The 140,929-nt window shown below is 46.5% G+C and overlaps 1 protein-coding gene across 1 annotated transcript; it reads left to right on the top strand.

Moving 5' to 3' along the window:
• The first annotated feature begins 26,993 nt into the window (after positions 1-26,993).
• On the top strand, positions 26,994-96,708 carry UCK2 (uridine-cytidine kinase 2). The gene is made up of 7 exons (XM_072759571.1): positions 26,994-27,274; positions 77,365-77,524; positions 78,360-78,456; positions 83,460-83,602; positions 89,524-89,621; positions 91,895-91,943; positions 92,749-96,708. Exons 1-7 carry the CDS (start codon positions 27,176-27,178, stop codon positions 92,886-92,888), a joined length of 786 nt encoding a protein of 261 aa, XP_072615672.1. The 5' UTR covers positions 26,994-27,175; the 3' UTR covers positions 92,889-96,708.
• The last annotated feature ends 44,221 nt before the right edge of the window (positions 96,709-140,929 follow it).

The raw sequence follows: 140,929 nt of genomic DNA, 5'->3' as shown, positions 1-140,929 counted from the left end.
TTCCACATTAAAAAAACAAAAAACAAAAAACAAAAAACAAATGTTAGAAGTAGTAAACTGGGGCACCTGGCTGGCTCCGTCAGTTGAGCATTCAATACTTGGTTTCTGCTCAGGTCATGATCTTAGGGTTGTGAGATAGAGCCCTGCATTGGGCTTTGCACTGAGCACAGAGTGGGATTGGGATACTCTCCCTCTGCCACTCCCCCCACTTGTGTGCACGCTCACTCGTTCTCTCTCTCTCTCAAATCTTTAAAAGAACTAGTAAACAAATTCAGAGAGGTAGAATACAAAATCTACACATGAAAAATCAGTTGTGTTTCCATGACAATGAACAAGAAGGAAATTAACAAAACAATTTGTAATAACATCCAAAACAAAATATCTAGAAATAAATTTAACCAGGGAGACAAAAGATTTGTTACTGAAAATTACAAAATACTGTTGAAAGAAAGTGAAAAGCACCAATAAGTGAAAGACATTTTGTGTTCATGAATTGAAACACTATTGTTAAGATGTCAGTACTACCCTAAGCAGCCTACCTATTCGGTGCAATCCCTGTCAAAATTCCAGCATTTTTTGCAGAAGTAGAAAAATCCGTCCTAAAATTCCTGTGAAATCTCCAAGGATCTTGAGTAGCCAAAGCAATCTTGAAGTGGAAGAGTAAATTTGGAAGTCTCATTCTTCCTCATTTTGAAACTTAATCTCAAGCCTCAGTAATCAAAAAAATGTGGTACTGGCGTAAGGAAAGACATAAACCAGTGAAATAGAGAACCCCCCAAATAAACTCTTGCTTATATGCTCAAATGTTTTTCAACAAGGGTGCCAAGACCATCTTTCAGCTAAAGGACAGGTTTTTCAATAAATGGTGTTCAGAAAACTGGGTATCCACATGGAAAAGAATGAAGCCCTTCTACCATACCCTTATATACAAAAATTAACTCAAAATGGATCAAAAACTTAAACATGAGATATAAAACTATAAAACTCAGAAGCTATCACAGGGGAAAAAGCTTAATGACATTGGATTTGGCAATGATTTTTTGGATATAGACACCAAAAGCATGGGCAACAGCAAAAATTAATAAATTAGATTTTATCAAAACCTAAAATTTGTGCAGGAAAGGATACAATGAACAGAGTGAAAAGGCAATTTATGAAATTAGAGAAGATGTTCTCAAATCATATATTGAGAAGATATTAAAATTCAGAATATATGAAAATTCAACAACAGCAAAACAACGAACATGGGCAAAGGACTTAAACATTTCTCCACGGGAGATATTCAACTGGCCGATAAACTCAGCATCACTAATCAGGGAAATTCAAAATATGAGATATCATGTCACACCCAGTAGAAAGGCAACTATTAAGAACAAAAAATAGTATGTTGGCAAAGATGTGGAGAAATTAGAATACTTCCGCATTGCTGGGAGGAATGCAAAATGGCACAACCACCGTGGGAAAACATGGTGTTTACTCAAATATTAAACAGAATTGCCAAATGATAGGCGCACCTGGGTGTCTCAATCAGTTGAGAATCTGATGCTTGGTTTTGGCTCAGGTCATGATCTCATGGGTCGTGGAATTGAGGTGTATGTTGGTCTGTGGGCTCAGTGGAGAATCTACTTGATTCTCTTCCTCCACCCTCCCCTAATTTGTATACACGCTGCAGTCTCTCTAAAATAAATCTTAAAAAAGAATTACCAAGGGATTCAGCAATTCCATTTCTGGACTTATATCCAAAAGAATTGAAAATGGGCTAAACCATGTGTATACATCATTCATAATAGTAGGTGGGAGCAACCCAAGTGTCCATCAATGTATGAATGTATAGACAAAATGTGTGTGTGTGTATGAAATTCTGACGTATATGGCAACATGGATGAACCTTGAAGATAAAATACTAAGTAAAATATGCCAGTTACAAAAGGACAAATACTGCATGCTTCCACTTATATGGGGTACCTAGAGTAGTCAAGTCCGTAAAGATAGAAGGCAGAATGGTAGTTCCTAGGGACTGGGAAGAGAGAAAGGGGGAGAGTTACTGTTTAATAGGTATGGAGTATCAGTTTGGGAAGATGAGAAAGTTCTGGAGATGGATCTTGGTAGATGATTTTATTGCACAAGAATGTGAATGTACTCAATACTACTAAACTGCACCTCTAGACCTGTTAAAATGGTAAATGTGATGTTATATGTATGTTACCATAGTTTTATTTTTTTTTAAGATTTATTTATATCGCAAAAAAAAAAAAAAAAGATTTATTTATATTATTTGAGGGAGAGAGAGTAGAAGGAAGGGGCAGAGGGAGAGGGAGGGAGAATCCTAGGCAGACTCCACACTAAGTGCGGAGCCCAGCTCAACTAGATTTCATGACCCTGAGATCGTGACCTGAACCAAAACCAAGAATCCACCACTTAGCCAACTGTACCATTCAAGTGCCCCACATGAACATCTTTTTAATACCACGACCTGAAAACAAATGCCTATCTACCCGTAGAGGAATAAATAGAGTGTATTTAAACAGCACTCCAAATGAATGTATTACAGTCACATGCCACAGTGTGAATTAATCCTAGCAATATATTATTAAGTGGAAGGAGTAAGTCCTTAAGAATTACATACAGCATGTGGTAGACTTTCTATAAAAGTCACAGTAATAATAATAAGTGATGCAATGGAGGATCAAAGAGGTGGATGTAAAGGTAAATTCATGTCTCAGTTTTCAGTTGGTGGTGATTTTATGGATATTTGTTATTTTAAATGAAAGACTGAGTAAATGCTTGAGGTCCTTGAACATACCATTGATGAGAATGTGTCATGAACCAAGAATAATGATGAATCTAATTCTCTGCATCTGAGCTCAAAAAAAATTATTTTTGTCTTCAATTCTATATCTGTTTGTTATAAGTAAGAAGAATAAAGTGCAGGAGTTGAGGAGTAATCTTTTAAATTACTTACTGTGGGGACACCGGAGTGGCCCACTCAGTTAAGCATCCCACTCTTGATTTTTGGATCAGGTCATGATCTCAGAATCATGAGATTGAGTCCCGTATTGGCTCTGTGTTGGATGTGGAGCCTGCTTAGGATTCTCTCTCTCCCTCTGCCTGTCCACCTATTCTCTCTCTCTCTTTTTAAAGATTTTGTTTATTTATTCATGATACCAGAGATTGAAAGAGAGAGAGAGAGGCAGAGACATAGGCAGAGGGAGAAGCAGGCTCCATGCAGGGAGCCCGATGTAGGCTTGGCATCACGACTGAGCCAAAGGCAGATGCTCAACCGCTAAGCTACCCAGGCTGCCCCTGTCTCTCTCTCTCTCTCTCTCTCAAAAAAAAATTTTTTTTTCTTGGCAGCCCAGGTGGCTCAGCGGTTTAGCTCTGCCTTCGGCCCGGGGTGTGATCCTGGAGACCCAGGATCGAGTCCCCTATCAGGCTCCGATGAAAAAAAATTTTTTTTCTTAAAGATTTTGTTTATTTATGAGAGACACATAGAGAGGGAGAGAGAGGCAGAGACACAGGCAGAGGGAGAAGCAGGCTCCATGCAGGGAGCATGACATGGGACTCGATCCCGGGTCTCCAGGATCAGGCCCTGAGCTGAAGGCAGCGCTAAACCGCTGAGCCACCCAGGCTGCCCTAAAACAATTTTTTTTAAAATAAATAACTTACCATCAAGTAAAAATGATACTCTAGGAAAATGTCACATTTCTCTTGCAACCTCAAGCACCCTATGATTAATTGCCGCTTTTGCCTGGCATTTAAGCATCTCAATTTTAGAAGATCAGTGATAGTGGAAAAGTCACAAAAATATTTTGAGCTTGGATGGGAATTCTGCAAAATAAGCAGTGCGTCTGTGAAAAAAAAAATTAGTCTGGCAGCTTTACACAGGATAGATACATTTTTGAGAGAGATTGCAGTCAGAGAAACCAACCATTGGGCCATCATCATGATGCAGTTTTCAAGTAAGGGAGACTTGAGCTAATAAATAAGTAGTATCAGCAGAAATTGGGCTAAACCAAGAACCTTTTGTAGGATGGAAGAGTAAGTTTTAGAATTAAATAAGATGAATAATGGGGCCTGGATGGCTCAGTTGTGACGTGTCTGCCTTCAGCTCAGGTCATGGTCTTGGGGTCCTGGGATCGAGCCTTGAGTCGGCTCCCTACTCACTGGGGAGTCTGCTTCTCCCTCTCCCTTTCCTTCTATGCGCATGTGCTCTCTGTCTCTGAAATAAGTAAAATCTTTAAAAATAAATAAATAAGAATACTTCAATAATTCTAAGGTTTCTACCGGGAGTTTTTATTTTTTTATTTTTTATTTTTTAAGATTTTATCTATTCACTTGGCAGAGAGAGAGAGAGAGCACAAGTAGGCAGAACAGCAGAGAAAGGGAGAAACAGGCTCTCTGCTCAGCAGGGAGCCTGACACAGGGCTCAATCCCAGAACTCCAGGATCACAACCTGAGCCAAAGGCAGACACCCAACTGACAAGCCACCCAGGCACCCCTCTACCAGAAGTATTTCTAAGTTTTATGTGACCCAAAGCTTATACAACTCTAGGGAATCCCTTTATGAAAAACAATATGCCAAAATCAAAATTAGATACAAAAGTGAATACTTATTTGAAAGGGGCTAGTGCAAATGAGGATCCCAGAAACTTACATTTCATTACCTTATTGGCAAATCCATCTCTAGATTTTAACCTGTATGGGCACAAACCTGACACAGAGTGGCTGGAAGGGCAACGTTTATATATAGTTATATACATATGTTTTATGTATACAGAACTATATATATATATATAGTATATATATATATAGTATATATATATATATATATATATATATATATATATAAATTGTTCATGGTCATTTTGGTTGTTTCCCTATCTTGGATATTGTAATTAATGCATATATATATATATATTAATATAATATATAATTAATATATATAATATATTATATTATATTATATATATTATATTATTATATTATAATATATATAATATAATATAAATAATATATAATTAATGCATATATATATATATATAGTATATATATATATATATATATATATATATATACATATAAATTGTTCATGGTCATTTTGGTTGTTTCCCTATCTTGGATATTGTAATTAATGCAACAATGACATGATAGTGCAGGTATCTCTTTAATATCCTATTTTTATTTCCTTTGGTTATATACCCAGAAGTGAGATTGCTGGATCATATGGTAATTCTAGTCTTAATATTTTTGAGAAAACTCCATATTGTCTTCCTTAGTGGCAGCACCAATTTACATCCCACCAACAGTGCACAAGAGTCTCCTGTTCTTCACAATTGCTAAAACTAGTTACTTACTGTCTTTTTGATGATAGCCATTCCTACAGATAGGAGGTAATATCTCATTATAGTTTTGATTTGCAGTCCCCTGATGAGTGATGTTGAACATCTTTTTATGTGCCTATTGGTCATCTTTAGGTCTTTGGAAAGATGTTGATTCAGATCCTTTGCCCATTTTTTAATTGGATTGAGTTTTTTAAATTTTTTTGCTATTGGATTATATGTGTTCTTTATATATTTTGGATATTAACCCCTTATCAAATGATTTGCAAATATTTTATCCCATTTTGTATGTTGCCTTTTAATTTTGTCAGTAGTTTCCTTGGCTGTACAGAAGCTGTTAGTTTGATGTAGTCTTACTTATTTTTTTGTTTTTGTTATCTTTGCTTTTGGTGACAAATCCACAAAAGCATCATAAGACCAGTGTCAAGGAGCTTATCCCCTATGCTTTCTTCTAGAAATTTTATGGTTTCAGCTCTTACATTCAAGTCTTTAAATCATTTTTGCTTTTTTAAAAAAGATTTTATTTATTTATTTACAAGAGACACGGAGGCAGAGACATAGGCAGAGGGAGAAGCAGGCTCCCCACTGAGAGCCTGATGTGGAACTCAATCCTGGGATTCTGGAATCATGCCCTGAGCCAAAGGCAGATGCTCAACCACTGAGCCACCCAAGTGTCAAATGATTCTTGTGTATCATAGAAGTCCAGCTTCATTCATATGGCTGTCAAATTTTCCCAACAAGCATTTATTAAAGAGACTGTTCTTTCCCCATTGCCTGTTCTTGTGTCCTTTGGTGTGAATTAGTTGATAATACATGCATGGATTTATTTTGGGGGTTTCTATTCTGTCCCATTGATCTATGTGTCTTTTTATGCCAGTACCATATTGTTTTGACTACTTTAGTTTTGTAAAACAGTTTGAAATCAAGGAGTGTGATTCTTTCACTTTTATTGTTCTTTCTCAAGATTACTTTATCTACTTAGTCTTTTTGTGGTTCTATATAAATTTTAAGATTTGTGTATTCTATTTCTATGAAAGATATCATTGGAATTTTGATTAGGGATTGCATTAAATTATTTTAAATTTTATTTATTCACGAGAAACACGTATTTATTTATTCTCTCAGAGAGAGAAACAGAGACATAGGCAGAGGGAGAAGCAGGCTCCCTGTGGGGAGCCCGATGTGGGACCCCTGGCTTATGCCCTGAGCCAAATGTAGATGCTCAACCGCTGAGCCACCCAGGCATGCCAAGGGATTACATTAAATTTTAGATTTCTTTGGGTAGATATGAATATTTTTTGCAATATTAATCTTCCAATCCATGAGCATGGGATATCTTTCCATTTATTTATGTCTTCAGTTTCTTTCTTCATTGTTTTATAGTTTTTTGTGTACAGATCTTTCAGTTCTTTGGTTATATTTATTCCTAAGCATTTTATTCTTTTTGATACAATTGTAAACATGATTTTTTTATTTGTATGTTTTTTAGAGAGAAGGAGCATGTGAGTGGTGCGGAAAGGATCAGAGAGAGAAAGAATCTTAAGCAGGTTCAGTCTCATGACCCTGAGATCATGACCGGAGCCAAAATCAAGAGTCAGGTGCTTAACTGACTGAGCCACCCAGGAATCTCTGTGATTGTTTTCTTAATTGCTCTTTCTGATAGTTGTTAATATATTGAAACACAACTGATTTTTGTGTATTGATTTTGTAACCTGCAACTTTGCTCAATTCATTTATTCTAAATTTTTTGTATATAATTCTATGTCATCTGCAAATAGAGACATCTTTTCCAATTTGGATGCCTTTCATTTATTTTTCTTGCCTAATTGCTCTGGCTGGGACTTCTAGTGCTATGTTGAATAAAAGTAGCAAGAGTAGGCATATGTTTCTTATTACTGATCTTAGAGTAATAGCTTTCAGTTTTTCACCATTGATTTTGATGTTAGCTGTCGACCTGTCATAAATGGACTTTATTATGTTGAGGTACATTTCTTCTATACCCTCTCTTTGTTGAGAGTTTTTTATTATGAATGGATATTGGTTTTTGTAAATGATTTTCCTACATCTTTTGAAATGATCATATGATTTTTCTCTTTCATTTTGTTAATGAGATGTATCGCATTGATTTGCTGATGTTGAACCATTCTTGTATGCCAGGGATAAATCCTACTTAATCATGGTATATGATCCTTTTAGTGTATTCTTGAATTCAATTTGTTAATATTTTATAGAGGACTTTTGTATCTATGTTAATCAGTGATATTGCCTTGTAATTTTCTTTTCTTGTGGTGTCCTTGTCTGGTTTTGGTATCAGGGTAATGTTGGTCTCATAAAATGAGTTTGGAAGTATTTTCTTCTACTTTTTGGAAGAATTTGAAAAGGATTGGATTTATTTATCTTTAAGTGTTTGGTAGAATTCACCAGTGAATCCATCTGGCCCTGGACTTGTGTTTATTGGGAGGTTTTTGATTATTTTTTTTTAAAGATTTTTATTTATTTATTTATTTGTTTGTTTGTTTGTTTATTTATTTGTTTGTTTGTTTTGATAGACACACAGAGAGAGAGAGAGAGGCAGAGAACAGGAGGAGGGAGAAGCAGGCTCCATGCCGGGAGCCTGACGTGGGACTCGATCCCAGGATTCCAGGATCGTGCCCTGGGCCAAAGGCAGGCGCTAAACCGCTGAGCCACCCAGGGATCCCAGGTTTTTGATTATTAATTCAACCTCCTTACTCTAGTAATTGGTCTGTTCAGATTTTTCTATTTCATATAGATTCATTATTGGTAGGTTGTATGCTTTAGGGATTTATCCATTTCTTCTAGGTTGTCCACTTTGTTGGTGTATGTATAATTGTTATAGTGTCTCATATGATCCTTTGTATCTATATGATATCAGTTATAATGTCTCCTCTTTTTTTAAAAGATTTTATTTACTTATTCATGAGAGACACAGGGAGAGAAAGGCAGAGGAAGAAGTAGGCTCCATGCAGGGAGCCAATATGGGACTCGATCCTGGGACCCTGGGCTCAACCCCTGAGCCACCCAGGCATCCCTAATGTCTCCTGTTTCATTTCTAATATTACTTATGTGGGTCCTCTCTCATTTCTCTTGGTAAATCTAGCTGAAATTTTATCTATTTTACTTATCTTTTGGAAAAAACAGCTTTTAGTTTCATTGATCTTTTCTATTCTCATTTAGTCTTCATTTCATTTATTTCTGCTCTGATCTGTGGTTTTCCTTCCATCTAGTAATTTGAGCAGAGCCTGTTCTTCTTTTCCTAGTTCTTTGAGGTGTAAAGTTAGGTTGTTTCCACCAGATCTTTCTTTTTTCTTAATGTAGGTCCTATCACTGTGAACTTAACCTCCTAGAACTGCTTTTCCTGCACGCTGTAAGTTTTGTTATATTGTGTTTCCATTTTCATATGTGTCAAGATATTTTTTAATTTTTCTTTTTTTTTACTTTGACCATTGGTTGTTCAGTAGCATGTTGTTTAATTGCTGCATATTTCTGAATTTTCCAGTTTCATACCCTGTGGTCAGAAGAGATGCTAGATGAGATATTAATCTTAAATTTATTAAGGCTTGTTTCATGACCTAACATGTGATCTCTCCTAGAGAATATTCCATGTGCACTTAAGAAGAATGTGCATTCTTCTGCTGTTGGATATAATGTTGCGTAAATGTCTATCTGGTAGAACATGTAGTATAAGTGCAATGCATCCTTATGGATTTTCTGTTCCTATTATCTACCCATTGTTGAAAGTAAGTTACTGAAGTCCCCTACTATTACTGGATTGTTCATTCTCCCTCTGTTAATATTTACTGTATATATTTAGATGCATATAAAATATCTATGCACGGGGTGCATAGATATTGCAAATGTTGTACCCTGTTTGGGGTACATTATATAATGACCTTTTTTGTTTCTTATTAAAGTTTTTGCCGTAAAGTCTATTTGATTTCCATTTGCATGGAATACCTTTTTCCATCCTTTCAGTCCACAAGTATTCTTAAAGCTCAACTAAGTCTCTTGTACATAGCATATAGTTGGGGCTTCTTTTTAAATCCATTTAGATACTTTATGTCTGTTGCTTGAAGAATTTAGTTCATTTACATTTAAAGTAATTATTGATAGTTATGAACTTACTATTGTCATCTTGTTCATTATTTTCCAGCTATTTCCTAAAACTTTTATTTATTTCTTCTTGTTCTCTTTGTGATTTGATGATTTTCTGTAGTGATATACTTAGAGTCTTCTGTTATTATCTTTTTTGTATCTGCTTATAGATTTTTGATTACCATGAGACTTATATAAAACATATTTTGCTTTTAAATCCTTTTGCGTTCAAAGAATTTTCTTGTGAAGTATCTGTTTATACCATTCTCCTTGTTGGTTTTCTCTTTTCTAATGATTAATTCCTGTACTTCCACAACATTCTTATTTTTGTTGGTGGCTTTGCTTATAATTAGAATGGTTCTCCACAGGACCTCTGGGTGGCTCAGCAGTTGAACATCTGCCTTAGGCAGCTGGGGTCTGGGGATCGAGTCCCTCATTGGGCTCCCTGCAGGGGGCCTGCTTCTCCCTCTGCCTATGTCTCTGCCTCTCTCTCTGTGTCTCTCATGGATAAATAAATAAAATCTTTAAAAAAGAGAGAGAGAGAGAGGTTCTCCAATATTATTTCCCATGACTTTATGGAAGTCCTACATCTTTTACAAGAGATTTGCAATTTCACTTTGCCAACACTTTGGACTGAATTTACAAGTAGACTAATGGAGCAGAAAGATTATGTTAAATGAGGACGGATGTTTGATGACTCGTTTTATAAATGATTAGTTCACTTGGTAAATATATGATAAGGAAACTTTTGCTTCCTAGTCCAAAATCTTAACTGTGGGGATCTATCTTAGTTAATGAAACCTTGACTAATAAGGATCCCCTGCAGGCATTTATTTAGTAGGGTTCCAGTGAGTTTCATATGAGATAATGGATGTGAAGTGCTTAGCATTTGTTCCTGGCGCAGGTAGGGTTGATTACTTAATTCTTTGTGTTGCCAAGGAATACAATAATACCACATGACATAGTATTATGATTGCTTAATTGTTTATATGAGTGTATTTCTTAATAATCTGGGAAGGTAGAAATGGTTTCTAATTCATCTTTATGCCGCTGATACTCAATAAGTGTCTCATACATGATGAACATTCAAAACATGTTGAGTGAGTAAGTAACGAATAAATGGATATCTTCCTTGTCTTTTTCTTGTTATGATAACACATCTCAGATTATCTATTAGTCTTCCACAAAAGTAATTTCTTTTAGGCCATGAAACTGTTGTGTTTTGTGCCTTTAATTAAAAAAAAAATTTTTTTAACAAGGCAAATACATTTGTACTGATATGGAATGTTCTCCAAGATAAAGTGATAAAAAACAAAATGCAGAATGGTTTGTAGCATATACTACTTTTTTAAAAATTGGAGGTAGAATACATACATGCGTGCACACGCTTGTGTGTATGTGTGTATTTTGTGTATATGTGTATTTGTTTTATGTATAGATTATCTTTTTTTTTTTAAGATTTTATTTATTTATTTGAGGTAGAGTGGACAAGCAGATGGAGGGGAAAAGGGAGAGAAGTAGGCTTCCCTGAGTAGGGAGCCTGACACGAGTCTCCATCTCAGGACACCAAGATCATGACCGGATCAAAGGCAGGTGATTAACCAACTAAGCCACCCGTGTGCCCCTATGCCTAGACTATCTTAAGGATATGTGAGAAACCAGCAAGAATGACTGCTTTTGGGTAGTAACACTGGGAATACACATGGTAAAGATTTACTTTTTTACCGTATACTCTTTCAAATTGCTTAGTTTTTTTATCTTGTGCGTATATTACCTATTCTACATAGATGTAGCAATATAGATATACATTTTATTTTGTGAAGTTTTTACCATTTCTGAAACCTAAAATAACTGGTGAACAGAAAGACTGGAATGACGTTGGGATATTACGAATTCAGGTTAGAAAAGTATGTGAAAATGAATATGTACAAGTCTGTAAGAGTTTAAAAATATTTTTTCTTTGTCTTCATCTATCGAAGGCTTACATATTGCATATTTCCAGTTAGACTAAAGGTCATGGATTCATAAAAATTGAATGGGATTTAATAATTCTGCTTAGTGTTTTTCTAAGTGATTTCCACACTCCTTGTCATATAATTTGTTTTTTCTGAGAGACCCTTTCATCTCTGGCCATTCTAAGTTTTGTTTCTGTGACTTTTCATTTATCATGGGGTATTTTTGGTATGTGTTTTTGAAGGTTTTATTTTTAAGTAATCTCTACATGCAACATGAGGCTCGAATTCACAGCCCTGAGATCAAGAGTCCCACACTCCACTGACTGAGCCAGCCAGGTGCCTCTCATTCATCATGAGTTTTATGGTTACTCTTGCACATACAACCTAAAATATGACCAAATATCCCAAATGAAATGATCTATATATATAGTTTCTTCCTAAAGCATAATAGACTCTCCCAATGCTCTGCTCACCCTTGGGTCTAACCATTTGTATTTACTCCATCAACTTCCAGCTGCCTGATGTTTTCTGGCATCAGAAGCCTTTGCCATTGGAGCCTTTGTGAGTTTAAACTTTATTTTTTAAAAGATTTTATTTATTTATTCATGAGAGACAGAGAGGGAGAGGCAGCGATATAGGCAGAGGAAGAACAATGTGCCCTGCAGGGAGCCCCGTGTGGGACCCCATCCCAGAACCCTGGATCGTGACCTGAGCCAAAGGCAGACGCTCAACCACTGAGCCACCCAGGCATCCTGAGTTGTTTTTTTAAGATTTTATTTATTTATTCATGAGAGACAGAGAGAGGCAGAGACACAGGTAGAGGGAGAAGCAGGCTTCATGCAGAGAGCCTGATGTGGGACTCGATCCCAGGTCTCCAGGGTCACGCCCTGGGCCGAAGGCAGGCGCTAAACCACTGAGCCACCCAGGGATCCCGACATCCTGAGTTTAAACTTTAAAAGCAATTTATCATAATGTATCAAAGGCCTTAACGATGTGCATACTGTGTGATCCAACAATAGGAAATAATCAGAGGATGGGCCAAGAAGCATTTTTTTTTTTTAAATTTTTGTTTATTTATGATAGTCACACACACACAGAGAGAGAGAGAGAGGCGGAGACACAGGCAGAGGGAGAAGCAGGCTCCATGCACCAGGAGCCCGACGTGGGATTCGATCCTGGGTCTCCAGGACCGCGCCCTGGACCAAAGGCAGGCGCTAAACCACTGCGCCACCCAGGGATCCCCCCCAAGAAGCATTTTTAAGGATGTTTTCATAGCCTTAAATTTAAAAATTTTTATTTTTATTTTTTTAAATTTTTATTTATTTATGTATTATAGTCACAGAGAGAGAGAGAGAGAGGCAGAGACACAGGCAGAGGGAGAAGCAGGCTCCACGCACCGGGAGCCCGACACGGGACTCGATCCCGGGTCTCCAGGATCGCGCCCTGGGCCAAAGGCAGGCGCTAAACCACTGCGCCACCCAGGGATCCCAAATTTAAAATTTTTTTAAAAGCAACATATCTGGGATACTAGCATCCTGGGGTTGAGCCCAGAGCTCAGGCACCCTGCCCAGTAAGGAGTCTGCTTCTCCCCTTCTCTCTGTACCCCCTCCACTTATGTGTTCATTCTTTCTCTCATACTCTCTCTCAAATAAATAAAATCTTAAAACAAAATCTTGGGGCACCTGGGTAGCTCAGTGATTGAGCCGTCTGCCTTCGTTTCAGGTTGTGATCCCAGGGTCTTGGGATCAAGTCCCACAATGGGCTCCCTGCAGGGAGCCTACTTCTCTCTCTATGTCTCTGCCTCTTTCTCTGTGTCTCTCATGAATAAATACAATCTTAAAAAAAAAAAAAAACCAAAAAAAAAAAAAAAAACCTTGGCTAAAAAGGACTTTAAAAAAAAGTTATATAATGCATAGAAAAACAGTCAATATCTACAACTTGTGAATTATAGTCCATATTCTAGATCTTGCATAGAGTGGCAGTTTAATTAGCCTATTAAATAAAAGCGATCAATGATGAGATTGTGTTATAAAATAAGGGTCACGATCATTTCAGATCTGTGCAGTTGAAGTCTGTTAAATAAAAGAAAGAGGTGCCTGGGTGGCTCAGTGGTTGAGCATCTGCCTTTGGCTCAGGGCGTGATCCCAGAGTCCTGGGATTGAATTCCACATCAGGCTCCCTGTCTCTGCCTGTGTCTCTGTTTCTCCCTGTGTCTTTCATGAATAAATAAATAAAATCTTTTTTAAAAAAAAAAGGAAAGGAAAGGGGGGGAACATCCCAGAGGTTATATGCTAGATTGTTAATAGTAGTTATCTCTGACACAAACTTTAAGGGTGGTTGTTTTCTTTTTACTCACTTAAGGATTTATTTTATTTTTTTTAAAGATTTTATTTATTTATTTATGAGAGTCACAGATTGAGAGAGAGAGAGTCAGAGACACAGGCAGAGGGAGAAGCAGGCTCCATGCAGAGAGCCTGACATGGGATTTGATCCGAGGTCTCTGGGATCAGACCCTGAGCCAAAGGCAGGTGCTTAACTGCTAAGCCACCCAGGGATCCCCTACTCACTTAAGAATTTCTAATTCATCTATAATTCTATATTACCTGTATAATAGAGATATTAAAGGTTAAAACTATGAAGTTTAAGATTTAAAGGTATTTAACAAAAACAGCAACAGTGAAGCCTTACTCTTTTAAATACACAAAACACTATTGTCTGTATTGGCCAATTATGTTCCTTTGTAGCAAATGCAGTATGCTGGTTTGTGGGGTATTTAGAATACAGCTGAAACATTCCTGTGAATGATGGATACGTTATATTGGATTCGATTCATTTTGCCTATGTCATGCCACTTTTGCACAACACTGGGAGAAAATATTTTGTTGTTTACTACTTACCATATGAAAGGAAGGAAGCAGTTCCCAGCTATTAGGAGATATGAAGCCATTTGGAAAATCTCCTGGGTTGTAAGGTATTATTGATACAGAGATGCCAGAGCATAGCTACTTTTCTGCAGAAAGGAGGATTTATAAATGTTATTACTTAAATTACTTTATCCTAAAGTAGAACTACAGATGTAACTTACTTAAATTTCCCCAGTTTCTAATAGTGAAGCCAAAGGTTATTTTAACAAATTGAAATTGCCCTGGGAGTGGGCTATAGATGTCTCTCCTATATATTCCTTAGTACTCTCCTTAGTATCCTATCTTTTGTCATGGCTTATTCAAGGACCTGTTTTTCTTTCCGGATTGTACTCAGTAAGAGTAGGAATGATGTCTGTCTTACTGGCACATCATAAGAACTCTGTGCTTCATGAAAGTATGTATAAATGAATGAATAGATACAGTTCCAATTTAGAGCTGGGACATAAAGAGCAGGGGCTTTAAAATGCACAATGGAGACTGTTCCTTACACATTGATAGAGAAGCATATGTTACATTTAAGGTTTGAAGTGCATGTTACATTTAAGGTGCATTTGCACTTAAGGTGAAATATTTATGTTTGTACTTGACACCAAGCAATTCCAGTAAGTGAAGTGCCAAGAGAGGAATATACTACTAAAAGTCCATGTGAGGAGTCAGAATGTAGAGAAAGTGGCAGATGGCTACAATGTCACAATTATATAAATTCCGACCTGAGAGGGAACAGAACGTTCAAAAGTCAATCTCTTCATTTAATAGATGAATAAATTGAAATCCATACAATTTAAATAACTTACAAGGTGGTATATTTCATTATTGATAATTCTAGACTGTGGGCCAGGTCTCCCAATTTGCTGGTCTAGTTTTCTTTCCATTAAATTTAAAGAAGGATTGACTATCACCTAAGTCTAGGAAAGGAAGAACAGAGATATCTTGTTCTTCAAACACACTTGTTCAAGATTCCTTTTTCAGCCACAAAGACCGAGAAAAATTGGGGAGGCATTAGGAATGGCATTGTTAATAAACCAAAACAGGATTTCACGTCTGAAATACTGTCTGTAGTTCTGTGTCCATACCACAGGAAAAATACACTGAAGCCAGAGGAAGGCCACAGGACGAAGTGAAATTGATCTAACAGAAAGATTGAGAACAGGATAAACACCCTATGATGTTTCAGATGGAATTGTTACAAGAAAATGTAACTGTTGGCACTGCACCTGAAACTTTTTTTTTTTTAAGATTTTATTTATTTTTTGACATAATGAGAGTGAGCACAAGCAGGGAGAGGGGCAGGCAAAGGAAGAAGGAGAAACAGATTCCCCGCTTAGCAGGGAACCTGATGCCAGGCTCGATCCCAGGACGCTGCGATCATGATGGGAGCAGAAAACAGATGCTTGACCAGCCAAGCCACCCAGGCCCCCCGCTCCTGAAACTTTTAAGTTGTCGGCAGGGTGGATAATGAAATCCTTCCACAAAATACCCATGGACGCTAATGTCAGACACTCTGTCATGAATTAAATGATCCATGCGACTGATCCGATATGCTCATTTATATGGTCTTATTTACAAAACTCTTTTTCTTGTCATCGTAAAGCACACTTAATACCTACAAACACCACCAATGGAGGGGGAAATCATGCCTACTCGTTTTCTTCTCTGGTGACCGTGGTGCTTCAGGTAATAGGAAGACACACTTGGAGGCCTCTCCTCTGTTGATCTTCCTTTCATTCCAAGTCATGTGTCATTATGGATGAGAGATACCCCCTTCAGTTATAACTGTAAACTACCCATGTCTTTTATTCATTTTCTCTTGTGGGCCTCTGAATATTTTCCTCTGTAAGTGTGTCTTGATTTATAATAGCCATAGAGGAAACTGTTTTTTATGATACTGTCAGAGCATTCAAAAGGTAAGTATTTTGAGACACCTGAGTGGCTCAGCCGCCTTCAGCTTAGGTCATCATCCCGGGGTTCTGGGATTGAGTCCCCCATCAGGCTCCCTGCTTAGTGGGGAGTCTGCTTCTCCCTCTGCTTGTGCTCTCTCTTGTTCTCTCATTCTCTGACAAGTAAAATATTTTGAAAGTAAATACTTTGAGTATCTTAAAATAAATAAATCCTTTGTTTCACATCTTTATTGTGTCCTATTTCATGTTGGAAGTTATCAGATGTCACCTTATTTTCTTGAGGGTTTGTTTCTTCTTTAATCTCCCCTTTTGGGATGGCTGGGTGGCCTAAGTGGTTGAGCAGCTGCCTTCAGCTCAAGGCATGATCCCAGGATCCTGGGATTGAGTCCTGCATCAGGCTCCCTGTGGGGAGCCTGCTTCTCCTGCCTATGTCTCTGCCTCTTTCATGAATAAATAAATCTTAAAAAAAAAAAAAACTCCCCTTTTTATTTAACTTTTAATATTCTCCTTTCTCACATATTTTTCAAAGCTCTAATATTTTCATATTTATTTGAAAGTTTAAGTGTTTTACAATATTAATATGTGCATTTTTTCAGTAGATAGTGAAAACTGATCAACTCTTCTGGTGAGCAGTTATTCTAAAATACTTTGCAATTATGAATATTCAAAGCCGAATAATAACACTAATACTGATTAGCTCTTAGGCAGGGAATTAAAGAGGATGTTCACATTCTATAAAAGCAATTCTGCATTGTTTTATATTTTTATACTAAATACAACTTTTTAGTCCAGAAAACAATTATAACAAATTATTAATAACTGCATATTAAACATGAGATGTCTGGGGATGCCTGGGTGGCTCAGTGGTTGTGCACCTGCCTTCGGCTCAAGATGTGATCCTCGAGTTCCACATTGGGCTTCCTACATGGAGCCTGTTTCTCCCTCTGCCTATGTCTCTGCCTCTCTCTGTATCTCTCATGAATAAATAAATAAAATCTTTAACCATGAGAGTCTATCTAATATAAAGCTAAAGTCATTAAGTATCCTTCTCCATGTAAATAGGTCTCTTAAGACCCCCTCCAAAGTAGCAAAATATTGCTTATTTCCTTGTAAGAGAGAATTTGTTGTTTTGACACTTGATTACTATCGAGACACATTTCTTAGGGTGAGTTCCACAGAACACTGGTTCTGCCCCTTGGTTGTAGGCAAACCAGAAAAAAAAAGATTCTCTCTGGTTGGGTAACTTTGGTAAAACACTGGTTTAAACAAATATAGGTAAGTTTCTTAATGGTGGTATTTCCCAGGGTGCTAAATGTGCTGATGGACCTGGTGACTCTTTCCAAGAAGTGGAAACACAGTAGTGCGCAGGTTTTTCCAAATTTATTTGTTCCCAATATAATTTTTCCTCCCAGAGTCACTGTTTCAAGGCATATATTTTGGGAAACAGTGCTCTAGGGTGTTCAAGAAAGAGTTCTTTTTATAGTGAGGGGTAATGAAGGGCCCTACCCTTCTTATTTATTATGGGATTTATCCATATCTAAAGATACAATGATCTGCGAGCCTGGGTCACTCAGTTGGTTGAATGTCTGCCTTCAGGGCAGCCCTGGTGGCTCAGCGGTTTAGCGTTGCCTTTGGCTCAGGGCCTGATTCTGGAGACCCCGGATCGAGTTCCACGTCGGGCTCCCTGCATGGAGCCTGCTTCTCCCTCTGCCTGTGTCTTTGCCTCTCTCTCTCTCTGTATCTCTCATGAATAAATAAATAAAATCTTAAAAAAAAAAAATGTCTGCCTTCGCCTCAGGTCGATCTCAGGGTCCTGGGGTCAAGCCCCGAGTCGGGCTCCCTGTTTAGTGGAGAGTCTGCTTCTCCCTCTACCTCTGCTCCTCCCTCCTCCCTCTCTCTCTCAAATGGATAAATAAAATATTTTTTTAAAAGATGCAATGATCATTGTACATTGTTTTTGATCCAGATCTAGATTATTTAAAGTACAGACTTTTGAAATATTTAACCTTATATTTTTAAAAAATAAACGACTAGGTTGTGATCAAATATTAGATTTGGTTTGTTAAAATTGTGTTCAGGATTTTTATATGTTCTCATGAGAGACTCTGGCCTTTAATTTTCCTTTTTTGTGATATGTTCTCAGATGTCGGTGTTAAAGCTATGCTGGTCTCATAAAATGAGTTGTGACGTGTTCCATCGTTTTCTTCTCTCTGGCGGAAGGCCATGTAATCTTGGTATTAACTCTCCTTAAATGTTTGGTAGAATCCGCTGGTGAAAGTGTCAGAGCCTAGAATCTTATTTTGTTGTGTTTTATTTCACTGGGAAGTTTTCAATTTTGCAAGAGGTGTCAGAGTCACTCGGTGTGGGGGGCAAAGCCCCACAGCCTTGCCAGCAATGCACTGTGGAGTTAGGCACAAATGGGGAAAATCCTTCAAGCAGCTTTGCCAGCCTGCAGGTGAGGTTCTGGTTCAGAACAAGTAGTGAAACAGCCAGCAATTTAGCAGGGGAATCCTGGAAGTAAGATAGGCACAGAATGGCTAAGATAAGCTTCTAGAATAACTACACATGGGTGGAGGGGACCTCAGAGACCTTGGAGAGGCCAGAGTAAAAAGACAGCCTTTCAGCCAGAACCACCATCTTCCAGCAATTCGCCAAAATGACCAATACAAAGGGAAAGGGGAGAGGTGCCTGCTATATGTTCTCTAGGCCTTTTGGAAAATATGGAGTTGTTCCTTTGACCACACACAAGCGAATCTACAAGAAAGGTGATATTGGCTCCATCAAGGGAATGGGCACTGTTCAGAGAGGAATTCCTCACAAATGTTTCCATGTTACCCAGCGTGCTCTTGGCATGGTTGTTAACAAACAAGTGAAGGGCAAGATCCTGGCCCAGTGAATTAATGTATTGAGCATATTAAGCACCCAAACAGCCAAGATAGCTCCCTGAAGCGGGTAAAGGAAATGATCAGAAAAAGAAGGAACCTTAAAGACCAGCTTGCCCCACCCAGAGAAGTGCACTTTGTGAGAGCCAATGGAAAGGAATCTGAGCTGTTGGAACCCAGTCCCTGTGAATTCATGGCATGGTAAATGTAAGGAAAAAAAAACCCCAAAAACCAAAACGGGCGCTTGAGTGGCTTGGTTGGGTAAGCATCTGACTCTTGATCTTAGCACAGGTCCTGATCTCAGGGTTGTGAGTTCAAGCCCTGAGTTGGACCCCACTCTAGGCATGGAGCCTACTTTAAAAAAACAAACAAAAAAAGCTAAAGAGAGAGGGGAGCCTTGAGAACTGGCTGAATCTTTGAGTGCATTCCCCAAAAGATAATGAACAATTTGGTTGGATATTTTGGTACTTTGCTGTCAGCATGTGATGGCCAGAAGTGCCTCAAAGACCTCTACCTACAAAGAACATAATGAACCCATTATGCTAATGCGCTCTGAAATACATGCTGCATTTGCTCCCTGGCCATGCTTCCCCTAGGCTCTCACAGCCAATGCCATTGCGTCATTGGACTACTGAGGCACGTCCATTCCTACAGATGATGGGGTTCTTCTGGTCGCTAACAACCTGGACATAAGGACTCACAGCAGCTTGGCTGAACCTTCTCCGTCTGCATCATTGTCTAGGATGCTTCCGCCCACCCTTCATTGTCTCTGTGCTTCCCCCATAGATGGGGTCAAGTCTGAATTGCAGTCTGAAGGACCTCTCTCCCAGGCTTTTCCAGCTCCTTCCTGTTTCTTCTCACAGCCACTTCCCATTGTCCTTACTCCTATTGGCAGGTGCTTCCTAGGGGGCTCAGATTAGCACCAATGGAATCAAGAGTGGTCCAAGAAAATTGGTCAGATGAGGATTTGGGACTGGCTTATCTGCTGCCCAGCAGGTGAGGAGAATGCTGCCCTGATTGGGAAATGGGACATGGCACAAGGTGGTGGCTCAGTGGGTAAAGATTTCCCTCATGGTGACCTGGGAAAATATCCTGGTGGAGGAGAAAGGTTGTGGCAGGTGCAGTGTTTCAGGCCTTTCAAAGATATGGAGGACCCAAAGCCTACAGACACTGGAGTTGACTTGTTGCTGCTAAGTGGTAATGATACTCTGCTGTTAACAAGCAGTGGCTGGGTGTGAGAGAGCACCTCTGGTAGCTTCCAAAGAGGCCCCAGTGTCTTGCAGTTAGAAGGACAGGCACATTTGAGCAGCAGGCTGAAAAACGAATTGTTTGAGCCTTAGAGCTCTGCAGTTGTTTTCATTGGTCAGCCACGGCAGGAGGTGTAGGGGACTGTTAGGGCTTCCTATCAAAAACTGAGGATCCTGAAATATGAGTAGGGACATCTGGATGGATGCCTTTGAGGATATTGCCTGTGCAACCACCATGCTCTGGTACCCTCTGTGCTCACAGAAGGGCCTATATTCCCTAAGAGGAGCTGACAGTTCTGAGATGCTCTGCTCTGAAGCTGCCCTTGCCCCTACTTCTGCATCTCCTGGCTACCAGACTAATAACTGGGGTTATGTAAGGTCTGGGTAAATTACAGTCAAAATTCTACTTGTGTGCATGTGTGGGCACATGTTTTCCTGGGGAAATCTGTTGCCTTTGTTTGTTTTTGTTTTTTGTTTTTTTTTTTTAGTCTGTGACTAAAAATATTTCTGAAACACTAGCTTTCCTCCCTTTAAGCCTTAGGGCTCCTTCCCACCAGGAATAGTTGTAATTTCATTACAAAGCAGAATTGAAGTAATTTTCCCTCCTAATGACCTAGGGAGAATTCACTCTGGCATATCAAAATAACTATAGAAAAGTCCCACTTAAAAAAAAAAGGAAGAAGGAAAGGAAAATACCACTTGAACCCTAAGCAAAGATTAATCTGCTGGATCTGCTCATCTCCTTTGGCCTCCAACACCAATTGGCACTTCAGCCCATCGTCTCAAGGACAGTCAAATCTGCCGTCCTGGGCCACCAACGTAAACACAAGCCACCAGACTAAATCTAAGTACTCCTCCGAGGCAGTTGTCATCATCTGCACCATCGTTTGCCTCACTTCTGGATGGTCACCAGGCCTGGGCTTGGGATGATGCAAGAAGGCCCTTAGAGCCAACACTTAAGGAGAGGCTTGTTTTCAAGGCTCCCCCTACACTCGCACTTGCTCCATCTAAAAGTGAGAACCTTCTTATATTTTGCAGCCTGGGCTCTCCCTCATCAAATCCAAGTCACCGTACATCACCAACTACAGTGTATCACTGACAGTGTGATGGAAAGAGCGTTAGTGTCAGGGTAAGGGATGGGGGAGACGTTGTCATTTACAGGAAAGATGACCCGGAGCTAAATAAGGGAGATGAAGGAAGTCACTGCAGAAAAGTAGGAGAGCAAGGATTTAGTCTGGAGACAGGGAAAGAAGTGAGGGGTCAGAGGCAGGCCTGGGAAAAGCCCTGTGAACAGGATGAAGCTAAATGGCTTAGAACATAGACAGTGAATGAAATGCAGTTGCCAGGAGCTTGCTCTTACTGGGTTCCAGTAGTGTCTGGTATAACCTGGTATGGGGACAGGAGACAAACTGGGAAAATCTCTACAGAATGGCAATCTGAATGTTAACCTTTTCTAAGTGTGGGAAAGCTGCTTAGGGCATATGGAATTTCTAAAGTTGGGCAAACTAAAACGTAAAGGCCTATGATGTTCCCAGGTGACTGTGTTGGTTAAGTGTCAGACTCTTGATTTTGGCTCAGGTCATGATGTCAGGGTCATGACATTGAGCCCCATGTTGGGCTCTACACTAGGCATGGAGCCTGCTTAAGAATCTCTCTCCCTCTGCCTCTCCCCCTCCCCCAATAAATAAAGGCTCTTGTATGACTATTATCTTTGCAGAGGAAAGCTGTATGTGCAAAAATCAGTATGTTGAATTTAACGAAATTAACCACTCGTATATGTAACATTTTATAGGTTACAGAATCTCCTGACATTCTTTTTAATCTAGTCTTCTGTGCCTTTGCTCATTTCTGTTCCCACTTCCTAAAAATCTCTTTACTCTCCTAGCCTGCTGGTTGAAACTTTTTAAAACGGCTTTATTGAGATATAATTCACATACCATACAACTCACCAATATAAATTGTACAATCCAGTGGTTCTTAATGACAACCAAAGTTATATAACCATCAAGACAGTTTTAGACCATTGATCTAAAAAGAGGGGCACCTCGGTAGTTCAGTGGGTTATATGCAGACTCTTGATTTTGGCTCAGGCTATGATCTCGGGGTTGTAAGATGGAGCTTGGGAGCCTGCTTGAGATTCTCCTTCCCTTCTCATCTGCTCTGACCCTCATTCTCTCTCTAAAATAATAAAAAGAAATCCTGGGAGTACCTGGTTGGCTTAGTGGGTAGAGCATTGACTGTTGATCACAGTGTCATGAGTTCAAGCCCTTCATTGGGTGTGGAGTCTCTTTTAAAAATAAGTAAATAGAAAGAAATCTTAACTCATCTAGCAGCCACTCCTTATTTCCTTCCCAACCACCCTTGCTGTTGATAACCACCAATCTACTTTCTATCTCTATAGATTTACCTGTTCTGGATATTACCTTTTAATTTTTACCTTTGAGTGACCTTGGGGATTAGGAATTCTTATCTTTGGAGCTCCTAAACCCTAAATGGTGGGATTTCTGTGATGAATAGAAGGGGAAGGAAGCTGCTACATATCAACATATAGTCTTTATTTTCACAATCATCCTACAAACCACTTATCATTTAACAGTTGACACTGAAGCCCATAGAAATTAAGTAACTTGCCAAAGCGTACAAAGTAGTGAAGCACCAGGTGTAAACCTGGCTTTCCCAACTAGAGCTCGTTGTCCTCTTTCCACGAGATCAGTGATTCTCAAACTTTGGTGGGTACTATAGGTACCTGGAGTATTTACCAAACACAGATTGCTGGGCTCCACCTACAGGGTTTTGGATTCTTTAGCTGTGGGATGGGGCCCAAGCTTTTGCATTCCCAGATGCTGCTACAGCTGGGGTTTGAGACTATGCTCTATCAGGCTGCCAGCAGTATCTGCGAATGTGATTAGGATCACAGAGCCAAATGTAAGGAGCTTTAATGTCATCTGGCCATCTTTTCAGAACAGTAGTACTCATGATCTGTCCAGGCAATTGCTGATTGATGAAAGGCAATACAGAAAATGAAAATGTTTCATTGGCAAGCTAAAGTTTGATAACATTTTTTTTTCTGGTTTAGAAATGTGATAAGCAATTAGAGAATTAGCCATGGTTTGTGAAGCGTCTAGTGGTAGAACTTTTCTGGTGGAGACAATATGTGTTCCTTGTCTAGTTTGGACCTACGGTTACTTAGAAGGCAGGCAGGCAGACAGAGGACCATGAGAGGCAGTGTCTCTTGCTGTTCTTTGGCTACAGCTGCAGCTGCACACTCATGCTGACTTCACCCCTATGTGTTAACTAGGCCAGAACTTGAACAGGCTGAAATCGGTTTATAAAAGAAAATGATCACAGATACCGAGAAAATGTATTTCCTTGACTCTGTTCTAACTCTGATTTTACTGAACACGTTTGATCTTTTTTGGCTTGGTGGGTGGGGAAGGAGGACAGTTGGAAATCACTTAATTCAGAATCTGCAGTGTAATTGCTACGGGAGACTCAAACGTGATTTGAACATCCCCAGCTATGGGATTTGGTGACCAGGCTCCTGAGAGAGGATGACACAGCACAGGGAATAGCACAGACAGCCTGCCTGGCTTTATAGAGAGCCGAAATACAAAAGTCCTTGTCGAGGTCACCGGTGCTGAGAATACCCTTAATTTAAATGGACTTGGATAACTTCCTTATGTGTAGGTAAGGCAGCCCTAGGGACAATAGTGAAAACAGGGAGTGCAGAGTGCAGCTGGATGTCCTTGCTAATTAGGCCTTACCTTTATATAGACAGCTTTTGTTTTTTGCAGAGCACTTTTATGTCTATTAACTTATGCACAGAGGCCAAAATTATTAAACAAGGTACAGAAGGGGCACCTGGCTGGCTCAGTATAGTATGTGACTCTTGATCTTGGGGTGGTGAGTTTGAGCCTGTTAGGGGGAGAGATTACATTAAAAAAATAAAAGATAAAAAAAAATCTTAGGGACACCTGGGTGGTTCAGCGGTTGAGTGTCTGTCTGCCTTTGGCTTAGGGTGTGATTCTGGGGTCCTGGGATGGAGTCCTGCATCGGGCTCCTTGCAGGGAGCCTGCTTCTCCCTCTATGTCTCTGCCTCTCTCTGTGTGTCTCTCACAAATAAATAATCTTAAAAAAAAAAACAATAAAAGTCTTTAAACAGGGTACAGATAAGTATAATGGGTTAGCTCAGTTAATGAGTTGGTTCAACTAGTTAATAGATGGACACAGAAGACTAGATGTAGACAGTTATTTGGAATGCCAGGAAAAGAAAACATTTGGAAATAGTAGTAGCCATGTAAATACCATGTAGGGAATACCACCTTTCATTCTAAAATGGTGGCGGTGAAGTTTATATGTGGTCCTTTTTGACTTCTTCCATATTTTTCATTTGTTCATTCAATACAATGAACATGTACTGAATGCTTCCTCCTTGCTAATCCTTCTGCTCAGTGGGCCTTGGGAATGTAGAAGCAAGACCTGATGTTTCTTCATTTATTCAACAAATATTTGTTAAGGCCCTACGTGTAGGGCCTTACAAGAAACTAACAGAAACTATTTTAGGTGTTGGGGATATAGTAATAATAATAATAATAAAAAGGCAAGAAATGTATAAACCAGCTTGGAGTAAGCCACTGCAAACTAACAAGGTAAAGGCAGGTAAGTATAATTAAAATGTGCTGGAAAGAGTGATGGGTAGATGACCAGTGTGATAAAGCAAGTATAGCACAATGTTCATGGTAGACTCTAGATGGCAGTTATATCAGTGTTTACTGTAAAATATTTCAGACTCTGTTTGAAAAAAAATTTTTAAGGATTTTGAGAGAGAGAGAGAGAGAGAGAGAGAGAGGGAGGGAGAGGGAGCACAAGGGGCAGAGGGAGAAGCAGATTCCTCAATGAGCAGGGAGCCAGCTCCAAGGAACATAATAAAGCCAGATCCCAGGCCTCTGGGATCTTAACCAACTGAGCCATCCAGGCTCCCCTGAAAATTTTTATGATGAAATATCATGGAAAAAGAGCTATAGAAATAAAGAAGGTGGGGATTTGGAAAAAGTTCATAGAGGATGTGGCCTCCTTTTATCCCTCTCTCTTTTCTCAAGCTACCTGATATCCCCTTAGCTCTGGGTCCATCAAGTTTTCCAAATTCCAACAGGGTTTATCTTGGGCTATAAAGAGCTCTGCAAAAGTCTTTGAAGACTGTTATATCTCTTTAGTGGAGAAAAGATGTTGGCGAGGAGAGGCAGCCTCATGAATCATATAAAACTCACTCACCCCACAGCCATGTGGCAAGGCACCCTCCTTCTAGCTGACCTCTCCTAAATGCCTGCCTCTAGCACCAGGGAGCCACTCTCTCCATCTTTGCCTCCTGTAGAAGCTTCTGTGGAGTTTGGTTTTGGATGGGGACATGAAATATTTCAGAGGTGAAAGGAAGATTGTGCTAATACTCTTAATTTTTCCTAGCAATTAAAAAAAATAATTCTGAATTTAAGGTAACTTACTAAGTTTGAAAAAAATGCTACTGACCTAAGCTCTCTTTTAGACTGTAGGTGCCCATCAGCTCATCAGTTGCAGGTTCACAGGGGCAGAGGCTGGAAGCTACTAATCTAGTCCTATCTCCACCTAGTGTAGCCCCACAAAAGTTCCCTTTGGGGTTCCAGCTTTGTAGGGGGCCTCTTGCAACTCTTACATAGGGCCTGGACTGTACCAGCAGCTATTCTAAGAACTTTGAATAGGACAATTCATTTAATACAACAATCCTTAGGATGGGGTTGCCATTGTTATTCCCATGTAACAGATGAGAACACTGAGGCACAGGGAGATTATGTAACTCGCTCATGGAGCTTGCTGCATGGGTGTGCATGCAGAAATCTGCCTTCAAAGGTGGGGGCTGCTCTGAGTCACCGGCAGATCCCGCCTTTCTAATCAAGTGACTAATTGCCCATCTCTGAAAAACCAGTTCACTTGAAGGTATTGATGGGTCAAAGTGGCATCAATCACTATGTTAATGTTCGCATAAATCCTAACTCCACAGGAACCTCAGCATTTGTGATCTCAAACTATGGGTTGAAGGGGCCTTGCCTTGTGGAGGGAGTGCGCCCTTCAGAGGAGCCCCTCCCCCTCCCCTTCCCTGGGGACAAGGACTCTAGGGAGTCGCCTACGGAGGAGGAAATGTTGAAAGCCGGCGTCTGACATATTTTGGCAAACGGGAGGGGGAAGAATCCTCATCTGGGGAAAACACAAGTTTTTAGCCTGAATAGTGGGTCAATGACATGAACTCTCTGCCTCGTCTTGATCTCCCACGCGTGCTCGAATTTCGCTTCCCAAACCCGGGGCGTCGGCCTGCGGCCCCCGTGGCCCCGCATCCCCCGGGAAACGGGGCGGCGCAGCGGCGGAGGTCGCCGGGGAAAGGGTTAAGCCGGCGGGGGGGGGGGGGGGGCGCGGGGGGCGGGGAGGGCCGGGCTCGCACCTCTCCGGAGACCTCGGGCGGCGGCGCGGGGCCCGCGAGGGGCGGGGGCTGGGGCCGGACGCCCGCCGCCTGCCGCCTGCCGCCTGCCGCCTCCGCCGCCGCCTCGGCGAATCGCAGCGCGCTGCCCGCCCGGATTGGAGCAGCAGCATCACGCTGACCTCGCCCGGGCTGGGAGCCGCGCCGGCCGCTGCGGGCAGAGCAGCCTCTCGGCGCCTCCGGGAAGCGCAGCCCCACGGCCGAGCTCCGGGCGGGGCGCGGGGAGCGGAGCGGGGCGCGGAGCGGAGCGGGGAGCCGGCGCGGGCGGGGAGCGTGCGTCCGGCGGCGGCAGCGGGAGGAGGGGCGGCGCCAGCCATGGCCGGGGACAGCGAGCAGACCCTGCAGAGCCACCAGCAGCCCGGCGGCGGCGAGCCCTTCCTCATCGGCGTCAGCGGGGGCACGGCCAGCGGCAAGGTACGGCGGCGGGCGGCGGCGGCGGGCTGCGGGGCTGCGGGCTGCGGGGCTGCGGGGCTGCGGCCCGGGCCGGTCGGGGCTGCGGCCGCCGCGTGGCCCGCCCCCCCCCCCCCGCTCCTGGCGACGCTCCAGCGGCCGGCGGGCTCCGGGGCGCGGGGTCCCGGGCGGCTCCTCGGGGCGACCCGCGGGAAGCGGAGGCTTATTGTTTTGCGGATCGGTCGGCGGGGTGGGCGCCGGGGGGCCCCGATGCGCCGCCTCCCCCGGGACCCCGGGACCCCGGGGCGGGGCGGCGGGGCGCGCGGGCGGCGTCCCGGGGACGGAGGGGGAGAGGGGGGAGGGGGGGGAGGGGGAGGGGTGCGGTGGGGAGTCCTGGCCCCGCTCGCTGCGGCGACGTGGGCGAGGGGCGGCCCGTGGGGGCGTCTGCGTTCCGGCTGCGAGGGGCCGCGGCCGGCCTCCAGGAGAAAGTTGCGCGGGCTCGGGCTCCCGCACGCGGGGAGGACGCGCCCCGGGCCCGGGGAGGGGGCGCCCCGGGGTGTCCGGCCGCCGCCCCCGCCGCCCCCGCCGCCCCCGCGCCTCTTTGTTTTATCGGCGAGGCCTGGAGAAGCCGGGGGGGGTGCGCTCGTGGCGCGACCCGGCGTCCCTGCGGCCGCGGGTGGCCTGCTCGGCGGCTCCGTGCGCCCGCGGCTGCCTCGGACGCGGCCCGTGTGGCGGCCTGGGCGGGGGCGCGGGGCGGGGGGCGCGGGGCGGGGGCGGGGGCGCGGCGCCGGCGAGGGGATGCGCGGCGCGGGGAGGCGGGCGCCATGAGGAGCGCCACGAGGTCCGCCCGCCCCTCCCCCTCGCGCGGGCTCCCCCTCCCGGGCCGCCGCCGGCCTCCTGACCTCTCCGGGACCGGGGCTCCCGGGGCTCCCGGGGTCGGGGCGGGTCGGGGGCGGGTCGGGGTCGCGGCGCAGGAGCCGGTGTGGCGTTCGCCCCGGGCCGACTGCCTCTTTTTTTTTTTTTCCCCTTTACCAAATTGTTAGGTGTTCCTGCTGGTGCCGCCCCTAGTAATTAAAAGCAAACCCACGATGCTTTCCCTGGCCCTTCGGGGTATCCCCGGCCCCCTCTCTCCGCAGCATATGCCTGTTGCGCGGGACCTTTTTGTCCGCCGCGGTGTTCCCAGCGCTCCCAGCCCGACGCCTGCACCCGGTCGGTCCCCAGGTCGGTCCCCCGGTCGGTCCCCAGGTCGGTCCCCCGGTCGGTCCCCAGGTCGGCCCCCCGGTCGGCCCCCAGGTCGGCCCCCCGGTACTTGCCGAGGTCCAGGCCCCCTGCGGGAGGAGGCTCACAAGGGCAGAGGAGTGCGGCTTTCACAGACGGTGACCTTGGCAATCGCCTACATGGTGTGGGCACTGCAGGACTGAGAACTTGAGACCCTGATGGGGGAAGTAAATCTGTTCCCTGGTCATCACCTGGTCCCGGTTCATACTCACTGCAAGTCCCAAGTGTTACTTCTGTAATGTGTCAAGTGGGAGCTAGTCGTGAGCCATGATGGGAGTAGGAACCCTGTCTCTGGGATTCTTTTTTTTTTTTTTTTTTTTTAAGATTTTATTTATTTATGAAAGAGAGAGAGGCAGAGACACAGGCAGAGAGAGAAGCAGGCTCCATGCAGGGAGCCCGACGTGGGACTCGATTCCCCGTCTCCAGGATCAGGCCCTGGGCTGAAGGCGGGTGCTAGGCCGCTGAGCCACTGGGGCTGCCCACCTGGGATTCTCATCAAGGAGAAGATTAGAGAAACTCTCAAGAAAGGGTCTGTTTTTTTTTTTTTTTAAAAAAAAACCAGATTTTTGTATTTCTTCCGAAAGGACAGGTCTAGAGAGAGCCAGAAGTCACATTGGAAGAGAAAAAAGGAACAGCATTAAGCATGTTGGACACTTTGGGCTCTGAAAAATACTATGTCATTGTTTAAGATTGTTTTAATCATTTTTAAAAAATATTATTTATTTACTTATTCATGAGGGACACAGAGAGAGAGAGAGAGAGAGAGAGAGAGAGGCAGAGACACCTTCCCTGCAGAGGGAAAATCAGGCTCCATGCAGGGAGCCCGACATGGGACTTGATCCTGGGTCTCAAGGATCAAGCCCTGGACTGAAGGCGGTGCTAAACCACTGAGCCACCCAGGCTGCCCCAATCATTTTTTTGTTTTAAAGTAACATTTATTCCCTTTTTTTTAAAAAAGATTTTACTCTTTATTTATTCATGAGAGACACAGAGAGAGAGAGAGGCAGAGACACAAGTAGAGGGAGCAGGCTCCATGCAGGGAGCCTGATGTGGGACTCGATCCTGGGTCTCCAGTATCACACCTGGGGCTAAAGGCGTCACGAAACCCCTGAGCCACCCGGGCTGCCCTGCCCTAATCATTTTTGTTGTTGTTGTTATTTAAAAAAGTCCAAAGGAGCATCGGACTTCTGTAATTCCATATTGTAGTCCATCTGTTGTGATAACATCATGGTTCTTTTATCTAGTCTTAGTGCCTTTCCTGCAAGGAATTCAAAGTTTCAGGGTTTTGTTTTGTTTTGTTTTTTTAAAGAGGGTGATCAGTGTCAACAGGCTGGACCTCCTTTGGAAACCTGAACGTAGTAGTGCAAGAGGATCTAGAAATGAGATTGATCTGTGTTCCCTGGGTATTTATTATGTGCCTGTTAATATAATTTGGAAGAAACAAAAGGATCAAAAAGGACAATTTTAGAGCTCGAAGGAACCTCAGAGTCCCTGGAGTCCAACACTTAGTCTCATCACTTATAGATGAGAAAAACATCGTCGTCGGGTCATATATTTCCCAGTGAAGCCCCAGGTTCTAGACTGGTGCTGTTCATTCCCTGCTATTCCTTGGTCAAGGAAGAATCGCCTTAGGAAAAGTTAAGACTAAGGTTGGGGGGTGGGGGGGACTGTTTTACAGCCTTTACCTTGGACATAGCTGTGGAATGGTTTCAGAAGTACTTGATCCAAAGGGAAATGGAAATGCAGATTGCCTTGTACCCTGGGCCCAGCCCTGTAGATCTTGATTATTCCCACCCTAACCCCTCCTTTATGAGAAAAAACCACTCCCTGTTCAGCTTCTCTTGAGGGCTCTAATTTGTCTCAATGTTGTAGCTGCCCTAGGTACAAGTATTGTACCTTAGGCTAAATTATTTTGGATGTAGAAGGCAAAAATAGTAATTGTGGCTCCATATATCACATATTTTTAGTCTTCGAAGTAAAGATGAATTAGAACTTTAGAGTCAGCTTTGCTAGTCCGGTATGGCAAGTCATTGTTCCAAAGTCATCTTGAAATTGCAGGGGGTTGAGAAAGTTGTTCTGATCTGTGTTAAAAACCAGGTTCTCAACCTTTCCTCTGAAAGGACAGGTCTAGAAAGCAGGAAGTCAAACTGGAAGAGGAAAAAACTAGTATAAACTTCTCCACCTGCATGTATGTCCATGACAGTTGGCGCCAGTCCCCTTTTCCTTTTTGCTGTGACTTCTTCCTCGTCCAATTAAAATAGCTTCTTAACCCTGTACCTTCGCGGCCATGAGAGTGGACCTCCGTGGCTGTAGCTCTCATTGTCTCACTCTCCATTCTGGAAACCTTGGGCCACTCTCCATTGCCCAGACTGCTGGTCATATACTTCAGCACAGCGCAAATCCCCTTGACCCCCAAATGTGGTCCCAGACTTTACTTTTCCCCCTCTTCCTGTCTCTACCCAAATGCACCCAGACACATCTGTGAAACTGCTTTCACTTACACTTTTGCTCTTGGGGTCTTTTCTGGCATGACCTATAATCCTTTTAAGCCTTCAGTTCTGTAAATACTTCCTCCAGGGAACTCTGTTACTCATTTCCTTAGAATTACTTCTTGTCTCTAATGCTTCCATAGTTTTAACTGCATTCACCGCATTTTTGCCTTGTAGTTGACTACTTCCTCCACCGTAATAGAAGTTCTGTAAGAGCATCTCACATATTTGTGTCTTTGTGTCCTTTTTGGCGTTTGATTCAGCGTTAGTGTTTGGTGTTCGTTGAACTGAGTGAGGGCAGACCAAAATTTGTAATTACTCTTTGATTACTTATTTTTTTAAGAGATTTTATTTATTTAGTCATGAGAGACAGAGAGAGAGGCAGAGACACAGAGGGAGAAGCAGGCTCCCTGCAGGGAGCCCCATGTGGGCCTCGATCCTAGGACCCCGGGATCATGTCCTGAGCCACCCAGCTGCCCCTATTCTTTGATTATTTAATTCATAAGACTATTTGAATTAGGATTTGAAGCCACAATTGAAACCATATTTAACTGTTATTCATGTTGCAGTGCCCCAAATATAAAAAGCTCCCCCCACCCTCACCCCTGGGCCCTAATGCATTGGTATTGCTTATCCAAAGACTCACATTTTTGGGCAGCCCAGGTGGCTAGGCGGTTTGGCATTGCCTTGGGCTCGGGGCCTGATCCTGGGTTCCCGGGATCGAGTCCCGTGTCGGGCTCCCTGTGTGGGGCCTGCCTCTCCCTCTGCCTGTGTCTCTGCCTCTCTCTCTGTGTCTCTCATGAATAACTAAATTTTTTTAAAAAACAAAACAAAACAAAAAACCCAACAACCCAGAGCCGTGCATTTTTTTTAGTGGGCACTAAAATAGGTACTTTTTCAGTGAATGTCGTTGTGTGAAGTACTGTATTAAGTGCTTTCGAGGAGAAGTCAGGATACGAGGATACTTGAGAGAAAGTCTCTGTTAGTATTTACTGTTAAAACTTTCTTGAACCACTTTCACCATCAAGCCAGTTTGCCATTTTCTTTTCTTTTTTTTTAAGAATTTTCTTTTCCTTTTGAGATAATCTCTGTACCCAACGTCAGGTTTGAACCTACAACCTGGAGATCAAGAGTCCCGAGCCAGCCGGGTGGCGCCAAGCCAGTTTATCTTTAAAGCGTTTGATTATCTCTTCCCTTTGAAGTCAGATGGCGTTCCCCCATTGATGGCTAACTTTGGAAGATGAGGTTGGGAGGATTTTTGACTTGCCTGACGTCACGTGGCTAGTAAGTGATACAACTTGGATTGAAATCCGGGTTTTTGGGGGGTTTTTTTTCCCTCCTTTCCTCAATCTGTGTCAGTTCTGAGCTGTCTTCACAGGCAGCAGGCGGTCCTCTGAAGTATTTTGGGAGAGGTTGGTCTGACTGTGTATGAGTAATACAGACCAAGAGAGGAAACTGCAGTCCCCTCAGAGGTGTGGGCTGTCACCTCAGCTTAGCTTGGCTGTGACTCAGCATCTGCTTTTGGAGCACTCTGGAATGTGCCGTGGGCCTGCGTCTCCTTGGCACCGTCCCCCTGTTCCTGGGACCTCAGCAGCCATCCCCATCTGGCCAGACTGCTCATTCCACACCTTCCTTCTGTTGGGTGCTCCCAGAACTGTGGGACCGCTTTGGTCCTTGCTGTTTTTCTCAAAGCCGGTGCTGTGTGCTTTCTCCCACCCCAGATGGTGGCCACGGCCATCAAGGCCTGGCATGGTCTGGCCCTGCTGGCCTCTTGCCCTCTACCCCTTGCTCTCTGTGTTGCCGGCACGCCTGGCTTTCCCCCTGCCCAAGGAAGACCGTTGGCTCTGCCGGAAACTCTCTCGTTGGCTGTGCCAGCGCCTAGTGCGGTGCCTGGTAGAAGAAAGAAGCAACAACCCGTCTTGAGCATCCAGTATGTTCTTCTCCTGCTCGTCTTCCTGGCTGTGCCTGTAGTCAGCTGCCTCCTCTTACATTCCTTGTTTCCAAGTCTTTGAAGTGTGGCTTCTGATGCTCACTCTCTATGGTCACCGGACTCCAGCTCCCTCTGTGGCATTTGCTGAGATCTAATGCTTGGTGTCCTCATTTCTTTGTTGAGTCTTGCTTTAAGGGAGTTCCAGGCTGGGGACACATTGTATTGAGGAGTGTCACTGTTGAGGACCTTTCTGGCTGGTGGGCTCTGAGATAGTGCTATTAGATTATTCAAGATCTCTGAGGTCTTTGGGATGCGTGTCTCAATGTTTTAAACCAGTGAGAAAGCTCGGAGGATGTGCTCCATGTCTGTGTGCACGGGTGCAGTTTCTTGTCCATCAAACCATTTTTATCATTAAGCCAGCTTACTAGCCAGCTTACTAAAGCATTCCATCTCTTTATCGTAATGTATCATGTATACGTATATATGAATTACATAAGTTTAATCTCCATAAAACACAAATAAAAATTATAAAACTGAGTAAAATGGAACACTTAAAATGGTGGTTTCTTTAATGTTATAAAACCTTTTGATTGTTGCTAAAATACTTTTTTTAAGACTTTATTTATTTGAGAGAGAGAGTGAAAGAGCACAAGCAAGGGGAGCACCTGTCAGAGGGAGAGGGAAAAGCAGGCTCCCCACTGAGCAGGGGAGCCCGATGCGATGTGGGGCTCAATCCCAAGATCCCAAGATCGTGACCTGAACTGAAGGGAGATGCCTAACCGACTGAGCCACCCAGGCGCCCAAGAGTGTTTTACTTTTAAAAATCTTGTTTCACACGTGGTGATTCATGGATCTCAGATGATCTTGGTGATGATAGTCTTGGTGACTATGAGGCTCAAGGTATGGTTCTAAGTTTAGTCTTTTGAATCCTGATTTAAAAACCATCATACTTGAAAAAGTCATCTCCTTAAGAGATCCAAGAGCAAGAAATTCTCCATTTGCAATGTTTACCCAAATCACAATAGTCCCATCCCCCCAAACCAGCTAGAAAATTTTCACCCTCTGTCATCCATCAGCTGTTTTTGCAAATCAGGGTGCTCCATTTAAAGATTTGTTAATTAGCGGATTCAAACTCTACTGAAAGTCATTATTTGGAATATTTTGCAAATTTTTACATGTTTCTGTCTACAGGTTTTATAGGTGCACACATAGGTTTTGGCAACAGAGTTGCTTAACCATGGAAACATTTTTAGATCTCTAACAGAAAATTTGATCATCTTCCTTTAATAAATGTAATTGTTTTCTTTCACTCTTCCATAAAACAGCAAGTCATAACTTTATTTACTTATTTTCTTTAAAGATTTTATTTATTTGAGAGAGAGAGAGCAGAAGCAGGTAGAGGGGCAGAGGGGGAGGGAGAAGCAGACTCTGCTGAGCAGGGCTCAGTCCAGGACCCTGGGATGATGACCTGAGCTGAAGGCAGACACTTAACCCATTGAGCCACCCACCCCTCTATTTTTGATATAAGTTTTTTTCATCATGGCTAAAGAGTAGCAAAGGATATATGCTGATATATTGTACATACTGACATTCTGAAACAATAATTGTTTCATTCTTTTAAGTGTATCTAGTGGGTTCTAAATACTGTAATAATTTGGCGTATTGTCATCCATTAAAAAAATAAATGAATAAGCTCGTAATTTGAGCCAGAAAGCTTCATTTTTTTTTCCTCCTTGAAATCACATTTCAATTCCACTTTCCCCACAACATAGTAACTTAAGCTCATCTATTTTTATGCTTGAAAATCTTTTATTGGGGATGCCTGGGTGGGTGGCTTAGCGGTTTAGCGCCTGCCTTCAGCCTAGGGCGTGATCCTGGAGTCCCGGGATCTAGTCCCATATCGGGCTCCCTGCATGGAGTCTGCTTCTCCCTCTGCCTGTGTCTCTGCCTCTCTCTCTCTGTGTCTCTCTCATGAATGAATAAATAAAATCTTAAAAAAAAAAAAAAGAAAACCTTTTATTGATCATTCTATCATTCTTATGCAACAAAAACATACCTGTACATAGGAATGATTTTATTTCCTATTGTCTCTTTGGTGTTAATTTCTTTTGGATTCTATTACTGTGGCTGTTGTCACAGGGTAATCAAAACAAGTAGATAAACATTTTGATAAATACTTAAACATAAAAAGTAGACTTTGGTTGGAAGGCAACTTGATGGGATAGATGGAGCTTCCCCCCTCACAAGTATGTCTTGAATTGGTGGATTATTACTACTTACTGCTAGAATAAGATTTTTCTCTTGTGTAGTTAGAAACTTTGAGAAGCCCTGTTGGTGTAAGTAGATGGGAGCAGAAGGGCTTTTGTTATATCAAGGTCACTCAGTTTTTACTTTTCAAAATATGTGTCAGAACCCAGAATATTTTTATGAATCAACCAGCTTGCTGCTCACCTCCTGTAATTTTGTCAAAAGCAGAAAGCTGGAGACCTTCAGATTTGTAAGAGGATTTTGTGACGTCATTAGCCATTCACTTTTTCGTATCAGTGCTAGTATTTCACCTTGCCCCTTCATGTGGCCATTAATTTAGGGGACGTGGCTTCCAGCCTAGCTTTGCCAGTACTTACTAGCTATCTGTATGTGCATCCACAGGAGAGGCTCCTTTCATGCTTTAACATTTCTCAATTCTGTGGCTAGCCGCAAGTGTTCTAGAGTGATCTTTTGGTGGGGTCCTAAAAGGCTGTTAACCCTGTCCCATGCCAACGTTCACTTCAACTGGGTATTAACCAGGTTTCTCATAGATCCTGGGACCCCGTATCTTACTCTCATAGATGTTGCTGCTTTTCCTAGCGTCCACCTACCTTCCTTTTCCTTACCTGGGTAACGCCTGCCCATCTTTCTGTGCATGTTCTATCATGGCCTCTCTTGGGAAGTCCTTCAGGCATGCTTGGGTGTCCCTCTTCTATGTTGCTAAAGCATCCCAACAGACCGCAGTCATAGGACTTCCCCCACCCTGTGATGCCCTTGCTCCTTGAGTCTGCCCTCCTCTTCTGACTGAGTCACAGCAGGGGAGACATGGGAGGCTTTGTTTTTCCTCACTCTTTCTCAAGGCTAACATGTGAGCTGAAAAGTCTAGGTAGGTCCTCAACAAATATTTGTAAAATAGCCCAATATTAAGGACCTCTTTCTCAAAAACCCTTGCCATTTTCTCTTGAGATCTCAGCAGGAATCTCAGGATGACCAGTATTTAACTCCTGATCTTACCCTCATGTGTGTTCACCCTGCACCCTTTCCCATCTCGGCTGCTGATGACTCCATCCTTCTGGGTGCTCAGACCTCAACTTGGAGTCATTCTTGACTACTCTCTTCCATTTGTATCCAGTCCACAAAGAGGTCTTGCTGGTTCTGTCAACACTTTGGTATCATGGCACGTCCTCCATCGGCCCCTACTCACCTCCACTGCTTCAAGCCCCCATCCAAGCCACCAGCCTCTCAGAGTTGGGTCATTGCTTTAGTATCCAGGCTCCTCTCCCTCTCCCGCCTCTGTCCTTGGTCATTCTACTCTCCTCACAGTGGCCAGAGGGATCCTGTTCAAGCGAAGGTTGGATAATAATTTCCCTGTTCTTCTTAAAACCTTGCAGTGACTTCCCTCCCATTTTACTCCCAGTAGAGAACCCAAAGTCCCTGCAAAGATCCGCAGGTTCCCCAAGATGGCTTTGCACTGGCTGTTTCTTCTGCTAGGATAGCACTTCCCTCAGATAGGTATCAGTATGGTTGGCTCTCACCTCCTTATGATCACATTGTTTAAAATCGCAGGGGCACCTGGGTGGCTCAGGTGGTTGAGTGTCCAATTCTTGGTTTCGGCTCGGGTCCTGATCTCACGGTCATGGGTTCAAGCCCCATGTTGGGCTCTGTTCGGTGTGGAATCTGCATCAGATTCTCTCTCCCTTCTTCCCGCTTGTGCTCTCTCTCGCACTCTCTCAAATAAGTAAATATATAAAATCTTTTAAAAAATAAAGATTGCACACTATAGGCCTTCAATTATTTGCTGAATAAGTGGTTGAAGAATGCGTTACTTCTTTGCTCAGTTTTCTCTTCTAATAACTAGTTTTCAGCATTTAAACCTGGTTGCTTTGGCGGGTTGTGGGGAGTTGTGGACCGCAGTCCCATGGCTGTTTATATTTGTACTTTTTGGGGTCCCTTTACCTGGGTAGGATTACTGGCACAAGGTCAATCCCAGAGCTCAGTGTAGGCGTACATGCTAGGTGGCTTAGGTGGTGCCTGTTTAATGGTGCATTTTTAAAATTATGAAATCATCTGGAGGGTAACCATTATTATGTCTTATCAAATTCTTATTACAGATGTTGCCTATTTCATTTGATTAGGTGCTTGTTAATATGAATTGGGTCTTTACTTTAACTCAAGAAATGCTAGACGAGTAGATCTTTTAAGCCAACATGATTATCTTCCCTATCTTAGGGGAAGATCGATCTATCATCTTTGGAGAAAAGCTGTCTCTACTTGGGGGCAGCTTGCATTCGTCTGAATAGACTTTCTGTAGCTTGGATTGGAGCCGGGAAAGCGCTGAGCAGAGCTACGGTCCGGGACGTTGTAGCTTTTTAGGTTCTTCTGAGTTTAGTGCATCTTGTGTGGAAGAGAGTATATCCTTGTTGAGTTGTAGAGATTTGACATGACAAAGACATTTTCCAAAGCTATTGGTCCATTAGGATTATTAATGTTCTTCTTTCATTCACACAGATGATATATAATTACATGTACTATAACTTTAGTTTCTTTTGTAACACTGCAGTGTTAAGATGTGAGGTGCTGCTGTTGAAAATATTTTCCTTTTTTGACAAAAGAAATGCAAACACTGTAAACTGGAGTTGTTACGGTCTTTACTGTTGAATGAACTCATGATAGGATTGGTAATAAGAAGTAGTTCTGAACAGGAATAGAACTCAGAGCCCAGGGCTATACCCAGGGGGCCAGGGGTGGCCTGCCCCATCTGTGTGGCTCATGGGTTGGCATCTGTGCCGACAGGTGCCCTGGAATCAGTAGACATTTATTGAAGCAGGTGTGGCAGGACTGCCTTTTGTCTCTGTGGGGGCTTCTGAGGGTGTGTTTCTCTTGTGTGGCATATTTTGACTAGTCAGTGGTTTTATTTTTCACCACTTCCTTGGTAGAGAGTAAATATTTGAAAACAGAATAGAATAGTATTTGACACATAGTATTGAACTCAAGAGTATTTGAACGAGAGAGGCAGTGAATACTCACTCTCCTGGAGGGAAATGCAAGCAGCGGGGCTCTCCGTGGCTCACCATGAAGGACACAAGCCCGTGTGCACGCTGGATGGGCCCCTTGGCTTCTGGAAGCCATCATCAGGAGAGGTCATGCTTGATGTAGGAAAGCTTGTGTTGTGGATGTGTCCTCTAAGAAGAGCTAAATCCCAGGCCTGCCACGAGGCTGCTTCTGTGAGTCTTGGTGGGGTTTAACGTCTTCATGGTATGATAGAATCGAGGCTTTATGAGGTCTCTGCTTCAAGCAAGGATTGGAGTACAACTCCCTGGTTTCTTCTGGAAAGTGCTTTCTCGCTCTAAGTCCAGACAGCTTGATGGGGTGGAACAGACATGGGCTTTGGAGTCAGCCACACTTGTGTTCACATCCCACCTTGACCATTTTTTTTCCCTAAAGATTTTAATTATTTGACAGAGCACACAAACAGGGGGAGCAGCAGGCAGAGGGAGGGGGAGAAGCAGGCTCCTCACTGAGCAGGGAGGGAGTCCAGTGCAGGGCTCAATCCCAGGACCCCAGGATCATGACCTGAGCCGAAGGCAGGTGCTCAACCAACTGAGCCACCCAGGCATTCCCCACCCACCCCCGACCCATCTCGACCACATTTATTTATTTATTTATTTATTTATTTATTTATTTATTTAATTTATTTATGATAGTCACACAGAGAGAGAGAGAGAGGCAGAGACACAGGCAGAGGGAGAAGCAGGCTCCATGCACCGGGAGCCCGATGTGGGATTCGATCCCGGGTCTCCAGGATCGCGCCCTGGGCCAAAGGCGGGCGCTAAACCGCTGCACCACCCAGGGATCCCCTCGACCACTTTTAATGGTTCTTCTGAACCCTTTCTACATCTGTGAAGAGCTGATAATGTCCAGTGTGGAGAGTTGCTGGTAGGACACAGTCACAAAAGGCACGCAGAAGTTTCTCCACCGTGACACTTCTGCTGTGGGCGGGACCAGGGTTTGTGCTCTGGGCAGGTGTGCCAGCCACCTGGCTGGCTGGTCCCCAGCAGCCCAGCCTCCGGGCCCTGTGCTGGCCAGGTGTGGTGCCACTGAGAGCGAGGACAACCTGTTAGGACAGTTTGATTCCCACTTACTCACGTGATGTTACTTGCTCAAGGCAGTGGCCCTTCTCTGCTGAGAAGGCCGCAGCTAGTCAGCCACTGCCCACTCCCTGCTGTGGGCTGCCCTTCCCGCGTCTCTTCTCTTATTGGTCCTTCTCTGAAGTTGTCAAGTTGGACCTTTTTCTTGAAAAGAGTGAAGTAGACTTGTTTTCTAATGGGTGGTGAGGGGAGAAAGGGCAGCTTACTAACATTCCTTTTTAAAAACCCTCCTGGGCACCTGGGTGCCTCAGTCGGGTAAGTGTCTACCCCTCAGGTCATGATCTCAGGGTCCTGGGATGGAGCCTCTGGCTCCCTGCTCAGTGGGGAGTCTGCTCCCCCTCTGCTCTTCCCCCGATGCTTGTGAACTCTCTCTCAAATAAAATAGTTTTTTAGAAAGAAAGAAAAAAAAAACCCCTCCTAATTAAAAATAGAACCTGTGGGAAAATGCACAGATTTTATGTGTAGGGTTCAGGGAACGATCCCAAAGCGAACACCTGTGGAAGTGCTCACCGAGGAGTAGAGTGTGTGACCAGCACCACAGGGAGCCAGCCCATTGTCATTACTGCCCTCACTGCCCCTTCTGTCAGCGATTTGTTGACTTAGTAGAGACAAGGTAGGTTTTATGGCTGTAGGGTTGCCAAGACTTGTGTGGCTCTAGGAACTTGGTCTTGTACGGAAGATACATCATAAAAACTTCAATCATCATTTGCCTAGAGATGGCTTCTCAAATCCAGATCCCAGTGTCTCCTAAAGCTTTTACCCTCGGGGGGTGCCTGGGTGGCTCAGTCGGTTGAGCATCTGGCTCTTGGTTTCAGCTCAGGTCGTGACCTCATGGTCCTGGGATTGAGTCCCACGTCAGGTTCTACGCTCAGCAGGGATTCTGCTTGAGGATTCTCTCCTTCTGCCCCTTCCTGTTTGCTTTCTCTCTCACACACACTCTCTTTAAAATAAATAAATAAAGCTTAAAAAAATTCCAATAAAGCTTTTTTACCCTTGCTTGTCCCTGAAAGAACAGGTCATGTCTTCCATTCACGTGTTCATCCGGTAAATGCTCACTTGGTTTCTTACCAAGTGCCAAGCACCCCGCTAGGTGCTGGGAGAACAGGAGTGTGCAGCAGATGAAGCTCTTGACCTCACGGAGTTTACACGTCCAGGTCTGACTCATCTCTGCCAACCCAGGGCCTAGCTTAGTGCCCGAGCACGTGGTGGGTGTTTAATAAGTATCTGCCAAACCCAGCTAAATAGCCTCCCCTTACTTTCTGGAAGCATCCATCCTCCTACATTGTGGTCGGCTGCAGATCTGTGACTTCTGGGTTCCCGGGTCCTGGATCGCAGGCTGTCTACCTCTGGACCCTTAGCCTTGTGCACAGAAGGGACTTTTTCTGATTCTCAATGCACGACAAGGGCCACATGAGTAGTGTAGTCAGGAAGAGGAGTGGAAACCTATGAATGGCTGTGGTAAGGCCTTTCTTGCCACCGTCACCAGTAGTTCTCTGGTTCCCAGGTCCTGTTAAAGCTGTTGATAAGGATCTTACTTTGCAGTAACATTTGACAATGACCACTGCCTCCAGGGAACTTTCTTTACCTCCCCGCTCTTGGCTGGCCTTCTGTCTCTCTCCCTGTTCTTTCCCAGCCCTCTTGCTGTGTTTTTGTCTACCTGTGAATGTGTTGTGCCTCGGGACCCCCTGCTTGGGTTGGTGGTTTTCTCTGGCTTCATCTCTGGATCCTCCATCTCTTGATGATTCCTCACGTTCCTTCTTGTCCTGAATCCTTTCCTCCTTGTCCATTCATCTGGTGGTCCTATTAACTCCCCTGGTCTGTCCACAGACCTGTGCCGTCTGTGTTTTCTCTCCACCCAAAGGCATGGCACTGAAACCTGGCATCCAGCCAGCGCTCTTCCATCCTCCCTCATCCATCCAGGCGCCCCTGGGGTCCGGTCAAGTCCGCTTTCTCCTGAAATGAACCTCCCTTCCCAGCATCCATCATTTCTTGCCTGGATAACTCTCCACTGACTGATTTCCCAGCTGCCAGTCTGGATCTTTTTTCTTTTTTTTTAATATTTAATTTATTTATCCATGAGAGACGCAGAGAAAGAGGCAGAGACACAGGTAGAGGGAGAAGCATGCTCCCTACCGGGAGCCAGATGTGGGACTTGATTCTGGGACCCCGGGATCATGCCCTGAGCCGAAAGCAGACCCTCAGCCACTGAGCCACCCGGGTGCCCCAGTCTGGCCCTTTTTCAAAACATTCCCCATATTGCTGTTAGAGCAGAACAATCTTTTGAAAAAAAAAAATGCAAGTGTGATCAAGCCTGTCAATCCCCTAAAATTCTTGGTGATTCTCCTTCACCTGCGGTCTTGGGTCTTGTTGTTGGCACTGCCGCCCTCCCCGGCCTCACCCCCCAGCCTTCCAGCATATTCTCTCCAGCCTTTCCTCCTGCCACCCTCCCTATGCCATCCTGTCCTCTCCCAAACTCATTGTCAGTTCCTTCCTGTACCCAGGTCTCCGAGCACTCACCTCCGCACCTCTGGACATGTTGCTGCTCCTTCTCCACATGCTATCCCCTCCTCTTCCGTTTGGTCACTTCAAAGTCCAAGGAAGTGTCTGGCAGCCCCTGCAATCTGAACTGAGGTTCCTATTCTGTGTTTTCCTCCCTGCGGCACCGAATGTTGCTGTACACTGTTTGTCTTTCCAGTAGACTGAGGGTTTTTTTTTCTTTCCCAAGATTTTATTTATTCATGAGAGACACACGGAGGGAGGCAGAGACACAGGCAGAGGGAAGCAGGCTCCCTCCGGGGAGCCTGTTGTGGGACTCCATCCCAGGACTCCGGGATCACAACCTGAGCCAAAGGCAGATGCTCAACCACTGAGCCACCCAGGTGCCCCTAGACCATGAGTTTTAAGAGCAACGTCTTTCATCTACCCACAGTATCATAGGTGCTCAAAAATACTTGAGGGGGTTGGAAGGAGGTGGTGGTGTTTTGCCATGAGCATGGGATTGGTTTATGTACAGGCTTCCTCTGGCTTATTTTGTTTGCTTTTGTTGTTGTTGTAATTGTTGTTTGCTTTTGTTTTGAATTTGAGATCTGAAAAGTTAATCTCACATCTATAGTTGTTGGTTGATAATGCTCCTGATCTTCGTGGTGGTTGCTGTCTGCAGCACTGACCATTAGGGTAGGGTGGGTAAGAGGTGTTCTTGCAGGAGGCACGCTTGTTTATGTTGAGAATGGTTTGCCCTCTGCCTTGCCTGCCTTGTGAGCTGGGCCCTGTGAGCGTGTAGGTGTGTGGAGGGTGAGGGGGATAGGCGTAGGCGTAGGGATGGCAGACGGACTGTCACCACTGCTTTGGAACACAGGGCTGCTGCAGAAGACTTTGACTTTGTGAGATTAAAAAACTATTAGTTTGTGTGAAGAGTCCTTGTATGTAAGTGTGGAAAAGTCAGCTTTAAATGAACCGTGCGGGGGATCCCTGGGTGGCGCAGCGGTTTAGCGCCTGCCTTTGGCCCAGGGCGCGATCCTGGAGACCCGGGATCGAATCGGGCTCCCGGTGCATGGAGCCTGCTTCTCCCTCTGCCTGTGTCTCTGCCTCTCTCTCTCTCTCTCTCTGTGACTATCATAAATAATAATAATAAAAAAAAATTTAAATGAACCGTGCGGGCAGCCCGGGTGGCTCAGCGGTTTGGCGCCTGCCTTTGGCCCAGGGCGTGATCCTGGAGACCCGGGATTGGGTCCCACATTGGGCTCCCTGCATGGGGTCTGCTCCTCCCTCTGCCTGTGTCTCTGCTTCTTTCTCTCTCTCTCTGTTTCTCTCATGAATAAATAAATAAAATATTTTAAAAAATGAACCATGCATTTATAGCAAAAGCTATGGCTATTGGGCTTTTAGGCAGATGTTTGAGTTTCACATTTGAATTGAGGTATTTTGGGGGGTGGCGCAGATTTTTAATTATTTTGATTAAGTAACTCCTAATCATGTTTTTGCCAGTTTTCTTTCTCAATCAAAAGTGAGACATGCTCTTGCAAAACACTGACATACTACCAGTGGAGCACCTCTACATTCCACTGCTTCATTTTATTTTTATTTTCCTTATTTAATGCCATCTGAAATTATTTATATGTGTATTTACTATCTATTTCCTTTCAAAATCCGCCTGCTCCCAATAGCTCACTTCCTTAGCATCATAGTTAGGTGCTCCACTCAGGTCGTTCTAAGTGTTTAACACGCACCATCTCCTTTAATTCCTCAAGAGCCCCAAGGGGTAAATTACTATGATTATCCCCAATTTCCAGATGAGGAGATTGCAGCCCCGAGAAGTAAAGTAACTATCTCATGCAGACAGCATGTGATAGTTTAGACCTTTGCTGCCTCTCTGGAGCCCACTCTGCTCCACTGAGTCTGCGCAGAACTTTGCATCGCTGGTCCTCCATACAATCTGGTTGTTTCCCCAACAAAAAGCTCTTTCTTTTTCAATTACAAACATACACTTATACACAGACATAGTCCTTTTTACATAAATGTTGCCCCTCTAGGGAAACATATTTTTTTTTCCATGACTCCCTGGGGACCACATCCCTTGAGGTGTGACATTATCTTAACTCTGCGACAATTAACAGAATCTGAGGTCAATTTATGTTACCCAAATGTCAGTCTCCTTGAGATTTGGCAAACGTTTTAGCCTCATCTGCAGTATCCTGGGGAGAGGGATGCTCTTGCAGATGGCTGCTGCCGTGTCTTTGCTGGTGAGTTTTACTGGTAGATGTCATCCCTGTAAAGAAAATTAATGTCGCCGAATTCTAAGCACGTACCTTATTTGGAGTTTTGAGCATCCGGGATACCAACTGTGGTATTTTCCTGGTTCCTGTAATTGGACTGACTGATGAGAAAAAAGACCCCATAAAAAAAAATTTTTTTTTTTTGGCAATCTTTTATAGTAATATTTGGGAGGTGGCTAAGTCTTGTCTTTTTCTTCCCCCTCCAGTGGGAGCACAGGATTGTCCTGTAGGGCAGGGGTTCTTGTCCTGTAGGGCAGGGGTTCTAAGATTGGCCCGGGGTCCGTGGATGGACTTCAGAAGGGCCTTCAATCTCATGAAACTTGCACACAGAATTTTGTCATGTGTGTACAATTTGCTGGGACGGGATTCCATCCCAGAAGTGAGTGTGAGGACGGCCGAGAGCCCTCTTTGATATGAGCAGTGACACGCTCTCAGTCTCAGGCTGTAAGAATCCTGGAAGCTGGCTTGGTTTAAAGATTAGAAATCTTTTCTTTCTAGTCCCAGAGAATGAAGTAAGTTTAAGTCAGCCTCTGGAGAGGGCAGTTTGGACTTCTCTTTGCTAGGTCACAGGAGTTCTCTCGCATTGGGTGGATATATGGGCTCAGGCCGCTGTAGGGGGAGGCAGAGGCACCTATTTAAATTAAGTAATTGCATTTTGGTGTGATAGCACTGCGATGCTTGCTTTGTCCCCCTCTGAGCCCTCCATCACGGAGACTGGAAATAGCTCACACCCTCACATCTCACTGGCTATTCTTATTTCCAAATGCTGCTGCTTGTGTGCAAGGCTACGATTAAAAATTTAACGTGGGGGCGCCTGGGTGGCTTAGCCGGTTAGGCATCCAACTCTTGAATTTGGCTCAGATCATGCTCTCAGGGGAGTGAGATGGAGCCCCTCGTAGGCTCTGTGCCGAGCACGGGGCCTGCTTGAGATTCTCTCGCTCCCTCTCCCTCTGCCCTTCCCTCTGTCCCCCCAAAAAAGGATTTAACCTGTATTATTATTATTATTACTTGGTAGACGTTTAAAAAAGTATGTGGCATAAAAAGATAGTATTGCCTCAGCTGTGCCACTCCCTAGTATGTGACGTTGGGCAAGTTACTTGCTGTGTGCCTCATTCTTCTCATCTGTAAGATGGGTACAAAATAGTGCCCACCTCTTAAAGGGTGTGTTTAAAATAATACAGAGAAAGCAATAGAAATGCCATTTGGCAAATGGGAGATCACCAGTTAGTGTTATTGGTTCTTTGGACGGTGATGACGACACTGAGGACTGCTACCCCCCTCTGTGAGACCCTCCTCCTTCACCCCACCCCATTTTCCAGAGACTGCCACTTTCAGCTCTTTTGTTCTCTCCTTCTGATTTGTCTCCATATCACACTCACACGGTGTTATTCCGATTTCCCTCTCTCAGTATCAGGCATTCATTATTGACACCCCATTGTAGATGGTGAGGTTTTATTTATTTTTTTTTAAGATTTTATTTATTTATTCATGAGAAACACAGAGAGGCAGAGACACAGGCAGAGGGAGAAGCAGGCTCCTTGCAGGAAGCCCAGCGTGGGACTCCATCCCAGGACCCTGGGATCATGACCTGAGCCAAAGGCAGACAGTGAACCATGGAGCCACTCAGGTGCTGACAACTTTCCCTTTCCCCACATGTCTCTTGTAATGTAATCAAATCCTGTTATGTTGGAGCGACATGTGGTGTTCTACATGCTGATCACATAAACGTTGTTTGCATCCGAATCATGGGATCACGTGGGAGGGTGCTGACCATTCTCGAACATTTGAACTGCATTGCTCTGAGTTGAAGAAAACCAGGATGGGGAATTGTTGACTTGCCTTCAGCGACGTGTGAAGTCAAAGTTGGCCACATGGTTGCTGTAGATTTTGGCTTCTTTTGCGACACACTCATTTTTCTCCTCTTTGGCCTCATCTGTTGGAAGAACCATTCTAGAATCTCAGGAAGAATGGGTAGAAGGTAAGCTTCCAGAAGGAACGTGGCAGTTACAACAGACTGGGAGTTTGGAGTCGAAAGGGATAATCCTTAGGTCTGTGTCAGCCTTCATGTTTTCTGACCAACTTAGGCTGACGTCATCTGTGGATAGAAAGCCTAGCCTTGGCTTCGTGGTGGGTCACAGGAAGGCACAGACATAGGACTGCCTCGGATGATGTAGAACAAAAGAAGCCCCATGTGGGAAAAGGCAGCTTAATGTGTCTGTGAAGAGTAAGTGTGATAATAGGGAAGAGCAGAGTCTTAAAAGTGCCTCCATGGAAGGACCAGGCAGGTTCTTGTGGTTGGCATGTCAATATTGACTGACTTTTCCTCGGTGCAGGTTACTAGGGTGGGGAGAGAGGCAGAGGATATGGAAAAGGGGGGGGAGTTGTGGTTTTGTGGTTCTCCTGTGTTTACCAGTGAGCCCGATGGAGGAGGTCAGGTGTCCGGCTCTGAGAATCCCCAACTGGAGGCAAAGCCTTGCGTTTGTGCAGTACCTGGCAAATCTGTGGGTTCTGGATCCGGGGAGGAGTGTGTGTTGGGTTGGGGGGGTGGGGAACCCAGAACAAAGCAGAATTTCTCTCTGGAGCCACGTTAATGACACTAATGTGATACTATGCCCTGGAGTGAACTTGGTCTGGGACTTTCTGGCCTCTGGGGTTTGGAGGCCAGGGGGCAGGGCAGGGCGGTGGGGTGGGGTAGGTGGTGCAGGAGTGAGATGAGAAAGCCAGTGCTTGGGTACCGATGATAGTTTTAAACAAAATTGATAAGAGACAACATTGAAGGAGGAAAATGAGATTAACGTCTGCGTCAAACGGTTCTTTCCCCATCTCTGGCTCTAAACTTTTTTGTGTCGGGAGTTAGTGGCCACTTTCAAAGGGAATCTGGACTATCTGTAAAAACGAGAAAAGCTGGTTTTAGACAGGAAAGCATGTCCCTTGGAATGAGTAGCAGAGAGTTTTCTTGTCCCAGGTCGCTCTCCTTCCCTTCCTCGCCTCGGTGCGGTGCCTCAGCTCCACACTTTGCATCCAGCCTCTGCCAAGATTTGCCCAATAGCTGCTAGCAGGTCATAAGCTTCTGCAACTTGGTCATCTTCTGTATAAAGTAAGGGTGATTAATAACACCATGACTCAGACTGACTGACTTACCAGGTAAGAGATCTGACGAGGGTGACCCAGAAATGGTGGGAATGGCAGAGAACCTGAGATCTCTCCACGTCCCAGAACCGTCCCCCAGTGTTTACCAGGTTTAGGTACCAGAGATGTCATGGGACCGCCTCATTTTCCTCTTCACACCCTGTATCTCTCTTCTTGGGTATTTCACAACTCGGGACAAATGAGTTCGCTTCTTGGGAGCCCTTCACTTGCCCACAGGCCCAAGGCTCTGGAAACACGGGGCTTTTGGAATGCCTGTTTTGTGAGAGCAGTTGTAGTTAGTGAACTTGAGTATAAAGCTTTTCATCTTTTAAATTTTCTTCCTTAGCGGTTTTAGCGTCTGGGGTCCTGAGCTTCCTCCAGCCTGCTCAGCTGGAGCTGCGCATGCAGTCAGGATTCTGTGCTCTCTGGGAAGTGTGCAAGTTAAGGCCCCTTACACAACTGCCTTACCTTCAGCCCTGAGGGGAGGAGTGGGAAGCAGTGAAACAGAGGGTTCTGGACTGGTTTTGCCCTGGAACCTTGGAGCGTGGTGACAGGCTTCAGAGACCCTGTGCCATCCCATCTCATGCAAAAAGACTGGGATTGGCCTTGGAGCCAGCCTTGTAATAGGGAATGGGGAAAAAGTGCTGTCTGGTCCTGGGATATTCATTAACTTCATTCAGGGGATTCCATGCATGCCATGGGAGGGTAAACTGTGGCTTCTCTCTAGGACCTGATCACTCGAATACTGCAGAGAACTGAACCGACAGGTAGTATAAGTCCCCGTTACTAACCTGACCAATGCAGCTGTGTGCCCGTGGGCAGGTGTACCTGCGTACCACCATGGCAGCATGCCTGTGGCCTTTTCCCTGAACTATATCCCCACCCCCAGGCCCTAACTCCCTCTTATAGACTGTTCATTACTAACTCGATCTCTATTTTATCTTCATTTTATTTTTTTGAGAGAGAGAGAGAGCAAGCGTGCGCGAATGGGGTGGAGGGAGATGGAGAGAGAGAGGGAGAGAGAGGGAGCAAACTCCCTGCTGAGTGCAGAGCTCAACATGGGACTGGATCTCATGACCCTGGGATCATGACCTGAGCTGAAATCAAGAGTCGGATGCTCAAATGACTGAGCCACCCGGGTGCCCCTTGGGCTTTTTCTTTTTTAAGGATTTTATTTTTATGGATTTTTTGAATCTCTTTACATTAAAAAAATCTGTCTTTTCCTATGTTTGTGTTGATTTTTTTTCTGCCTTTCCCTCTGAAGCAGCTCCCTGCTTAGCTCTTCCTACACCACATCTTTTCTAGTCCATAGGTACTACCTTTCTCTACTCTAGTTTTCAGACTCTTTCCTTTGTGCTTCTGTTTTTCCTATAGATCCCCGGCAATTACTGCACCCAACTTTGGGAGCACATAATTCAGAAGATTTTAAGTGGGTTTGAAAAGTTAAATAAGGGCAGCCCCTGTGGCTCAGCGGTTTAGTGCCTCCTTCAGCCTGGGGTGTGATCCTGGAGACCCGGGATCGAGTCCCACATCAGGCTCCCTGCATGGAACCTGCTTCTACCTCTACCTTTGTCTCTGCCTCTCTCTGTGTCTCTCATGAATAAATAAATAAAAATTAAAAAAAAAAAAAGTTAAATAAGTTCTCCTCTGAAGGTATGTTAAAGGACAAGGATTCAGTCAAGCAAATTTTAAGATCTCATTGGCTTTAGTATGGGATTCATGAATTGGGCAGCATCCCTTCTCAGGAGTTGAGGGGAGTTTGGAGGAGTTGTGAAAAATGGAAGTTTTTATAGGAAGGAGGGAGGGCAAGGAAGTTATTAGTAAGAGAAGAGAAAAGATTATTCCAGGCAAGGACACCTTCCCTTAGGGTAAGGCCTGGGGGTCTTATCAGGTGGATGGTTGAGCTTTCTTTGGGGAATGGAGATGGCCCATGAGACATAGACACCCTCTGGGGAGGGTGGAGACTGCAATTAGGTTAGGCCTTGCCCAAGTGACTCCATATTGGGCCCATGGTTTCCTTTCTAACAGGCGTTTCTAACAGTTTGCTAAATATCTTGAACACACGGACCCTGAAAAGAGAAGGCACAGAACTGTAGAGTATCCCTACTGGAGGAAATGGGGATTGCCATTTCTTTCAGCCTGGGACAGTAAGTCTTGCAGAATGTTTGGCAGCCTATGGGGTTTTTTTCCCCTCTGTTTTGAACTCTTCTACCTTGGTTGGATGGACACTTGTCAGATAAATACACGAGAATGACAGTCTTCATCTCTGGAATGACACAGATTGTCATTGGCAGGGTCCAGCTCATTCTCTTTAGGACTTCTTTCCAGAAGTAGTAGGACCTTGGCATGTGAAGATTGGTCGCAACAAGTCAGGCTTCCTGAATTCATCCTCATTGAATGCCTATTTCTAGTCCCTGTCTAAAACTCCCATTTATTTTGCAGCAAAGATGTCCCAAAATAAGGTGTTTATATATAGCAACAGATCCTACATCCTTGCCATCTTGTTTCAGAACAGCGCACCGTTAACACATTTTAACAGGCACAGAATCCACCATGGGAGGAAGTAAAACTGTCTTCACATAGATAGCAGACCCTTCCCAGTTCCTGCATTTTCCATTGCCAGCTTCTTCTGTCCTAACTGGAACCCACATAACCTCTGTCAGGGGAACTTTCTGTTGCCCTCGAACATACTGTAGGGCTGTAAAATACGTGCTGTTTGAACTTCGGGTGACGTGCCAGGAGTCACCATGTGTGACAGTGTGGTGTGCAGAAGCAGGGGCCCCCCTGTGATGGAGAGCAGGAAGGTTCCAGGACAGCTGGTGGGTGCAGAGGTGAGGCTGGAGAGCCTGTGCCGCATCCCAGAGCTACCCGGGCCCTGGGAGACCTGGAGCTCTGTTTCCCTGCCCTGGCCGCTGTTTCCACGGGCAAGAGATCAGAATGCTGTGATCTGCTCCTGCTCAGCCCCCAGGTGTGCCCTGGGGCCAGCCAGCCAACCTCCATAATTTTCGACCCTCTCTGTAAATGGAAGGTGTCTATGGCACCAAGGTGTTGAGAGAATAGAAAGTGAAAATAGGTATGAAAATGTTTTTGACGTGTAAAGAGCTCTCTCCTTGATAGATGGGTGTGTGTCTTCCAGTGCAGGGGGTTTTGTGTGTTATATGCTATAAACAGTATGTTACACATTATATTAATTGTGTAACCATCCCCACTTACAATAAGTGGTAAACTAAGGCTTTGGAGGTAAGAGACTTGGGGCGCCTAGGTGGCTGTCTTTTGGCAAACGTCTGCCTTCAGCTCAGGTCATGACCCCGGGGTCCTGGGATGGAGCCCCACGTCAGGCTCCCTGTTCAGCAACGACCCTGCTTCTCCCTCGCCCTCTGCTGCTCCCCCTGCTTGAGCTCTTGCTCTCGGACAAATAAATAAATTCTTAAAAAAGAAAAAGAAGTAAGGGTCTTAACCCATGCTCACACAGCTAATACATGGCATAGCCAATCCTTCATCTTCTCTTTGAAATCTGGTTTCTACTAAACTGATTAGGGTCCACGGAAGTGGTAGGCAACTTCTAATTAATGCGTTAATTTATTCAGCAAACATTAGGTGCCTATTGCATCCCTAATACCTGACATTGAGGTATTGATTGAGTTTTGTTTGTTGGTGTTTTTTTTTTTTTTTTTTTTTTTAAGAATTTCTTCCCTTAAGTAACTTGCAGTGAGCTTTAAAGGCTTTAAAAAAGCTTTCCTCTTTTTAACCACTCCACCCATGTTTCATAGTCTAAATATCTTAGTTGACGTTCCCATGTAGATTTATTTGTCTTGCAGCTGGCCAGAGGGGTGTCTCTTAGGAAAGGAGACTTGGAATGACTTCAGTGAGCAGGCGAGGAGTTGTGACATGTGTCAGCTTGCTTGTGTTCAGTCAGCCAGGTGGTGATTTAACTGTTAGCCTTCCCAGTTCCAGCTTTGGGCTCATGTAGTGGGAGCTGGAAGGCTTTAGTAGATGAATCAATTGGAAAACACTTCGAGAGTCAAATGTCACCCCTTTAGCAGCTACAGCTGTCAGCAGGGACCAGTACTAGGGCCTGAGAATTAAGGACAGATATTAAGTACAGCCCTCCGAGGTTCTGGGGCTTTCTTTTTGACGTGTGGTCCTGTGTTCACATGGACGGGACTCAGAAGCCAGTCATGCCTGTGCTGTGGCTTCCTTCTCTGCAGACAGAACAGAGCGCTGGCCGTCACCTGACTTCGCTCACGCCTGCTTTCTCTTAGCGATCCTGAGGTCAACCACAGCTGTGTGGGGTAGATGGCCTTGTTCGTCTTCCTTCCTTTGACGTGGTGAAATTAAGGCACGCAAAGGAAAGTGTCTTCCTGGGCACACATCGCCAGCACGTGGTACTTGACCCCTGTCCTCCCTGGGGATCGCCCTGAGTCCCTAGTTGAATCGGTGGACCCGCAGTCCCTGCAGCGTCCCCAGCACCTGGCATCCAGCACCCTGGGAGGCAAGAGGAGAGGACAGGTCACGGACAGAAGCAGAGACCGAGCTGCCCCGTGCTCGGTGCGACATGCTCTGTGTGGAGCTGCGGGGGCAGGTGACACAGGTGACGCCCCAGCTGGAGGAGGAGGGACGAGAAGGAGTTAGCCAGGGTGGAGAGGCGGTGGGGACACACGCAGGGGGCGTCGCAGACGGAACCGGAGGGGTGGGAAGAGCAGTGTGTGGCCCGCTCCACAGCCCTGTGTGCCACGCCCAGGTGTTTGGATGGTGCCTTGTTGCTCCACGTGTCCCTCCCCTGCTGCTCTAGCTATCATCTGACGGTCCTTCTGCTTATCCACCCTTCTACCCTGCAGCTTTGTCCTTATCCCTCACCTTCTGCCTTAGTACAGGGGGCGCCTGTGTGCCTTGATTGGTTAAATGTCCAACTCTTGATTTTGGTTCAGGTCATGATCTCAGGGACCTGGGATAGAGCCCTGCATGGGGCTCTCTGCTCAGCGGGGAGTCTGTGTCTCCCTCTCCCTCTCCCTCTGCTTACCACTCCCCCTTCTTATTCTCTCTCTCTCTCTCTAATAAATAAAATCTTATAAAACAAAAAGCCATAAAGGGTTACTCTTAAAGGGTTAGATGCCATCACCAGGCCAGCCCTGTCGTTGGGGAGCAGTTTCCTTCTGTTTCTGCTGGAGGGACCGAGAGAATGGTACAGAGGGGTTCTAAGGAACATGGCCTCTAGAATTAACACTCTGAGGAAGTGAGGCAGGTGAGCATGGTAGGAGGAGTGGAGAAGAGTGGTTGCTTCATCCAGAGCATCACAAAAAACATCTCGAGTTAGGCCATGTCCAGGTTTGTGCGTGAGGTAGGCGTGGAAGGCACCCCCAGCATTTCCTGAGCGTTGAGCCACTTGGCAAGATGCACATACAGATTAAAAGGTGCCTGTTTACTACTGTCCTGAGGTGTGAGGCATTGGTCTTCTGTGTTAGGGGAGAGAGTAGAGGCTCAGAGAGGTTAAGTAATCTGCTCAAGGTTGCTCAGCCAGTGAGGGGCGGAGCCCAGGGTTCACATGTGGGTCTGTCCAATTCTTCCTGCGAGCCTCCTGCCCCTCCTGCGTGTGTCACTGGTCTGTTGGCACTGGCCTGGGTGTCATGCAGTGAGTGACTGTGGTTCCTTGTCTGCCCGCTTGGCAGCCTTGCCCACGAGGCTCGGTTTTGCAGACAGATGAACAAATGAGCAGCTGACTGCTCTGATAGGCCCTGGAATTGTCCCTGGGGAGACGGGCCAGTCCCAAGAAGGTTATATCAGGCTTTGCAGCAGAAATGTCTGGGCATGCCGCAATGTCTGCTGACTCAGCAATACCTAGTTCATCTCCCATTCTGCAAGCGAACAGGTGTTTCCTGTGCTGACTCCCTGCCTGGGAGGGAGTCCTCCCTCAGCCCAGGAGAGCACCACCCTCGGGAGGGAGAGTTTCAGCAACTTTGTACCTGTGCCCGATGAATGTTCCCTTCCTTTCTTTATCTCGGAGAAGGTGTTCACAGAGGCCGAGCCGCGCAAGAACAGATGAGTGGCCGTTGAGGTGACCTAGGCATTCCAGCTGTGTTCAGAGCAACAAAGATTATGGTGGGAACCGCTGCTGATTCAATACTCCTCTGAGTCCTCCAGGGACTGTTAGGTTAGCAAAGTGAGTGTTGAAAGGGGTTGCGTAAACCATGAATCAAATTTTTTGGATTGGCATCTGCTGGGTAAGGTCTGCTGGCATGGCTTTTTGTTGCTACAACATGTCTACTAACCATACGTTTTGAAGGATGAACAAGATAAAGGCAGTTCACCGAGTTCTGACACAGGGAGCGAAGGACTATAATGAGGTCTATATGAAGAAGCTTTGTTCTTTGTTCTCTCTCTCTCTCTCTCTCTCTCTCTCTCTCTCTCTTTTTTTAAGTAGGCTCCATGCTCAGCACGGAGCTCCACGTGGGGCTTGAACTCAAGTCCTTGAGATCGAGACCTGAACTGAGATCAAGAGTTGGCTCTACGGGTGGAGCCACCCAGGTGCCCCATGGCCTTATTCTTCGCATGCATTTTGAACATCCTGGGACAGATGTGCGAGTGGGTGCCATCCTCCCCTGCCAAGGAAGGTGATGGCAATTGGAGAGTGGAGCTTGACGCCCGTGGCTACCCCTGAATTTGTGCGATGCCTAAGGACAGGCTTGTTTGTGGCTGTCACCTTCCTCCTGTGTTGGAGACCCTCGCCTCCATCCTTAGCTGCTGTCCGAAGTGGATAACCTCAGCTGCCCTCTGCTGCCACCTCTTATCTGTTCTCCTTGTTACATGTGCCTGAGCTCTCAGGCAAGTGTCACCTGTCCTCTGGGTCCCATCTCTGGACCTTCCCCAGTGTTTCAGACCTCAGTAGCACCTGGTAACAGTCACCTGGATTGAAAGTGAAAGACCCTTCTGAAAAACAGCTTGTGTCAACAGCAAGCAATAAAGCAGATTAGCTATGGTTTATTGACCACATCGTACGTGCCTGTGAGCTAGGTGTCCCCGTCCTGGCCATCTTTTTCTTTCTTTCTTTTCTTTCTTTTTTTTTTTTAAAGATTTTATTTACTGGGAATCCCTGGGTGGCTCAGTGGTTTAGCGCCTGCCTTCGGCCCAAGGCATCATCCTGGAGTCACAGGATTGAGTCCCACATCAGGCTCCTGCTCTCACTCTCTCTCTGAATCTCATGAATAAATAAATAAAATCTTTATTTTTTTTTTTTAAGATTTTATTTATTTATTCACGAGATACACGGGGTGGGGTGGGGGGAGAAAGAGAGAGAGAGAGGCAGAAACACAGGCAGAGGGAGAAGCAGGCTCCATGCAGGGAGCCTGATGTGGGACTCGATCCCGGGACTCCAGGATCACGCCCTGAACCAAAGGTAGATGCCCAACCGCTGAGCCACCCAGGTTGTCCTCCAGCCTGGCCATCTGAGGAGAGACTTGGGCCACAGGAGGTTAACCACCTTGCTCCAGGTCACCCAGCCACCACTGGATGCAAGCACAGATCTGTGTAATTCAAGCCTGGTTTCTCTTCATCACGCTTCCCCTCCTCCAGGGAAATAAAACCAACTTCCTGCGTAATATCTGTAAATTATGTCCCATTTTTGGTAAACTGAAAATTGTTGGGTGGCCCGTGGGGAATAGAGGGGGTTGGGCTGGGGGTTCCCCATCATTTTTATTCCATAATGGCCCCCACTTGAAGGTCGTTGCTCGTTGATAGGAAAGTCCTCAGTCCTCCCATCAGCCTTGGCAGAGACCCTAACCAGATACTTGAAGGAAACATGCGAGTTCCTTGCTCTGTGCTCTGGGTAGCCTCTCTGTTCACGTGGAGTCCCTTAGAGTTCATCTTCGCTTCCTGCCAAGCAGTCTCAGAAAATTGCAGGAAGCTAAGCTGTGCTGCACCTGTGCCCTGGAGTGTGTCTTCCTGCTGCCTCAGGACACTCTGGAAGAGTGAAGTTGCATGTGCTGACTTGCTAAGGCATCCCTAACTTGCTAAGGCATCCCGGGGGGCCAGGAGGGAAGACACCCCCAGGCTGTCTTCTGGCCACACCTCCACTGCTCCAAGGTGAGGTCCTCTGGAGTGAAACCCACCCCCCAGCACCCTGGAACCTCCAGGCCAGCATGTTTCACATAAGCCTTCTTCAAGTGTCAGGACACCTTCGAAGACTGAGTTTTAGAGAGAGATGCTTGGAAAGGATTCCAAGCACCACCTTTGTTTCTGTAAGGGCCAGTGAGTGAATGGAACAGCTACAGCCTGAGCCTGAGGTCAGCTTTTTTTTCTTTTCTGTCTTAATAGTACAGTCAGGTGGCTGCTGGCTGCTGGCAGCGACTCTGCCTCCACTGACTTCAGCACCAGCCAGGTGGGGTCTAGTTTCAGCTCACAGACCTTAATGTCATTGCTGAGTGGCCTTGACAAGACACTTAAACCTTCAGTGAGAATAGAATAGTGTCATACAGAGAACACTCAACAATGGTTGCCTTCCCTTTCACTTAGAATCTGGAAGAGCAGCTTGTTAGATTTGTGTGTTAAAAAAAAAAGGCACATAAATAATCTCTAATTGAGGATCTCCCTGGGTAGAAAAAAAGCCAAAGCTTTATTTAAATTAGGGACCTTGATAGGCATTCTGCTACTTAGAGAGGATTTTTTTTTATTATTATCTGGATCTCAACTGCTCCAGCCAGTCCTGGAACATAGAAAACATGGAATAACATGCCGGCCTCTGGGCTTAATGCACAGCTACAAGAATGTCTGTTCGGAGGGTGCTTCCCTATTTTGGGCCTGGCACCAGGCATGCTAGAGGTCTGCACATTGACCCTAAAAGGTGTGATGCACCTGAGGGCTTACCTCTGGGGAGGCACAGAAACATGGTGGGGCAGAGAGGCACGGAGTAGAGAAGTCCAGAAGGAGGTGGGCCAGTTGTGTGTTGAACAAGCCTCATTGAAGAAAAAGCTTCAGAAACACAGGTCTTTCTGTATTGTCAATACCAGCATTTACTCACTTGTACTGATTTTCTTCGACAAGTACCAGCATTACTCACTTGTACTGATTTTCTTTTTTACTCAAAGTTGACAAATGCAGTGGCATTGTTTTTTTTCCAATTTTGTAGATAGACTGTCTTGTGAGCAGTACAGGTCAAGTTATATCAGAAGCTGTGCTGGGGACCGAATCCTTACTCATTTGCCTGGAAAAATGTGATGCTGCTTTTGCACAGCCAGTGAACTTTCAGATGACAGTGTGTTTGTAAGTTGGGAACTACTTGTAGGGTATTTTGTAGAGGAGGAGACCTTCTTTTGAAGCCAGAGCCAGAGCCTTCCATGGGTTATAGGGGAGTTGTCACTGGAACCAGATTCTTAAAAAAGCATTCTTGAAATTAGGTTTTAAGTAGGCATCATGCTCAGTGTATAGCCCAATGTGGGGCTTGAACTGATAACCCTGAGATGGAGACCTGGGCTGAAATCAAGACCGAGCCACCCAAGCGCCCTTAAATTAGTTTTGGAATTGATAGGGCTGATCCTGAATAACCTCCAAACAGGTTGTTCTAGAAATGCAGAATATTAACTGTGGAGGCAGAGAGATCATCTAGTCTTCCTAACTGCTGGATTGCACACTGGTTTGGCTGTTGATGGTTAGGTTCTTCAAAACGTCTACAGAAACCATATATAAGGGACGCCTGGGTGGCTCAGGTGATTAAGCATCTGCCTTCCTCTCAGGTCATGATCTCGGGGTCCTGGGATTGAGCCCTAGGTCAGGCTCCCCACTCAGTAGAGAGTCTACTTGTCCCTCTGCCCCTTCCCCTGCTTGTGCTCATGTGCTCCTTTTCTCTCTCTCTCAAATAAACAAAATCTTAAAAAAAGAAATAAAGTATACATGGTATGTCAGTTACGTTATGCATTTGCTAAGTGTGGTGGCCCCCTTGCAGGTGCTCTAAAAAGTCATGTCCTTTATCTTTTTAATAGTTCCTGCCTTGATTTTTCCAGTTACCAGGTAAATGGCCACACGTATCATGGTTCTGGATCTGCCACCTGTTTTTGTGCATTCTTTGGCTTTTGTAGTGGTCAGACTCAGGGTGCCAAATGAGAGTAGGAAACCACAAAAATTTTCCCATCTCCACCCAAGCACTGTGTATCCTAACGATAATGGATGGGAAACCTCATCAGAGAGCACTGCTTTTCCTCTTAGCAAGTCATTTTTAAGCATTGTAAACAGACTAATTTTTAAAAATAACATTCCAGACCCAAATGTCATTTTATTATTTGTATGAGCATCAGCATCTCGTGTATACGGTTTTGGGTTGGACCTCTTTCTGCTTGAGCCATGTCGTTTGGTGTATAAAAAATAATTAGGATACTGTAAAGAAGAAAAACGTGATTTCTACTTCCATCACCCAGACCTTATCTTTGTGGTTTTTTTTCATCTTTGTTGAAACTGTTATATTTCTTTCTGAACTTTAATACACATATATACATCCATGAAAGTTATTTTTTTTTGGATGAGACTAGGAAAAAATAGTTTTGTATCATAATTTTCTAAACTTAACATCTCCTGAGCATTTTCCCATATTATCAAATATTCTTTTTTAAAAAAAGATTTTATTTCAGAGGGAGAGAGAGAGCGCCAACGGTGCAGGGGATGGGGGAGAGGGAGAGAGAGAATCCCAAGCCGACTCCCCAAGAGCATGGAGCCTGATGCAGGGCTCCATCCCAGGACTCCAGGGGATCATGACCCAAGGTGAAGTCAAGACGCTTAGCTGACTGAGCTGCCCAGGCGCCCCCCAGATTACCAAATATTCTGTGCAAACGTGACTTGGTTGTGTTTTATGTGTGCCTAGACTTAACAAATCCCACCTCCCTCATTATTGGCTCTGTAGGTTGTCATCAAGTGTTTTGCAGTGATGGATATTTTATTCCTCTCTATTCCTTAAGATAGGTTTTTAAAAGTCGAATTCTTGGTTAGAAGGATGAACATTTTTCCTACTCTTGCCTGGTGGGCAAAATTCTTGCTGTTGGCAGTACTGGGAGTGGTTTCCCAGGATAGCTGGTCCCAGAAGCCATGTGTTGCCAGGATGGCAAGGCTGTAAGACTTCCCCCAGCAGGCTTGGTGAGTGTGGCGGCGAGAGCCACTGGAGAAAACACCCGGGGAACTGTCATTCCTAACATTTTCTGCTCTTGATTTTCTTTTCTTTCTTTCTTTTTTTTTTTTTTTTTTTGCAGAGAAGCGGGGAGCTTGGTGTTCTTTCTCACTTGGCCCCATTTATATTTTTCTTACTTTTTTTTTTTTAATTTATGATAGTCACACACAGAGAGAGAGAGAGGCAGAGACACAGGCAGAGGGAGAAGCAGGCCCCATGCACCGGGAGCCCGACATGGGATTCGATCCCGGGTCTCCAGGATCGCGCCCTGGGCCAAACCCAGGCGCCAAACCGCTGCGCCACCCAGGGATCCCTATATTTTTCTTACTTTTTTTAAAAAAGATTTTATTTACTTATTCATGAGAGACACACAGAGAGAGAGAGAGAGAGAGAGAGAGAGGCAGAGACACAGGCAGAGGGAGAAGCAGGCTCTATGCAGGGAGCCCGACGTGAGACTTGATCCCAGAACCCTAGGATCACACCCTGGGCTGAAGGCGGCACTAAACCACTAAGCCGCCAGGACTGCCCTTTTTCTTACATTTTTCATGTAAAAAGATCGGCTTGCATCACATTGTCTTTTTAAACCTGTGCCCCATTAAAAAGTAAGCCACTGGCTGTCCAGTCCATTTCAGCAGGAAGTTCCTCAAAGTGCTTACCATGAGAACATCGTAAGGGTGATCTTTGCCCGGGACCCCATGAGAACCCTTGGAGGAGGAAGGGGCATGGTTAATTAGAATAACCACGAAAGAACTAATTACAGACTACCCGTAATCAGACTTGGCTCCCATCAGGAGTGACAGAAGTCATGCCAGCATTCTTGGTTCTATAAAGGTGGCAAAAAGCTCAAATTCTCTTTCACTAACCTGTTTCTTTGACACCTATTTGGTGTGGGGCTGGAAAACTAGTGGTTGGCCAGGACGGGGAACATGGAGAGGAAGTAAAGGAGAAATAGGAGCAAAGGTGCTTGCAAGGAACAATCTCTTAAATCTTCCTGGAAGAGGAAGTTAACTCTGGGAGCTTAAAGTGCCAGCTTGCGTTTTTCACATACCAGGAAGTAGGTACCCTTTCAGAGCATGGCTTGAGGTTGGTAACTAGAAATAGAGAAAAAAAATTGTTTTCCATTTAGTGTTCCTTGATGAAAAAATTGATTTTTTTAAAAGATTTATTTGTTTATTCATTCATGAGAGAGACAGAGGATAGAGGAGAAGCAGGCTCCCTGTAGGGAGCCCGATGCAGGACTCGATCCCAGGACCCCGGGATTGTGACCTGAGCCAAATGCAGAGGCTCAACCACTGAGCCACCCAGGCATCCTGAGAATTGATCTCTGTAGCTGAGAAAAAGGTTATATGATAAGGTGTCCCCCTACCCCCCCAACACCCCCCCCCCCGCCCCCGCCCGGCATGGTATTAGATCAGAGGACTCTGACCTGGACCCTGGAAGGCGTCTTGGTTTTAGAGATTCTGAACAATGTGACTTTTGTTGAATGGTTGGCACTGGGATGGTTGTATAAAGATTGATGAGGTGAGACCCTTGCTTTAGTCCCTTGATTTAGTGGTAGAGAAGAGAGTAGGAATATATGTGATACATTTTTTTTTATTGTGAGAAATATAGATAACAAAATTTGCCATTGGAACCACTTTTAGGTATAAAGTTTTGTGGCATTAAGTGCGCTTACGTTCTTGTACAACCATCACCACCACCATCCATCTCCATCACCGTCATCTTCTCCATTTTTAAACTCTGTATTTGTTAATAACTCCTTATTTCCCCCTGTCTCTAGCCCCTGAAAACCACCATTCTACTTTCTGTCTCTGAATTTGACTACTCTCAGTACCTCATAAAAGTGGAAACCAAATAGTATTTGTCCTTCTGTGATTGGCTTGTTTCATTTGGCTTAATTCTTCTGGGAATTGTCTCAAGTTTCATCCACGGTATAGCATGGATCAGAATTTTCTTCTTCTTTAAGTCTGAATAGCCATTTCTTTGTATAGAGAGACCACGTTTTGTTTATTTATTCATCTGTCAATAGACACTTGGATTGCTCCCACCTTTTGGCTATTGTGAATAATGCTGCTGTGAACTTTTGGGTATATACCCACAGGTGGAATTGCTGGCTCTATGGTAATGTTTTGAAGAGTTACTGTACTGTTTTCCACTAGCACTGTAAAGTTTCCAGTTTTTCTAAATCCTCACTAACCTTTATTATTTTCCGTGTTTTACTTTGTTTTTTGTTTGTTTTTTTCTGATAATAGCCATCCTAAGTGGATATGAAGAGGTATCTCCTTGTCCCCCCCCCCCCTTTTTTGTAAGATTTTATTTATTTATTCATAAGAGACAGAGAGAGGCAGAGACATAGGCAGAGGGAGGAGAAGCAGGCTTCATGCAGGGAGCCCCATCTGGGACCCGATTCCAGGACTCCAGGATCATGCCCTGAGCCAAAGGCAGGTCCTCAATCACTGAGCCACCCAGGCATCCCTCATTGTGGTTTTGATTTGCATTTCCCCAATGATTAGTGATATTGAACATCTTTTCACATACTTAATTGGCTGGCTGTATATATTCTTGGGTGAAATATGTGTTCAAGACTTGTGTCAGCTTTTTAAATCAGTTTGTTGTTGTTGACTCTTAGGAGTTCTTTATATATTCTGGATACTAATCTCTTATCAGATATGAGCTTTGCAAATATTTTCTCCAGTTCCTTATGTTGTTTTTTTACTCTGTTCATGATGTCTTTTGATGCATAAGAGTTAATTTTTTTTGAAAGATTTTATTTATTCACTCATGAGAGACACACAGAGAGACAGGCAGAAACACAGGCAGAAGGAGAAGCAGGCTCCATGCAGGGAGCTTGACGTGGAACTCGATCCTGAGACCCCAGGATCACACCCCGAGCTGAAGGCAGTGCTAAACCACTGAGCTACCCGGGTTGCCCAAGAGTTTTTAATTTTGATGAAATCTGTCTTATTTTTTTTTCTTTTGTTGCCTGTGTTCTTGAGATTTTAATATTTATTTATTTGAAAGAGAGAGAGAGAACACAGAGGGAGAGTGAGTGAGAGGGAGAAGCAGACTCCTCACTGAGCAGAGAGCCCGACGTAGGGGCTCGATCCCAGGACCCTGAGATCATGACCTGAGCTGAAGGCAGGTGCTTAACCGACTGAACCACCCAGATACCACAGTGTAGCCTGTGTTTTTGGGATCATATCCAAAAAATCGTCAAATCCAATGCCATGATGCATTTTCTCCTGTGCTTGCTTCTAGAAGTTTTATAGTTTCAGCTCTTACATTTAGGCCTTTGATACATTTTGAGTTAAGTTTTGTATATTGTGAACTGTGGGGTTCCAGCCTCATTTTTTTTTAAATGTGGATATCCAGTTTTCCTAATACGATTTTATTTTTTTTTTCCTAATTTGATTTTAAAGATAATCCTAACATGAAAGAAGATGCTTCACTGCTTCTCTGGGGTTATTGAGCCAGTCCCTGGCAGGAGGGTCCTGTCTGAATGATGTGGGAAAGAAGAGATGTAAGCCTCTCACTCCATTCTGGAGACACAGCACCCTACAGGACGCTTCCCCAGGAGAACTGTCAGAGTACTGTCTTCTAGAAATAGGCAGGAGCATTTTCAAGTGAGCTGGGGAGGGGAAAGAAGGAGATTATCATGGTGGGATATTATAAATACTGGTATGTGATGTGCTTCTAATTTTCTGTCTTCAGTTACATATGTATCGGTTATAGGAGGCTTGTTTGAACTGAAACTCCCCATGAGTCTTTAGTTTGTTGGTGTTTTATTGGTGGGGGGTATGTGCTTCTTTTAGCTGTTGGCCATGGTAGGGAGAAAACAGGATTTCATACTCTCAACAGAGTATCCTGCAGGGGGTGGGGAAAACATATACCTTGTATTTTAAAGAAAACTTTCCACCTGGCCTTGGTCTGTGTCGTCCTCCAAACCTGCTACAGATTTCCTGCTGCTCTTAAACTGGTGCCACCGGCCTGATCCCTTATCCTGTGTGCAGCTGTGGGCCTGAGGGTTGAGAGCAGAGCCTGGGTCTCTTTCCGGAGGAATTCCAGAGGGACACAGCTGCAGGGTTCTCTGTAACTGCTTGTATGTGCACAGGAAGTTCCCCACAACCCGCAGTGCTACATCTCACTTCCGTTCAGTTGCTTGCCATCCGTGGCCCTGGCTGGCTGGCTGGAAGTTGTTGGTGCAGAGAGCTGCTGGCCTGGTGCCCTTGTGGCCTCTCCTGGTCCTCCCTTGATCCAAGCGGGATCTCGGGAGTGGAGGGCAAAGAAAGGGTGTGAGGGTCATAGAGGAGAAGAAATCGTAGGGGGATCTATTACAGATTTCTGTGCAAAGAAGTCCTTTCTAACTGTAACATAAAGAAACACTGGGCAATGTATCAGTTTACGTAAGTAAAAATTATCTCCCAGAAAACACCACTTTAAAGCAAAAAGACAGGGACCCCTGGGTGGCTCAGTGGTTGAGGGCCCTTCGGCTCAGGTCGTGGTTCCATGGTCCTGGGATCGAGTCCCGCATCGGCTCCCTGCATGGATCCTGCTTCTCCCTCTGCCTGTGTCTCTTTCTCACTCTGTGTCTCTCATGAGTAAATAAACAAAATCTTAAAAAAAAAATAGTAAAAAGACAGTAGGCTGAAAAACTATTTGTGATACAATGAGAAACAGCCAGTTTTCTTAGTATGTAAAGAGCTTTTGTGAATCAATAAGAAGAGACCCATAATGGAGCAGAGAAATGAGGATAGGCTATCAACAGAAAGGTTTCAGAAGAAGAAAAACAGAAGGCTTTTAGGCATATTGAAGATGTTTATCCTCACTTTAAAGCAGAGCAGTAAGTTAGAGAGATCGCATTAAGTTAGACATTCTTAAAAGAGGATGTAGAGTGTATGTGAATCGTTGATGGCAGGGGCTCTCTGGGCTTATGTATGACAATTTTTAAAAATGCAGATTCTTTACATTAGCAGATCCACCACTAGAAGCTTATCCTACTGATATGTACCTATGTCCCTACATAAAGCTTTTTAACTTTTTTAATTTTTATTTTTCTTAAGATTTTATTTATTTGAGAGAGAGTGCACACCAGAGAGCAAGCCTGAGCAGAGGGGGAAGGGGCAGAGGGAGACAGAGAAGCAGTCTCCCCCCTGAGCAGGGCGCCCAATTTAGGACTCAATCCCAGGACCCTGAGATTATGACCTGAGCCAAAGGTAGCCCTCAACCACTGAGCCGTCCAGGCATCCCTCCGCTCAGATTTTAGAGCACCAAGATGGAACAGTGAAGCTGAGAAAAATTACAGAGATCTGAGCTAGAGAATGTTATTTCATAGCCTTATAGATAAAAAGAAAATCGAACATCGGGGCCTGAATCCCAGTGTCTTCAGTGAATCACAAAATCAAAGCTTCTCAGTAGACTGTTTCCAAGAGAGGTTTATAATGGTGAAAGTTTGGACACCTATGCTGTGCTGGCCACGGTCTCCTGTGCATCAGCCTGTTAACACTTAGCACCCGTTCATGGGGGGCGGGGGGGTTATCAGCGCTCACAGTTGGTAATAGTTGTAACCACCAGAGAGGTTTTGTTGCCTCCCCTGGTTATCCTAGTATCAGAAGGCAAGCCAGGTCCTGTGTGCCCAGCCTGATACCAGAGGACCCACTTTCCGCCTTTTAGAACTTTGTGCTAAGTGGGTAGTTTTTGTCTTTTTTTTTTTTTTTAATCTATCTTGCTCAGAAGTTTATTGGGCATTTCTGTCAAAACACAAAAGTTCTCTTGAATGGCACTTTTACACATCTGCAGCCTAGTAATTGCTTCTCCTTTCAAAGGTCCTGAAGCCCATTGCCGGACCTAGAAGCAACTCCTTGGCCACCAGGCAACCCGTAGAATAGGTTCAGTGCTGTGCAGTTTTACTTCTAAGTGTCATCGAAGTTTTCAAAAATGGGTTGAATCTCTTTAGGGTACGTGATAATGGTTAACCAGGATGTTTGAAGACGTAGACACTCGATAATGCCAGCTAGCAATAGTTTACTCTTAGAACAAAGAGAAACACCAGGAAATAAATTCTGCAGGAAAAGATTATAAAGTGAAACAGTACATCCTTATGGTATATATCCTCTGGAAGAAGAAGGAAAAAATGTGTCCAGGGGTATATAAAAATAGAAGTTGAAGAAAGTGTTCACATCTTCTGTGATTAAAAAAAGAGAAGTCAAGCCCACTAGAGAAGACAGGTGCACTAACTTCCTAGGGCTGCGGTAACAAATTGCCACAAATGTGGTGGCTTAAAAAAACAAAAAATGTTTACCGTCTTAACAGTCCTGGAGGCCAGAACCCCAAAATCTAGGGGTTTGGCAGTGTTGGTTTCTTTCAGAGGCTCTGAAGGCAAATCTGGTCTGTGCTTCTCTCCTGGCTGCTGGTGGAACTCCCTGGCTTAGAGATTCTGGTCCCTTCCCGTCTTCACATGGTATTCCCTATGCGTCTCTGTGTCTTGTCCTTTTCTGTTTCTTATAAAGACACTTGTCATCGGGTTTAGTACCCATCCAGATCCAGGATGATCTTATCTCGAGATCCTTTACCTTAGTTACATCTGCAAAGACCTTTTTTCCAAACAAGGTTACATTCTGAGGCCCTGAAATCTGGGACTTAGTCCTATCTTTTGGGGGGCCACAATTAAACCCACAGCAGTCTGTTCTTTTGCGGCCCTCCTGCGGTTCATTCATGTCTGTCCCACGTACAGAATACATTCCCTCCATATCCATTGATTACTTGGGGTTTGTGAGGATAAAATTGTGAAGGATGAGAGCTTAAATTTCTAATTAAGGACAAATTTGGGCAGCCTGGGTGGCTCAGCAGTTCAGCGCTGCCTTCGGCCCAGGGCATGATCCTAGAGACCTGGGATCGAGTCCCACGTTGGGCTCCTTGCATGGAGCCTGCTTCTCCCTCTGCCTCTCTCTCCCTCTCTCTGTCTCTCATGAATAAATAAATAAAATAAAAAATAAAGACAAATTGCAGAAGACAGATGGGCATTAATTTGGTGTTTTTTTTTTTTTTTTTTTTTTTTTTTTGAGATCATTGTCCATTCACATAGGGTTGTAGGAAGTAATACAGAGGGATCCAGGTAGCTTTTCCTTAGTTTCCCCAATGGTAATGGCTTACAAAATGGTATTGATCCTGATACAGTGAAGAAACAGAACATTCTCCCCACGGCAGGGTTGCTCCCTCAGGCTGTGCTTTGTTTGCCACCCCTGCCTTCTCCGTGCTACCATCCCCCTTGTCCCTAATCCCTGCCAACCACCAACCTGCTCCTCATTTCCGTAATTGTTTTATCTAGAATGTTCTATAAATGGAATCCTACCTTTTGGGATTGCCCATATTCTTTAGCAAAATTACCTGGAAATTTATACAGGTGGTAATTTATTCCTTTTCATTGCTTAGTAGAGTTCCGTGGCATGGATGCACCACAATTTGTTTAACCATCTACCCCTGTAGAACACCTGAGTGGTCTCCAATTTTGGCTGTTATGAATAAAGCTTCTGGGAACATTTGTGTAATGTTCCAGGGTGAGCATGTTTTCATTTCTTTGGGATAAATGCCCAGGAGTACAAATGGTGGGATCCTATGGTAGTTGCACGTTTAGTGTTTTAAGAATGTGCCAGATTGTTGGGGGCGCCTGGCTGGCTCTGTTGGTAGAGCATACAACTCTTGATCTCGGGGTTGTGAGTTTGAGCCTCGCACTGGGTGTAGAGATTACTTTAAAAAGTGCCAAATTATTATTCTGAGTAGTTGAACTGTTTTCCATTTCTAACAGCAGTGTATGACCAATCTTTTTTCTCTGTTGTCATCAGCATTTGGTGTTGTCACTTTTGGTGGGGGGGCTATTCTGATGGGTGTGTAGGAACATGTTGTCCTGATTTTTTTTTAAAATTTTTATTTATTTATGATCGTCACAGAGAGAGAGAGAGAGAGAGAGAGAGAGAGAGGCAGAGACACAGGCAGAGGGAGAAGCAGGCTCCATGCACCGGGAGCCTGATGTGGGATTCGATCCTGGGTCTCCAGGACCGCGCCCTGGGCCAAAGGCAGGCGCCAAACTGCTGCGCCACCCAGGGATCCCTGTTGTCCTGATTTTAATTTAATTTACATTTCCCTAATGGCTAATAATGTTGAACATCTCTCCAGGTGCTTATTTGAGAGCTGTGTATCATCTTGGATGAAATGCTTCTTCATGTCTTTTTTTAATGTTGAGTTTTCAGAAATCTTTATGTATTCTGGATACTAATCCTTTGTTGGACATGTGTGTTACAAGTATATTTTCCCCGTCTGTAGCTCGTTTGTTTGTTCTTTTTTTTTTTAAATATTTTATTTATTTATTCATGAGAGACACAGAGAGAGGCAGAGACACAGGCAGAGGGAGAAGCAGGCTCCATACAGGGAGCCCGACGTGGGACTCGATCCCAGGACCCCAGGGTCAGGCCCCGGGCTGAAGGTGGTGCTAAACCCGCTGAGCCATCAGGGCTGCCCCCTCGTTTGTTTGTTCTAAGAGAGGCTGTTTGACAGAGCACATTTTATTTTTGTTGAAATTCAGCTTATCAACTTCCCCTTTTATGTATAATGCTTTTATGTATCAAGCTTAAGAAAACTTTGCCAAGCACTAGATCCTGAAGACTTTCTCTTATGTGTTTTTCTTAATAAATTTGATAGATTTTCTTTAAAGATTTTATTTTTTTGAGAGAGAAAGTGTTAGCGCATGAGTGGGAAGAGGGGCAGAGAGATAAGTAGACTCCCCGCTGAATCGGGAGCCCACCAGGGGGCTCAACCCCAGGACCTTGAGATCAGGACATGGGCTGAAGTCACTTAACCTAGTGAGCCCCCCAGATGTCCCAAATTTGATAGATTTTTGCTTTACATAAGCCCGTGGTCCATTCGTTTTTAAGGATTTGTTTATTTGAGAGAGAAAGAGAGTGTGAGTGTGGGAGGGGAAAGGAGTGGGGAAAATCCTCAAGCTGACTCTACACTGAGCACAGAGCCTGAGACCTCAACCTAAGCTGAAATCAAGAGTTGGCCACTTAACTGACTGAGCTACCCAGGTGCCCCAGCCTGTGGTTCATTTTGAGTTAATTTTTCTATAAGGTATGAAGTTCAGGTCACAGTTCATATTTTTGCCCATGGATGTCCAGTTGCTCCAGTACTATTCCTTGAAAAGGCTACCCTTCCTCCGTGGAATTGCATTTGTGCCTCTGTCAAATCACTGGGACATATTTGTGTGGTTGTAAAACAGAAATTTGGCCTGTATTTACTGATAGCTTCAGATCCACAAATGAATAAGAGAAAATCATTCTCTTCAAGGGATACTTGCTTTAACTCCTCATATTTGCCAGCAAATTAGCCCTAATAATTTTTGATGACTTTCAGTGTGGTCAGTTTGCCATCCTTTATAGGGCAACATGGTCTGTGTTGCTATGGGAGTTCTTTTATCTATTTTTTGATTCCAGAGGAGTTTTGGGGGCCTAGGAGGTGGTTGATAAATTATGAATCCATCAGAATCTAGTAGGAGCGCCTGGAAAGAATGGAGTCTGCTCATAGGAGGATTTAAACCCCTTTCTTTAATGCTATGGAGAGTAAATATTAAGTTGAATTTTCAAAGACACTAAAAGAGACTTTCAAAAAGGAAGGAAGGTGGGTGCTTGACACATATTTTCAGTTTCCTTTCCCTGCTGCTTTGGATTAGGCATGGATGCTGGAAGAGACCTAAAGAGGAAATTTAAAAAAATAAATCTTTTGATAACCAGATAGTTTGATTTCTAGTTTTCCAGTGTGGATAAGCATTGCTGGAAAGGAAGAGTCAACCCAAATACAGCTTGTACGACAAAGCACCATTGTGCTGTGATGTCCTCGTCTTATGCTTACCCACATGTGGCCTTCAGTTTGGGAAGATTCAACAGAGAGGATCCAGCTGGCACACTGTGCTCCCCTTTATCCCATTTTTTTTTAAAACCAGGGGAAAGTCAACTCTCTTTTTTGTGTCTCTCCGCTCAGTAAGCCTGAGCTTACTGAGTAACCCTTGCAGGCTCAGTAACCCTGCAAGGGGTGTGTGTCGGGAGGTGGGGCAGGGGTTGGGTATGTCTTGTCCAAAGACATCCTTGGCTTTTCCTAGTACAAGAGGCTTGGTTTGCTGGACCCTACCGTCTCAACCTGCCTCCAAACCCTGAAGTTAAAAAAAAGGGGCGGAGGGGAGGGAATAGCTCCCACCTCACTTGCACCCACAAGACAGTAAGAATTGACTCTCCAGTAGGCTTCCTCTTTGCTCCCACCTTTCCAAGAGGGCTTCATAAGCAGCAGAATCAGCAAAGCTAGCCATGATCCTAGATGCTTTCGTTGGGGGGGGGGGGGCGGGGCGGGGGGGGCCTTTTGTGCTTATCCTGTGGAGGATACAAAGACATATCCACAAAATCCGTATTCAGGCCCAGATTCGGCAAGAGGAAACAAATCAGTCACTGTTTTGTACTGAATCATTTTAATCCAGTTGTGAGGCTGAGTTGCTGCTTGGGTACAAGCACAGTCCTGTCTTGCCTGATGTTTAGCCCTTGTTTGGTGGCAGCTGTTTACCAGGCTGTGGATGAAACCAGCACTTGGCTTTACATGAAGAGTTCGGGCACCCCCCCGCCCCTTCTTTTTCTTTAAGATGATGTCGAAGAACTACAGCAGTTTTCAGTTTTGACCGATTTGCCTTCTAGATTTCCCCCGTCACATTCAGCTGTATCTGTTATGTGGTTCTAGTCCTGGCGTGCACACCAGTCTGCACTGTTCTCTGCTTACATATTTACATATCATATTCTTGTAAGCTTCGCTGATCCCACTGTAAGTTTGATACCTGGTCAGAGGGTAGGACTGTTAATGATCCTTTCTCTGCTGCTTTCTGGAAGGTTTTCGCCAGTTCATAACACACCACTGCGTGTGCATCTGTTTTTATTGTGGTGAGGTTTTAAAGAGTTTGCTCAGTTCTGCTCGAACACACCTGCATGGGCTCACCTGCTTCCCAGAGCCTCCTTTAACTTGGACTTAAATACCGTTTTCTCCCAAAGAATGAATTGTAGGGGATCAGAAGTGATTTGTCTTGCTCTCTTCCTGGTAAAATATTTATCAGAAAAATTAACTTCGAAGGAAGCCTGTGCTTTGCGAAGCTGGCAGAGAATGAATTGCGGAGCCGTGCTGAGAATGTTCTGCTCCTGGCAGCTCCTGTGTATTCATTGCTGGCACTATACCCGTGTGTGTACGGTTGTTGGTGGCCCTTGGGACGAGAAGAGCCCTCCACTTCTGGTGTGGCAGGGCAAGGTGGTATGTGTATTGGTTAAAAGCGTGCATCCTGGGGGCCTGGGGGGCTGTCAGTTAAGTGTCTGCCTTCAGCTCAGGTTATGATCTCAGGGTCCTGGGAACGAGCCCTGCATCCCCACATTGGGCCCTGCATCGGGCTTTCTGCTCAGCTGGGAGTCTGCTTCTCCCTCTCCCTCTGCTCCTCCCCCAGCTCGTGCACTCTCTCTCTCAAATTAAAAAAAGTTTAAAGAGCAGTTCAGTTGCTTCCTAGCTGTATGATCTTGGGTTAGTTTTGTCATCTGCCTCCCTGTACCCATCTCCCGCTGTGTAAGTGGGGATGATGAGAACACCCACCTTCTAAGGACTGGTTTGAGGATTACAGAGTATCTGTAAAGTCCTGAGAACAGTTGCTGGCATTTGGCATGTTCTGTGTAGTTCTTAAATGTTGACTATTGTTCATTATACCCCAGTTGATGCTAAAGCAGTTTAAATTGATGAGGAAGTGCTCCTTGACAGGGTTTTTCAGTAAGCACTCATGACTTAAAGAGAGAAGGGCCAAACATGTAATTTTACGAACCCAGAAGTGAGTTCTTAAAATGTCTTTCCTAAGAATGGAGCTGAAGGAGCCAGACAATTCACCAAAAAGTCCTGGGATCATGTTTATGTTGGGGACTGTTGATTCAACCAGGATTTTTCTGCTGCGGGCTCATACTTGGGTTTTTCTAGGCTAACCTACCTTTGCAGCCCCACCGTATGGATCGGGAATTAAAACTGAGAGCTTCTGTTGTGGGGAATTCCTTATCCGGTACTGTTTATAATCTGGGTTTCCCCCTCCTAGGTACTGCTTCCTCAGTGGAGCTTCGCCTGTAGCACAAGCAAGTACTGGAAGGTGGGGAGGATGTTGAATTCAGCTCTGATACTTCCAGGTAGATACATGCTGGTAGGTGGCAGAGAGGTGCCTAGTGGTCGGGGGACCTTGGTCAGGCAAATGGTCCTCAGGCAAGTGGTCCTCCTCACCCTGCCTTTTAAAACTCACATGCAAATGATTTGGTTGCTGAGATATCTGTGGCTTCTCTGCTGAATAAGGTAGCCTCATGGCCCAGGACATGACGATTACCCCAGCTTTCTAGAGGACAGTTACATGGTTTACTGGGTATGTGAAAGTTGACCACAGTATTAGGGTCATTTTGGTTGGAGAGGACAGAAAGCCTCAAATAACAGTGTTTAAAGATGATTTATCTTGCTGTCCTTCCTCTCTCAGCTCTGATCATTGCAGTCTGGGACTCCTTTACTTAGCTGCTCCCCTACCTTTAGTCACATGGTATCAGGGCTGCAAAGTGGCCACTTGTGCTTCAGCTGTCCAGCCTGCATTCCAGCCAACAGGAGGGAGAGTCGACAGGGATAATGATGCTTTAAGGAGATTCCAGGAAGCTGCCACTTCACACTCCTGCTTATTAGCAAATTGATTAGAACTTAGCATGGTCACCAGAAAGGGCAAGGGAGGCTGGGAAGCGGGGCCAAGGCCCAGCTAAAACTCAGGGCTGAGATATGGGTGTGCACAGCTAGCTGTCCCTGCCTGAGTTACATTATGTCCTTTAGGATGGAATGAAGGCTGATGCTAAAAATGAGCAGGGCAAGCTATGCTTTTACAAATCGGGTCTAAAGGACAAGGAGGTCTGCTGGATGAATTCAGACCTTTTTGGTGGTAATCATGACACACATTTGAGCGAACCCTAGGGTACCAAGTCCTGCCAGGCTCCAGGAGCAGATGTTGAGACACAGTTGGTCTTTCTGCTCCAGGGCTCGTAGGTTATTGGATTGACCCGTGTCTGGTTTTTTTGGTGCCTGAGACACTTTTATTAACATAGCAACGTAGTGAATTTCTGACTTAGGTATTTATGTGTGTATGTGGGGAGAGGTCATGGTGATTGCTCTAGCCAGGAGAACCTACCTGCAATGCATAGGTTCTGGGGCATGCAGGTCCCCAAGACAGGTGGCCTCATGGATATGACCAGAGCGCATCGGATAACACCTCCCTGTTGCTACCATGCGGTCAGTTTGATCAGGGAATCCAAGCAGCAGTTTTACCTTATCCAGGGCAGATTACTGGTGCTTTAGTTTTTTCATGCCTGTAAATTAGAGCTTCAGAGCTGGGTGGGGAGCAACCCCTGCCCCCAAAGGAGTGATGTAATGTCTGGGGGGCCGTGCTGGACACCGTGTAAGTTAGTGGCATTTAAAAAAAAAAAAGATTGGGGATCCCTGGGTGGCGCAGCGGTTTGGCGCCTGCCTTTGGCTCAGGGCGTGATCCTGGAGACCCCGGATCGAATCCCACATCGGGCCCCCGGTGCATGGAGCCTGCGTCTCCCTCTGCCTATGTCTCTGCTTCTCTCTCTCTCTCTCTGACTATCATAAATAAATAAATAAATAAATTTTTTTAATTAAAAAAAATAAAAAATAAAGATTTTATTTATTTATTCCTGAGAGACACAGAGAAAGTCAGAGACACAGGCAGAGGGAGAAGCAGGCTTCATGCAGGGAGCCCTATGTGGGACTCGATCCCAGGACCCCGGGCATCATGACCTGTGCCAAAGGCAGATGCTCACTGAGCCACCCAGGCACCCCGAGGTGGAGGGTTCTTAACAAAGAAGCTACCCAGAGCTCAAGTGCTCTGTTAGTTTTACTCTGTCAGCAATATTAGGACTGGACAGAGGACCTGAAGGATTAGGGGTGTGTGTGTGTGTGTGTGTGTATACACACACACACACACACACACACACACACAAGAAACGGCAGGGTTAGATGGTATCTGGACCCTCCGGGCCACATCCTATGTAAGGATCGTTTATAGAGCAATACTACTTGCTATGGCAGCGCAGGACCCCGTGGCTGCTCAGCTGCTCTGTTGGAAGCGGCTAGCTGGGAGGGCCTGCAACTGCTCGCTCCTGGGGCTTCCCGAATAGGAAGTGTGTCTCTGAGAAAGGAGGCTGGCACGTGGGTCAGCACATCTGGTGGCCTGGCCCGATCGTCAGGTCAAAGGCTGGCATGTTCCCAGAACGACAGAGCCTTGGGCTCCCAGTTCCTGGCTTCTAACAGTTAGACTCCAAATTTAGGTACCAGATACCTTGAACGTGTGTGTGTGTGTGTGTGTACTTTCAGCTTCTTCTCGATAACGGATATCACTTGCCTGCCTTTACTTATCTGAAATTCAGTGACATTTACCGTTATGTTGAGTCTCGTGATGCGGTGGGACAAAACCATAGCATATTCCTAACCAATACCTTCCCCGTCTCCGTTCCCCCATCACTGACCTCTGGAAGTAGAGTACATTTATGGAGAATATTGGGGCTTCAGTGCTGGCATTGTGAACAGGATTGGGCATTTGGAGTTAGAAGACCTGCAGGTTGAGATTCAGGCCTGTGACCTTGAGCAAGGCTTTTAAGCTTTGGTTCCTCATTAGATAAAAAAGAGATAAAGTAGTTACATCTTATTATAATGGAGTTAAAAGGAGATGGTGTCTTCAAAATGCCATACAAGGGAAGAAAGTGTATATCCCCTTCACTGATTGTTCCATATGTGTGTGTATAAAAATGCATATATATAATTTTTTTTTCCTCCCCCTTCTTCTAAAGTTAACCTCCTGTTGACCTGGCCTTTCACTCCATATATTCAGACAGCAACCCACAGTCCTATCTGGCTTATTTTTCACCTCCCCACCTTTAAAATAATGTGCCAGAAGTGGAAGGAAGGAATATATTCTGGATACATTGCACTGAATATGGAGATATCCTGTAAAACGAAGCCCACCTCCAGCTGTAACATTCACCACCATAGCCATATGTAGGCGTGCATTTCTGTAGTATTAAGTATAGCCACATCGTTGGGTAACCAGTCTCCAGAACTTTCTCATCATGTAAAAGTAAAACTATACTCCTTGAACAACTCCCCACTTCCCCCCGCCCTCAGCCCCTGGCAACCTCTCCTACTTTCTGTGAATTTGACTATTCTAGATACCTCCTTTAAATGGAGTCCTACAGTGTTTGTCTTCCTATGACATAATTATTTTATTTTATTTATTTTATTTATTTATTTATTTTTATTTTTATTTATTTTTTTGACATAATTATTTTAAGTCTTAGCCCACCTTGGCGATTGCAGCCTTGCCCACTTTTAGTGTTCTGTAAGCTCACGACTGCCTGCCTTCTCCAGCCCTAAGTCATTAATGCATTATTTCCTTTCTTGAGAGAACGAGACACCTTGGAGTTCCATTTCATCCCGTTGAAGAGGGCAGGATTAGGGAAAAGGTAAATTAAAATGAAAGGCGAAAAAAGAGGAGGTTAAAGAAGGCAAAGACCATTCAGTCATCCCAAGGAGGCGTCTCCGTAGGGCTCCTTCCTCCCTGTTGTGTAAAAATTCAAACCTATCCTCAAGGAGAGGAATAGCATAATGAGCTCCCATGTACCTGTTGCCCCTGATTCAACAGCTGTCTAGATTTTTTAGGGGCCATTTTTGACAACTTCCAGGAGAAAGAAAATACTAGAAAAATCTAGACTGACTTGGAGACAAGTGTTTCTTTGCTTGTTCATGCAGTGGTATTTATCTCCATGATAAAGGACTTCTGCCTTGGGACTTCTGACTACATTTTAGGTTGAGGGAAAAAAAAGGAAGCAGGCTTGTGGGCAAGTCATTTCACCTGGTTTCCACATCTGGGGAAGGATAGCGCTTGTGACTATAAGGGGTGGTTGTAGTGGAGCACTTGGCCTAGGGCCTGACTTAATAAATCAGTTATAAGTGATGGTGGTGTGTTTGTAGAAAGAAGGGTCACCAAACAGGCCCATGGAAAACATGTAGCCGAGACATATAGCTGTGGACCTACAAAACAGCAAGACTTAAGCCTTGATAAGAAATTGTGATGGGGTGCTTGGGTGACTCAGTCGGTTAAGCGTCTCCCTTAGGCTCATGTCACGATCCAAGGATCTTGGGATCAGGTCCTGCATCTGGCTCCTTGCTCAGTAGAGAAAGAGCCTGCTTCTCCTTCTCCGTCTGCTCCCCCCACCCCCCCCATTCATGCTCTCTCTCTCACACTCTCTCTCTCTGTCAAATAAATACAATCTTAAAAAAGAAATTGTGATGAACACTGGCTTTCTATATGTGCTCATTAACCTGATTTTGTTGGCCATTGTACCCATTTGTCCTCGGTTGTACCTGGGTTAAGGGAAATGATTGTTTACCTCCAAAATTAGGTAATGTAACCTCGTTATATACACTTTTTTTGGTAGTAGAGAGATTGCTATTCATACTTAAAAATATTTAACGGGTCTTAACTATAAGTAAAAAATACCACCCTGTGAATAATCAGGTAGATTATTAAATATCTGGCTCTATGCAGCCTTCTTTTCATTTTTGTTCTTTGGTCTTCTAGAATTCTGCTAATAAAAGCTATATCTATAGACTTTACCCTGCGTAGCCTTAGGATGTAAGAACCAGATGGGAGTTAGGAAAAGGAAATTATGGGCTGGCACCTGTTTAAAAATGTATAGTTTATAATTGTATAGAGCCTTTGATTCTGTTGTGGTATTTTCATTTTTGAATCTAACTTAAGTCATGTGCAAGTTTTATCTTTCTATAATTTTTTTTTTCCTGGCATAGCTGCTGTTCCCAGAATCCTGTTTTAAATGCTGTTCTGATAATACGGGTAAATGTCAAAAAAGTAAAATAATCTTCAAATAATTAACAATTGAGTCAAAATAGCATTCCTCCAAAGATCCTTATTTTGTTGTGTCTGACATTTTGTACAACAGGAAATATTGTGCAAAATAGTCTCATGTGGATTGACTAGGGCAACAGGAATGGCCAGTTTTCCTTACACTTGGAGAAATCAAATACAGAATTTATGGGAAATGTAACTTTATAAAAGTGTCCTGGTTTTTCCTTGTTAAAACCAGTTGGTAAAGTAAGTTCCATAGTGAAGCAAGACTGAGCCACAGAAATCTCTAACTATGCCACATTTTTCATCTTTTATAATTAGGTCAGCCAGCTCCATAAGGAGGCTTGGCTACGGCTTGTGGGTGTTTGTAATGTAGACATCCTTATTTTTAGATTAATATGTATGAAATGGAAAAAAGAAACAAGCTATTTGATAAATACTGTCCTTTACTAGCTCATTTTTTTAAATGTGCTTGTTTTTATGCTTTTCTTTTTATGGGGACTCTATTATGGGAGAGAAAAAGAGGTAGATTTTAGGTTCTGTACCCTGTTCCAGTTCCAGCAGGTGTGTGTGTGTGTGTGTGTGTGTTGACCCGGGGGGGGGGGGGGGGCTTCCCCATATCAACAAGCAATTCTCGGACACTCTCCCCACATTTCCACGTGTTCACCAACCAGGAAGCTCACCAGACCCCATCCTCTTGGGTTTGTATGGACGCTTCATGACATCAGCAGGACCGGTTATATCCTTGGTGTTGGCCACTGATTTCAGCCTCCAGCTCCTCCCCTCCTCGGAGGTCAGGGAGATAGGAGGGAAAGTTCTAACCTGCTAATCACAGGGTTGGTTCCTCTGGCAACTGGCCCTATCCTTAGGTGCTTTCCAGAAGCCTCCTTGTTAACATAACAAAGACTGGAGTGCCTCTCCCCTCACTTAGGAAATTGAAGTTGAGAACTGTGTGCCAGAAATGCAAGGACTAAATACGTATTTCTCATTTTCGCAATATCACAGGTAGCTGTGTGTACTGCCCCACACCACGACACAAAGCGTGTAGGCTTTCGGTCACCTGGAACCCGCTGCCCCATTTGGAGCAGGGATACCCCATGTTGTTTTAGGCATTGGTCGTGTTTGGAGTCCCATGTCCTTCTAGTCCATAAGAGGTGGCACATGTCTGTGAAGTGGCCACTAGGCTCACTGTGAGTATGAGCAAGTCCATGGCTATGCACTAGAGCAAAAAGGAACCCATGGACATAGGATGAAAGCCATGACGTTGGCCTGGCGGCTAACTGGCCGGATTCCCTGGCCTTGGGTTTTGATTCCACATGCGCGCGCTGTCACTGCATGACCCAGGGGCCCTCTGAGCCCTCAGCACGTTGTCAGGGTACCCTCTGTCCACTTTCTGCTGTTTCATGTGTGTCTGTACTGGGGCATGAGCAGGGATAAATAAGTTTGTGTTCCTGTTTATTTTAAAATATTTTTTTAATTTATCTAATCTATTTATTTATTTGTGAGAAAAGACAGCATGAGCAAGGGAGAAGGAGGGAGAGGGAGAAGCAGACGCCCCACTGATCGGGGAGGCTGGTGACACGGGACCCCATCCTGGGACCCCGGGATCATGACCTGAGCCTGAGGCAGGTGCTTAACCCCCTGAGCCACCCAGGTGCCCCTCGTGTTCCTTGTTATTAGGGACTTTAGAAAAGATTTTGTGGAAGAAGAGGCAGAAATTACTGTCCTCCCTGCTGCAACCCCCTGCAGATAGATACCTGCGAGTAGTAAATTGTATTTTGGAAGGGGTGGAAGAGTCCCTGAGACCCCCCACCCCCCACTTGCCTCTCAGCAGTCTGTCTTTCTCCTTTAGCCTTCTGATCCCTCAGACAAGATGGTAGCCTTTGGAGTCTTCCTTCCCGAAGCTCCTTGCATAGGGCGTGTGCATCAGTTGGTGACTCTCCCTCTAATCCTTGGCCTTCTCTTCTTTTCCACAGTCTTCTGTTTGCGCTAAGATTGTGCAGCTCCTGGGACAGAATGAGGTGGACTGTCGCCAGAAGCAGGTGGTCATCCTGAGCCAGGATAGCTTCTATCGTGTCCTCACTTCGGAGCAGAAGGCCAAAGCCCTGAAGGGCCAGTTCAATTTTGATCACCCGGGTGAGTCAGGACTTGAGGGTGTGTATGTGTGCGTGTGTGTGCTGGTTGATCGAGGGAGCTCTTTGACTCCTTGGAATCTCTTTTCTATCAATAAAAATGGAAGATTAATAAATACCTTCAGGGTTATGGTCGGGCCTAAAGAAGGAATTTTGGAACACATCACGCAATGTGTGGCTTATTGAATACGGATTGTGTCTGCCTCTGAACGGGGGTGACTCCGCGTGAGCCTTTTCCTTGAGATTGGCCAGACAGACACGGGCTAGCACAAACACGGCTGGTTCTTCTGCTTCCTGTGATCTGAAGCAGCCCCTGCTCCCCTCCCCCCACCCCTCCCATCCCACATTTGTCTGCACGTGGCAGGGTGTGAAACTCAGCCCACTGGCAGAAAGGACCATGGACGGTCCAGGATGTCTGCCTGAGTGACTTGCTCTGACAGCCCCCGATCCGCACATCACCCTTTAGCTGGTCTTGGTTCTTGCAACTGTTGGAATTAAAACTTGGTGCCTGGAATGAAAACTTGTGTGTGCACATCCCATAGTCATGCGAATGATTTCCAGGTTATCGTAGGCCAGTTCCCAAGACAGCAGCTATACGTGGAGGAGAGATAGATGTCTGAGGCCAAGGGTGAGATAGGTAGAAAAAAAATGAGTTTCTCAGACCGCATTCGATTACGATTCTATTTTGAGATCCAGGAAGTTTGCCTTCTGCTTAGGGTAGAGATCTGGCTTTTTATTGGTTGGGGTGTATGTGCTCTTCTGGGTGAAATAGATGTGTATGATTACAGGAGAAAGCATTTTAAAATCAAGAGCCATTTTAACAGTTTGATTTCCTTCAGATGCCTTTGACAATGAACTCATCTTCAAAACCCTCAAAGAAATCACCGAAGGGAAAACAGTGCAGATTCCTGTGTATGACTTTGTCTCCCATTCCCGGTAAGTGAGCTGTTTGGGGCTGGGCCGCCGCTGGTTGCCGCTCCCAGATTGTTCCCATTTTGAGGGCCTCAGGGCTGTGTCCTCCCCTGTCCCGTGCCCACAGCGGCCTGTCTGTTGGCAGTAGGGGTGGCCGTGTGCGGCCGTGGGTGTTGTGCACCAGTTGGGGAGTTTATCCGGCACCTCCTGGAACGGTCTGCTCATCACGTTTTGCTGACTCTGGAAGGACAGGTTCATGAATTTGGGCTCAGGTGAGAGACTATACATTTGTCCTGATTCACATCCCTGAGCTCTTGCTCCTGGAATAAGATGTGAGGGAGCCGGGCAGAGGACACAGGAAACAGAACAAAGGAAACTGTTCTTTCTTCTCCCATGGTTGGACCTCGCAGAGAGGTGTCAAGGTTTGAGGGCCCTGAGGCCGCCTGAGACCAGATGCTAAACTCTCAGGAGAGTTTCTCCGTCATGTCCTTTCTGCCAATCTGTGTTCCTGCTCCTGATGAGGCCTAGAGGGCCGGGGGGGGCTCATCTTCCTTCCCTCTGAGTGCTTACATGAGGCTCCTACAGGACTTCACTCCAGCCGGCCAGGCCCCCAGGCTCCCTCGAGTCTCCCAGGACCCCTTGCTCACTCTGTCTCCTTTGAGGACTTCCCAGGTCGTCTCTAAACTTCTGACAGGGCAGAGAAAGCATGTGTAGTTCCTCCTCGTTCTGGGCTTGGAGTGGCTCAGTCCGTGTTGCTTTCAGCTCTGTGCTGTTTTAAAAGTTTCTCCCACCTGCTTTCATTCTTCCTTTTCGTGATTCCTTTCAATCTCATGAGTGGATTTCTCTTTTTTTATTTTTAATTAATTAAAATTTTTTTAAAGATTTTATTTATTTATTCATGAGACACACACACAGAGAGAGAGAGAGAGAGAGAGAGAGAGGCAGAGACACAGGCAGAGGAAGAAGCAGGCTCCGTGCAGGGAACCTGATGTGGGACTCGATCCCAGGACTCCAGGATCATGCCCTGGGCTGAAGGCAGGTGCCACACCACTGAGCCACCCAGGAATCCCGATTTCTCTTTTTTAAAATGAAATAGATTTCATGCATCTTTAACTACCAAATGTTTCCCATCATTAAAAGCCTGTCTTTATCGCCGCATGTGTTCTTTGAGTACATATCTCAGCTGGCCTTTGACATGGGTTTCCTCACACGTTCTGTGCCTTTCCAAGGACTGGAGGGTGTGGCAAAGATTGGTTGGAGGAGGAAGAGAGTGAACACATTGTCCTGGAAAGCCAGGCTGGTTTGCTTCTCACCCCCACCCTTCACTAGCATCTTCCGAAGCATGTCCTACCCTGGACCAGATGCCACTGTGCCTAAAACCCAAAAGAACAAGATGCACCTCCAGTATCAAAGCACCACAGACCGTGCAGGAATAAAGGGGTTTAGTACAGGAATTGGAGCTAATAAGAGTGTTGAGGTTGGGATTGCTAAGACCTGGGAGGCTGCAGCCTGGGGCACTGGAGATGAAATCAGGGTCCGAGGCAAGTCCAAGAAGCTGCCAACTGTGGGCCCCAGCCTGCAAGGTAGGGGGACTTGTGCAGTGTCTGCAAAGTGGCCTTGTGTGGCTAGTAAGACCTAAACATTATCTGGGTTTTGTATCATCTTTGACGTTTCCCATTGGCAAAGCACCACAGAGGGAAAAGGATTCTGGGATTTGTAGTTTCTAGCCTCAGCAGGGCGTGGTGGTGATGTCCAGTCCACAAGAGACCAGGGACCTCTCAGGACCAGGGTGGGGCACTGCTACAGAGTTGAAATGCAGCCTGACAACTAAGATCAGAGCCCTTGGAGGAGTGTAAAGGAGAGAGGACAGGCTTGGAGTATTTAGAGCGGGATGTAGAGAGGCAATATTTAAGGTAATATTTATCACCTCTCTAATATGTAGAGAGATGATATTTAAGCTATATATTGGAAAGCATAATAATTTGTTGGGGAAGGGGATTTGCAAGGTAATGGGTTGGGCAGGATTTTGGGGATGAGCTCAGTGGGGAACTAGAGGTGGTGAGGAGTGGCAGGATGGGGGTCAGGGTGCGGGAAGAGTGGCTAGGAGGCAGGCAGGCAGGCCTCAGATGGGAAAGACTGGGGACGCCGGGGCCAGAGCATGAACGTGCTGGCAATAGGGAGTCACAGATGGCTGTTCCATGGGAGCAGATCTTTTGGTGGCAGGAAGAGAGGATCCACGATGCTATTTATAAAGCCCTTGGAGTGGTAACCTAAGTGAGAGACTCACAAGGGCCTGAGGTCAGGCGGCGGAAGTAGGGGTGGTTGGCAGGAGGCAGGACCTGACCAGATGCAGGAGGCGCAGAGGGGCAGCTAGTGCAGCCTGACCTCTGTCAGATTCAGGTCTTAAAAGAAACTCCAGCAGAATTCCCCATCCAGACGTGATTCACTTCTCTTTTTCCTCCCGATCCCTTTCAAATCGTATATTGTATAACCCTGTTGTTTGGTGGCCCACGGCCTGTGTCTTTGTGAGACATTTTCCTGACCACCTTAGACCACAGCAGTCCCCCCAGCTCTCGAGCCCACTTGTTCTGCACTCAGCTGTTCGGAGTTCTCTGCTCCCAACCCAGGCACGGGCCTTTCGTGGTGACCCACAAACCGATGCTGGACGGAGAAAGAGAAGACACTCGTTTGCTGTAAATACCCTTCTCTGGCTTCACTCTTGCTCAAAAGCCAAATGAGAAGCTGGGATTAGGTTACCCTGTGGACTTCCCAGCCAGACTCTGAACTTGTAAATGGAACATTGCACCAAGTGTGGCTCCTTGCACATTCTGGGCTGGTAGTTGCCCAATAGATTTTTTTTTTTTTTTTAAGCTCTGGGCTGTTTTGAAGGGTTCTCGTCTCTAAATGTACATGTGCACTTGGGTAGGGATTGATTCCCACCTCTTGGAGCTGCAAAACAGCACAGTTACGTTCCCCTGGCTTTCCTAGGACCAAGGCATGTTTGTTGAATTGGAAAACCATCTGTTCCTTGTTCGTGTTTATTTGTTGGGTGTCCTGATCCGCGCTTGATCTGGCATGGGCGTACGTACCCCTAGCACAGTCACGGTGCTCCCTGTTAGTAGTGTGTTTTCCAGACGGAGCCCCGGGAGCCTGCCCTCTCCCACCCCAACATACACACATTTGCTTTTTCCCAGCAGAGACTCTTCAGCCCCCTCCTTGGTGCATGGCAGTTGCCCACAGTGGCTCATAATTTTACTCACTCACGGAGCCTCTTTTCTAGCCCATTTCCCTTCTGAACTCTGCCCAGTTAGGTTCTTCATCCTGAGCCATGGTGGGCACCCTGTTTTCTGGTAGGCGACGTTCCTCCATACGGGCTCTCCTCAACCCTGGTTTGTACATTAGACACATCTGGGCGGTTTTATAAAAAAGACCAGTGCTCTGGCTCTGCCTTAGACTCATAAAATCAGAGCCCCGTGGGAACAGGGCCCAGGCATACATTTTTTTTTTTTTTTTTTTGTAATTTAAGATTTTATTTATTTATTTGAGAGAGAGGGAGTGCATACATGCATGAGGGCAGAGGGAGAGGGAGAGAGAATCTTAAGCAGATGCCCCCCTGAGTGCAGAGGCTCAGGCACATCACCTTGAGAGCACGACCTGAGCTGAAACCCAGAGTGGTCTCTTAACCGACTGTGCCCCCCCAGGTGCCCCCAGGCATAGGTGTTTTTTATTTTTATATTTTTTAAGATTTTATTTATTTATTCATGAGAGACCGAGAGAGAGAGAGAGGCAGAGACACAGGCAGCGGGAGAAGCAGGCTCCATGCAGGGAGCCTGACGTGGGACTCGATCCCGGGACTTTAGGATCATGCCCTGAGCCGAAGGCAGGCGCCAAGCCGCTGAGCCACCCAGGCGTCCCGATAGGTGTTTTTTAAAAGCTCCCTAGATGATTCTGTGTGCATCCAGAGAACATTACTGTTCCACAGTGTCTCCTACTCTTATTCACCTGGTCCTCTTCTGTTGTCTTTTCTGCCCCACATTCTGCCACTTTGGTAGTCGCTCCAGCAGTGCCTGCCTTAGAATTTAGACAGGAACCCAAGGCTCTGAGCTAATAAAGAATCAAAGAGTGTTTATGGGAGGGAAGTTCAGTGCATCCTCTTGACTTGGCAGCCGCCGACTTCCCTGTGTTTCCACTGATAAACCCATTGTCTTAAGGAACCTTAAAAAAAAAATTTGTTTTCTTGGGTTTTATTCATAAATGTCCACGTGAGTAGTAAGCCTTGCAGCGGTTACTATTACTTCCCTTTCAGTGACTTTTGAGCAAGAAGCAGTAGGTGATGCTTAGGACAGAATCAGATCGCGACCCTGTGGGGTAGATGGAGAGGTAATGGGTACCCCTGTCTCATCGAGGAGGGTGGGAGGGAGAGGAGCAGGGGGAGGAGCACCCCACAGCCCTGACCCACGGCCACAATGCTGCTTGTGGTGGAGCCAGACCCGACGGAGCTCTGGAGGCTTTCCTTCCCTGTAGATGCTTCCTCTCCTCTCCCCTCTTTCCCGCAGCTTCCTTTTTCTGCCTCCTCCTCTCCCATCCCTTCCTGCCTCCTACCAGTTGCCTCCGCACAGGGGGAGGGGTGGGGTTGTTGGGAGAAAACTGTGAGTTTCTGTTTTGTGAAAGTTCAGCGTTAGCTTCCTTAAATGCCGGGCATGAGAGCATTCCTGGAGACGCCTCCAGGGAAAAGAAATCACATCTGCTTCTGTCTGTTGCTATTGTGCGTTCAACAGCATGTTATCTGTCCCCAGGAGACAGTTCAGAAGAACTGGTCAGAGGGGACCTTTGCCCCAGTGGTGATGGCCCTTTGGCAGGTCTTCGTCGGTGGTCCAAGGGCTCAGCAGGGCTGGGGGGTGAGCTCCCCCTTTTGGTCCTGCTGTACATGTATGGGGAAGGACCCCAGACTCAGAGACAGATGCTGTGTCCTCCTCCATGTGCTCGCCCTGCCTGGTTCAGCCCATCATCTGCTCTGTGCTTTGCAGGAAGGAGGAGACAGTCACTGTCTACCCCGCGGATGTGGTGCTCTTTGAAGGGATCCTGGCCTTCTACTCCCAGGAGGTGCGAGACCTGTTCCAGATGAAGCTTTTCGTGGACACAGATGCGGACACCCGGCTCTCCCGCAGAGGTGCGCCCTATGAGCCTCTGGTGGCCCCGGTGGGTGGCCCAGTCCAACTGAGTCAGTTCAGCCCAGGATGTCCTGCTGCTCAAACATTGGGTGACATCTGAGGAGGGATTAGTTTCTGTGGGTTTTTTTTTTTTTTTGGATGATGAAAGGTTTGTGAGGTCACAGAGTTGAAATAAGAAGTTTACGTTTTGGTTTTGCTGGGAAAAAGTGTGATTAAATGCCCAGTTCCTTATGGTTTTCCCAAAGGCATCGTAATCAAGACAGGAGCTAACTGTAGGCCATCCAGGGGCAGGAGTGAATACCTAGTACCTGCAGCACGGGGCAGCCTGTCCCAACAGCTCACTTCTCTAGCCCTTTCTTTTCCAGAAAGCTCAGTGGAAGTTTTGTCATGCTGTCCGGCCAGCTGCGGAGCAGGGTCGGTTGGTCGCTTCCTATGCAGCCCTTACTGAGGGTGTGCCTGAGTGAGTCTCTGCCTGGTGTTCTGAGGACACAGAATTGCCCTTTGCTGGGGAGCAGAGCTCATGAATTCAGCTCCGCAGGACATTGAGCAGAGCCCTTGCTCCCACTAGAGGGGATCAGGAGGCTTCATTGGGGAGTGCAAGGGTGATGACGTAGACAACCCAAGAAATCACGGTGCAAATGCAGACCCACAGGGCTTGTTCTGGGAAGCAGGTGGCTGGAGTTCCTAGAAGGCTGACCAAAGAGATGCTAGACATTGCTTGGGGCAGATCATAGGGGCTGTGGCTTCCTATTTGGTCCCTGGTAGACAGGGAGAGAGCTACCGAGGGGTTTTGAGCAGGGCAAGTGAAAGGGCCTTGGGTCTCTTTTGGGGAGATGACTCTGATGGAGCAGATGGGAGTGAAGACTACAGGTAGGGCTGCTGCAGCAAGTGGGGCAGGGCAGGGCGGGGAGGGCTGGGGAGGGACATGATGGTACGAGCAGAGTCAGAACATGACAGCCCCCACCTCCCACTCCCCCGTGGGGGCCACGGCAGGGTATGGGCGAGGAAGAGAGAAAAGGAAGTGGAGGCAAGTGAGCAAGACTTCGAGTCCCCGTCGCACATCCCCGTCGCGCAGAAGAGGAACGAGACCCAGGAAGTGACAAGGGTGGCTCCTAGTCACAGAGCAAATCATGGGCAGGATTTTTTAAGTTCCAGCCCTTCTGACCTCAAAGCCCGTGATGATTTCTCTTCTCGGCTCATGAAACAAATTTGTGGTTTATCCACTTAAGCCCTCTCTTTGCAAGAACTCACAAACAGAACCAGCAGAATATAGAGGAATGAGTCCCTGAGTTTTGTCCTTCCCAGGAGTAGCGTCGGCACTTGATGAGAAGTGAGTTGTGGTGACAACTTCTGCTCCTAGGTGGGGTCGGGGAGGGATAGAACTCCGCAATGGACGACAGGAGAGTGGCAGGCCCATATTCTAGTCCACGGCCTCCAGCTAGCTTTGGGACTTTGGTGGTGGCTCTTGGGACTCCTGTGACGTCCCAGGCTCGGGTTTCTTAATGGGTAATATGAAGGGGACAGGCCTGTTTTTAGGGTCGTGACTTTGGCCAGGAAAGAGCTGCATGGTCTTTTTTAATAGTCAAGGCCTGAGCCTGCCCGTCCCTCACGCATCTGCGCCAGGGCCTGGTTTATCACCTTAGTTCCCAAACCCAGGTCCCGCCTTGGTTGATCTGCTCAGTGTCCCCATTACTTTGCCAAATCAGGGAGGCAGCACGATACATCCGGGTGAAAAGACTGGAGTCCCATGTACTGGACTTAAATCCTGATTTCACCATCTAGTAGAGATATGGTGACCTCGGGCAGGTTATGTTGTAACCTCTTTGTACCTGACAAATAGGGATAATCCCATGGGTTGATTCGGTACCGACCTGTATCCCTGGATCGTGAGGATGAGGGGCAAACGCAGGAAAAATGCCTGGCGTTGGTTGGTAACAGTCTGCGTGTCGGATCAGAAGCCTGCTTTGCCTGAGATAGTGGACCTTCTGTTTTCCTGAGTTTCCCTCCAGGACTGGTCAGAAGCTTTGGGGGGTCACCACGTCCTCAGGAGCTGGGACGCGGGGCTGATGGCATCGTCGCGGTATAGTCATGTTTGAGGGAGGAGGGCACGTGAGCCGAGGTGCAGGAGGTGAGAACCAGGCTCGAGAACTATAGGATTCAGGGTCCTTGGAAATCAGACTCTCTTGGCCTGTGATTCAAACAGATCATCATGGCGCCGATGACACAGAAGATCCCCCTCTTGCTCCCTTGTCCCGGGATCCTTGTGCAAAACCCGGAGGGGCGGTGGGGGGGAGACATGAGGTGACGGCGGCTCCCTGTGGGGTTTCTCTGGGTCGGTCCTATCACCCCCGCATCCCCGCTGCTCCCGGGGAGGCTGCCGCTTTTCCTCGCAGACCTTCTGTCTTCTCGTGTCACCTGCTGGCGAGTCCCTTTCGTGGTGGACTTGGCAGGGCCTCTCCACATGCTGTTTCTACAAATTCATTCTCTGCCCACGTAGGACAAAAACCATGCCTGGCATGTGCTTTGTGGGAAGGGAGGGTGGGTTCGTCAGGAGCAGCCGCTGGGCAGAAGAAGTTCCTGCAGACTTGGTTGGGGTCCCGCTTTTACCCCCACCGCATGTCCTGCTTCCTGGGCCTGTGACCCGCGGGGCCAGGATTCCAGGACTCCTCCGTGTGGGGCCATGCAGCCTTGGAAAGACTGACCTCCATCCCCTGGGAACCCCTCGTACTGCGGGGGTATTGGCTTCTTCCAGCTTTCACCGTCCCTCCGTGTGTGTTATGTACTCTAACCCGCCCTCAAATTCAGGGGCTGGGAAGAATTGAGGGGGCCACGGAGGGCTGACACCTGCCCTCTCCCCTGCTCTAGTTCTGTGTCGCGTTCCCACAGCGTCAGGGCTGCAGTGGACCTTGGGACAGCCAGTCTGTTGTGTTCACTACGGCAACACATTTCCTTGACTAGTTTTCAAAGTGAATCAATCGACTGAGCCATGGAGGAATTGTAATTTAGTCCGGGTCCTTCTAGATCTCGTCCTTGGCTTTGGCTGACCAGAGGAGCCCTGGTGGCTTTGGAAGGGCGGCCATGGAAGCCAAGCTGGGAAGGTGGGCAGACAGGTTGTTTCCTGCCCTTTACCCCCTCTTCGGAACGGGCCTTTCCTTTCCGAGCAAATGTGCCGAGTCAGAGTGATGACCAGGGTTTCGAGTCCCTGGAGTTCCCGGGTTGTGCCAAGACCCTGTTGAGTCAGTCCTTGGCTTGGCTCTGTTTCCTGACTCGGCCTGAGGAGCGGGGCACTGGGGAGACTGGGGAGCAGTGACCTGGCTGGCCTTGTGCTGTCCCGACCCAGCTCAGGAGGGGGTCTCTGGGTGCTGAACGTGATGACTTGGTGGAAGCCTCTTGGGGAGCAGAGGTGGGTGATGCCTTTTGCTTTTGCACATTCCAAGCATCTAGGCAGCATTCTCACCCATTTCCTGTTTCCTTTTCTGGGGTAGAAACTGTGGGAGGCTCCTCTCTGTCCTGTTTCTCCCTCTCCCCTGTGTCTTCCCACATGTTGGAGCGCCACAGGACCTCCCCCCTCCCCCAGCTCTCAGCTGGGTCTGACCTGCCCCCTAAGCCCACCTGAGCTCACCTGAGCCGACCTGAGCACACCGATGCTGCCCTCCCAGGGGTCTGCTCTGTCAGGGAGCCATCGCTCCCTAGAAGCTTCCCAGATTCTGTTACACCGTAACCTGTGGTGGGAGCTCAGGTTGATGAATGCGCACGATGCACCAGCCACAGTACTGAGGTTTTCTGTACGTCTCCCTGTTTTCCTGACCTTATGAGGAAGTCTCTGTATCGTGTCTCTGTTTTACAGTTAAGGAAAATGAGATTCGCAGAGGTCGAATAACCTGTCTAAGGTCACAGAGGTAAGAGGGAGGGGTCAGGATTCAAATCCAGCTCCGTTCTGCCTGCCGTGCTCTCCGTGGTGGCCCCAGGGGTCGCCGTGGGCCCCCAGAGCCGACTCCGTGTGACTCTCCCCTCCGCGGTGGCGTGGCAGGTGAAGCTCTCAGGTCTGCGGGTCACCAGGGAGCCACGGGCCTGGGCTCAGGGCAGTAGCAGAGCTACGTGAGAGGCCGTTGTGCCCGTGTGTGCGTGCTGGACAAAGGTTCCCGTGCTGCCAGAGCCATCAGCACTTGTGTGAAAACGTGTCCTGTGAAACAAGCACATCAGGCCTCTGCAGGACTTCTAAGGAAAGGCTGCCTAAGTGCGGGCGGGCGTGTGTTTGTTTTTTTCCCTGGCCCTGATACCCTTTGCCCTGGCTTCCTTTTTTTTTGCTTTGTACTTTATCTGGAGACGTGAAGAATTGGAGGCCACACTGGCTGTGTGTTTTGGCCAAGGGGAGCTCGGTGGCCGGCGTGCCAAGGGCCCTGGAGGCCTGTGGGGCTGAGCCACGTGGCGGCTCTTCGGCCTCCTTGGCTACGTCTCCCTGGCCCAGCCACCGGGCCCCGCCTCAGAATGCCCGAGAACACCATCTCCTGGCTCAGGGAGGCACCGCCGCTAGCCTGGGCCGCGAGGCAAGTCCTGACCCTTGATCAGCGACCAGCCAACGCTCTAATGACCCAGGTTCATCAGAGCAATCTCCCTGTAGATTGAGGAGCTGCTAGAGGAGTCACTGCTGAGGCACTGTCACCCGACCCTCTGGAATGTGGTCTTCCTGACAGTCTTCTAGTCGTCTGAGCTCCCAGGTCCCTGCCAGCCCGAGTCCTAATCACAGGCACCTCCCTCCTTCCTGCCCCTGCCTGCACAGGTGCACGCGCACGTGAAGCACAGAATCACCTAGAGACACGGCTTTCCAGAAATTCACCCACAGGCATTCCTCGGTTTGTTTGCAGTGAGTTTCCTCCCACGCTGATGCCGGAACCTATGGTCTCGAGGAGCCCAGGGGCCTTCCCGAGTGGTTGTTGATGGACAGGGTTCCCCCTTGGGGTGGGAGGTGGAAGATTGAGCAGCTGTGGTACTAAGGTTCACAAAACATCTGTAGGGAGGGGTGTTTTGACTGAGAGAATCTCCTCCCAAACTCTCACTACCGAGTTTGGGGGAGAAACTGAGGCTCAGGGCAGTTAGTGTAGAGTGGCTGAGCCAGGACTCCAGTCCCTTCAGTGGTGGTCAGACCCTTTTCTGTTTTTGTGTTTTGTTTTGTTTGACAAGAGGCTCTATTAAAATAATCAAGGTGTTTGATGCAAGCCCCTGAACCACTGCCCCAGAGGAAGAAGGTGGAAGATGGTGAGTGTGGACCCGTCCAGGTGGTCCTACACCTCCAGCTCACCGTTTCCAACACCGTGGTGTGGTCATCTTTCACCTAAGTGGTGTTCTGCTCGCAATCCTCTGTGCTTGGGGTTAGCAGGAATGGCTGACCACAGCTGGACCCTCTGCCTGCCCTCCAACCCCGTAGGGGCTGAAATGTGGGGGGGAGCCAGGCGCAATCAGGTGGCACATCGGCAGTAGGTCAGTGGACTGCACACAGGTAAGTAAGTGCAAGAGGCGGCACCCAGGTGAGCAGGGGGCCCTTTGCCAGGGAGCCCCACTGCCTCTCTGGGCCCCGTCTATTTCCCGTTCCAAGCTCTGCAGGAATGTCCTGCTTTTTACGTTGTGTCACACTGACATTTTATTTGGGTCAAATGCTGCTGGAAGCCAGGAGACTCTTGGCTTAGGCCAGACAGAGATCGTTTGGTCAGAGCCAAATTTGACTATAGCCATAAAAATGTAACATGTTTTTCTTGAAGCTGCTGCTGACCTGCTCTTGGTCAAGTCTCTCAGGAATCCGGCTTGTGAATCATCCATCCAGAGTAATTGTGGCGTCCATGTGAGCCGGGTCTGCCTCACGGAAGGCGGACACGTGTTGGCTCATGCACCATTTTCTTGATTCTTGTTTTTCCTTTTCTTATAGTATTAAGGGACATCAGCGAAAGAGGGAGGGACCTTGAGCAGATTTTATCCCAGTACATTACGTTCGTCAAGCCTGCCTTTGAGGAATTCTGCTTGCCAGTGAGTTGTGTCCTTGGTTTTGTTTTTTGTTGAATTTAGAATTTAAAACTTAAACCGTACAAATAAAGGTATATAAGTTGATGGAGCCCCCCCCAGCCTGGATTTCATTCCTCTCCGAGGGATCCTCTGACCTCTAGTCCCAAGGAAGGGCGGACTTTGGGGCTTTGTGTGCTGCCCAGGGTGTTCTCTAGGAGCTGTAGGCCATCATCTCTGGCAGAGTGGTCCCTCGGGGGGCCTGCTGTCTGACTCCAGCGAGCTCTGCGCCCCTTGCTTGGTGGGCTCAAGCTGTGACCGTCGCCATCTCTAAGCAGAGGCTCAGCCATCTGGGTCTTCCAAAGGTCTGTGATGGTTGCAGTATTGGTGCGTGCAGAGGGCTTCTGAACCTCTTCCGCCACCGCGTGGAGCCCCCCTTTGAGCTTGTCTTTGGGCCCTGTGTAAGTTCCCATATGGGAAGCGTCCTGCCATGCTGGAATAAGCTTCCATACCTCTGCCCTGGCACAGACTCCTTCTTCCTCCAGTGGCAGCTAGGAACTCTCTGGGGAGGTGGCTTTCGGGGAAGGAAGGTTGGGGATATGGGGAATTTTTAGCTTTCAGCGAATCATCCCTCAGCACAGGAAAAACTCTGAGCTTCGTGGGGACAGGCAGGTGAATGTTGAGGGAGGGCCACCAGGGTGTGGAGTGGGGGACGGGGGACTGGTAGAGGAAGAAGGAGATGATGTCGTCTGAGAAGAAGTGTTTAACTCAGGAGACGCCTGCACCCGTGTCGTGTGTGTGTCTTCACCAGGTCGACTCCCTAACGATTTATAATTCAGCTCTGAGAGAAAGCAGGGAGACATGGGGACTTAGCCCGAGCTTGGGCGATCTCTTCTGGGGAACTGGAATCCTAGGGCATCGAGGCGTGGGGATTTCTCGGGTTCTCATTGTAATTAACGTCTTGCTTTCTCCTGGAAAAGTTTGATCTCAAACTGTGTGTTCCTTCAAGTCTGTGAGTAGGTTTTGCGTCAAACCAGACCAGACTTTTGTTTCCGATCGGGGACAGGTGGACTTTCTGAGTCAGCCTGAATCACGCCGATGCCCTGCTCATTCCCCTGGAGAGCTCTGGGTCACAGGATTAGGTTTCTGGGCAGAGGGCAGAGGATAGCTGAAGAGCCAGGAAATTCTATCCTTCCATCTATCTATCTTCTCCTGCTCTTTTGAACTTAGGTAAACTTATGATTGGGCATAAATGAGCGTTAACTGCCAATTCTCTGCTGTTTAACTTAATTATCACGGAGTTTAGAATTCTGCATATTTTCTGGGTGCTTTCTCCTTGTCCCCACAGTCCAGCCCCTCTGTGCTCGGGGAAGATCAGGTCACCCCTGCATAAGCCAGGAGTTTGGATCTGATCAACAGTCTGCCTGGTTCAGGTTGGATTTGGGCCTGACACAGCTACATTTGAATGGTTTTGGTATAGAAGATGCCCACGTTTTTATTTGGTCTCCTTCTAAATGTGGGTCATACACCAGAACACAGTTATTTGTAAACTCGTCCACAAAAATCTCAGTAAAATAAGAAAACACAAAAGGGAATGTATCTAATTGTGGCTTTTGTTTTTGTTTTAAAGTGGGATCCCAGAGCTGATGAAAATGGTCATCAGTGGGGGTCGTCTTTCCTGGGTTTGTTTACCATTTATTTATTTACTTACTTACTTACTTGCTTGCTTATTTTTAAAAGATTTTATTTATTCATGAGAGAGAGAGAGAGAGAGAGAGAGGCAGAGACACAGGCAGAGGGAGAAGCAGGCTCCATGCAGGGAGCCCGACTGTGGGACTCGATCCCAGGACTCCAGGATCATGCTCTGCACCGAAGGCAGGCGCTAAACCGCTGAGCCACCCAGGGATCCCCTTTACCCTTGCTTTAGGATCAGTGGTGTCACCTTTCAGACTGTGTGTAGAAGTCCAAGGTGAACCACATCCCTTTTAAATTTGGGTTTTTCTAATTCACATTTTTCTTAGTAGGGAGGGCGCAGTTATGAGTTGGGTTTGAAAGACCACGTTCTCTGTGCAGGCCAGAGCTTGAACAGTATTAAAACATTAATAATGAAAAATCAAGAGACTGATTTATTGTAATTTAGATAAAGGGGGTAAAAAATACTATGCTCGCAGCCTCAAGCTGCCGCTCTCTGGGGTCAGTGGTAGGAAGGCTGACCCCTCTCCCCATAACCCTTCAACAGGGGCTTGGGCTGCTTTCTCTGGAACTCCTCTTTAATGCCTTGTGACTATCTTTCTCCACAGACCAAGAAATACGCTGATGTGATCATTCCGAGAGGTGTAGATAACCTCGGTGAGTCCTGGTGGGGGGTCATCCCATGGGGCATGACTTCTACCCTCTGTCAGTCATACTTGGGGCAGGATGTGGTGACCAAACTAGGCTCCATGGACAGTGGCTAAACCACTGTTGGTCTGCTCTTGGGGGCCAGAAAGGAATTTCTGCCTACATGTTTGGCCTTGGGGAGAGGCCCCCCTGCATACATGCATAGTGACAAACAGGAACTCGTGCTTCTCCAGCAGAAAGCAGAGGGCTGGAGATTGTCCTTGGCTGTCACTCCCAGCAGTGACCCTCAGAGGCCTTACATCCAAGGCCACCCTTTAGCAAAAGTACCTTTTCATCTTGATTTAGAATGACCTGCCATCAAGGTAGCCCTTCTGAAAGGGAGCTGGTTGCGTTTATTTATCTATTTATAGGTTTTGGCTGGTCTGAGAAGTAGGGGTACTTCTGGATTTCTCATTCTCCTTTTAATAAATTTCAACATTCCTCCGCTTAAACAGTTATTTTTTTTGGCTGAACCATTTGGTGTCCATCGTAACGATGAATATATTTCACGGTGTCTTCTTTTTTTAATTTTTTAAAAAAGATTTCATTAATCTATTAATTTTAGAGCTAGAGAGAATCTCAAGCAGACCGTATACTTTATATTTCTAATGCTGAGAACAGAGAGCCCCATATCACATTTTCCTTGGAGGAAAGAGCCTTCTTCTGCAGGGGTCAGTCTACTTGGGACTTGGGGGGGCAGTGCTGATGGGTCCCCTGGTGGAAGGCTGGTCCCCTCTCTGCACCATCCCTAACGCGGCCACTATCTGCCCCACAGTGGCCATCAACCTCATTGTGCAGCACATTCAGGACATCCTGAACGGAGGGCTCTCCAAACGGCAGACCAATGGCTATCTCAACGGCTACATCCCTTCACGCAAGAGGCAGTCGTCGGAGTCCAGCAGCCGGCCACATTGACCCCTGTCTCCTTCAGACCCGGCCCCTACCTTCAAGAGACAGGAGGAGGGATCAAGAGGCTCTGTTCATCCGTACATGTGGTTTCCTATGACATTTGCTGTATTTAAGAAAACACCATGGAGATGACATGCCTTTGTTTTTCCTTTTTTTTTTTTTTTTTTTTTTGCTTTGGAGCGGCGAAACGAAATCGAATTTGACCCTGAGCTTAAATGACAAACTGTGCCAACTACTACTGGTGATGCCTAATTATGAATCCAACGTGTAACCAGTTATAAATACATACATATATATATATAAAAGGATCTATTTTTGTGTAAATGTACAAATACTGTAAAGCTGTTTGCTGTAAGTATTGTGCAGGAGGGCCTGTATTTGAGTGTGTGGGACTCGAGCTGGAGTCTCACCGAGAGGCCGTTGCTGCCGTGTTCCGGGAGTGGAGTGGGATGGGGCTCAGGCTCAGGCAGGGGTGTAGGGGGAGGCGGGCAGCGGAGGAAGGAGGCGCATCTCACGGCTGTAGTCTCTGCAGCTGGAGGATGGTGGAGTTGGGAGCCTTGGGTTGCCCCTCCCCTGCCAGATGCCACCTTCTTGGAGCTGGAACTTAATGGTGTGTTGACAAGAGATACTCTTTCCTTTTTCCTTTTCTTTTCTCTGCTTTTCTTCTTCTTCTCCTTTTTTAATTGTTTTAATTTTTTTGAGTTGAAATTAGGCAAGACCTCAGCTCAAAAATCAAACTCAGGGAAGAGGCCCACTGAGGAGAACAAGTCTTCTGTGTTTTCTCCTTGCCCGCTGCCCCACCTCTGGCTGCCCGGGTCGCTCCCGCCCCTCCCTCCCTCCGTCCACTTCTCAGCGTCTCCAGAAGCCAGAGCTGCCTCTCCCTCCTTCCCCGACAGGGATCTATCTAATGGGCTCGTTTCCCAGTAAGATGGGGAAGGAGAGAGTAGAATGGGACCTGCCATGGTGTCCGAGGAAACGCTGGCTCCCCCTGCCTCCCAGGGAAGTCCTCCAGCAGAGTCCTTGGGCCTTGCTCTGCAGGTGGCCTCCGGAGTCTGGGCTTCTGGGCTTTGGCTGGGGACTTCTGCTGGCAGAAGGACGGCTGGCGACCACCCTTCACAGGGTGGCGAGGGCCCTGCCCGTGTGGGGAGTGAGTGCGAGTTTCTGTTCGCCCAGACGCAGGGACTGGCGGCCGGATGGTCCCTAGCAGCGGCCCGGCAGGCTGCCATAGACCATAGTTACGGGGTTAGAGACACCCACCTGTCCTGAGGGCTCCCTCTCCGGGAGAGGTACAGATGCCTGCAGATCCTTGGGGGAGGAGGTGGGACCAGGCGAGCCCTTGCAGGTATGACGCTAGGGTCTTCAAGCCTCCGCTTTTAACTGCAGGCGAGCCAGAGGCTTTCATTTCTTGGTTGACCATGTCTGTGCCCTCCAGGCCAGGCTGGCAGCTGCCCCACGGCGGCTGCCGGCACCCGAAACGTTTTGGGGAATCTTCTCCCTCCATTGCTTTCCTAGCCCACTGGAGCCTTTCAGGAAAACCTGACACTGCTACTCTCGAGTCACACTGAACTGTCCCTCTGACCTAGTGACCTCCACCTTTGGTCCCCCTTTTCTGGACTCCATTTGGCTCTCACTCTGTTTAACTGTTTCAAAAAGTCAAACCTCCTCCCCTGCAGAGCCTCCCCCACCCGAGACTTTCAGGAGACGGCTGCGGGCTCTGCAGGGAGCTCCCTGTAGCAGCCGCTGCCCGCTCGGAGCACGGGGAGGCTCCCGAGGTGCCTCCATCTAAGGCCGGTCAGCTCACCGGGTTGAATACGTTCTGGAATGTTTCAGAACCAGTATTCTCTTTGTCGTCGTGCCCTGTATGGTTCTAAGATGAAGGGCGGGTGGCAGGCTTGGGTTAAGATCCTGAGGACCCAAGGCCTGTGGCCTTGCTGGGGCCTCCCTGTGCTCAGGGGCAGCCCACCCCCGTCTGGGGGAGCCTTGGCCTTTCGGTGGGTAGCTCATTCGACTGTACTTGAAGCTCCCAGGTGCCAAACCATTTAGTGCCTTGGCTGTCTGTCCCACTGCCTTGGAAGATGGAGTCTTCTCATCTCTGAGCCTTGACGTCCTTAGCTGCTTCCTCATCTACCTGTGGTGTTGGGACCAAGCCTCCAGTGTCTCTGAGTAGCCCAGTCCTCGCTGGGAAATGGCTCAAGGGCTGCCTGGCCTCCGGGGAAAACCATCACCCATGATTCTTGGTGGCTTGGCTTGGGGCACCGGGCTGTGCCTACTGGGCAGCGCCGGCAACTCCCTCGGTTCTGTGATACACTGTGTCTGGAGCAAGGAAGGGATGAGCAGCTCTGCCCCCGTGTGGCCACCCCAGCATTCAGCTAACTCTCTGAACTTGAGCTTTCTATATGACAAATCCTAGTCTTGGTATTTTGAGAGTCACTAGATCTCTGGTTCCACTGGAGAGTCAAGGGTAGGCTCCTTAGACCAGACACCATGACCCTAGGCCAGAAACCATGACCTGAGTGCTCTGGGTCCCCTCTGTGGTCCAGGGGGGAGGTACCGACAAGCTGGATGGGGTAATGTTGGCCACGTGTGCATGGGAGTCCTGTGGCTTCAAAGCTGCCCAATGGTGCTTGCTTCTCCCCCACACCCCACACCCCGGCCCAGGCATGACCCACAGACCAAGTGTTTTGGGGAACAAGCATCCAAGCTTTGTGTCCTGGGAAGGCCTGACCTCATAACTCTTTCATGCTAATGGAACTTGTGCTGACCCGGGTTTCTTTTTCTTGGGCAGCCTGAGGCCAGTAGGGGCAGAGAGACTGTTGGAGTCTGTATGAGGAGCCCGCAAGTGTTTGGACCCGAGGAGGTGAATTTGGTTTGCAGTGAATAGGATGGACCCTCGAGGCGGTTAGACAAGGGGATCCCTGAAGAACAGGCCAGAGGAGGTCACCAGGGAAGGTCTCCAGTTCATCCTCCAGAGCCAACGATTCCGGCGACAACTTGCTCTGGTCTTGGCTGCCCAGTGGTCACGTGGATGCTGCTGCCCTCCCTCTCTTGGGCTCGGCAGCGAACACTTGTCTCTGTGCCCAGGGCAGATTGCCAGTCTCTCGTTAGGCCACTAGGTCAGGCTGGAGGCTCCTCAGAGCGGTTGGGAAGCAAGAGGGACGGGAGCCCAGTCAGTTTGTGTATCACATTTGCTGTCCTTGTTCAGCACCCTTGATCTGTGCTAACACCTAAAGGCTGGCAGAGGGAAGGGCAGCGTTTTCTTCTGCTCTGGAGTCTCACCCCTGCTTGTCAGTGAGTCCAGCACCAGGGACCCATGCTGGGTTAGGCAGGCTAGGTAGGGCAGGTTCTGGATTGCAGGGCTGTGCTTCTGGGAAGGACTGCCTGGATTTCCCTAACTGCCTTTCAACCTACCTCAGGGTGGGGTGGGGTGGGGGGAACAGGCCTGGTGTGCAGTACAAGGCAGAGGACAGGCTGGGGAGAGCACTGGGGTCGGTGTGGAGTTCAGAGTCCCCTTTGATCTTTTGTCTTGGGGCCCCGTGCTGCCCTCCTTACTAGGCCAGGTGGCTGGTGTTCCAGTTCAGCTTCCTTGCTGCTCTAAGAGGCGGTGAGGGCCTAGCTGGCCCTGCCTCAGGAACAGGGTGAGTAGCTAAATAGAGACGTAGGCTTTCTTTCTTTCTTTCTTTCTTTCTTTCTTTCTTTCTTTCTTTCTTTCTTTCAGATGCTTGCTCTTCTCCTTTTCTTTCTACCACCCTGCCTTTATTGTTAGTAGCTACAAAAATGACCACATACTATGTACTTTGCTGTAAATAAAGACTGAACAACAACAAAAGAGCCAATTCTTGTCTCCTTTGTGGTGTTTGGGCAGGAGGAGCAGTGACTGAGGCCAGTGGGCGTGAGGGCTCAGCGGCTCAGTGGATGTGACCAGGGGGCTGCATGCACGCAGCCTGCTGTCCCTAAGCCTTGCAGTCCTGGGCTGGACCCCAGACCTCAGCCTGGAATGCTGGTGAGACGTGCCCCTGTGCATTTCTCTTCTGTCCCTGTCCCTGAAAGCCAGGGCCAAGGTTTCTGGGAAGTTTTGGGTCTCTGGAATGTTCCAGCTCCGCATCATGCAGTTATTGCCAGCTCCTCCGTCACTGCCTGCCCTGAGCCATTCACCACTCCTTCCCTCACCTCCCACACTGAAACCCCAAGCAACCTTCTAAATGAAGAAAACTTGATGGGAGTGGGTGGAGGAAGTTTACATTACGACTTCAGGAGAACTCACATGTGCATGTGTGTGATTGCCCTGAATATATAGCAATCGATGCAGATATTCATCTCCCTGTTTTAAATATTTTATTTATTTGAGAGAGAGAATGTGCCAGCGTGAGCCAGGGGATGGGCGGGGGTGGGGGGGTGGGTGGGAGACAATCTCCAGCAGCCCCCCATGCTGAGCACAGAACCTACCTGAGTCCAGGCTGGATCCCAAGACCTCAGATCATGATCTGGGGGGAACCAAGTGTCAGGCTCTACCGACTGAGCCACTTAGGCCTCTCCTACATCTTGTTTTTTAAAAGACCTAGGTCACCCACCACCAGAGACAGTCAAATAATTGGCTTTTGTGCCCTTCCTAGCCACCAGTCTCCCACGGCCTCTCGGCTTCCATCCCTTTACCACTGCCGCCCAGACAGCAAATCACTCTCATTTACGTGCCGTGAAAATTAATAAAGGGAAACCACGCTAGAATCAGGAGTCAGGAGGTCCCGCGGGGTGCTCTCGCCCTCCCCACGAACCCCTCCTCGTCAATGGCAAATCCCACAGCAGAGGACCTGGTGCAGGGATGCTACTTGACCATCCGGATTGGAGGAAGAAAGGCTTACTTTCTCTCCTGCCAGCAACAGCCCAGCCAATGAGAGGCCGGCACAGCTCAGCCAATGAGAAGCCACTATACTTCCCACCCCCAGTTTGCTCCAATGGGCTTGCTCGTAACAGCCTTCCACATCCCCTTCCCCCTATAAAAGCCCGTACCTCTCCTTTGCTCCGCAGTGGTGCCTCCGGTTTTGCTATGGTTGGGTCCTCGCGCTTTGCAAGTCTTTGCTCTTCCCAAATAAACCCATCTTTTGCCAGTGAAATAACTGGCGGTTCTGTTTTGAAGGTCGACAGCGCAGAGCCACTCTGCTGTTTCCAGACACTTGTTTGAGTGATACGTGCAAAGCCATCGAGGAATGCAGCGGATCCGAGGGGACTGTCATTTAAGAGGATCCACGCTCAGAAGGCTGCTGTGTTTTTAAATAACAGGTGCTTCTGCAAGAGCTGGTATTATCGTCCAGCATGACCGTCATCTTCAGGCCCGGGAAGACGCGAGCCGTCACGGACCAGGTGCCAGGCCTGCTGTCGCACAGGTAGTGGTTGTGCAAAACCGGCTTAGCCCTGTTTCCCTTTGCGTCGCTCTCCACCGCCTCGGACCTCGGTGGACCACCTCTCGAGCTTCGCTTGGGGCCCAGCTCATTTCTCCCATTCCAGTCCTGCTCCCTTATAGGCGGGGACAGGCCAGGGAGGCCCTTGGCAAGTTCTCTTTGTCTCCCCGCCCTCTGTCATAACATCCTCCCATCCAACCTCCTGCCCCACAGCTTGCAGACTCCCGTTTGACTAGTGCTCTTGAATCAAACCCCTTCCTCCGTTCAGATGAAAATAACCCGGTTAGAACCTGCTTAAAGACTCTACGGAAGAGAGAGGGGTGGAGACGGGGACCTGGGACGTGGGAAGGTCGCTTTGAGAGGCATTCCTTTTTTTTTTTTTTTTTTTTTTGAGAGGCATTCCTATCGTCATCTGCTGATGGAACATGTTTAGATTTTTTTTTAAAGATTTTATTATTTTTTAAAATATTTTTAAAAATATTTTATTTATTTATTTATTTATTCATGAGAGAGAGAGAGAGAGACAGAGAGAGAGAGACAGAGACACAGGCTCTATGCAGGGAGCCTGATGTGGGACTCCATCCCAGGACCCCAGAATCATGCCCTGAGCCGGAGGCAGACGCTCAATTGCTGAGCCACCCAGGCATCCCAGAATTTTTTTTTTTTTTAAATTATTTGAGAGACCAAGAGCACGGATGCAGGTGTGGTGGGAGGGGCAGGAAGGAGGGAGAGAATCTCAAGCAGTGTTCGCTGGAGTGTGGAGCTCAACAGAGGGCTCCATCTCACCACCCTGAGATGACCTGAGCCAAAATCAACAGTCGGAGGGTCGCTTAACCCACCGAGCCACCCAGGTGCCCCGTTTTGTTGTTGGTGGTGTTAAGGTTTCTATTTTTGAAGCTGAGTTTAAACAGATGGCTTGCTAGGATGAACTTAACCTAGAATGAAGTTAACTCACTGGCTAAATCTTGGGCTATGCCTGTATCTATACTTTAAAAAAAAAAGAATTTATTTATTTATTCATGAGAGACACAGAGAGAGAGGCAGAGACAGGAAGAGGGAGAAGCAGGCTCCACGCAGGGAGCCCGATGTGGGACTCGATCCCAGGACTCAAGGATCACGCCCTGAGCCAAAGACAGATGCTCAACTGCTGAGCCACCCAGGCATCCCTGTATATACACTTAAAGAAGAAAAAAAAAATATATATATATATATATCCCCCCTCCTCCCCCAATCAACTGTGAACCTGAAATAATAGAGCCAAATGAATCAGCTTGAGTTAGGATTAAACCCAGACATAGATTCTCAATTAAACCAGTGAAGATGAGGGGCCGGAGAACATGAAGCTGCCTGGCACGAACACTGTCCTACAGTCCAGCCCCTGCTCAGCGTTCCGCTCTGATACTGAGGGTCTGTTTGGGCTACATCATTGCCTCCTCTGATGTGTTTCAGGATGACAAGGGCATGGGGTTCAATGCAGTATTTGTTGAGCGCTGGCTGCCCGCAGCCAAGGAAAGCCAGTGTGGCCTCTGCCTTCATTTTTTTTTAAGATTTTATTTATTTATGATAGACATAGAGAGAGAGGGGCAGAGACACAGGCAGAGGGAGAGGCAGGCTCCATGCAGGGAGCCCGACGTGGGACTCGCTCAATCCCGGGGCTCGATCCCAGGGCTCCAGGATCGCACCCTGGGCCAAAGGCAGGCGCTAAGCCACTGAGCCACCCAGGGATCCCCTGGCCTCTGCCTTCAAATCTCACGTGTCTCTGGGGGTTTTCTGCTGAAACCCCAGGATTCTCTCATGTGAGTTAATAGCAGCTGTGGAGGTTTCAAGATTCCTCTTTATTGTTCTTTTTTAGTTTGCGAAATTTCTGACGTTCATAGCAATACTTCCTTCGGACCTTTCCAGCCTTCTTCTGTACACCTTCACTTCGCTTCCACCCTCCTGCAAGGCATGCAAGGCATGCGATCCTGCTCTGGCTTCACCGCGGAGGGAAGGGGTTTAACCCAAAGCTGCTGGGAAGGAGGCACCCTGCCAGGTGAGGCTGTCTGGTGCATGTCTGCCATCTAGCGGGGGGATCCGGATCGCGACAGGAGGGTGGCCTTGCTGTGGCTGGGCTGCTGTCCTTCGCTTGGCTTCTGTGGTTCTAAGAGAGTTGTCAGAGTGCCCCAGACATCTGACTGCTGATGTGATTTCTCTTTTGTTCCTTCCTGGAAGGTCTTTATGAGAGCCTTCATCAGGGCCCCTCAGAAATGACCCTCTTGGTTTCCCTATTGCCAAGAAGAACCTAAGTGGTTCTCCAAGCTGGTCATCACAGTCCGTGGGGGCTTGTTGAAATGATCGCTGTGATCCATTCCTGGGAGTTCTGATTCTGTAGGTCTAGGGAGAAGACCTTCTATAACAAACTGTGCAGGTGAATCAGATGCATAGGCAGGGCTGGAACCCGGGGTCCTTGTGTATCGCATCATACAGAACATTTGGATCCGTGGTGTTCATTGCACTGGCAGGGGCGGGGGGGGGGGGGGGGAGGGCTTTCTCCTGGAAAGGTCACCTGTGCTGTAAGACTCTTCTCTGCCTGTGTGGGGACTGGAAAGAAGGTTTGAGTCTGCTCTTAAGCCCATTCAAGCCCAGCACTGCCCTCTCAGGTTGCAAGTCCCACCCCTACCCTAGCATAGATGCTAAACTATGGCTGCCCCCAGATGAGTTCCTTAGGATGTCCTCAGGGGTGGGCAAGGAGTCATCTTCAAGCAGGTTTTAGTTATGGTACCCTTCATGACATCTTTTCTGAATCTTAATAGAGAAAACAGAAATGTGGTTAAAGTTGGCAAGAGGGCATCTCCCTTGAGAATTCTGAGTTTTCTTGTTAACAGGAATCTAAGCCTTTCATTTTTACAGCTGAGGAAAACAGGGTCCAGAGGCAAAGTGAATGGGTCAGGATCCTACTACCTGGGCACTAGGTCTGCCGTGGACTCAATTAGGGCTTTATTTATTTAAAAAGATTTTATTTATCTATTTGATAAGTAGATATTTATCTATTTGATAATTTGAGAGAGAATGAGTGTGCACAAGCAGTGGGGAGGCGCAGAGGGAGAGGGAGAAGCAGGCTCCCCACTGAGCTGGGAGCTTGATGGGGGGACTCGTCCCAGGATCCCAGGATCATGACCTGAGCTGAAGGCAGATGCTAACAGATTGAGCCTCCCAGGTGCCCTTGATTAGGGCTTTTACGAAAGAGAATTCCTTTCTCCTGGGTTTCATCATGGAGTTTCTCCAGGGGCAGGCATTGTTGGCAAAAGTTGGGGTGGATCTCGGCTTTGGATTGGTTCTTTTTGGCAGGGAGAAGGACCTAAGTCATGCCCACTTGGTTGGCAGAAGGAAGTAGAATGAGGAGAGAGAATCAAATACCTTTAAAAAAAAATTTAGTTAGTTGGAGTCAACTGAGTTTCATGGAAGGTGGTTCCACCTGTGCTTGGTGACTTCTGTGTCCTCTAGCTTCTGCTCAAAGGAGAGACAGCCTGTTGGGGTCAGCAACTCTGGAGCTCTCAGGGCCAGCGTAAGGTGTTGGCTCCTTCACATGATAGCTGGGTGGTCTCGGGCAGGCTGTGACTGAGGGGCAAAGCCCCCTGCTTGGCCCAGAGCACTGAGCAAGAGTACAGAGACGCAGGACCGGGCGTGCTATCAGATGCTCAGGGAGTGGTGGCTGTTTTGTGCTCTCGGGAACTGGGCTACATGGATGGGACTTGAGTTTTGGGAAGGCCATTTCTCCTCTGGAACTCAGGGAACCTGGGAGGTGCTGGCTGACTTGGGGAGAATCCCTAAACTAGAATTCTCTGCAGCGTTGCCAAAGCCCTGCTCCCAGGGTAGCCTCGTCTATTGACAGAGGAAGGTTTAGCAAAACCAAATAGGCCATTCTGATGTGGAGACATGCCCAAAGGGGGTCAGGGTTTTAGCCACCCCAGGGCTATGAGCTTCCCAAGCTGGGACTCCCCCCTTCCTGGGCCTCTCATCAACTTTGATGCCTCCCCTGATGTAAGGCCCGTGATGAGAGGGGATGGGGGAAGAGAAGATATATGCATAGGTATTATCTAGTAATTTCAAATTGATCTGAAAAATTCATGCTGTGCTTTTTAAGACCTCAAAACAGTGAGTATTGGATAGTCCTGGCATCAAAATGAAGGAGTCAGATATCGTGGCCTCTGATTCTGTAGCTGAGGAGTCTGAGGGGGCACTGGGCACCTTCAGTGGGTTAGCCTGTGTTGTGCTTGCTTCCCTTCAGGATGGTGTCCTTCAGGATGGTGTCCCCTCCCTCAGGATGTTCCCCGGGCCTATGAAATCACCTCTCTTTTCTTGATTAAGGTTTTCAATTTCTTTTTGTCCCTAGGCCTCTCTAGCAATGTGCCTTCTAAGGACCCCCTCTCCGGATAATGTTTTTACCTGCATGCAATAACACCCCAAAACATAGAAGGAAAAAGAATATATATATATATATAAGATATATATTAGATATTATGTATCTATATATATTAGATAATATATTAGATATTATATATCTATATTATATATTATATTTACATAGAAGGAAAAAGAATTTATATATATAAATATATATATAAAATATATATTACATACAAATAATATAAATTGTGTGTATATATATATAGTTTTATTTCTCTTTTTTTAAAAAAATATTTTATTTATTTATTTGACAGAGGGAGAGAGAGAGCCAGAGAGGACAAGCAAGGGGAACAGTAGATGGAGAGGGAAGAGTAGGCTCCTTGCTGGGTGGGAGCCTGATGTGGGGCTTGATCCCAGGACCCCAGGATTATAACTTGAGCTGAAGGCAGATGCTTAACTGACTAAGCCACCCAGATGCCCAAATATATAGATATAGATATATTTTAAAAATTTTTAATTTTTCTTATTTATTCGAGGAGGGACAGAGGGAGAAGGAGAGAGAGGATCTGAAGCAGACCCTTTGCTGAGCATGGAGCTGGTCGCGGGGCCCCATCCCAGGACCTGGGATCATGACCCAAGCAGAAAGCAAGAGTCAGGTCTTCAAGACTGAGCCAGGCAGAGGCCCCAGGAAGTGAATTTTATTGCAACACAATTACCAAAATATAGAAACAAATGTGTGATGTGGTGGTACATGTGCTTCTTTATTAAACCATCAAGTAACAAGATCCTGTGTCAGGTCTAAGAACTACCAGGATTATGTGGAATTAATGAACCTAAATGACACTTTGGAATTCTGTAACAAGTATAACATGTTAAGGAAAATGACTGCTTTCTACTGCTTCTTAAGAAGTCAGAGCAGCTCATATTCCTGTGGTTCGTTGCCTACATTCATAATGTAAGGAAATGCAAATATTTCAGAGGCTGATGACAATAAAGATGTAAGTCTTAAATTCATAGAGCGCCTGAATTTTGCCCTTCTGTCGTTCTGTCCTTAATTCTCAGCCTGAGAACCCCTGGATGAGACCCAAACCTTCCAAGTCACCTGGTGACTCAGGTAGACAGACGTGTTTCCCATCACTTGGGGTCGTAAGTGAGCCCAGGCCTGGCACAGGCAGGCAGCGCTGGCCGGGCACGAGGCAGGCGGCCTCGCTCTGCTCTGAACCTCCCTGCCTGCCTGTCATGTTGGCACGTCCCCTCACTTGTCCTGCCAGGCTCTCCATCTGGGAAATGAGAGGGTAACGTCTGCCCTCCTCAACTTTACGGTTTAGTACATGATGGGAGAGAAGAGATACACCCTGAATTAGAAACAGTAAAAACTATAATATAAACAGAAAGCATGTTATTTATTTTCAGTGTAAGTGGGACAAAATGGTATTTAGAAATGATCAACTTTGACTCAGGCCATGTGTTAGTGAGGAAAATGCAGTGTCTGTACCCCGCCAGGAAGGAGGCTAGGGCAGATGAAAACAGCAAGGCAGTCGGTGGAGTCAAAGCCTGTGCCGGCCACGCAGAGGCCCTGGCTTTGGGGCAGGGCCTGTGAACCAGCTGGAAGCCTACTGTGTTCACTTCTTTACCTCTGGTCGGAGCAGCCTGTGTTCCATTTCCAGTTGATTTTTGTTGATGCTGTGAGCTCTAGGTGGAAGTTCATGATTTTGCATGCACTATCCACTTGTTCCAGCACCCCTGTTGGAAAGACTCTTATCCCTGAATTGCTTTTGTGCCTTTTGTCAAAAATCAGCTATTTATGTTTGTGGGTCTGTTTCTGGACTCTGTTCTGCTGATCTTATTGTCGATTTTGGTGTCAATACCACAGTGTCTTAATTACTGCAACTTAAAATTAAAAAAAAATTGTTTATTTATTCATGAGAGACACAGAGAGAGGGGCAGAGACACATGCAGAGGGAGAAGCAGGCTCCCTGTGGGGAGCCTGATCCGGGACTCGATCCCAGGACCCTGAGCTGAAGGCAGACACTCAACCACTGAGCCACCCAGGCGTCCCATTACTGCAGCTTTATAATAAGTCTTAAAATCAGGTAGTGTTGGCCCTCTAACTTTGTTCTTCTTTTTCAGTATAGTTTTGGCTATTATAGGTTCTTTGCATTTTTATATAAATTTTAGAATCTGTCCATTTCTACCAAAGGTCTTGGCTGAGTCTGGAATTGGTATGGTGTTGAATCCATAGATTAATTTGGGGACAATTGACATCTTAACGATGTTGTGTCTTTTGCCCTATGAACAAAATCTCTCTCTCCATTTTTTTGGTGGTCTTTGATTTCTCTCAGCAGTGTTTTGTAGTTTTCCGTTTACAGGTCTTATACATCTTTTATCAGATTTTTAAAACGCATGTCATATTTTTTGGTGCTATTGTAAATAGTGTTTTTTAAAATTCCAAGTTCCAATGCTAGCATTTAGAAATACACATGATTTTTTTGTATAGTGGTCATTTATCTTGCAACCTTGCTGAACTCACTTATTTGTGTCAATATTATCTTTAGAGTGTTTCCAGGAGGAAGCAGAGAGAGAACAGTGGTTTAATCTATTGTGTGTGTTTTTTTTAAGATTTATTTATTTATTTATGATAGACATAGAGAGAGAGAGAGAGGCAGAGACACAGGAGGAGAGAGAAGCAGGCTCCACGCCAGGAGCCCGACGTGGGACTCGATCCCGGGACTCCAGAATTGCACCCTGGACCAAAGGCAGGCGCCAAACCGCTGAGCCACCCAGGGATCCCCTAATCTATTGTGTTTAACCCGAAGTTCTTGAGATTTCTATATTCACTTTTATCATCTCTACAGGTTTGGAAATTACGTATTCTATTTTTCCTTTTAATTATCTTTTAAAATTAATGTGTGGGCATTAGCATACTTGACTTGACAAAATCCCTAGCCTCCTCCCAAACAATGTAAGAGCTTTGGGAAGCTGTAACTCTGATCACACTGTCCATCTGACATGTTCATGTTGCCAAGCATTTTAGTTCCACTTTCCTCTTTTATATCCCTTCAGCTAATTATTATTTTTCAAAAATTATTATTTCTGTATGCTGTCAATGCTTGTTTAGATTTATCCAGAGTTTTGCTGACGTCTTTACTTCCTATGTGGTTTTGCATTGTTCTTTGTTCTGGGTTCTATTTTCTTCCTAAAAAACATCCTTTAAGCAATCCCCTCACAGAGGGGATCAGTGGTACACACTTTGTTGGAAAATGTCTTTATTTTACCTTCACTTAAAAAGAATTTTTTTTAAGGTTTCATTTTTAGGGGCACCTGGGTGGCTCAGTGGTTGAACATCTCCCTTCAGCTCAGGTTGTGATCCTGGGGTGGGGTCCTGGGATCGAGTCTTGCATCAGGCTCCCCATACTCCCTCTGCCTATGTCTCTACCTCTCTCTGTGTGTCTCTCATGAATAAATAAATTAAAATCCTTGAAAAAAAAAAGATTTTATTTTTAGATCATCTAAACACCCAATGTGGGGCTTGAACTTACAACCTCAAGATCAAGAATTGTGTGCTCTACTGACTGAACCAGCCAGGTGCCCCTTACTGTCACTTTTGATCAAGAATTTAGCTGTGTATTTTCTTTCTTTTTTTTAAAAAATATTTTATTTATTTATTTGACAGCACAAGCAGGGGAACAGCAGAGGGAGAAGGAGAAGCTGACTTCCCACTGAGCAGGGAGCCTGATGCTGGGCTCGATCCCAGGACCCCAGGACCATGACCTCAGCTGAAGGCAGACGCTTAATTGACTGCACCACCCAAGTGCCCCAAGCCATGTATTTTCTCTTAGTATTTTGAACATATTTGTCTACTTTCTCCCGTCTTTCTTTCTTTTTTTTTCCCCAAAGACTTCTCTTTGTCTTGGATGTTCTGCAATTTGTCATGAAGTGTTGAGGTGTGGATTTTTTTTTAAATTGTCTTACTTGTGCTTTCTAGTTAGCAAGATCTGTTTCCTCTGTTCTAGAAAATCATAGCTGTTCCCTTTCCTCCTGTTGTCTACTCACCTTCCTCTGTTCTCTCCCTCTCGGTCTGTAGGTGCATGTATGTAGGACCCTTTAGTCTCTCCCCAGTCTCTTACTCTTTTTAATTTTTCATGTTTTCAGCTTCTCAAGGCTACATTTTTGCAAAGTTTCTCAGATCTAGCTCCAGTTCCCTTATTATCTCTTCAGCCATGTTTAGTCTGTCATCTACAACTTAACCATCGAGTTTTTAATTTCATTGGCTTTATTTTTAGCTTTCAGGAAAACTACTTCATCATATTACAAGTCTGCTTGTTGATTTTCTACAGTGTGTTATCCTTATGTTTCCATTCCTATTCTTGGCTCCTGTAACATGTCTTAATTTTCTTGTTTGCTCCCCTTGGCATTAGGCAGGGCTTTTTAATATTTTATCTAGAATTCCTAGGTATTTGGTAGCAATAGGGCTTTCTGGTTATCTGGACCATCAGGTGGAAAAATATATATATATAAAAGTATGCCAATCGTTTTTCTCAAATTTTTTTGCCCCAGAAAGTTTTTGCATTGTCTGGTAGGTCAAATGTTACCTGGAATTCTCAAACTTGTGCTGCTCTAAGTATGTGAAGTGTATGGGGATGTCTGGCTGTGGGATGTTATGACTCCAAATTAAACTGCAGGCTCTTTGAGGTGAGGTGGTGTGCTTTTCCTATATTTTGATGTAGTCTTGCATATACTTGTTCACCTAATGAATGCCTACCTGTTGGCTGATTTCCTTATTTGACTTTTCTTTTTGGAGCCAGACACTATTGATAGCATGAGATACATGTATATTTTTAAAGAATGTTGTAGAAATCTGTGTGTGACTTATTCTTGGCCAGAAGGGTGGACCGCATCCCTGGTGGGCCTGCTGGCAGATTGGCTGGGGAAACAGCTCCATCTGTGATCTGGTTCTTAGAAATGGCCACTAGGACCGCCTGGGTCCTTAGTGGTTGAGTGTCTCCCTTTGGTTCAGGGCATGATCCTGGGTCCCAGGATAGAGTCCCACGTCGGGCTCCCTGCATGGAGCCTGCTTCTCCCTCTGCCTGTGTCTCTGCCTCTCTCTGTCTCTCATGAAAAAATAAATAAAATCTTAAAACAACTAACAACAAAAACCAAAACTGGCCACTAGATGGCAGCAGGGAGCCACAGCACCGTCAAGCCCTGCTCTATCTAACCTTCAAAACAGCTGGAGGACAGTCAGTTCAAAAATACTGACCATTTACTCTGTGCCGGCTACTGCGCCAAGCCCTGCCTGCCCTCAGGGACCTCATACATGGCCAGTGGTCACTCATGTATAGACACAGCCCTCGTATGAAGCAGGATGGAGCACCCACAAAGAGGGATGATTCTGGTTCCTGGATGTAGGGGGTCACAAGAAACCATGGACACCTTCCCACCAGAACCCACACTGGTTAGTAAGAAGGAAACCTCCAGCACCTGTGTCCCCCAGTGTGTCTCATGCAACCCCCTTGTGGGGTTGTTTCATGTGAACATGTCTGGGCATTCCCGTTAGCTTTTCCCGCTGGAGACCTCCTAAGCCTGGCTTTGCAAATGACCAGTTGCCTGTCCCTGGATTTACTACTTCCTGACCCCCAGTTTCTTTACTTTTGGACGCCAGTATTGGTCCTTACTGCTTCACAGGGTTGTGTCATGTTTAAGTAACAAAGGTTAATGCTTTTAAAATTCATTAATGCCCTACATTTATGAGGGATTAAAATAATTGTTCATATAAATTTCCCTAAAATTTCTTCAGGGCACATTGGGTCCATTGTGAGCATTTATCGAGTTGATTAGAATGTAAACTCTTCCAAAAGAGGAGGCCTAGAACCGACTGATGCATGCCAGGTGGGTTCCGACCAACCTCAGAGCTGAGAGAAGAGTGTGTCACTGATGTGTTGGGATTAGCATCATCCACCCATGCTCCCTGGGAAGGATGAAGCTGGCATTCGGGAGGTGGTGTGTCTCCCATAGCATAGCAGGAGCTCCTGTGTCAGGCCTCGGGAGGGTCCTGCTTTTCCTTCCCCAGGTCAGGCCCTTGAGGAAGAGGAGATGCGGTACAGTCAGGCTGTGTGGGTGGAGGGTCCTGGCCAATGGGGACTTCTCCATCCCTGCTCACTCTTGAGGGGGGAGACCCCTTCTCCAGCTGCTGGGAGGTTTCAGACCCCTGCACAAGGCCCCTGGGAGGAAGCGGAGAGGAGGACAGCCTGGAGAGAGGTCACCATGCTTCCCCTCCTGCCACAGCAGAGAAGCTCCAGGGAGACTGCTAGTCCTTCTGCCACTAGAGTCTCCTTTAAAAACAATCTCTCAATTCGATCCCAACCAGTGTTTTTAAAACTTCAAGTGAGATTTTCATGCAGACATGGTGTGAGTGCATGCACGTGAGTGTGGGGGGTTGCTGGAGTGGGAGTGGGCCCCAGAGGAAAGGCTGGGATGGGTGAGCATTTCCTCTGAGATGGTTCTGATGAGCTTTATGTCAGAGATTTATTTGTTCTTGCAAGGCTCACTCACTCAGCAACAACATCCTCCAATTTACTAACAGTCTGTAACATGGCTCCTGGACACACGCAGATCTGCAGACTTTTCTCTTGGCTGCATTTTGTGTGTGTGAGCACAGGCAGAAAGGGTTAATGCACGGTTGCCTCTCTTGGCTGCTGTAGCATCCAGGAGGATCTGACAGAGGGGTAGCTTCTGCTCGTGTGAGAGTATGAGTATGTAGGTATGAATGTGTACATGTGTGAGTGTACATGTGTGACTATGAGTGTGAAGGTATATGTGTAATTGTGTATGTATGTGTGTGTGAGTGTATGAGAGTGTATGTACATGAGGGTGTGCATGTGTGAGTATGCATGTGAATGTGTGTGTGATTTGTAAGCATGTGTGTATGACTGTGAGAGGGTGTATGTGTAAGTTTGATGGTATGAGTGTGTCTGTGCATGTGAGCGTGAGAGTGTATGTAGGAGGGTGTGTGTGTGAGTGTATGAGAGTATTGCATGAGGGTGTGTGAGTGAAAGTGCGAGTGTGCACGAGGGTGTATATGTGAATTGCATGTGAGTGTGCAATTGTGTATGTATGACTGTGTAGAGTGAGTGTGACTATGAGAGTGAGCGTACGTATAAGTTTGTAGGTATGAGGGTATGTGTGTATGGTGTGTGCATGAGGGTGTGAGTGTATGAGAGTGTATGTGCATGAGTGCATGTATGAGTTTATGTGCACAAAGGTGTATGTGAGTGTATATGATAGTGCATGTGCACGAGGATGTATCTGTGAGTGTGCATTATGTATGCGAGTGTGTGAGTGCATGTGTACAAGGGTGCATGTGCATGTATGATGTGTGTGAGTGCATGTGCACGAGGGTGTGGGAGTGTGCATGTATGATGCATGTGACTGAGTGTGCATGAGGGTATGTGAGTGTGTATGTGCACGAGGCTGTGAGTGTGCATGTATGATCTGAGTGTGCACGAGGGTGCATGTGCATGTATGTTGTATGTGTGTGAGTATATTTGCACGAGTGTGTGGGTGCTGGCCACAACACGGCCTGTAAGTCACACCACCTCCCACGTGCCCCTTTCGCTGTCCAGGGTGCTGGGCTGCAGGACTCCGCCAGGCAGCGTCACCCAGCGGTCTCCTGGCCCTTTGGGCCACCAGCCTTTCAGCCAACCTCGACTGTGTGTCACGAAATCCGCTCACTTGGAATCGCACTTGACTTGTGTGAAGTGGCTTGTGGTCCGTTATTTCCTGGCAAAGGGCCTGAGGCTGGGCAAGGTGAAGTGCGGAGGTGGAGCAGATGCAATCTGACCTCTGCTATTGTGGCTGCGAGCCTTGCGCCCCAGCCCCCCACCCGCTGCCTCCCCTGTGTCCTGCTCTCCCACAGTCCGAGCTCCGGCTCCCCACCCTCCCCCACCAGGGGCCTTCGGGGGACCCCCGCAGGCTAGTCCCCTCCGTGCCCCTGCTCACCTCCCAGCGGGGACGGGTCCCTCGGGCTGCTGGCCTGGCCTCGGGTCCCCGCGGAGCATCCCCGCCTGGGGCCGTCGCACCATAGCTGCCCCAGTCCTGAAAGCCCTGCTCTGACTTCTCCGACTCTCTCCAAGTTTCTTTCTTTTTTTTTTTTAATTAATTTTTATTGGTGTTCAATTTACCAACATACAGAAAAACACCCAGTGCTCATCCCATCAAGTGTCCACCTCAGTGCCCGTCACCCATTCCCCTCCAACACCCGCCCTCCTCCCCTTCCACCACCCCTAGTTCGTTTCCCCGAGTTAGGAGTCTTTATGTTCTGTCTCCCTTCCTGATATTTCCCAACATTTCTTTTCCCTTCCTTTATATTCCCTTTCACTATTATTCATATTCCCCAAATGAATGAGAACATACACTGTTTGTCCTTCTCCGATTGACTTATTTCACTCAGCATAATACCCTCCAGTTCCATTCACGTTGTTCTTTTGATTGACTCCCGGCATGTGTCGGGCAGGAGGTGTCACCCCTTAGACCGTTTCCAACACCCAGGACTGAAGGGGGGTGGGGAGCGGGCCCTTGAGAGGCGCTGCCTGGGAAGGTCAGGGGTTGATCCTGGCCCAGGTGACAGGACCCAGGAAAAATAAGATTCGCCGGGAGCAGGGTTTTGGCAGAGGCCCAGACTAATCATGTTTTTAGCAAAATTCATGTTGTTTTGTTGTCGTCACCGTTGTTTCGGTTTGTACCAGAACACAGCCTGGGGGTGATGCGGTGGGGGAGTAGGGCGAGTTGTCTTATCCAGCTGGGAATCTGGAATCCTTGTATTTTGTTTTGCAGTGACTACAGAGTTTTCTTTACGTTTCAGAAAACCCTTAGCTTTGAGAATATGGTTAAGTCTACTCAAGGACACTGCTCAGGGCCAGCTATTGATTTACTCTCTCCAAAAGGACACACTTGTCATTAGATCACGTTTTCCTGAAGAGGGGAAGTGGGAAACCTCCTGGACCTGCAGTCTGGTGCACATCCATGTAACGGAGCACAGGAAGGGACTATTCGAGACAGGACAGCTCGCAGGTGCTTTCCAGAGCTCCTTTAGAGGGGTCACCTGGCTGCCACTGACTACCAAGAGGGGTGCAGGGAGCAACGCACGGATGGAGATGTGGTTGGGAAAACAACGCTCTGCAGACCCCACCAGACTGGGAAGTCTGCCCACCTATTACTGTGCCTACTAAAATCCCGATCTCAGGGTTCCCAGGGACCTGGGTGCAGATCTCAACTCCAGAAACAAATGTATGGAGTCAGAAGTCAGGATAGACTGAAGCGCTTGCCTCTGGGGAGGAGGGAAGGGCTGTGGGGAGGGCGGGAGGGGACTATAGGGAGGTAAGATGCTGTTCCATGACCCGAGTTGTGGTGTCTACGCATGTCCTCTGTGAGGGTGCGCCCAGCTGTACACCTACTGTCTGCAATCTTTTCTGCGTGTGTAGTGCTTCAATAAGGTCATTACTTAGGGACACCTGGGTGGCTCCGTCGGTTGAGCGGCTGCCTTCGGCTCAGGTCGTGGTCCCTGCTTCTCCCTCTCCCTCTGCTGCTCCCCCACCCCACCCCATTCCTCCTCCTCCTCTCTCTCTCTCTCTCTCTCTCTACCTCCAATAAATAGAATCTTAAAAAAATTTTTTTTTATTTGAAAAAATCAACATTTCTCCTCTTACTGTGTGGTCTTGGTTGAGTCACTTAAACTCATCCCACCTCCCGGTGTGTGAGGACCTGGTGAGAAAATGCCTTCAGGTTTGCTCAGGGCCTGCCTGGCACATCACTGTGCAAATATTAGTTGTTTCTCTTGTGGCTGCTGTGGCCCAGGCCCCACCAGAGCCCCAGAGGCGGGGCTCCACCCTGCTACGTGTGGGCGTCTCGCACCTCTGTTCACGCAGCATCCTGCCCGGTGGTCCCCTCCCTACCCTCCATCACCAAATCTTGTTCAGGGCACACATGGAAGACCTTCTGCTGGCCTCCATCCCTCAATCCTAGGGCCATCCTTGCTCCTTCTCCGGGGACCCTGCACCCCATCTCCCGCCACCAGATGAAGAACCCAGCACCCTGTGAGGTACTACTTGGCACCCCAGCAAGCCCCAGGCAAGCAGGGGCTCAAGAATGTGTATTGAAATGAAGCGTCATTGGCCTCTCTGTGGGACATAAGGCATGGCTCCCTGGATGGGAGGGATTGGAAGTGCCTCCCCTGGAGTGGTGCCTTTGTTCTACCATCTTGCACTGAAGTGGCATGCTGTGTTTTCACTACTGGGGAAATGTCATCCGAAAAATACACAGCAAGTGTTAGATGGTGCATCTGGCCTGCCATCTTGACAGGGAGGGCTGAGGAGCCAAGGGCGGCTCAGTGGCTGCTGCCGGGCCTCCAGCTGGACAATCTGTGTGATTCCAGTGTCTCCAAAGCAGGGGTCCTCAGCCAGGGCTGGGGGAGCTGCTTCCAGAGCAGGCTCAGCTCTCATCCCCCACATCAGTCGCTCATCCTCCCCTTCCTGCACTGGGGCTCTGGGTTTCCTCTTGGGTTCCTAGGGATGAAACCCACCCCTCCTGTCTTCACAGGCAGGTTGTTAGGATTACAATCCTGTTAACGGTCCCAAACCAGCCATTTCTTAACATGCCCCCTGCCTTAACCTCTGGTACGAGCCACCCTTGTCCGGCAGATGCAGCCCTCCAGTGGCTTTGTAACTGGACTGGGCTCCCTGTTCCCATTCTTGCCCTTAACAGCCTGCCCCTGCATAATAGCCAGCACCATACTTTAAGAATAAAAGTCAAGGGGCACCTGGGTGGCTCAGTCGGTTAAGCATCTACCTTGGGCTCGGGTTATGATCCTGGGGTCCTGGGATCGAGCCAAACGTGAGCCCCATGTGACTCCTCACATGAGAGTCTGCTTCTCCTTCTGCACCTCCCTCCCTCTCTCCCTCCGTCTCTCTCTCTTGTTCACTCAAATAAACAAGCCAAATCTTGAAAAAGAGTATAAGTCAAATCAAGCCTCTTGTTCCATCTATAATCCTCCAGGTTTTGACACACTTAAGAGTAAAACCCCAAATGTGTCCTGTGATAAATAAGGCTGAGCATCCCATGGCTCACCTCCCTCTTCCAGCCGACCCCCAGCTCTAAGAGCTCTTCTCCTGCCACCCTCCTCCTCGCCGGTTCTCAGCCATAATGTCTCACTTGCTAGTACTAGATCCCTGCATTGCCACCTTCTTAGGGACTTTGCATTGGCTGATCCCTCTGCCTGGAATGTTACTCCCTGGACGTCACATTTTCTGACTCCATTTGGGTCTCCCCTGGATGTGACGCTCAGAGCAGCCCTCCTTGACTGCTCAGCCTGTCTTCAGCCCTGATGTCACGTTTAAGCTGAGATTGTCTCCATGTGCAGGTCCCGCTCCATCTGCCTACTTTTCCTTCTATGTGGATCATTCTCGGGATCTGTCTCTTCACTCACACGTAGGTTTTGTGGGCAGGGAGCTTGCCTGGTTCCCCGCTGCAGCCTCTGAGTCAGGAAGGTTGTCCGGCGCACGGCCCTGCTCAGTACGTATTTACTGAGTGGGTGAATGAATGAATGGAAGGAGGCGACGCGTGTGAGATCAGCCTGAGAAGGGGAAGCGTTCCCCCTCGGTTGAGCTGGTTGTCCCCAGCCTCTGCCTCCAGGGGCAGGAGAGTCTCTTGCTAGCTGGGCCCTGGTTTCTCTCAAGCTGGCAGTGAAACGCGGGCTGTGGATCCCAGCTCTGTGGCTTGCTCATTGCATGAGCTTAGTTGAGCTACCAAATCCTCGGGGGCCCCCGTCCCGTCACAGTAACTGATGCCAGTCACGCCTGCCTCGGGGCTGGTCAGTGGTGCTGGAGATAGCGGGGCAGGTCCCCAGGCCCAGAGTGCCACTCACAGACTCCTTCCTCTTCCACATCCTCATTCAGGGGGGACCTATGAGGGATCAAGTAGGGCCCCCACCCTTGGCCATAAATTCAGTCCAAATTCTCCACCTCAGCTCTTCCAATAAATCTGATTTTAAAAAAACAAAACGATTCATCTTTGTCTTCTTTTCTCAGTAGTTCTCAACTCCAGAGGGGCATTATTTACTTGCCCCCTAATGCATGATCTTATTTGACCTTCACAGTAACTCTGTGAGATAGGGAGGCATTAGTTTCCTCTCCCTTTCTCAGGTCAGTAAACTGAGGCTTAGGGATGGCGTGTCCTGAGTAAGGCCACACAGTTAACAAAAGGCAGAGCTGGGGGTCACACCAGAACCAGCTGACTCTGAGCCTCAGGCCCTTTCCATTTTGCTACCTACACGTGTGGGCACCGTGTGGTTATCCCATGCGTCCAGGGAGGGGAGGGTGGAGGACAGCATTGGCAGGTCTGCTCTGGTGCTGGCGGGGGCGCAGTAGTCAAAGGCACTGGGTCTGCGACACAGAAATCCAGTTCGGAGGAGGAATGAGGTGGCGCTGGGCTGGAGGAGGGTGGCCAGAGTTGGGAGGAGGTACCAAAAAGGGTACTAGGGACCCCTCCCCGACTGTCAGCTGAGGCTGGGGCTGGGAAGAGCCAGGGGAGCCCATTAGCCAGAGCCCCAGCTGAGGCTAAGCTGCCTTGCTGAAAAGAGACAGGCAGGGGGCCCTGAAGCCAGCCAGCCCTTCCCACCACCAGCAGCCAAGAAATGAGAGGCAGCCTTAGTGGGAAGTCTTGCATAAGAAACAGAAAAAAAGCACTGGGGGAGTCAAAAACTTCTCTGGGTGTAGGAGAGGCCCCGCTTCTCTCTCCACCACGTCCCTATTTCCCCAGTGTGGCAACGTGAGGATGGCTGTTAAGACTCCACCGGGACCCAGGAGGGCTGACATTTCCAGCTGCTGCCAGCTGTGAGGCTGACACCTGCTGCAGCTGGCCAGTGAGGCTTCAGGAGGCCCCGGGGGACTGGTGGAGGGGGGGGTTGGAATGGGGGCAGGGGTGGTGGGGGGAGGGCCGGCTGCTCTCAGATAGGGTTGCTCCCTGGATGCGGGCTGTGCTTGAGAACACAGAGAACACCAGCCTCCCTGCTTCAGCTCCACCCCCCACAGAATACAGCTTTGGGGTCCAGGAGCCAAAGTGAGTTCAGGGGTGGAGTTGGGCAAGCCTAGCATCTCCAGGCCTTCCCCCCACCCCATATCCTGCCTTCATTCCCCTACATTTCTTACACGGTGCTGCAAATGTTCACGTTTGTTATTCCCTTGGGTTCAGAAATCGTCTGCAGAAGATCTGTAGGCGAGTTCTGTGTATGTTTGCTGAGTCAGTGGTCTGGGGGGAGCTACATGCATCCACTGACCCCACCCCGGGGATAGCTGATCACAGCTAGTTAGCTATTGACAGCAAGAAAGGGACAGAGAGAAAGACACCAGTTGGGGAGGCATCGAAAGATGTGGCTAGAAAGGCCCAGATCATGGGAGAAGTCTTACCTTGGGAGAAAGAGGTAACGGAGAAGCGGTGTGGTGGGCCCGGGTAAGGCTCTGCAAGAGGATTGGTGGTGAAGGACAAGAGGGAGGCAAGGGCCAGGGTTGGCTTAGGGCTGCTGGCCCCATGAACTGAACCCATGATGTTGGGCCCTGACCAGTCTGCTATGTTGACTGGCCAGAAGCTCACAACCATTTTTTAGAAGACTTCATCCAGAAAGAACTCTGGTGCTCGATGGTTCTGGGACAGCTCTGGGAGTCTGCTGCAGAGCCAATCACTCAACACTCATTCCCAGAGTGCCCCCCCCCGCCGTGTCCCCAGGACCCAGCCTTGCCTGGCGCAAAGTGAGGGCCTGCTCCACATGATGGCACTGATGAGCAAGACATGGCCCTGCCCTCCAGGAGCTCTCAACTGGCCCCAGCAGGACTAGGCTTCAGACACCAGCCAGCCTCACCTCCTGCCTTGGTCACAATGAGCCACCTTGTCTCTTAACAACGTACTGCTTGGGTTAATGAAATAGTCATAATGCAACCCTGAATATTTAAAGCTCAGAGAGCCACAGCCCTGTACCATATTGAGCTAAAAATACCTCATCCTGGAGAAGGCATAGTGCACTGGGCTCCATTTTCTCTGATTTAGCTGCCTTGCCTGTTGGAGCTTTACTTTGTGAGTGGCCTGGGGGCCGTGTTTGATAGATCTCTTAATGCCCTCATCCATTTCCCTTGGGTAAATTCAACAAAACAATTTTGAGGGCCTACATTGGGCCGGCCCAGCAGGAATTTTTCTCTGTTGTTCATGGTTGTAGCACCAATGCTTAGAATGGTGCTGGCACATAGTAGGGAGATCCATAGCCTGTCACCTCAGATGCTACTCCCCACCATCGCCCTACAAAGTAGTTCTTTCATTCTCATTCACAGTTTGTAAACCCTGGGTCACAGTGTGCCACCTCATGGGCCCACCAAGATCTTGTCCTAAATGGACAGCCAACTGCCCAAGAGCTGAATCCCTGTACACATCTCTGACATTTGATGGTCCACTCCTGGCAGACAAGAATGGAGGGAGCCAGTAGAGCTGCAGGGAGACTGCACTCCCAATACTGTTTTCAGCCTTTGGAGAAGGATCGTCCTTAGTTTCTTTCAAAAGTGGATCTACCTAAACATGAGGCCAGATGTATCAGGATGATTCTTCAAGATGGACTTGACCCGCTTCCACCCTCTTAATTCTGCTTTCTTTTTAGCTCTAATGCTGTCTCAGGGCACCATGCCCATTCCTACCTGGGAATCAACAAGTTCTGATGGTGTTGGGGTGTTGTGGGTAAGGACCTATTGCCTCCTGTGTGAGGCAGGGGAGGAGCAAGGCATGTCATTGCTGTAGGGAGCTTGGGCCAGCGGTTCTCAAAGTGTTTCCTGAGACCAGCAGCATCAACACCACCTGGGAACTTGTTCTGGAGGCAGATTCTCAGGCCGCACCCTGGCTTGCCGAACCAGGAACTCTGCGGAGGGCCCAGCTCTCCATTTTGACAAGTCCTCCATGTGGTTCTCATGCACACGAAGCCGGATCTGGACCACGCTGATCTAGACCAAGGTCTCTCCACATCAGCACTACTGACATTTTGGTCTTGTTATGGGGCTGTTCTGTGCCTTGTAGAATGTTTAGCAGCATCTGGTCTCTACCCCCTAGATGCCAGTAGCACCCACCTTCCAGTTGTGACAAGCAAACATGTCTTCAGACATTGCCAATTGTCTCCTATGAGGCAGAATTGCCCCTTTGAGAACTGCGGACCCAGACCCCTGGCTTCTCAAAATGTGGCCAGTGGCCCAGTAGCATTGGCCTCATCTGGAAACTTGGTAGAAATGAAGATATAGGCCCCACCCCAAATGTCCCGAATCAGAATCTGCCTTGAACAAGGTCCTCAAGTGACTCGTCTGCAGTTAGAGATTGACCACCACTGACCTAACTGACTGCCTCATTTTACAGAGGAGGAAATGGCACTGGAAAGGGATGACCTCCTCAAGGTCATGCCTTCAAGGTAATGTCTAGGCTCTCATTTTCTTTGGTTATTTCTGAAGTTAGGAGAATTGCCCACCTGGATCCTGAGGCCACAGTGTTTGGATCTCCTGGGCACAGGGGGACCTCTGGGCATGAGCCACAGTTTTCACGTGCTGTGCGGATGGCAGTGTCTATAGTGGCCATACATACAGCAATTCTGAGATTTGGTTAGATATTTTGTAGATTATCTCTCAATTGGGATTGGTCTGATGTTTTTCCTCATAATTCAACTGGGATATGGGTTTTGGGGGTGGAGAACCACAGAGGTAAAAAGTCACTTACCTCTCATCATGTCATAGGGTAGATTTTACTTCTCTTTCCCCAGAATTCTTTATATTTTCCAAGAAAACAAACTGTACCGCCACCACCACAGCTACCCACCAATGGAACAACTTGACTTTGCCTTGTTGGATGCAAAGCAAACCTTGCATAATAAAGTGCTTTTGGCCAGCGAAAGCAGCTAAGCACCGTTAGAGCTGAGATTTGACACAAAGTCCCACCTTCCGTTCATTAATGGGGAGTGATAGGCACAGCCCTTCTCTAATGAGCAGCTAGCCGCTCAGCAATTTTCCTCTTATGGTTCCCGTTTCTGATCACTGCACCATCCTAATTAGGCAGGTTGGCAGCAGGCTCCCCAAGAACAAAGACTGCAGCCATGGGTTCCCTGTAGAAAGGTGGCAAGAGGACAAGAGAGCCCCAAGAGCCCCGTGAGGGGTGGGGTCTCTGCGGGGTACATTCTGGCCTGGTCTCCTTAGGCACTGGGGTCTGAGGTGTGGTGTTAGCATCCTGGGTGTGGTGTTAGCCGTCCCTAGAATTTTCTCCGGCAGAACAGACTGTTGCCTTTTCAGTGAATATCCAAATATTCCAACAGCCCCTCCTTACAACACTCTTCGCTCACACCCCATGAGACAGACACCAGACTCACACATCTCCCCCACTGGCCTGACAGATTTGACAAAGATTTCCTCTGTTTGAAGAAATGCCCCTGAGTTAAGATAGTAAAGATTTCTGTTCAAGTGCAAATGTTGTGTAAACTTGGTGTATTAGTTTTCTGTTGCTGCTGTAACAAATTCATGCAAACCTGGTAGCTTAAAAATATGCAGATTTATCATCATTACAGTCTGGAGGTCGGAAGTCTGAACTGGGTCTGATGAGCTCAAATCAAGATGTTGGTGGGGCTTCAATCCTTCTTAGTGGTTTGAAGAGAATCAAATCCCTTGCCTCTTTGGCATCTAGGGCTGCCTGCGTCCCCTGGCTTACAGCCCCTTCCTCCACCTATAGATACACTATTCCAGTCCCTCTCTCTTCCATCACATCTCCTCCCTGACTTGGATGTTCTACCTTGTTCTTGTAAGTAACCTTGTGATTATCCTGGGCCCACTCAACAAATCCAGGATAATCACCCCATCCCAAGATACCTAATCATATCTGCAAAGTCCTTTCTGCCAGGCAAGGTAGCATATTTATATGTTCTGGGGATTGGAATGAGGACCTCTTTGATGGGGGAAGAATCTGGGGTACCACCAGATTCTGGTGCAGACGAGTCACTTGAGGACCTTGTTCAAGGCAGATTCTGATTCGGGACATTTGGGGTGGGGCCTATATCTTCATTTCTACCAAGTTTCCAGATGAGGCCAATGCTACTGGGCCACTGGCCACATTTTGAGAAGCCAGGGGTCTGGGTCCGCAGTTCTCAAAGGGGCAATTCTGCCTCATAGGAGACAATTAGCAAATAAATCAGATCCTGACACAGGATCCAGGTGGGCAATTCTCCTAACTTCAGAAATAACCAAAGAAAATGAGAGCCTAGACATTACCTTGAAGGCATGACCTTGAGGAGGTCATCCCTTTCCAGTGCCATTTCCTCCTCTGTAAAATGAGGCAGTCAGTTAGGTCAGTGGTGGTCAATCTCTAACTGCAGACGAGTCACTTGAGGACCTTGTTCAAGGCAGATTCTGATTCGGGACATTTGGGGTGGGGCCTATATCTTCATTTCTACCAAGTTTCCAGATGAGGCCAATGCTACTGGGCCACTGGCCACATTTTGAGAAGCCAGGGGTCTGGGTCCGCAGTTCTCAAAGGGGCAATTCTGCCTCATAGGAGACAATTGGCAAATAAATCTCCCACCCGATTTATTTTTCTGTTTAACAACAATAATAATAGAATCCATTATAAGTACTAAACTGTGAGTTCTCTCTCTCTCTCTCTCTCTCTCTCTATTTCTTTTGAGAGGGAGGCAGGAGTAGCAGAGGGAGGGAGAGAATCACAAGCAGCCTCCACACCCAGCATGGAGCCTGACACGGGGCTCAATCTCTTGACCCTGAGATTGTAACCTGAGCTGAAATCAAGAGTTGGACACTTAGCTGAACGAACCATCCGACACCCCCTAAATTGTGAGTTCTAAATTAGATCCTATATGTCCTTTGTTTGGCACAGGCCCTGGCACATAGGAAGCCCTCAGTAACTGTTAACTGGTTATTAATGGAATATTGAGTTACTCTTTATCATCGACACATAGGTATTAATTCATCAGCCAGCCATTTGGAAAGGCCAAGTGGTGATCAGAAATAGAGTGGGTCTGGTCTATGTGGGAGATGGGGAGAAGGCTGAGAAGGTTGGGACTATCAGGAGTTGTCTAGGGCAGGATAGGTCCAAGTGGGGCGTTGTTGAGAGCAGATACCAGGTGACATGGGGTGGTGGTGGGGAGCCGGTGTGCAGGGCTGTGTAAGCAGCACCATGAGGAGGGGAGAGATGAGACAACTGGAAGAGAAGGACTCTAACATTTTTCTCAAGTCTCCCTGACTGCTTGTTGGTGATGGCTAATCTCAGATGCCCACTGCCCCAGCTCCTTGCTCCCACAGCACTGCTGAGACCAGATCTCTCTTCAAGGTCTATCTAGCTCAAGCATTGCCACCTCCTCCAAGAAGCCTTTGCTAATCATTCAGTAAGCACGCTTGTTTCTTCTCCAAATGCCAGGAATGCTTTGCTCTGAGCCACTGGCATGACGTACTCTAGTCTAGCTTTTAACGATTAGATTATAAAACATTCTGCTGCCCTTTTGTGTTCCCTGCAGTGTCCAGCTCGGGGCCTGGTTGGCAGCTGTCAATGTGTCCAAAACTGTGCTCCTCTCTGCTCCCCTCTGCAACTCAGCATCAGCCTATGGTTTCCTGTTCTGTGTTTAAAGCCCTCTTCTTTTCCAGCTTCCTAAGCATGAAACCTCAGTCACTTTTCAGCCTGCATTCTTTATCATCCATAATAACTCAGCGGTAACAAAGTTTTGATGATTCTTTCTTAACAAAAATGCTGGGTGATTTATGTGCCACACGGATTTGGGAGAACACTGGCCTAGTGATTAGCATGAACAGTCCTGGGAATCAGGACTCTGGGGTGCTGGTCCCATTTCTACCCTTATGGAGCCACATGACCTTGGACAAGTGCCCCTCCACCCTGAGCCTCCCCTTTTATTTTTCTGGTGCCTAAAAGGGGAGCCTTGGGCTGGGCAGTCTCAGAGCTCCCTGTGGGCTCCTGCAGCTTTCCTTTCTGTGTGCCCAGCCCACTGAGTGCCGAGACCCCATTCTCAGAGCTGCTGACTGCCCTCTCATCCCTGGTAGAGATGGGAGATGACATCTCAAGCCAGACCTAGGCTCTTGTTCTGCAGAGGATGAAGTTACTGATTAAGGAGCAATTTGTTCAGGAGACACTGAAGATAATTAGCAAGAGAAGAGGCAGTGCATCTGGAAAGGAGTTTTTCTAATCCCTTAGGCATTGATCCATCAATTCCATGAGCACTACACTGGCTGGTCAGAACTTGGATGGGGAATTAAAGTCAGTAGCTTCACAGGCACTAAACTGATGACCGCAAGGAGGCAGATATTGGTGTGGTTTTACTTGGGGGGCTGCTCGATGCCCAGGAGAGATGACAGGCATGCCGTTTCATTTTCCTTTCACTTAATATTTATTCATTTGCAAGAGCAGTTTTGAGTATCTAGTACAAACAAGTCAGTGACAAAAGCAGCTCTACTCCCTTCCCTAACTGGCAGAAACTTTTAACACAGTACAAGATCCAGACAGACTGCTCAGTAACTGTGCCGTGAAGTGAGATGTGAGAGTCAGTAAGCAAGCCTCCCCCTACCCCTCGGTTGCCTGATTTCCCCCAACCCCTGAAGCGCTGTGGAGGTCAGGTGGATGTGAGCTCTTGGTTGGTTGGAGTTAGTGACACCTCCGGTAGGATGGCTAGATGCTCAGGAGGCCCAGTGAGGACTTGAGGGGACTTGAAGTGGAAGGGCTGGCATGAACAGAATTGCTCAGGAGCAATAATGAGGGGCAAGTTCAGAAAGCAAACGATGTTTGATTTTGTCTGGACCACAACACCCTACACAACGTGAAATGGAATTAGAAAAATAGGTCAGGTACAGCTGCCCTGAGACCTGAAAAGATGTTGGATTTAATTTGCTGGCAATGGGGCAGCACTGAAGTTTCTCTTGGGCACAGAGTTGCATGATATATAGAGTTATACATTAATTAACAAGTGAGAAGGAAAGTACTCCCATCTTGTCCTGAGATGAAACCAAGAAGCTGTACAAAAGGAGAAGGATGACAGTGCTTCACATTCCTCATAGTTCTGTGAAGTCAGAAGTGGCCCAGCCAAGCTCCATGCCACCATTTCCCAAATCCCTCCTGATTCCCTGGGCTGTGGAGTGCAGAGAGCTGTGACAAGGAGCTGTCTCTCCCAGTTGACTCAGCTGCCAGGTGCTGCATGCATCTGGCTTAGGAAAAACAAGCACATGGAGACCTGTGTGTTCTTGAGTTCTCTCTAGGTGGCCAGAAACAGTTCCTATAATGGTTTAAATGAAAAAGAAAAAAAATAAAAAGAGAAAGCATTCAAAAGTACTCCGCTGCTTAGCACTGTTTGTGACTATTAGGAAAGATTTCTTCGGAGTGTGTTCAAGAGGAGAAAGGCCTAATCTCTTTGGTGCCTATCTGCCAAGGGGCTGGTGGGGATTCTGGGAAGTGGGAGTGAGGAACATCCATATCCATTAAAACCAAAACAAAATGGTGTAGCAACGAATTGTCCTTGAGACTGCAGATGTGCTTATCAGAGGACAGTTTCCTCATTTTCCTCTTGTGTGCTGCTTCTCACAAGAGAAGACAGACAGAAGAAGGGCAGAGGATTGCTGAATCCAGGGTGCTCGGCATTGGGAGGAAGGAAAATTGGCTCCAGCTGGGTAGTCCTGGTCTGTGCACTCTGTGTAATGCCTGGTTGCTTCTGATTCTCTGGAGCTGTAGATGAAGCCACAGCTGGATGACCTAGGGTGTCCTGGTCCACCCAGAGGATAACAGGAGATGTCTGGAGACTTGGGGGGCAAAGGGGACACTGATGAGTGGTGGTTCTAGGGTTGATTAGCCCCAAACAACCACAGTGGGCCAGTGAATTAAAGTTGCTCAAACCAAAAAGAAGAAAGCCAGGATTCATTTAAACTAGTGAGTTTTGAAAGCTTGGATGAGGGGAAGTGGTTATGATTCATCAGTTACCTGAAGGTTTTACAAAAAGCTTTTTATTATAGAAAAATTGAAACACATACAGAATAAACAGGAGTGACGTCATCAAAAATGATGGAATGGAGAACCCAGACAGTGTTTCTTGACTACAGCAATGATCAAGAAGGCAAATAATGTCAGAATCTACCTTTTCAGAACTCTGGAACCCTAATAAAAAACTTACCATGACTAAGGGAGTGCTAAATGAAGAAAGAGACTGCTGAATTTCAGGAAGACCAGTGTTGTGTTAAGTTAGACACTTTCCAATCCCTCACTCCTCATCTGGGCTGCTGGGGTTAGGTGGAGCAATGCAGACTTTCTTTTCTTTCTTCTTTTCCTTTTTTTTTTTTTAAATTTATTTACGAGAGAGAGAGAGAGAGAGAGAGAGCAAGAGAGCACAAGCATGAGCAGGAGGGGCAGAGGGATAGGGAGAGAGATTCCCAAGCAGACTTCCTGCTGAATGCAGAGCCTGACATGGGGCTCAGTCTCACCACCCTGAGATCAAGACCTGAGCTGAAACCAAGAGTCAGATACTCAACCAACTGTGCCACCCAGGCACTCCCATGAACCTTATTTTCAGAGGGTTGTGGTCGATGTTCTGACCTGTCTGTGGCTTCCTGAAGATAGGATGAATGCCTTGCTTTTGTTTCTCTTGCTTTTGAGCTCTCTTAGGGCTGAAGCAGCTTCCCTAGGTGGTGTTTGTTGAAAGCTTTAAAAGGCAAATATAGTAGCTGTAGTCACCTGCTGCAAGAGATGACAGTCAGGGCAGGCTGAGACAGACAGGAAATCCCAGAAAGAAAAGGGCTGAGGGAGGAGAGACAGAATAAAGGCTTTAAAAGGCTCCTGTCTACTAAGGCACCTGGAAGGCCACACACATGCACAGGGCCGAACCCATGCTCAGGAAAGACCTGAGAAGACTCTAAGCTTTCACCTCTGAGTAACCTTTAGGTTCCATCCTATAGGAAGAGAAGGCTAAGGCAGAGTCATAAATGTCTGGCTTAGTACAGAAGGAGCAACACACAGCCAATATGCAAAAATCACAATACTTTAAAAAAAATAATTTTATTTATTTATTTATTCATGAGAGACACAGAGAGAGAGGCAGAGACACAGGCAGAGGGAGAAGCAGGCTCCCTGTGGAGAGCCCAGTGCAGGATTTGATCTCAGGACTCCAGGATCATGCCCTGAGTCAAAGGCAGATGCTCAACCCCGAGCCACCAGGTGTCCCAAATCAGGATACTTTAAGAAAATATATTTTAATTAGGAACACCTGGGTGGCTCAGATGGTTAAGTATCTACTTTCAGCTCAGGTCATGATCTCAGAGTCCTGGAATCAAGTCTCACATTGGGCTCCCTGCTCAGTCTGCTTCTCCCTCTGCCCCAATCCCTCTCTCAAATAAATAAATAAAATCTTTTAAACAATATTTAATTTATTTATTTGAGAGAAAGAGAACACGCATGTGCATGAGTGGAGTGGGGAGGGGCAGAGAAAATCTCAACCAGACTTCATGCTGAGTGTGAATCTCACAACTCTGAGATCATGACCTGAACCAAAAATCAAGATGTGGAAGCTGAAATGGCTGAACCACCCAAGTGCCCCACAGACAATTTTTTCTTACTTTACTTTTTTTTTCTGCCTCCAGGTGTTTAAGGACATCTATGTCAAATCACTAGCTAAGCACCAAGCCAACAGACCAGTCGGTGGCCGCACATGCCAGAGAATATAGTCTTGACATAGACGCAGTAAACAGTGTACATGCCCATCCTCCAGTGTCAACAGTTATCAACACTTTGCCACCCTTGTTTCATCCATCCCTCTACCTACTCAACTTACACTCCATTTTATTATCCTTATACAGTTATAACATTTATATACACTGAAATGGATAAATTTTACCAGTTCAATTTTGACAGATCAATATGCCCCTGCATCCCACATCCTTATCATGAAATAGAACGTTTCTATTTTCTGAGCAAGTGCCTCATGGCTTTACTAGTAAATGCCCTCAGATTTACTCTAATATCTCACCTTGTCACTTGTCCCCCCAAGACTGACAGTCAACTGCTTGGCAAAGCCATCATTGCAGATGGGAATGTGGAGGCCACTTACGGATCTGTCTGACCTATCACTGTGCCATGTACAAGTAGAGTTAAATACTCATGAAGGCTTTGGGAGAAATGGCCAGAGGTAAGCGGTATCCCTCATAGATTTGGAGATGAGGCCCTTGTAAGATGTGACTGATGGTAGGGTAGTCACAGCACTGACAGCTGCAGGAAGGGGTTTCCCAGTGGGGAAGGTTGGGAGCAATGTTTGCTAGGAGACTCCGGAATGGTTTAATTTTTCCAAGCATTTTCTTTTTATTTTTTAAAAAGATTTTATTTGTTTGTTTGTTTATTTATTTATTTAAGAGAGAAAGAGAGAGAGAGAGAGAGAGAGAGAGAGAGAGAGAGAAAGCAGGGGAAGCAGCAGGCAGGGGGAAGAGGGAGAAGCAGGCCCTCCAGTGAGCAGGGAGCCTGACATGGGGCTTAATCATGGGACCTTGAGATCATGACCTGAGCCAAAGGCAGACGCTCAACAACTGAGCCCCCCAGGTACCCCTTTCCAAACGTTTTCACATACCATTCCTTTTCCCTGTGTCACCTCTTGTCAGACTGCCTCTTATATATCCCTCAATACTTAGCCTAGCATTCCTGATTCGACTAGATATCCTCCTTTTTGCTCCTAATATGCATTTCCATTATGATAGCATATCATACTAAAACTGAATATGTTGGTGCTTTAGAACAGACTTAACTTTGTGAAGTCAGGATCTCAGTCTTGTTCATCATGGTACTTTTTAGCCTCTATATAAGCACAGAATACATGTTTTAAAAATAAATTCATATTGCAAATGTGGCCTTTACCTTACCTCAGTCAATGGGCCATTTTGTGCACTCTTTATCTTATATCATAAACAGTTGTATTGCAAGAGCATGACATTTATCACAAGAGGGGCTTGATGAGACTTTGGGTCTGAATAAGTTTTTTTTTTTTTAAGATTTTATTTATTTGATAGAGAGCAAGAGCAGAGCACACAAGCAAGAGGAACACCAGAGGGAGAAGGAGAAGCAGACTCCCCACTGAACGGGGAGCCCAATGTGGGGCTGGATCCCAGGACCTCAGGATCATGACCTGAGCTGAAGGCAGACACTTAACTGATTGAGCCACCCACATGCCCCTGAATCAGTTTTGATAAGGTTTTGGGGGTACATGCAAAGGATAGCTAATTTTTGAATTTTTGAATTTGAAGCTTGATGCACTCTACTGAAATCTAAGCTTCTAAAAGTCAAGAATAATCTTATGTTGTATCTTCAGTAAAGTGCCAAGCATGTCGTAAGGACCCACTAGTGCTAGCACTGCTCCATCAGAGGCCAGCTGGGAAGTGGCTTCTCATGGTATCCTAAATGGAAGGAAACCTTATGGTTTCCCTGCCTTATCCCCCACCCCCCACACCATCCTCCTCCCTGAGAACTTAAGATAGCACTCTGTAAGTCATAAGCTAGATTTCTTGGTTTGGGGCATGAGGGGCCCGACCTACCAGGTTGATAAAGGCTCTTTTTTTTTTTTTTGATAAAGGCTCTTACTCTATTTATCAAAGACAAAACTTTCTTCACCTTCCATTGTGACACCATTTGAAGAATTCCTGGTTTCCTCTCTGCCCTATAACAGCAAGGAGCTGGCTCTGAGGCAACGTCTGAAGCAGGCTTTGTGGAGACAGGCTGAGCAGGGCAGTTAGGAGGTTGTCAGGAAGTTATTTTTGGTCAGTTATGATTGAGAAGGATCTTGGCCTGAGTTCCCTAGGAAACAGAGCCCGAGGCAAAACTTATGATCTGATGCTCACAGGGGTGCAGAATGCAACGGTGGGGAAGTTAGAGTGAGGGTAAAGCGAAATGATACAAGGAGGAAGGGAGAGCAAATATGAGGAGTGTTACCAAACTAGCTACAGTTTAACCAAGAAGATTACTATTGATCCATCAAATGGGAAGCCTCCAGAGGGGTCGTACAGAAATCCTGAGTCTGGGACGCCTGGGTGGTGCAGTCGGTTGAGTGTCTGACTCTTGATTTTGGCTCAGGTCATGATCTCAGGGTCCTGGGATTGAGCCCTGTGTTAGGCTCTGTGCTCAGTGAGGAGTATGCTCACTGCCCTGCTGCCCCTTCCCCTACCTCTAATAAATGAATGAATGAATGAATGAATGAATAAATAAATAAATAAAATCTTTAATGTAACAATAATAAAGAAATAGTCTGGCTGTAGTCTTTTGGGAGGAGGAAAGGAGAAGAATTGATCCATTGTCTCCTTCCTATCTTCCTGCTCTGATCAGCCATGATTACCCCATGAGGCCTTAATTCCTTTATATTCCCAGGTTGTGTTTCCTGGCCCTGTGGGCAGCTGCAGGGGCAGCCAGAGCCTGTGGTTGTGATGTGAGGCAGCAGCACACCTTCCCTCCCTGCCTGCCTGCAGCAGAAGCCTGTGCGCCAGCCAGTGTGTATGCATAGCGGCTCGATGGGACTCAGTGGGTCCTGCAGCGTGGGGGCTGGGGTGCATGACATGTGAGATGTGGGGTACACTCCCATGCTGAGCCTGGAGCAACAAGGGAGACCAGAAGCAGCTGCCACAGTGAGCCCAGCTGCCTGTGCTGATGAAGGGGGCATGGTGACTGATCGGACACAGAAAGAAGCAGGGACTGGCTCCCTCTGAGAGCAAGGGATGCAACCGTGGTATTGGCTCTCTGCTCTTGCTTATGGTTTATTAGCTCCTGGGAGGCTGCGGCCATTTTCAGGTCCTGGCCCTGAGTGCAGCATCTGACACAGAGTAGGGGCTCGGCAAACAGAGTGAGGAGGGGACACAGTGAATCCACCTAGGGAAACACCATTCACATGGTACCACGCAGCACCTGAGCAGGGTACATGACTCAGTGCAGATGGGGGTCTGCCGTGGTTTCCAGAGGCGGGGAGAGAGGGGTCGTCCCAGGGCTGCTGGCTGCCTGCCTGCACAGAGTTGTGATTTACAGGATTTTATAGCCCTGTTTTCAGATGTTCACTCACCGTTTACTGCTCTGCTACTAATAAATATCTTGTCATAAATGATAAACGGGGCAGCTCGAGAAGGACGTGGGAGCCATGTTTAAAGAGACTTGTTCTGCAGACTGCTTGTGGACTAGGTGGCCCCAAATTTATTTTTAAAAGTCTGTCTGTGGGCAGCCTGGGTGGCTTGGTGGTTTAGTGCTGCCTTCAGCCCAGGGTGTGATCCTGGAGTCCCAGGATTGAGTCCACGTCAGGCTTCCTGCATGGAGCCTGCTTCTCCCTCTGCCTGTGTCTCTGCCTCTCTCTCTCTCTCTTTCTTTCCCTCTCTCTCTCAGGCTCTGTATCTCATGAATAATAATTTAAAAATCTGTCTTTGTTGTTTAGGTGGCTGGACCCCAAGAGAAGTCTTGTTGCCCAGCCTTGTTGTCAATCTGAAAGGGATGGGCTGGCCAGGCGGCGGAGAGCTGTCCACGGTCCTGGATGGAGGAACGGGGCTGCTTAGGCACTGCTGGCCCACCATCCAGGGGGCCTGGCAAGATTTGTTCAGGAGGAAATGGGAGCCCTCCTGGAGGGCAGATTTCCTAAGTGCCACATTCCTCAGTGCTCAGCTGCTGGGCTGGAGCATGAATCAAGACAACTAGCAACAGCTTGACCCTCATGGTGCAGCAACAGGTGCTTCAGGCTGTGACAGGGACACTTCTAGACCTGTGCTTCTAAGACACAGCTGGTGCCATGTGCCACCACCCTGTGGATTCAGAGTCTTCTGTTGGTGCCCTCTTGGACCTTCTCCAGATACTCCTCCTCTCCCTTTCTCCTCTTTTTCCCTCCCTCTCCCCATGCCCTATCTGTCCCTCCCATTTCCTCTTTACCATATCCAAGCTTCACACCTGCTACATGCTGGAATGGGAGAAGGGCCAAGCAGCTGCCTGCAGGTGGGTATTGTGCTGTTCAGGGTGGGAGGAAAAGAAAACATCCAAAAGGAATAGAAAAGCTTCAAAGTGACTGGCAACCAGGAAGAGGCCAGTTTGAGCCTGCCAACTTTGGATTCAGGCAGATATGAGGCAGCTAGTGGAATGCCTGTTACCCCTGACACTGGAATTTCAAGAGAAATGAGGAAAATGTAGAGAGGTCAGTTGATGCAATAGGCCTCACTTCCTTAAATTGAGGTTTTCATTTGAAAATGGGAATAGATATACTTTACTCTGATGTTGTCATCAGAAATGGAAAGAGAAAGTTCTGCAGTCCTGGCAGGAACTTGGAGCTTTGGGCAGCAGACTTCCTTGGTTTAAGACAACTCTCAGCATCCCTGGGTGTTGGGTTGAGCCTCCATGGAGTCTGAAGAGACCAGTCAGGTTGTGCAGTCGTATCTCAAGGGCCTGGGCTCTTTCTTCAAGTCACATTATGCAGTAACGTGTGACTTCTGGGCAGGGTTGGTGCACTTCCAGAGATGGGGGCCAAGGTTATACCTTCTACTAGTGTAGGGGGAAGTGACTTTGGCAGCTACATGGAGGAGGCAAGAGAAACTACAAAGACCCACTCTTCCCTCCCCTCCATTAAAGTATTGTTCACACAACTCACCCAATTATAGATTCATCTGGGTAAAAAAAAAATGTTCTTCCTTTAAAATTTAAATATTCCCTGGAAGGGCCAAGACTCACACTTAAATGAAGTTCTTCGGCATTATTTATACTGAGCAGCTGAAGTTCCGGGGCCTCTTCCCAGTTGGAACAGCCCATGGGATGCAGGGAACGAGACAGCTGCCAGCTGTACCGCCTTCCTCTGGCACTAAGACTTCTGAGATGCTGGGGAGCTCTAGCTCCTACCTTGATCCTGCAGGTGAGCTGAAATTCTCACAGCTCTGGGACCACAAGAAAGAAGGAATGCTGGCAGCTTCTGGCTTTATCTTTTGATATTTTGGGAACATGGTGTAAGAACACAGGCCTTGTAATTACAAATTTATGTTCAAATCTCAGCTTCCCTGCTTAACAGTGAGGAAGATGACCTATCTTTACCTATCAAATGAGAAGAAAGATGTCACCTCTTACATGTTGCGGGATTCAGAGAGGTCACATATCAGAAGCATCTGGAACACAGTAGGCTTGTGCCAACGGTTAGATTCTCAGCAGAAAAATGAATCTTACTCTTTATCAATAATGATGAATTTATTCTTTCCAAATTGATGCCTTTTATTTCTGTTTCATGTCTTATTGAATTGTCTAGAACTTTACGAACAAAATAATAGACTGCAATAAAAATGGGCATCTTTGTTTAGGGCTTCTAGCATTTTATACATAATTATGTCAGTTGGAAATAGAATCTTTTTATCCTATTGAGAAATAACATATCTAGTCTCACATCTTAAAAATGTTTATTTAGAATGCATTCAATTTTTTTTCAAATGCCCTTTTTATACTTTTGTGATATGATACACTCATAGATTTCTTAATATTGGACTACCTTATATTTATGGGATAAACTTCGCTTTATTATTGAGGATTATTTTTTGATGTACTAAATCCCCTTTGTAATATTTTAATTTGTCTTGCCTCTACCCTTGAGGTCCAAACTGCACAAAACAGCCAGGATTATCTTTCTATAGCATAAATCAGAGCATGTCGCTCTCTTGCTTAAATACCTCCAGTATTCCATTGTAATGGGAATAAGATAAAATTCTTTGACCTCTATGACCTTTTATTGTTTAACTCCCACCTAGCTCTCCCTCCACATTGCCCCTTGTTTCCTAGATTTAGCAGGGTTGGTTTTTTTGTTTTTTAATTTATGAGAGAAAGAGAGAGAGAGAGAGAGAGAGAGAATATGAACGTGCATGTACACTCTCGCAGGAGCAGGAGGAGAGGCAAAGGGAGAGGGGGAAGCAGACTCTCTGCTGAGCAGGGAACCCAATGTGGGGCTCTATCTAAGAATGCTGAGATCATGACCTGAGCCAAAGGCAAATGTTTAACCAACTGAACCACCCAGCCGTGTTGGTTTTAAACATACTAACCTTTCTCTGTCATGCAACATGTTCTTCCTGCAGATCTTTTCTGAGCTATCTCTTTCTCATTGGCCATAACCCAACTCAAATGTCATCTTCTTAGAGAATGGACTCCTGAGCTTCCTGGTTAGGCAGCTTCTCAATGCCTCTCTATCATTCTATTTTATTTTCTTCTTGGGATTTAGTGGTGCCTGAAATTACCTTATTACATTTTTTTGTTTGTTTGTTTATGTGCTGGTTGTCTATCTCCTTCCACTAAAATGTGTGTGCCTTGACAGTGAATTTTTCTGGTCTGTGCTGGTCACTGCTTCTAAGAACTTCTAGCTGGTAAATGATGAGTGCTCAGTAAATAGATTCACAGGTACAATTGGCCTATTATATTCTTGACCTTTTCTTTTTTGGTCCTTTGTCATCTTCCAATAACTGCAAAATCTTGACTGGGTTTCCTGTCATCTTTTCCTTTGCCTGGGATCACCTTACATAGCACAGGACCCTCAGAGTGGAGCAGGACTTTATAGATTATTTAATCCTTGGACTTGTTCAGTGCAGGAAGCTTCTTCTTTCTAGGAGCTGACAGGAGTATGAAATTGCTCTACTTCTTTTCTTACTTTTTAGGGGGAAAGATTATTGCAATGGGGAGACCTGAGGACTTTTTGAGACTAATAGTAGGAAGAGATGAGTTAAGCTGTAGGGTCTCTTGTCAAATAGGGAGACGGATATCTGACCTGAGTTATATTTTATATGCCATAAATGTTTTAGAGCTGTGGGAGGAAGCCCTGGTTATTGTGGTTAATTCTCCCAAGACCTGAGTGGTTGTGACTAGTGCGCTCTTGTATCCTCTAAGCTTCATTTGGGGATTCCTATGCTTACACATAGATATATAATTCCCTTTTCTCTTTTTTTCTTTCCTGTATTTATTATGTCTTTCTTTTATTATTTATCCATCGCCCTTATGACACTTTAGGATTCTGAGGACACTGGAAAAGAAGCAAACTAAAAAATGTCATCCAGGTGACTACCCACCTCTGTGAAGGACTCTCCCACTTGATGGTACAATTACTCTTGATGTCTTTGTTTTTATTTTTCCTCTAGACTGTGAGCTGCTGGGAGAGAGATGCTGTCTTATTTGTCTTTCGATGCTGAGGGCCATTTTAGTGTCTGTCACAGAACAGAGACTAGATTTATATTGGTTAAAGAGACTCCCATTTTGGGACCACCATGGCAACATGGTATGTGTGTGGCACCCCAGAAAACATATGGGTTCCCCCTTTGGTCAGACTAAGGTTTGAACCTTGAAGCTACTACCTACTGCTTCTGTGATATTGGGCACGTTGTTTTAGTATTTTCTGAGCTTTCTTTTTTTTTCCCCATGTATGATAGGGATCACAAAACCTACACCATAGGGGCATAGAGAGGATTAACAAAAAAAAAAAAAAAGGTTTATGAAGTGCCTGCACTTAGTAGGTGCTTCATGACCAGCAGCTACTACTATTAATATTTTATGCTCTCCCAGACTTCTAAGCAGGGCACAGTTTATTTATCCTGACTAATTATCCTCAGCAAGGAGGCTTCCCAACACCCTCATCAGTCGTAATTACCCCGGTGAAGTCACCCGCAGGGTACAGAGTTACCATCTGCTTGCAGGCCTCCTGGGCTGGGCTCCTCTCCCCCTTCTGGAGCCTGGGAGCAGATGTGGGAGGCTGAGCAGACAAGACTTCCGCTGCTGCTGTTAGCAGCTGAATTTCTGGAATTCCTGCTAATAGCTCAAATCAGAAGGCAAGAGCCACTGTATATTTGCTTGAGGCCTGCCAGAGCTTCGTACATGTGGGAAGCCCTTTGTTCATTCTTCCCTACTCTCTACCAACTTTCTTTTCTTTTTGAATTACTGGAATTTCCTGTCAATGGTGATAATATAGGAAAGGACATTGCTGTGGGTGTGTGAACTTTTGTGGGATAAAGATAGCCAGATCAGAGGGAGAAAGAGATAGGGATGGTAGTGCAGGGTGGCCCCAGCAAAATGGCCTTTGAAGCCTTCCATCTCCAGTCTCCAGGAGATGCATGGTGCATGAAGAGCAGTAAGTGGGGTCAGGAGGTCTAGGACAGGGAACCCAGCATCCTTGATAATGGATCTGGGACTATGGACAGGTTACTTCACCTCCCTGGGACTCAGAGTCCTCATATACATAATGAGAAGTTGACCTAAGTGACGTCTAAGGTCTTCCGTCCTCTTTGAGGTCTAAAGGCTAATGATTCTCTTTCCATATTTCTGGTTCTCTCTCTCCATTATCTGAACAATGGGTTAGTAGACCTAATCCTATGCCACATTTCCCAGGTTTGCTTCTGGTTACAAATCTTCTATTAGACATTAGACGATGAAGTTTTATCTTGTCACATAAACTTATTTTCATTTCCTTGGGGCCTTTCTGGGACAGATATATTTCCAAACATAAATGATAGAATTTCTAGTGTTGGAATTTCAGACACTCTACAGGGAGTGGGGGCGACTAGCATGTGAGTGTGTGTGTGTGTGTGTGTGTGTGTGTGTGTGTGAGAGAGAGAGAGAGAGAGAGAGAGAGAGAGAGAGAGAGAGAGAGAGCATGCGCATGCAAGCACATGCATGCAAGTACCAGGGCTGGAGGGGCATGTGAGAGAGCAGGAGCCTTACTGGTCATCCCTTAGATCTCATCATGGCCACCTGTGTTTCCATGTCTGACCTGACTGAGGCTACCTTGTAACAATGGCTGCCACTTGTCACTTTGGTGCCTGTTGTGTACCAAGCATTGCCCGACTAATCTCCAGTCCCTACAAGAACCCTGCAAGGTGGAAATTACAGCATTTATCACTTATAGTTCCAACAATTCTTGAGCATTCTGGGGATCCATGGGGTGCAGCAATCTGTGGTATTGCCAAAGCAGAATCTGAGAGACTGGGGTCAGAGGGAGTTACTGAGCTGGCGAGGGAGGCTTTCTCACTGCTCTGTGCTTGCACCTCAACCCATCAAGAAATCATAACTCATTAAATGATAACAGCTTAGTGAGTGTCTTGATGAAAAATGGCCTCTTTGAAAGAAAGCAACAACTAGTGTTGATGATGGAGGGAAAAGTGAAGGTTAAGACAGTGGGACAGAAAATAGAAATTTAAGATAAAGCCTGGAAGGCTGAATTTAGTAGTGGCTTAGATTTATAATGTGACTAAGAGAATTCACCATATTTTCTATCTAGATGCATGAATACTGTTTTAGGGAGTGTTCCAGCCTGTGCAAATGATGTGTAAGGCACTCAAAGTGTGGGTTGCATGGAGCGTGGGTCACAAAGATCAATGGGACCCAAAGTCTTGTTTTCAAAGACTTCATAGTGTAGCAGGAACACAGTCAAAAATGACCAATTTATCTAGAAAACTCCATAAATGGGACACTGAAGGCATTATTGGAATCCATCAGATTTTTAACTCAGGTCATCCAGGAGGGCCTCTTTTTTTTTCATTTGTTTTTTATTGAAGTTCCATTTGCCAACATTTAATGTAACACCCAGTACTCATCCCATCAAATGCTCTCCTCAGTGCCTGTCACCCAGTTACCCCAATCCCCCACCCACCTCCTCTTCCACAACCTTTTTTTATTTCCCAGAGTTAGGAGTCTCTCATGGATTGTGTCCCTCTCTAATTTTTCCCACTCAGTTCCCCTTCCTTTCCCTTATAATCCCTTTCACTATTTCTTATATTCCCCAGATGAGTGAAACCATATGATGATTGTCTTTCTCCGATTGACTTACTTCACTCAGCATAATACCCTCCGGTTCCATCCATGTCAAAGCAAATGGTGGGTATTCATCCTTTCTTTTTATTTATTTATTTATTTATTTATTTATTTATTTATTTATTTATTTATATGATAAATTTATTTTTTTAATAAATTAATTTTTATTGGTGTTCAATTTACCAACATACAGAAAAACACCCAGTGCTCATCCCGTCAAGTGTCCCCCTCAGTGCCCGTCACCCATTCCCCCCCACCCCCCGCCCTCCTCCCCTTCCACCACCCCTAGTTCGTTTCCCAGAGTTAGGAGTCTTTATGTTCTGTCTCCCTTCCTGATATTTCCCACACATTTCTTCTCCCTTCCCTTATATTCCCTTTCACTATTATTTATATTCCCCAAATGAATGAGAACATACACTGTTTGTCCTTCTCCGATTGACTTACTGCACTCAGCATAATACCCTCCAGTTCCATCCACGTCGAAGCAAATGGTGGGTATTTGTCGTTTCTAATGGCTGAGTAATATTCCATTGTATACATAAACCACATCTTCTTTATCCATTCATCTTTCGATGGACACTGAGGCTCCTTCCACAGTTTGGCTATTGTGGACATTGCTGCTATAAACATCGGGGTGCAGGTGTCCCGGCATTTCATTGCATCTGGTATTCATCCTTTCTAATGGCTGAGTAATATCCCACTGTATACATAGACCACATCTTCTTTATCCATTCATCTTTCGATGGACACCAAGGCTCCTTCCACAGTTTGGCTATTGTGGACATTGCTGCTATAAACATCGGGGTGCAGGTGTCCCGGCATTTCATTGCATCTGGTATTCATCCTTTCTAATGGCTGAGTAATATCCCACTGTATACATAGACCACATCTTCTTTATCCATTCATCTTTCGATGGACCCTGAGGCTCCTTCCACAATTTGGTTATTGTGGACATTGCTGCTATAAACATCGGGGTGCAGGTGTGCCAGTGTTTCACTGCATCTGTATCTTTGGGGTAAATCCCCAGCAGTGCAATTGCTGGGTCCAAGGGCAGATCTATTTTTAACTCTTTGAGGAACCTCTACACAGTTTTCCAGAGTGGCTGCACCAGTTTGCATTCCCACCAACAGTGCAAGAGGATTCCCTTTTCTCCGCATCCTCTCCAACATTTGTGGTTTCCTGTCTTGTTAATTTTCCCCATTCTCACTGGTGTGAGGTGGTATCTTATTGTGGTTTTGATTTGTATTTCCCTGATGGCCAGTGATGCGGAGCATTTTCTCATGTGCTTGTTGGCCATGTCTATGTCTTCCTCTGTGAGATTTCTGTCCATGTCTTTTGCCCATTTCATGATTGGATTGTTTGTTTCTTTGCTGTTGAGTTGAATAAGTTCTTTATAGATCTTGGAAACTAGCCCTTTATCTGATACGTCATTTTCAAATATCTTCTCCCATTCTGTAGGTTGTCTTTTAGTTTTGTTGACTGTTTCTTTTGCTGTGCAGAAGCTTTTTATCTTGATTAAGTCCCAATAGTTCTTTTTTGCTTTTATTCCTTTGCCTTCATAAATGTATCTTGCAAGAAATTACTGCGGCCAAGTTCAAAAAGGTTGTTTCTTGTGCTCTCCTCTAGGATTTTGATGGATTCTTGTCTCACATTTAGATCTTTCAACCATTTTGAGTTTATCTTTGGTATGGTGTAAGAGAATGGTCTAATTTCATTCTTCTGCATGTGGCTGTCCAATTTTCCCAACACCACTTATTGAAGAGACTGTCCTTTTTCCAGTGGATATTCTTTCCTCTTTTGTCAACAGGAGGGTCTCTTGAAGAGATTGTTGCTATGTGGATTTTGTAAGCTGGTAGGATTGAGGTGGGAAGATGGCATTTCAGGCAAAGGGATGAACATGAGAAAGGGCCTGCTTGTTGGATGCTGCTGGATATGGTTGGAGCATGGTAAATAGACCAATTTGGCTAGAGTGTAGGATTCATGTAAGTATTTTGAAGAAAAGTCTGTAAGGGTAGGTGCTCTGATACATGAGGAGGCCTTCAATGCCAACCTGAAGAGTTTGGCTGGACTGTAGTCTGCTGTAGGACCAGACTAAAATCACAGAGACTTGAATCAACAATGCTTAATGGTAACTCATGCTACAAATCCCCCTCCAGTCAACAGGGAACCTGCTCCCTGTCCTCCTCACTCTGGCTAGTGATGGTGGAGCTCCCACCATTTAAAATCTTGTAATTTGCTATGGTAGGAGGGACAGGACATGGAAATTTGCACATCAGTGCTTAAAGGCTTCCACTCAAAAGTAACATGTCACTTCCACTTACAATGTATTGATGAAAGGAAGTCATATGGTTGTGAGGAAGGCAGGGAAAGGACAGTGCCACTGTGGACATGGAGAGAACAAGGATGTTGGTGAAGAGAATCTTGATTGCTACAGTTAGGGAGGACATGGGATGTGCTTGGAAGCTTTTGCACAGGAAAGTGGCATGACACTCTGAACTTCCTGGGTGCCCAAGGTTCACATGCCCATTGTTGCCAATATTATATCAAATGGTCAGCTTCATGTTGGTTTCCAGGGCTTATTCATCTTGTCCCTCAATGGTTCACAGATTGGATGCTCAAATGGGATTTGTTAGACAAGTTAATTTATTTTTTGAAGGGTGGATTGGAGACAGGGTAAATTGGAGCCTGGGGAGGTGAGTTACTGTACTTGTCCTGCTTAACTTTAAAGAAAGGAAGACACTCTCCTTAGAGTTGTTTCTGCCTTTTTATTGAGAAAAATTTTGTCATTTCTAGTGTACGTGGCCATCAGTGTTAATAATTAGAAATAAGGCAAAATACTTATTTCCTGGAGGCAGAAGAGAGCTGCTTGCTCCTCTTGTCACGTGCTTCCCTAAGGGGCCTGTGCCCAATTTCATCATCTGGGGACTGTTCCCATCTGGTCTGGTGTGTCTGGAATGTTAGCCTCTCTGCCAGTTCCTGGTCTAATGGGTACATGAGTCTGGTAGCTTCTGGCTCCAGAGAGATTGATGTGGGCAGCTCTGGCAGGGACAGCTCAGGAGATCAAAGTGTCTTTTGAAAGCTGCATTGTTGCTGACAGCCCCAAGCCTGATTAGATTGTGACTGGATTAAAGGGCCCTGATGCAATTAGTGGCTTCTCTTCCTTCCCCACCCAGGGCGGGCAGAGGCTGCTGTGCTGGGCCAGGTGGAGACAGGGGTATAAATCCCCTCTCTGGCTCCCAGGGAGGGTAATTTGGTTTCAGTCAAGGCAGTTGTCCTGCTTGGGCTGCCCGTGTCACTGTCAGCAGGATTCCAGCTGTTCCTCCTGGTCACAGAGCAGCTCTGGTTAGGGACTCAGCAGAACAACAGCTCCCATGTAGCAGTGTTTTGTTCTCCAGCAGCCACTGAGCATGGATACACAAATATGTTTATTCATTCAGCTCTCAGCTAATATTTCCCCAGGATGTTCTGTGGCTGGGCACTCTGCTAGACATTGGATCTGAGTGGACAAGGCAGGCCGGTTCCTGGCCTTCTGGGAGCTTCCATTTTAGTAGAGGAGGTGGATAACAAATGCATAAATGGCAAAATAAACACAATTCTGGAGATCATTATAACTACCACAAAGAAGGTAAGTGGAGTGCTGTGATATAGAGGGAAGCGGGTATCTTTTGAAACTTTCTCCCTCAAGGACTTGAGCTTCTTTCTCCTCGCCCCCAGGTGATCACAGAGCCTCATGCCATATTGAGAACACGGTTGCTGGCAGATAGGAACTCCTTCATCTTCCTACCGCTAAATCTCAAAAACTCAAACACAGTTTCTTCCCTCGTATTAGCAACAGAGCATGCATCTATTTCCCATTAAAAACCAATCTTTCCGCTGTTCTCTGGATCTCTTCTCATTCCTCAAGGATCACACCTGTCTGATGATTTGTTTTTCTCTAGCATTGCACCATCAAATGCTGTCTCTCTGTTGAATCATCCTTAGACTCTACAGGGACACTCTGACAACTCCCAATCTAACAAACCCTCCACAGACCTCACTGTTGTCCAGGTACTATTACATCTCTCTGCTTCATTTCATACCCGTCCCTTATGAACAGGTCTCAGCTACTTCCCCGCTTCCTTCCACCTCCTTCAATTCTATCCCTCACCATTTCTCTAAATTAACTCTTGTCAAGGTTATACTTGGTTCTGTCCCCATCGTTCTTGACCTCCCAGCACAGTGAAATCATTCTCGAAACACTCTTCCCTTTTGGATCTGGTGACACCTCTCTCCTCTTCTTCCCTTGCTTTCCCCCCACCTGCCTATTGACTAATTCTTTCTGCTCAACCTGACCTCTAGAGGCCAGTGAACCTCAGTACTTGCCTTGGGTCATTTTCCAATGTTTCTCTAAATTCTTTCCTTGAAGAATTGTATCCAGTTCCATTAATTTAAAAATATATCTTGGGGCACCTGAGTGGCTCACCTGGTTGAGTGTCCAACTCTTGATTTCAGCTCAGGTTATGATATCATGGTTGTGAGATCGAACCCTGCATCAGATTCCATGGAGCCTGCTTAAGATTCTCTCTCTCCCTCTGCCCCTCCTTTCCCACATACTCTCTCTCACTCAAAACAAAACAAAACAAAACAAAACAAAAACCAACAACAACCAAACAAAAAACTATCAATTAGTCAATAAATAAGACATCTCTATGCTGATTATGGCCAAATTGACCTTCCAGCTCAGAATTCTACTTAAAACTACAGAATTGACCATTACCTAGTTTCCTGATCATCTCACAGACTTCTTTAATCATGTCCAAGGGGAATACTTGACTTCCTGTCCCTCACTTACCCAACTGACCCCGGCTTCTCCATTTCACTCAGAACCACCATATACCCAGTGACTCAATGCAAAATGTACAAGTTATCCTTGAGTCCTCCAATCCCTTCTCCCTTGAAAATAAATCTTGAAACTGTTTCCTTTCATCCTCAATGTCACATCTTAGACCAGGAAACCCTTATTTCCCTTCTGGACTTCTACAATCAGCTCTTCCCATGTCTCTTCTCATCAGTCTTGCCACTCTTACATCAGTAAAACAAATTAAACAGTATCTTGACCCCAGTTTCCAAATACTTTAAGGATTTCATATCCCTATATTTCCATCCTTTGCCCATCAACTTATATATTATGCTTCTTCATTTTTTTAGTTCTAGCCTTTTTAATCCCACAAATTAGACATGATTATTATTTTACTTAATATTTGTTTTAAATATTTAAATATTTAAATAATAAAATATTATAAATATTTTAATATTTGTTTTTCTTAGGTCTCCCTTTCTTCCTTCATTTTTTTCTTTTTCTTTTTTGAAGTATGCCCTTTAGAGAAGTTTTTTACTAATAGACTCTCCCAGTTTTTGCTTCTCTGTAAATGTTATTCT

The sequence above is a fragment of the Vulpes vulpes genome, chromosome 5, assembly GCF_048418805.1.
Source record: "Vulpes vulpes isolate BD-2025 chromosome 5, VulVul3, whole genome shotgun sequence".
In the NCBI taxonomy this organism is placed as follows: domain Eukaryota; kingdom Metazoa; phylum Chordata; class Mammalia; order Carnivora; family Canidae; genus Vulpes; species Vulpes vulpes.
The sequence above is the reverse complement of the archived record's forward strand: the minus strand, read 5'-3'. Positions and strand labels throughout refer to the sequence as shown.

Bases quoted from the DNA above. Each gene is read 5' to 3' on its own strand.
- UCK2 (XM_072759571.1), top strand. From the start codon at position 27,176: ATGGCCGGGGACAGCGAGCAGACCCTGCAGAGCCACCAGCAGCCCGGC. The intron at 27,275-77,364 runs GTACGGCGGCGG...TCTTTTCCACAG, and splicing joins GGGGCACGGCCAGCGGCAAG to TCTTCTGTTTGCGCTAAGAT. The intron at 83,603-89,523 runs GTGCGCCCTATG...CTTTTCTTATAG, and splicing joins CACCCGGCTCTCCCGCAGAG to TATTAAGGGACATCAGCGAA.